Source organism: Amblyraja radiata, chromosome 24 (genome assembly GCF_010909765.2).
Source record: "Amblyraja radiata isolate CabotCenter1 chromosome 24, sAmbRad1.1.pri, whole genome shotgun sequence".
NCBI lineage: Eukaryota > Metazoa > Chordata > Chondrichthyes > Rajiformes > Rajidae > Amblyraja > Amblyraja radiata.
This window is the reverse complement of record NC_045979.1, coordinates 3,760,409-3,904,587: the sequence shown is the minus strand read 5'-3', so window position 1 is coordinate 3,904,587 and position 144,179 is coordinate 3,760,409. Positions and strand designations below refer to the sequence as shown.

The 144,179-nt window shown below is 44.8% G+C and overlaps 3 protein-coding genes across 5 annotated transcripts; all 3 read right to left on the bottom strand.

Moving 5' to 3' along the window:
* Window positions 1–28,917: 28,917 nt before the first annotated feature.
* LOC116986704 (cytochrome b561 domain-containing protein 1) lies at window positions 28,918–38,487 on the bottom strand. 3 transcript variants are annotated; one of them, XM_033042280.1, is made up of 3 exons: window positions 38,305–38,487; window positions 36,420–36,457; window positions 28,918–30,586 (listed from the first exon to the last, which is right to left on the bottom strand). In XM_033042280.1, the coding sequence occupies exons 1-3, from the start codon at window positions 38,450–38,452 to the stop codon at window positions 30,083–30,085; spliced, it is 690 nt and encodes a 229-aa protein (XP_032898171.1). In that variant the 5' UTR covers window positions 38,453–38,487; the 3' UTR covers window positions 28,918–30,082. The 3 variants fall into 3 exon arrangements, with proteins under 3 accessions (XP_032898171.1, XP_032898172.1, XP_032898173.1); XM_033042281.1 differs by having other exon boundaries at window positions 38,288–38,338; XM_033042282.1 differs by having other exon boundaries at window positions 38,301–38,320.
* A 5,133-nt stretch (window positions 38,488–43,620) lies between these two features.
* On the bottom strand, window positions 43,621–109,995 carry LOC116986556 (ataxin-7-like protein 1). Its single transcript, XM_033042154.1, has 12 exons — window positions 109,931–109,995; window positions 107,690–107,805; window positions 92,752–92,820; window positions 92,514–92,618; window positions 77,644–77,857; window positions 75,699–76,006; window positions 68,272–68,354; window positions 65,016–65,251; window positions 58,869–59,064; window positions 57,372–57,493; window positions 55,319–56,141; window positions 43,621–47,706 (listed from the first exon to the last, which is right to left on the bottom strand). Exons 1-12 carry the CDS (start codon window positions 109,993–109,995, stop codon window positions 47,689–47,691), a joined length of 2,355 nt encoding a protein of 784 aa, XP_032898045.1. The 3' UTR covers window positions 43,621–47,688.
* A 3,858-nt stretch (window positions 109,996–113,853) lies between these two features.
* On the bottom strand, window positions 113,854–135,945 carry LOC116986703 (synaptophysin-like protein 2). Its single transcript, XM_033042279.1, has 6 exons — window positions 135,729–135,945; window positions 135,553–135,624; window positions 128,158–128,276; window positions 121,700–121,901; window positions 118,523–118,714; window positions 113,854–116,405 (listed from the first exon to the last, which is right to left on the bottom strand). The coding sequence occupies exons 1-6, from the start codon at window positions 135,753–135,755 to the stop codon at window positions 116,280–116,282; spliced, it is 738 nt and encodes a 245-aa protein (XP_032898170.1). The 5' UTR covers window positions 135,756–135,945; the 3' UTR covers window positions 113,854–116,279.
* Between the last annotated feature and the right edge of the window lie 8,234 nt (window positions 135,946–144,179).

The following is a 144,179-nucleotide window of genomic DNA, read 5'->3' as shown; positions in this document are numbered from 1 at the left end:
GCGAGCCACTCTAACATCACTTCCCACTCCCATTCTGACCTTTCTGTTCTGGCACTCCTCCATTGCGATTGTGAGGTCACGTGTAAACACCTCGTATTCCATTTGTGTAGATTACATCTCCACGGTATCAACATTGAATTCTCCAATTTTAGGTAACTACTGAACCTTCCCCCTCTACCATTTTTCCACAAACCCTCCCTTCTCCCCCCCCCCCCCCCCCCCCACTTCCTCCTCTCTGCCCCACCTGGACTCACTCCTGTTTCTCCGCTCCCATCTACATTCCTTCCTCTAGCTTCACAATTTGTAACTCTTCTACTATTTTGTCATACATTTTCTGTCTTTTCTACCCCAGCCCTTGTCCGACCATGTGATTATCAAATAACTCACATCATCTATTGCCTGCCAGGGTTTGTCCCACCCCTCCGCTCTTCCATCTTTCTTCATCCCCCCATAATCAGTCTGAAGAAGGGCCCTGACCTGAAATATCATCTATCTATCTTCTCCAGAGATGCTGCCTGATCTGTTGAGTGACACCAACACTGTGTATTTTTGGTTTTTATTAACTGAATGTAAAAAGTGGGACATTGTGTTATAATTGTACAAGACGTTGGTGGGGCTGCACTTGAAATATTGTTGGTAGACAAAAATGCTGGAGAAACTCAGCGGGTGAGGCAGCATCAATGGAGCGAAGGAAGTAGGCAACGTTTCGGGTCGAAACCCTTCTTCAAACTATGAAATATTGTGTTCAGTTTTGCTCACCCTACTGTAGGAAAGGTGCCATTAGGCTAAAAATGTTTTTTTTTAGAAACATTGCGCAGCGGTAGAGTTTCATTTGAGTGGATTTTAGGACGGCCCAGTGGCGCAGCGGTAGAGTTGCTGCCTTACAGCTCCACAGACCCGGGTTCGATCCTGACTACAAATGCTGTCTGAAATTACAATTAAAACACAAAGTACTTGTGCTATAATTCCAGGATAAGCGGTCAACTAAGAAAGCCATGCACCAAGCCAAATTATTATCTACCTATATACTGTATACCAACTTACAATAAATAACTCCGTGTGCAAAAAACAGCTGCCTACATATTAATTAGCTCTTAAAAAAGACGAATCCTGTAGATGCAAGTTTATTGTTGGCGATATCAAGTGGACACCTCCCTTCTATGGTGTTTCGTTGAGTTACGCCCACAACACGTCGGGAAGGCTCAATAGTTGGTTCTGGCATCCCAGAACACCTGCATCCTGTCTTCCACTAATTCTAGCCCATCATTAAGCTTGTAACACTACAAATATCACCCTTGCATAAGACCAGGATACACTTACACAGACGACAATTACAAAGAAGTACACATACTACCACATGTCATGCATTTCCTTTCTGCCCCCAACTGACTCTATTTCTTCTCCACCAAATCCATCTACTGCCTTGCTCTGCTGCCTCTGACATTCTGCTTTACAGCCTGACGCAAACTGTCCACAGATTCCCAGCTCTCTAAATAGTGACGTGGTGGATCTCGCTATGAAACCTCTACAACCCACCTCTACCGGACGTACTCTTGCTCTCCATCCTCTCTGCTCAACTCCTGCTGCCACCTCTACATAGCTAAATCTTTTCCTTTCATAAGCTTCATCCACTAAGTTCTCCCAAGACACCGTCAGCTCCATAAAACACACTATCTGCTGACTAACTGACCATAACACTATATCAGGCCTCAAACTAGTTGTGATTATTTCCTGTGGAACAGCAAGCTTTCGCCTAAATCTACCCGCATCTCCTAATCATTGGCTCCCTATAACTGGCCTGACTCATACCTGTCTGAAAACTTCCCTCCTCTACCTTTCTCTCCCTCCCGGACAAAATGAATCACAACACTCCCAGTCCTGATGCCGACTGAATTCACCTGTACTCTCCTCTCTATTGCTGCAGCTATACACTTCAATACCTGGTTATGTCGCCAAGTGTACAGACCCTGACAAAGGCTAGTCCTACATGCTGACAAAATATGCCTCAACACTGCCACCTCTGAACACAAGGGACATGCCGGGTCCCCTTCTACCCATTGTTTGAGGTTCTGCGGTGATGGCAGCACATCATAAATAGCCCTTATAAGGAGACCTACATGACCCGCCTCCATGCACCACACGTCCCTCCAGCTAAACCTCCTTTTTTCTACACTTTCCCAGTTCATCCACTGTCCCTGCTTAACCTGATACTGCCCTTACACACCTCACTGCTTCCTCCTGCCAACATTCCTGCTCTACAAACAATTTCATCCTCTCTGTTGGATCTGCCTTACTCCACACTGGTTTCCCTGTGCTGAGCCCTAAGCCTCCTTTCCCTTGCTGCACCCTACCAACAATGTCTGTATGCATCCTTGCTGCCTGTGCTTCTTCTACTGCTTGCTTTGAGTTCCACTTCCTCCCTCTAGTTACACTTAGCAGCAGATTACTAACTAAGGTATTGTTACTCCCTGATAATTGCAACTCTAACCTCACTTTAGCACACTTAAACTCTTCTGTTAGACTAGACAATGGTAAATGGAGAATACCTTTCCCATATAAAGCCACATTACTAAGGCACCATGGAACTCCTAACCATTTCCTAATATATCAACTAACCAATCTCTCTAACCTTTCCACCTTAGAAATTGGCACCTCATATACTGTCGATGGCCTCATTAACCTAGGGAATAGCCCAAACTGCAAACACCACAACTTCAACTTGCCTGGAAGTCCTGACTTCTCTATCCTTTCTATCCCATAGGAACATCCTTTCTAAGTTGATGAACATGTTCAGTGTCATCCAACTTCCTGTTATACCACCTACCCAAACTTTTATTTGTTTTCTCCATTATAGATGGGATTTCTTCTTCATCGACACAGAACCTTCTCTCTACTACCTTTCCTCTTATCAAAGAAATACTCTGTAACTTACCAGGTATAATCTTCAAACTAGCCCATTTAAGATGATCATTTATCCTCTCTAATAACCTTCTAATACAAGCTACCATTGTGGTTACCAAGGTCATATCGTTCATATAGGCCCTGATTGGAGGGAGGCGCAGCCCATTCTGCCGTCTCTCCCCGCCAATGAACTGTATGGAGTTTGTACGTTCTCCCTGTGACTGCGAGGGTTTTCTCCGGGTGCTCCAGCTTCCTCCCACACTACAAAGATGTACAGGTTTGTTAGTTAATTGGCTTCTGTAAAGTGTAAATTGTCCTTTGCATGTAGGATAGAAACAGTGTGCGGGGTGATCTCTGGTCGGCATGGACTTGGTGGGCCGAAGGGCCTGTTTCCGTGCAGGATCTCTGAAGTAAAGACTGAAGAAGATTTTCAAGGATTTGCCAGGACTTAAGTTATAGGGCGAGATTGGGCAGGTTAGGTCTTTATTCTGGCTGAGGGGTAATCTTATAGAGGTGTATAAAAACAGGAGTGGAATAGTTTGGATGAATGTACAGAGGCTCTTTCCCATGATTGGATAATCAAGAACCAGAGGACATAGTTCTATCTTCTACTGCCTGCTTTGAGTTCCACTTCCTCCCTCTATTTACACTTGGAACCAGTTTACTATGGAGGTATCCTTACTCCCTGATAACTTGCAACTCTGACCTCACCTTAGTGCACTTAAACTTCTCTGTTAGGCTAGACAATGGTAAATGGAGAATATCTTTCCCATATAAAGCCGCATTACTAAGACACCATGGAACTCCTAACTCCTAAGAAGAAAGAAATGATAGGAAAATGAAGCTTGACTTTTTCACGCTGAAGGTGATGGGTATGAGAAACGAGCTGCCAGAGAAAGTCGTCCAGACAGCTACAATGAGGCATTTAAAAGACATTTGGACAGGTACATGGATAGGAAAGATTTAGAGAGATATGGGCCAAACATGGGCAAATGGAGCTAGTCTAGATGGGGCATCTTGATTGGCATGATGTGTGAAATGTCCCAGCGTACTCAACCTCTGCCTGTAGCTCAGACCTTCTCGTCCTGGCAACTTCCTCATAAATCTTCTCTTTACACTTTCCAGCTTGCAACATCTTTCCTATAACACAGTGCCCAGAACTGAACACAATACTCTGAATGTGGCCTCACCAATGTCTTATCATCATCATCATCGGCGGTCACTCAAAACGAGTATGACTGTCCTCTCATGGAGGACGCCTGTGCGTGACTGTTTAACATGGGGAGACTGGTGCACAGACAGCCAGCCACCATACAGTCCTTGACAGATCTGGGGCAAAATCCAGTGGCATGGAGTCCAAGACGACCGGAGACCCTTTTCTGCTGCAGCCTTCATCTGCCTTCCCTGCCATTGTGACGCTCCACTAAGGTCAGCCATCGTCCTCCTCCACCTGTTCCACCGTTGAAGTCTTGGTTGAATTGCTCTTTGTCAGAGACCTCCCCCTCGACCTTACCGCCATGGGTGGCCCTACCAGGAGCATAGCTCCAGACGGCATTGCTCTCAGGATCTCAGGACCACACAAGCTTCTCCACCACGACAAGGTGATAATCCACAGATTGTGTCTATATATATATGTATACAGTGGACAGGCAGCATCTCTGGAGAGAAGGAATTGGTGACGTTACGGGTCAAGACCCTTCCTTGTTTGTCCTCCCCTAATTCCCCCATTTACAGGTGCCCTCCCCTAATTCCCCCATTTACAGGTGCCCTCCCCTAATTCCCCCATTTACAGGTGCCCTCCCCTAATTCCCCCATTTGCAGGTGCCCTCCCCTAATTCCCCCATTTACAGGTGCCCTCCCCTAATTCCCCCATTTACAGGTGCCCTCCCCTAAATCCCCCATTTACAGGTGCCCTCCCCTAAATCCCCCATTTAAAGATGCCCTCTCCTGAGATGAGAGAGAGAGAGAGAGAGAGGGGGGGAGGTCAGAGAGAGGGTCAGAGATAGAGGGTCAGAGATAGAGGGTCAGAGAGTGTCAGTGATAGAGAGAGTGTCAGAGGAAGAAGAGGGTTGTATAAAAATGTATACAACTGCAATATGACCTCCCAACTTCTATACTTACTTTGGCTGATGAAGGCCAACGTGCCAAAAGCCTTTTTGACCACCTTATCTACCTGCGACTCGACCATGGAATTATGCTCTTGTACTAGATCCCTCTGCTCTACAACACTACCCAGAGGCCTACCATTTACCATGCCCTTGTTCGACATCCCAGGTTGGGAGTGATGATTGCTTCATAAGGGCTACATTGAAACACTGCTCAAGTATGGACTTGGGGTATGAGTGGAATTGTGTTCATCCTGGTGGAACCGCATCCCACCTCTCCATAATGGTCAAATAAATGCCTGCACTCGCCATACAGGCGAGGTCAGAGAATCTCACAGAGCTGGATCCCATGGAAAACGATAGCTGCCTCCTTTGAGATGATGATAAAGACTGGTGTTGTTGATGATTTGGTGGGAGCACGGCATCCCTGCTGCAATACTGCAATACAGTGTCCGATACGAAACCTTACCAGAAAGCAATGCTCCTTCAACATGAAGACACAAGAAACTACGGTTGCTGGAATCTTAACCCAAACACACGTGCTGGAGGGCGTCGGACAGCATCTATGGAGAGACTGGACAGGTGACATTTTGGGTTGGGACCCATCATGGAAGAGGAATTACTTCCGAAGATGAGTCTGAAGAAGAGTCTCGCCCCAAAACTGGATTACTGGGTTATTAACCCAAGTTACTGGATGGATTTAAGAGAGAGTCAGATAGAGCTCTAGGGGCTAGTGGAGTCAAGGGATATGTGGAGAAGGCAGCCACGGGTTATTGATAGGGGATGATCAGCCATGATCACAATGAATGGCAGTACTGGCTCGAAGGGCCAAATGGCCTCCTCCTGCACCTATTTTCTATGTTTCTATGATGTTGGGCCGAAGGGCCTGTTTTCGTGTTGTATTACCCTACGATTCTGTGATCTTCCTTTCACGGTCATCAGTGACATTTATGACCTTACTTCAGTGAGAATATCAAAACAATATCATGATTTTAATTAACCTGAAATTGAAGGCACATTGACGACTTGATTTTCCAAAGTGTTTCCTCTACAGCCGAATGTGTCATGACATTTCTACATCTTTAATTAAAGATATTCGTGTTGTATTAATACTGAGATATGACTGAGTTCATTGGTTTGAGATAAATGATTTACAGACAGAGAAAAGGAATATATCCATGGAGAAGCTAAAGATTCTCATGAGTATAAACTAGTAACCTCACAGGATCAGGGCGATCAAAATCTGCCATGGCCAGATGGGGCTATGAAACTGGCCAAACCACCTGTGAATGTGGAGAAGAGGACCATACAATGCAGCACTGCCTTGTCTGCCCCCTACTACCCAACCAGTGCAGCCCAAAGGATCTTGCAGTGTTCAATAAAAATGCAAAGGACTGTGTAAAAGAATGGGAAACTGTCATATAACCAACCAGCTTCAAAGACACGAAAAGAAGAAGAGCTCACATAAATATGAGCATAAATATGAGCATATTAATACACTACTGATGTATCATGAACCTCGCTAGTAACCGTCACGTTAGCCAAACATTCTTCTGCACTGAAGATAGACACAAAAAGCTGGAGTAACTCAGTGGGACAGGCAGCATCTCTGGAGAGATGGAATGGGTGACGTTTCGGGTCGAGACCCTTCTTCAGGATGGTTAGGGATAAGGGAAACGAGAGATATAGGCGATGATGAGGAGAGATAAAGAACAATAAAAGGTATGTAAAAAAGTAATGATGATAAAGGAAACAGGACATTGTTAGCTGTTTGTAGGGTGAGAACGAGACTTGGATGGGGGGGGGGGGATAGAGAGAGAGGGAATGCTGAGGCTACCTGAAGTTAGAGAAACCAAATTTCATACAACACTGGGCTGTAAGCTGCCCAAGCGAAATATGAGATGCCTCTGTACCATTGGCTTTACTTGTATCATCCATCGGTTGAGATGTTAAACTGAGGGGCTCCCTGTCTTTTACGGGAAGACATAATAATTTTAAGGCATATTTCAAAGAGCAGGGAATTATCTGTGTTGTTCTGGTCAATGAGTTAAACAGAAAACAAAAGAAAGGGGTTTGCAGAAGTTGTCACATCTTTGGTGGTACACAAAAATGCTGGAGAAACTCAGCGGGTGCAGCAGCATCTATGGAGCAAAGGAAATAGACAACGATGGATCTTCGGTATCACTGTATCTTCTGACAGCCTTCCTCACTGTCTCCGATTCCTCTCACATTGGTGTTGCCAGCAAGCCTACTCACCATCTATCTACATTTACATACAAGTCATCTATATACATATTGTATCAAAAACAGCAGAGCCCTGCCGAACACTGCTCACTGACGTCCAGCCAGAATCTCTCCTTTCACCATCCATTCTATGAATAAGCCAGTTCTGAATCCAGAATTCAGAACTAGTATAAATGGTTGGTAGACAAAATGCTGGAGAAACTCAGCGGGTGAGGCTGCATCTATGGAGCGAAGGAATAGGTGACGTTTCGGGTCGAGACCCGAAACGTCACCTATTCCTTCGCTCCATAGATGCTGCCTCACCCGCTGAGTTTCTCCAGCAATTTTGTCTGCCTTCGATTTTTCCAGCATCTGCAGTTCTTTCTTAAACACAGTATAAATGGTTGGTCGATTGTTACCGTGGAAGGGCCTATATCCACGCTGTATCGCCAACCATCGACCACGTGTACACTAATTCCATGTTATCTCACTTTTGCATCCGAAAGACTAGGAGCAATCTACAGAAGCCAATGAAGCTACAAACTTGCATGTCTTTGGAGTACCCGGAGAAAACCCATGTGAGAGAGAACATACAAACTGCACACCGACAGCACCCGTCATCAGGATTGAACCCAGATCTCTGGTGGTGTGGGGCAGCAGCTTTACCGCTGTGCCACCACCGTCAGCTCCTTATTGTCATATGCACAAGTATGGTGAGGCACAGGTACAATTATATTCTTGCGTGCAGCAGCATCACAGACACATAGACTCTCTAAAACAAATTATACATAAATCATACGCAAACTGCTCATAAATTCCACAGGAAAGTTTAAAGAAAAAGACTGCAAAAGTAGGACATTAATATTTTACTATTCCTGTTCCAATAGGTATCCAGGGGACCCAATGCAGAGGAAGGGTCTCAAGCTGAAACATTTGCTGTCCATTTCCCTCCGTAGATGCTGCTGGGTTCTGCTATGTTCGTCCAGCAGTTCTTTTGCTCTATATTCCTGCATCTGTAGTCTTTTTTTGTCTCCATGGTGAATGTAAGTACTGACCTGAGGTTAAAGTTCTGAATCATTCTTGTGAGAACAGAAGAAGACTTAATTGATATTTTTAACCCATGTTTAACTTGCCATTGAAATGCCTGATGGGATATGTTAGAAGAAGCTTTTCCCCAGTTGAATCTATGCTGTAACATCCAGGGAAGCAAAGTAGACAATGCTTTACTGAAACTGTGCTACTGTGAGAGTTCCCCCTCCATCTCACCCTCTCCTCCATCAAAGAGAATGCTTTATAGGGAAGATAGGCACAAAAAGCTGAAGTAACTCAGCGAGCCAGACAGCATCTCTGGAGAAAAGGAATAGATGACGTTTCGGGTCGAGACCCTTCTTCAGACCCAAAATGTTACCTATTCCTTTTTTCCTGAGATGCTGTCTGACTCGCTGAGTTACTGCAGCTTTTTGTGTCTATCTTTGGTTTAAACCAGCATCTGCAGTTTCTTCCCACATATACTTTACAGGGAACTCCAGTAGTGTGTTGATATTTGAAGGGTCACCCAGGAGTGGGTCGGGATTTGCAAGGGTTCCTTGAACATTATGTTAATATTATATAGGCCTCTTGTAAATGCACAGAAATTCATTGAAGATGTGAAAAATGTGAAAAATATACATCTTCTAGATGCGCTAGGACATATCCTCAGTGATGTGACCTGGGGTCATCATAGAAACATAGAAATTAGGTGCAGGAGGAGGCCATTCGGCCCTTCGAGGCAGCACCGCCATTCACTGTGATCATGGCTGATCATCCCCAATCAATAACCCGTGCCTGCCTTCTCCCAATATCCCTTGATTCCACCAGCCCCTAAAGCTCTATCTAAATCTCTCTTAAATCCATTGGGTGTTTCGGGTCTCACAACATCAGACACCCTCACCCAGGCGACCCAGCCGGGGTTGATCAGGTCCCGACTTGTGTCCCAGCAGCAACTTCCCACGGATCAGCCATCTTAATAACTACTCTGCAGGGGTTGGGAGATTCCAGTGCGTGGAGGGACTGGGCTCTATGAGGTGAATCTTATTCACACAAACATATTATTTCGCAACATGAATCCTTGCGGGGTTTCCAAAGTACTTCAATATTTACTGGAGATCCTCTGAAAATATGTCATCATTTATGCGGAGAGCTAGTTTGGGTAATGGGGAAGTGGGGGATGTGAGCAGGAGTGTTTAATAATTTACAGTGCTTCCTGGAGGCAGAATATTATGAAATCCTTTAAATATTTAAACAAAACTAATGTAATGGGACTGTTTGTTACCAATTTAGGTTAAGTAGAAAGCAAAAAAAAAATTGTTCCATGGAAGCCATATCACACTGTATTTTATAACATTTTCCCATATAAATTAAAAATGTAAACAATGACCTTTTGTGGGATTTCTGAACACCAACGTGTCTGCTGTTCACTTCACATATATCGAGCTGTCTACCATTTGTGAAATATACTTGTTGAATTTTAAGGACCTGATGAAAAATTTATAGGTTGAGCATTTACTGAGCTAAAAATACGAAAAGGAGTTTCGAGTTTCAAATGAGGCCCAAGGGGGGGGGGGACCCAGTTGCAAAACCTAGTGTGCTTGGTTACTTCACGTTGCTACTTTTAATATGAAACATTATTTCATAAGAGCTACTTTTAGTATTGTGTGCCTAACCAGCACTAAGACAGCAAGGCCACAAGCAAGGAGGATATATTAGGGATGGAAGCAGATCAAAAGAGATTCGCCAATCTCCTGGCGAGGGGCCTGTCCCACTGTACGAGGTAATTCAAGAGTTCTCCAGAGTTCTCCCCGGATTCGAGCTCGTGTAATGTACGTAGCAGGTACGCAGGGGCTCGTACGAGTAAAAAGTAACACTTTTTTTCATCACGAGTATTTTTTTACTCGTGGATATTTTTCACAGTGTTGAAAAAACGTCACGAGTTTACCGGATTTCCCGAATACCTACCGTTACCCGTACAAGCCGCTACATGACATCCACGAACTCCTACGTACCCACTACGTACATTACACGAGCTCGAATCAGGGGAGAACTCAGGAGAACTCTTGAATTACCTCGTACAGTGGGACAGGTCCTTCATCCTTTTTCAACAGCAACTGAAGAAGTTGGATCTGCATTCTTTGGAGTTTAGAATCGTGAGGGGTGATCCGAATGAAACAGGTAAGAGGTAAGGGATATAACAGGTAGATATTGAGATATTTACACCAGTAAGAAAGTCTTGAACATGGGAACATAGTTACAAGATGGTGGGTAATTAAAACTGAGGTACGTAGGAATTTCTACACTTTCTTGGAGGCCAGATCGTTGATAGATATTTAAGAAGGAAGTTTGTAAATCTTTGAAAGATTAGGGAATTTATGGCTATTGGGAACTCCAACAGAGGAATGTCACTTATCCATTCTCCCTGCAGATGCTACTTGAACCCTGGGTTATTCCAGCACTTAGTGTTGTGTTGCACATTGGAGGAGTGGCTGTTTGGGGCCGATCAGCCATGATCAAATTGAATGGCAGGGCAAGGGATCTCCTTTTATCACAGAGTATTGTGGGGGGCAGAAACAATAGACAATAGACAATAGGTGCAGGAGTAGGCCATTCGAGCCAGCACCACCATTCAATGTGATCATGGCTGATCATTGCATACGCATTGCAAGGGTGGTGTTAGAGGCAGGCATGATAGTGGTGTTTAAAGGGGTTTTTAGATAGGCACATGGAAATGCAGCAAATAAAGGAATATGGATCATGCACAGACAGATGAGACAAGTTCAGCTAGGCATCATGCTTGGCACAAACATTGTGGGCTGAAGGATCCATTCAAGTGCAGTTCTGCGTGGGTTCTCCCCGTGACCTGCGTGGGTTTTCAGCGAGATCTTCATTTTTCTCCCAAACTCCAAAGACGTACAGGTTTGAAGGCTAATTTGCTTGGTGTTAATATAAATTGTCACTAGTGTGTGTCTGATAGTGTTAATGTGTGGGGATCGCTGGTCGGTGCAGACAGGACAGGCAGCATCTCTGGAAAGAAGGAATGGGTGACGTTTCGGGTCGAGACCCTTCTTCAGAGCAAGTCTGGGATAAAACATGATCGTAGAGATGGAGGAATCACAGAGGCGGGTGGGGGGGGGCAGCGACAGAGGATGTTGCAGAACTCTCGTCGGAGAGAGGAGGAGAACCAAAGTTGGCATACCTTGTAGAGATTAATGATGAGGTCAATAATGGAAGCTGAACAGGACGGCACTTTTCAAAGTTCTGGGAAGGTTAGTGACCAAAGAGTTAACAAACCTTCAACTAAATCTTTGATGAATGGAAGGATTTTAAAATGGGTTTAATCATTTAAAGCAATTTGTCTGCAACTCTGCACGTCCACAGAACAGTTTCATGCTCTTTACATCTGAGCGAATATTCCATGGGCTGCTAACTTACCTTTGTGGTCATTCAAAATGCTGAGTCATAGTCTGAACTGTAACCATGGCAACAGCAACAGGTAAGTGAAAGCGAAGATGGTGGAGAGAATGGCAGCTCATAAACCTCAATACAAATAATTTACCGTATATATCAGGACCATTAAGGGCCTGTCCCACTTTCACGACCTAATTCACGACCTCTGCCGAGTTTGCCCTTGACTCATACTCGCAGCATGGTCGTCACGAGGTCGTAGTCATTGAAAAGGCTGCATGTCTCAGGATTATGTATTATAGGACAGGTTTCTATTTATGTTGAACCTTTAAGAACTATCTCCAAATTCTTCCACAAATAATGATCTACTTTGAGACAGGTTGCTGCCGTGGACATTGCAATATTCCACAAATAGGTTGTACAAAGCATGTGAGATAATGGCAGATGGGATTAATATGGGAATACACGTCTTCAGAGAACATAGTACAGTACAGCTTGGGTCAGTTGGCTCACAATGTTTATGCCGAACATGATGCCAAATTAAACAAATCCCTTCTGCCTGCACGTCATCCATGTTCCTCCATTCCCTGTGTAGTCATGTGCCTGTCTAAAAGCATCTAAATGCCACGACAGTGTCTGCTTCCCACTGTCCTGGCAGTGCATTCCAAGCATGTACTAGTAAAATACTTGCCCCACATATCTTTAAACTTACCCCGTCTCAACCTAAAGTTATGCCCTTGAGTATTTGATATTTCCACCCTTGGAAAAAGATTCTTATTGTCTACTCTAACTATGCCTCATAGGTTTCTATCAGGTCTCCTCTCAGCCTCTGATGGTCTCAAGAAATCAACCCAAGATTATGTAATCTCTCCTAATAGTTAATACCTGCTTATCGAGGCAGCATCCTGGCAAACCTCTTCTGCGACCTCTCTGAAGCCACCACCCATCCCTCCAGTTATGCAGAAACCAGAAATGCACACATTACTCCAAATGCAGCCTGATCAAATTTTTCTAAAGCTGCAACATACATTCCTGACGTTTCTACAGAATGTCCTGACTGAACAAGGCAAGCATACCAAATGCCTTCTCCACCACTTAATCTACTTTGATGGAGCTATGGGTATGGGCCCCAGTATTCTTCTGTACATCAATGTACAGAAGTGTGCCTCTATTCAAGAAGGGCTGCAGAGAAAAGCCTGGGAACTACAGGCCAGCGAGCCTAACATCTGTGGTTGGAAAGTTACTGGAGAGGATTCTGAAGGATAGGATATACATACATTTAGATGGACAAGGGCCTATTTGCCATAGTCAGCATGGATTTGTACGTGGGAGGTCGTGTTTCATAAATCTGATTGTTTTTTGAAGATGTGATCAAAAAGGTTGAAGAGGGCAGAGCTGCAGACGTATGGATTTCAGCAAGACATTTGACAAGGTTCCACATGGTAGGCTGCTCTGGAACGTTAGATTGCATGGGATCCAAGGAAAGAGTGCTGAATCAATAGGAAATTGGCTTCACGGAAGGAAGCAGAGGATGATGGTGGAAGGTTGCTTTTCATACTGGAGGCCTGTGACTAGTGGTGTGCCTCAGGGTTCAGTGCTGGGCCCATTGCTATTTGTCATCTATATCAATGATTTGGATGAGAACGCACATGGCATGATTAGCAGGTTTGTAGATGACAAGAAGTGAGTGGTATTGCAGACTGTAAAGATGGTTGTGACAATTTGCAGCAGGATCTAGATCGGTTGGGCAGGTGGGCTGAGGGAAGATTGATGGAATTTAATACAAAGAAATGTGAGGTGTTGCATTTTGGAGAGTATAACATGGACAGGACCTACACGGTGAGTGGTCGGGCTCTGGGGAGTGTTGTAGAGCAGAGGGATCTAGGAGTACAGGTACATGGTTCCTTGAAGGTGGAGTCGCAGGTGGATAGGGTAGTCAAAAAGGCTTTCGACATATTAACCTTCATCAGTCAGAATATTGAGTATAGAAGTTGGGAGGTCATGTTGCAGATGTCGGTGAGGTCAGATTTAGAGTAGTGTGTTCAATATTGGGCACCACATTATAGGAAAGATGTAGACAAGCTGGAAAGGGTGCAGAGAAGATTTACGGAGATGTTGCCAGAACTCGAGGGTCTGAGCTATAGGGAGAGGTTGAGCAGGCTTATTACATTGGAGCGCAGGAGGATGAAGGGTGATCATATAGAGGTGTACTAAAACATGAGAGGAATAGATTGGGTAAATGCAGAGTACGGGAATCGAGAACAAGAGGACAGGTTTAAGGTTAGGGGGGAAAGATTTAATAGGATCCTGAGGGGTAACTTGTTATACAAAGAGTGGTGGGTGTATAGAACGAGGTAGTTGAGGCAGGTACTATCGCATTTAGACAGGTACATGGTTAGGATAGGTTTAGAGGGATATGGGCCCCAAACTCAGACAGGTGGGACGTGTACATGGGACATGTTGGTCGGTGTGGGCAGGTTGGTCCGAAGGGCCTGTTTCCACATTGTATGACAAAGCTATTAAGGGTCTGAATTTGGTGCTGAAAAGGCTACAAATGCTGGAGTAACTCAGTGGGCCAGGCAGCATTTTCGGAAAATATAAATAGGCGATGTTTTCTGTCGGGACACTTCTTCACACTGAGAGTCAGGGGAGAGGGAATCTGGAGGTATCAGAAGGTACAGAGGACAAAAGAATGAAAAGTATGAAAAGAACAAATCAAGGCCAGCAAGGATGATCAAGGAAAGGCAGAGTCCACCGGGTGGCGCTGTCAGCAATGACAGCCTCACCAGCAGTCTGTCTGTCTTTTCATCTTTTTGTTATTTTTAGTGTGTTTAAAATGTGTGTTAATGTTCTCTGGTTTATTTCATGTGAGGGGTGGGGGGGTGGGGGGAGGCGTTTGGGGGTAATATTTTTCAATCTCTTACCTTGCCGGAGATGCGATTGTTTTCCGGATCGTACCTTCGGTCGCTCAGCGGCCTAATATCGTGGAGTTGGCGGCCTTGCTCAGGACTGACTTTGAGCCCCACCGCGGGGCCGTGGACTTGCCATCGGAGCCTACGATCCCTTGCTTGGGATCGACGTTCCAACTGCGGCCTGCGGATTCCAATATCGGGGAGCTCGCAGTCTCGGGTAGACTGATGTCGGGAAGCTCTAAAGTCGAAGGAGGTTCGGCCAGTCCTGTCCCGGGGCTGATCGCCCGGCGTGGGGGAACTGGAGATCCCCCTCGATGCTGGAGCCTGATCGCCCCAACGACAGATGGTTCGAGTGCCCCGACTGCGGGAGAACAAAGAAGGGAAGAAGATTTAACTTTTTTTGCCTTCCATCAGTGAGGAATGTGGAGGGGTCACTGTGGTGGATGTTCATGTTAAACATTTATTTGGGTGTCTTGTTGCTTTTTATTGGTATGACTGTATGGCAAAACAAACTCCTCGTATGTTGCAAAACATACTTGGCTAATAAATTACTATTGTAGCGGGGACTCCAGGAGTCCAGCCATGAATGAGGCGTAAACGAGTTGTGTGAACGAAAAAGATGTTTATTACTGCACTGTGCTGCCTCCAACTCCAACCCCGTGACTGGGCGTGACCCGATCTTAAATACCCCGGGTCGGACCATATGACCCAACGCCTCTCACTCTGAGACGCTCAACTCCTCCCTACTGAGCCGAGTGTTCGCTATGCCCATGGCTAGCCACCAGGTATCGCCACATGACCCCCCCCTAGAACCGGAGGCACTGAAATGGACAGGATGCCGAACAAGGCGGCCTGACCGCGTAAACACGTCCGCCCAAACAGAGTCCTTGACCTGTCCGGAAGAACGTACAGGAACCCTTGACGGCGGGCGTCCGCGACGAGGAGGCTGGGCCACCCGAAATGGTTTGCTCGTCCAAATGGGCTGGCTTAAGGCACATCACACCACAGACACAGTCTCTTGCCGGCCCCCTAAGCCCAGTACAAATATTGCTGTCCCGTGCTGCAACACCCGAAAAGGACCTTCATAGGGCGGTTGCAAGGGCGACCAGTGGGGGTCGCGGCACAAAATGATGAATGGGCGGTCTGCCAGCGCCGGTGGCACATGGAAAGGGGCCATGCCATGTCGAGAAGACCGCCTGCCGCTTGGCAGACAACAGATGGAACAGCAGCATGATCTTAGCTGCCGCTGGAATGAACTGGTGATAGAATGTCACCATGCCCACGAACTCCTGAAGTCCTCGCACCGTGGAAGGCTGCGGGTACCAGCGAATGGCCTCATCCCTGTCGGGCAGAGGCACTGCTCCGTGCCGGGTCACCCGGTGCCCTGGAAAGTCAATGGCCCGGAGGCCGAACTGGCTCTTACTGAGGTTGACCACCAGGCCATGCTCGCTCAGGCGCTGGCACAACAAACGAAGGTGGGCGCAGTGTTCCTGCCGCGTACGACTCGCCACAAGTAGATAAAGGTGAAATCCAACCCCCAGCTGTGAGGTCCAAAAGGTAGGCAGCTTCAGGCTTACCGCGTTGAGCTCAGCCTCATAGGTGGCCACGGCGGGTTGGGTTGAGCGCTAAACAGTTTTACGTGAACTTTGTCCAGGATTCCGCTCCTGGTTGTCGGGGTCACCAGTGTAGCGGGGACTCCAGGAATCCAGCCAAGAATGAGGCGTAAACGAGTTGTGTGAACGAAAAGGGTGTTTATTACTTTACTGTCCTACTTCCAACTCCAACCCCGTAACCGGGCATGGCCCGATCTTAAATACCCCGGGTCGGACCCCATGACCCAACGCCTTCCACTCTGAGACGCTCAACTTCTCCCTCCTGAGCCGAGGGTTCGCTATGCAAATAGCTAGCCACCAGGTAGCGCCACACTATTATGGTTATGACAATGGTCCATTGTTGGCTGTGGAAGAGGTGATAACGATGGGGGTATGACCCAGAAAAACTAAGCAGGACAGCAGTGAAACTAGTACCACGACGGGTGGGAGAAGGAGCGAGTACCTCAGTCTACTGAGGCATCATGAGTTGAGCTCAAAAATAAGAAAGGAGCAATTATTCCAATGGGATTATATTATAGGGGCGGCCAATAGCCAGCGGGGGATGGAGGATCAGATATGCAGACAGATTACGGAAGGATGCAAGGACCACAGAGTTGTTGTAGTGGGTGACTTTAATATTGACTGGGACTTACTCAGGGTAAAAGGATTAGACGGGCAGAATTTGCTCAGTGTATCCGAGAACGTTTCCTTAAACAGTTTGTGGATAGTCCCATTCAAGGAAAGACCATACTTGGACAGGAACCCAGCCAGGTGACTAGTGTTGTGGTAGAAAAAGAATTGGGAGATAGTGATCACATCTCTATGTTTTAACACTGTTATAACGGGAAGATAGACACAAAATGCTGGAATAACTCAGCAGGACAGGCAGCATCTCTGGAGAGAAGGAATGGGTGATGTTTCGGCTCAAGACCTTTCTTTAGACAGATTCGCGTCTTGACCCGAAACGTCACCCATTCCTTCTCTCCAGAGATGCTGCCTGTCCCGTTGAGTTACTCCAGCATTTTGTGCCTATCTTCCTTCGGTTTAAACCAGCATCTGCAATTCCTTCATACATATTGTTATAATGGGGCCAGGTCTGGACCTTGGTGAAGGTACTTACAGTAATTGAGGCAAAGCAGTTTATCGTGAAGGTGGGTAGTTGTTATTGGGTCTACTGTTCATAGATGACATATGGGAGTCGTTTAAAGGCCAGCTGATCAAAATGCAGGATCAGCACGCTCTAGTAAGGAGGAGGGATAAGGGCGGCAAGGTAAGGGAACAGTAGATCACCAAGGAGGTTGTAAACTTGGTTAGGAGGGAAAAGAAAATGTATCTGCAAGAAGGTGGCATTAGATGAGGTTTATGAGGAATATAAAGTGAGTGGGAAAAAACTCAAGCGGGCGATAAGATGGGCCAAAAGGGACAATGAAATGTATTGGCAAGATGGATTAAGGAACATTCCAAGGCTTTCCATATGTTAAAAATAAAAGTTGACCAAGGAGAAGGTAGGATTACTGAAGGGTAAAGGAGGAAACCTGTCCTTAGAGTTGGAGGCTGGAGCTTTTCACTGTACCTCGGTACACGTAACAATAACCTATACTGAACTGAAACTAGGTGAGGTACTAAATGAGTACTTTGCATCTGTATTCACCAAGGAGCAGGATGTGGAGGACCATGAGATCAGTGTGGAGAATACTAATATGCTGGGGTAGATTGAGATCGTGGTGCTGAGGCTCTTGAAGAACATTAAGGTGGATAAGTCTCCAGATGGGATCTATCCCGGGTACTTGATGGAGGCAAGAGAGAAGATGATGGTGGCCTTGACGAGGATCTTTGTTTCTTCTTTAGCCACAAGAGGACTGGTGAGTGGCCAATGTTGTTCTTCTGTTTAAGAAAGGAAGTCGAGAGAATCCAGGGAGCTATAGGCTGGCAAGCCTCACTTCATTGGCGGGCATGTATTGGTGAGAAGTCTTCAAGATTGGAATTGTTCCCATTTGGAAGAGAACGTGCTAATTAGGGATAGCCAGCATTACTTTGTACGTGGAAGGTCATGTCTCACTAACTTGATTACGTTTTTTTAATGAGGAGACAAAAGAGTTTGATGAAGGGTGGATGTTGTGTACATGGATTTTAGTAAGGCTTTTGATAAGGTCCCTCATGGTGGGCTGATCCAGAAGATTAAGATGTAGAGGATTCACAATGACTTGGTCGTATGGATTCATTATTATATTGTGTTATTATTATATTATATTATATTATTATTATATTATCCTGTGTTATTCATAAAGGACAAAGGGTTGTGGTAGAAGGTAGATATTCTTGCTGGAGGTGTGTGACCAGTGGAGGTTTGCAGGGATCTGTGCTGGGACCTCTGCTGTTTGTGATTTATATATATAAATAACCTAGATGACAACGTAGATGGGTTGATGAGTAAGTTCACTGATGACACCAACGTCGGAGGAGTTGCAGACAGTGAGGAATGCTGTCAGAAGATACAGCGGGATATATATCAGCTGGAAAATGGTAGATGGAGTTTAACCCAAGTAAGAGTGAGGTGTTGCACTTCGGGAGGTTGAATGTAAGGGGAGAGAGCACAGTTAATGGCAAGACCCTTAACAGCATTGATGTGCAGAGGAATCTTGGAGTCCAAGTTCATAGCTCACTGAACGCAGCAGTACGAGTAGATAGGGTGGTAAAGAAAGCATATGATGTGCATACAGGGGCAATATCAGTCAGGTTATCATGATGCAGATCTATAGGACATTTAGTTATGCAACGTTTAAGGAGCATTACATGCAGTTCTGGTCACCCCATTGCAGGAATGATGTGGATGCTTTGGAGAGGATTACTAGAATGCTACCTGGATTAGAGGGTTTCAGCTTCAGGCAGAGGTGGGATGGACTTAGATTGTTTTCTCTGGAACGTCAGAGGTTGAGGGGAGTCTTGATATAAGTATATAAAATTATTAGAGGCAGAGAAAGAGTAGACAGTCAGAGTATTTTTTCCGCAGGGTGGAAATACCCACCACTAGAGGGCACAACTATAAGGCGAGAGGGGGAAATGTGTGGAGCAAGATTTTACAATGTTTTTTAATGACGCAATGTGGTGGGGGCCTGGAGCACATTGCCAGAGGAGGTGGTGGAGACAGATACGAAAGTGGGTCGGAAAAACTGCAGATGCTGGTTTGCACCGAAGATAGACATAAAATGCTGGAGTAACTCAGTGGGACAGGCAGCATCTCTGGATGGAGGGAATTGGTGACGTTTTGGGTCAAGACCCTTCTTCAGACTTCAGACAGCGATATTTAAGAGCGGTATTTAGAAGTGCAGGAAATAGAGGGATATGGATCATGTGCAAAGATCACTTTAACTCGGCATCAGGTTCAGCACAAACATTGTGGGCTGAAGGGCCTGTTCCTGTGCTTCTATGTTCCTATGTAAGCTTGCAAACAGTCACTGGAAAGTATAGAATGGCAGAAGAATGAAGAAGCAGCTCAATATTCACTTCAGATAGTGTTGGAGAAAAGATGCAAATATCAGTTTGTAACAATAGTCGTTTAAATATATTCCTACATTGAAGATATGAAGTTAGCTTCCATTTTCGCAGTATCATTTAAAACCTCAACGCGTGTTCTAACTTGCATTTACTGTGATCATGCAGCAGTCATCTTTATCATAACAGACACCAACAGAAAGCAATGAGAAAATAACTCAATAACCAATTATGCAATGTTTGGAGCATTACCTGTTTTGATATTGGTACAGGAAAAATATTGACCAGGGTATCAGAATTCCATCTACTTCTTCAAACTGCATCATAGGATCTTTTTGTGTAGGAAGGAACTGCAGATGCTGGTTTAAATCGAAGATAGATACAAAAAGTTGGAGTAACATCTCTGGAGGGAAGGAATGGGTGACGTTTCGGGTCGAGACCCTTCTTCAGACTGTAGAAGGGTCTCAACCCGAAACGTCCCATTCCTTTTCATAGGATCTTTTAATCTTTCAAGACTGTCTGTTTAGTATCTCACTCAGTACTTGAAGGATGTAAGCTGGATATTTGTCCATTTAATTTATACTAACTTAGCATTTGTCCTGACCCAACAAATTTTAGGATTAAGTTTTAAATCAGAGCAGTTTAAAAAGTACACTGGTGTCATGTCAATAAACACATTTTTATTGGAAAAATATAGTTTACATAATCATTCGATTCCCTTTATTACAATATTTAGTGCAATCTAGTGTGACAAAACACATTTTGAATATAATTTAATTGATAATCAATATCTCGCAACAATCAATAACTTACATTAAAGACCTGAGTGTTTAAGAAGGAACTGCAGATGCTGGTAAATCGAAGGTACACAAAAATGCTGGAGAAACTCAGCGGGTGCAGCAGCATCTATGGAGCAAAGGAAATAGGCAACGTTTCGGCCCGAAACGTTGCCTATTTCCTTTGCTCCATAGATGCTGCTGCACCCGCTGAGTTTCTCCAGCATTTTTGTGTACCTTAAAGACCTGAGAGCTGAGAGTACCATCTTAACAGAAGCAGAGAGTCCTGATCAACGCTCAATTTAATACTTCAACAACTTATTTACAACATCATTAGTGTTTGGACTGCTTGTTGTGCCTTAAACAGCAAACAGATTTGCTCATTTGAGAACATTTCAGTCTAGTTCACTGGGAAATACTCTCGAGGATTTGAAACTATGTTTTGCCTTTTGTATATAAATCTCAAGTAGAGCATGGTTGAGATGATAATCACATTACACAAAGTACTTTGTGGTTATCAGCTTGGACTAGGAAAATAAATCCAATCTGTGCATATGCAATTCTTGTCAATGGTAACTATATGTGACCATGTGACGACAGATGGCACAATGGGCTAAGTGTTCGGCTGGCAACTGGAAGGTAGCCGGTTCGAATCCCGCTTGGAGTGCATACTGTCGTTGTGTCCTTGGGCAAGACACTTCACCCACCTTTGCCTGTGTGTGAATGTGTGTGAATGTGTGTGAGTGATCGGTGGTGGCCGTAGGCGCAGATTGGCAGCCACGCTTCCGTCAGTCTGCCCCAGGGCAGCTGTGGCTACAGAAGTAGCTTACCACCACCGAGTGTGACTGAGGAGTGAATGAATAATGCGATGTAAAGCGCCTTGAGTATTAGAAAGGCGCTATATAAATCCCATCCATTATTATTATTATTATTATTATATCGTTCATTACATCCAATCTGATGCAAAATTCTGTTTGTTATTTTTGTTCTCAATTAAGTAAGACGCTGGTTATGTAGTTTGTACATTCTCCCTGTGACCGTGTGGGTTTTCTTTGGGTGCTCCGGTTTCCTCCCACACGCCAAAAACGGACAGGTTTGGAGGTTAATTGGCTTCGGTAAGATTGCAAATTGTCCCTAGTGTGGGTAGGATAGTGTTGGTGTGCAGGGGTCGCTGGTCACCGTGGGCTCGGTGGGCTGAATGGCCTGTTACCAGGCTGTATCTCTAAACTAAAGTAAAGATTGTGAATTTCTGGAATTGAGAACTATACAATTGCCAAACAATGATAATTTCAGACCAAGGAGAGCTAAATCACTTCATATTGACACAGTTTTATAAGGTACAGCACTAGCAAGACAAGGAAGCGGGGGGGGGGGGGGGGGGGGAGGATTCTGTTCTTCTGAAATAAATGTTGGAACAAAACACAGCTAGTTGTGATTCTCTGTAGTATCTCAGTCGATGGTCTTATCCTTGACACTAGTGCACATAAACTAACCTGATGTCTGATATGCATCTTCAAATCCGGACCCAGCTACCTTCGTCTCAGAGCCTCGCGGGTCAGACGTGGAGCTTCGCGAGTTAGTGAAGCCCGTGGCCAACGGCCCCTGGGTCTGCGGAGCCCGCGGCTCAGGCCTGGGTCGGTGCCACGGAGGCTTCGGGAGAGGACCCGGCGGCAATAGTGGAGAGGTCGGTGCGGCGGTCGATGATGGCGCTGACCGACGGACGAGGACGGACACGTGGAAGTGAGGACGCCGCTGCCGGGGGAAGGAACAAAGGAGGACCCGGCATAGGGGTACCACCGTGAGGGAGGGGGAGGGGGGAGAACAAAATGGGACCTGCTGCGGGGATACCTTGTAACTTTGTCAGCGTCCTTTATGTGGCGACTATTTACATACCTTGGGTGTACAAGCAAAGAATTTCACTGTGACTTGTCACGTGTGACAATAAAGTATCCATTCATCATTCATTCTCAACTATAGGCATACGGTTGTAGGTCGCTCGCTGTGAAACTAGCAGGGAGACAAACATTCCCCACTTTGACAACACTGAACAAGAACGACATTTCATGTTCGATCAAGCACGAAAAACCTGCATGTGCAGGTGATGTCACTAATTCACAATGGCCATAACATATTTGGGAGGCCATGGTCAAGAAAGGTACTAAAAAAAATGTTATATTAATTTAAACAATAAATATTGTTACTTGTTGCAGCAAGCCTGTTGTTCCCCTGTCCATCCTGAACACCTCAATCATGTCATTGTCTGCACATCCTACAAGCTCACTGACAACCACAGACTATCAAATAAAAGGTTGGCATCATTTAAAATAAAGCAGCTCCTTGAGTTTGGGCACTGGAGTCAACACTTTATACATTCACACCCTCCGCCATTGTCATATCATCAGTGCAACATGGACCTTCTTCAAAAGGTTTCTCACCAACACCTCCCAAATCCACAAGTTGTGTGTGTGTATGTGTGTGTGTGTGTGTGTGTGTGTGTGTGTGTGTGTGTGTGTGTGTGTGTGTGTGTGTGTGTGTGTGTGTGTGTGTGTGTGTGTGTGTATATGTATATATATATGTATATATATGGGTGGTGGAGTGTAGCCAACTGCAAGACACCCAGATACAAACCATTGCAATCACGCAGTGTTTATCTTAACACAACATTAACCTATTTATTAGCGAATACAGTTTTTACGCACAATATTCTGTCAAAAATGGTTCCAAAACATTAGTATTTCCATTCTTTCTACTTCCAAGACTGAGCGCTGAACGGCAATGACTACTTTGCAGGGACCGCACCATTTAATCCTTGATCAATGGAAACACAATGCATTAGCCAGATTGATCAACACTGAAAAAGTTAAAACACTAAAATGAATGTTCAACAAGAATTAAAGGAATCCCAAGTCTAAAAAAAAAGAAGAAATCTCACAGTTGCTGATTAATTTAGCTCAGAAGTCACGCTGTAATACGGTTTACATTTTTGAAGGGCACTGGGAAACGTGTCCTGCCCCATTTATAGCACACACTTTGAAATGTGCTGTCAAGTAGCAGGAGTTGCTCAGTGGGGAATGGCACATTCATTTTGCAATTTTAAGTAAAAGGTTGAATTCAAATGAATCTTGCTATCAATTTCATGAAATGTGTGACACCCAAAAGCAATTTCAAGCCCTTTACCTTTAAAGAAAATGTATACCTTAAGTATAGCAAGTGTCTGGGAGACTATATGTCTGAGCGGCACGGTGGCGCAGTGGTAGAGCTGCTGCCTTACAGCGCTTGCAGCGTTGGGACCCGGGTTCGATCCCGACTACGGGTGCTGTCTGTACAGAGTTTGTACGTACAGGTTTGTAGTAAATTGGTTTGGTAAATAAAAATTATTCCTAAGTATGTGTAGGATAGTGAAAATAAGAGGGGAATCGTTGGTCGGCACGGCCTCAGTAGGCCGAAGGACCTGTTTGCACGCTGTTCCTCTAAACTAAACTAAAGTAAATCTGCGGGACAGGCAGCATCTCTGGAGAGAAGGAATGAGTGATGTTTCAGGTCAAGACCCTTCCTCAGTCCCTGATATCAGTCTGAGGAAGGGTCTCGACCCGAGACGTCACCCATTTCTTCTCTCCAGAGATGCTGCCTGTCTCGCAGAATTACTCCAGCATTTTGTGTCGACCTTCAATTTAAACCAGCATCTGCAGTTCTTCCCTAAACTAAATTTGCTACTTGCAGTGAAATACTATAGTTCCACCACAACACACAGTAGCAAATTTACCCAATTTACACAAGTAAGCTATTGTTATAAATTGAGAAATTCCTCACTTTTAAGGTCATAAGTGATAGGAGTAGAATTAAGCCATTCGGCCCATCAAGTCTACTCCGCCATTCAATCATGCCGGATCTACCTCTCCCTCCTAACCTCATTCTCCTGCCTTCTCCCCATAACCTCTGACACATGTACCAATTTTAAATATAAAATAATCTCGTAACAACTTGCTTAAACTATTGTTCTATTTGTACCCTCTTGCAATCAAGTTAAATCAATAAAATTGTTATACTTGTCATTTTTAATAGACTGCACTTTGTGATGTGTCAGGTATAATTACTTTGAGTACCTGACGCCAATAAAATCTGTTACTCATGTTTTAATTACTTGTGGTAACCCTCTTGCAGCTACTCCCTTTCTGGGGAAGAAACTTGTAGGTTTCCACAACTTTGCAGGTGAAGTGTTTCCTGTTGTGGCCAAACTTCACCTATTAAAAAAGGTCATGTGATGGCTCTCTCGTGCCTCAAGTGCATTCAGACAAAACAGCTTTGCGAGTCTTTATTTCGCTCATGTTTTCACAATTGACAATGGCAGTTCCAGACTATTCGACCACAATTGGCATTATGGCAGGCCTTTCAGTCCTAGGTCTCCTCCGTTGTCAGAGTGAGGCTAAACGCAAATTGGAGGAACAGCATCTCATATTTTGTTTGGGCAGCTTACAGCCCAAATCAAATCAAATCAAATCAACCTTTATTGTCATCTTGCAAAGCAACAGTTGCACAGTGCAAAATGAGAAGACGTTTCCCAGGGAATACCGGAGCATCGCAAATGAAACTTAAAACATTTCACACATAATAACAATAAAAAACAATCCAGTCCCTGATGAAACAGTATAAATAGTTAAAAGGGTGGTATAAATATTGATTTCTCCCACTTCGTAGCCCCGGCATTCCCCCTCTCTCTATCCCGCCCCCACCCAGCTTCTCATTTCCACCCTACAAACACCTTACAATGGCCTGTTTCCTTTATCATCATTACTTTTTTGCTTATCTTTCATTCATTGTTCTTTATCTCTCCACATCACCATCTATATCTCTCGTTTCCCTTATTCCCCAACCAGTCTGAGGAAGGGTCTCCACCAGAAACGTCACCCATTCCTTCTCTCCAGAGATGCTGTCTGTCCCGCTGAATTACTCCAGCTTTTTGTGTCTATCTTAGGCATTATGTTTAGTTTAGTTTAGAGATATAGCACGGAAACAGGCGCTTCAGCCCACAGAGTCCGCACCGACCAGCGATCCCCGCTCATAAGCACTGCCCTACACACACTAGGGACAATATACATTTATACCAAGCCAATTAACCTACAAACCTGTACGTCTTTGGAGTGTGGGAGGAAACCGAAGATCTCGGAGAAAGCCCATGCAGGTCACGGGGGGAACGTACAAACTGCGTACAGACAGCACCCGTAGTCAGGATCGAACCCGACACTCTGGCGATATAAGGCAGTAGTTCTACTGCTGCGCCACCTACTGGGCCTATATGAAAAACATGCACATTCTCAAACACAATAAATACAAGTTCTGATCTGATATTTGTGGATTCATATTGCCATTCTGGTCGAGAATAAGCTTGACTAGTTCATCACAGACCATGGATTAAACTGTTAGCTCACTAGCTTGTGCAGTATAACAGTTTCTCGGACAGGTACTAACAGCTGGATGGGATAATGAAACTGAAAATTTTCATTTGAAAAAAAATTGGAATCTCAAAGGAAGTTTAAATTGGAATGAATCATGCCGTGATTGACTCATTATTGGAAGAAATATTTTTTTAATTTAGCAGGAATCCCAGCAGGGAAGGATTTTGAGATTCGGATTAGTATTTCAAATCATTCTCCTTTTCATATGTGTGTGAGTCCCTTGCCAAATCGAGCGATATAGCTCAAAGCCTAATGACCCTTGACAAAGCAATGAGATCCACTATTTGGAAACGTGGTGACAGTATTGCGGGGGGTGCGGCTGGGGGAGAGTAGAGGGGGTATCATTTAGACAAGGGAAGCATTTCCCAATTCTTAATTTTTAATTAAATTGAACAAAGCACCAAGAACAAAATCCAACCTGACACATTCTTAGAGTAATTGATGGCGGATATTCTTAGAGTGTTAGATAGCGGAGTCAGGGGATATGGGGAGAAGGCAGGAAAGGGGTACTGATTATGGATGATCAGCCATGATCACATTGAATGGCGGTGCTGGCTTGAAGCGCCGGATGACCTACTCCTGCACCTATTGTCTATTGTCTAATCCTGAGGCATTATTTGAGGAGCAATGGGCGATTTCCTCTATTCCTATCCAACAAGAACCAAACAGACAAAACAAAGTCCAAATCTCATAGCTATCTTGCTGCAACCCAACTGATAAGAGTGTATATTTTCAAGAGTTTTCAATTAGCTCTTAGGGCTAAAGGAATCAAGGGATATGGGGGAAAAGCAGGAACGGGATACTGATTTTAGATGATCAGCCATGATCGTGTTGAATGGTAGTGCTGGCTCTAAGGGCCGAATGGCCTACCTCTGCACCTATTTTTCTATGTTTCTATGACTGCTGCATTTCATGAATAATGTACACAGGCTTTTCTTTTATGACTTTTTGCATGTTTTCAAGTAACAGGAGCTTTCTTAAATGATGGATGACCATGCAGTAAAACATTGAATATTGTAACAGCCCACAATTTGATATTGGTTCACAAATGATATCACTGCAATTCATCACTGTGTTCACATTTGCACCAGTCTGCTGATATTGGAAACAGAAATAAAGTGGCGAATGGCAGAAAAAATAAGTCCTGGTGCATCCAATACCAACGTTTCATTTTTCAGGACCTTTTGTCTTAAAGTGCATTAATCGATGTAGGAATAAGATGGAAAGTGACTTTACTATGGGCTCGGAGTAACAAACATACTCAAGTTGCTCAGTTTACCTCGTAGAAACACAAATAGTTCTACGGAGGAGACTCACATCCGGATTTTCAACCCTGCAGCCCTTCTACTTGGGGCCGAACTGTGTGAAGATAATGGCAGAAGATTCAGATTCAGATTCAAACTTTATTGTCATTGTGCAGTGTACAGTACAGAGACAACAAAATGCAGATAGCATCTCCCTAGAAGAGCGACATAGAATATGAGCAATAAATAAATATGTTTACGTGCATACAGTCGTAGTGGTGCAATTTTTTTTTTTCCTGGTGGAAGGAGCGTCCGGGGGGGGGGGTGATTGGCAATCACCGAGGTACAGTGTTGAGTAATGTGGCAGCCGCAGGGAAGAAGTTGTTCCTGGACCTGCTGGTCCGGCAACGGAGAGACCTGTAGGGACTCCCGGATGGTAGGAGGGTAAACAGTCTGTGGTTGGGGTGAGAGCAGTCCTTGACGATGCTGAGCGCCCTTCGCAGACATCGCTTGCTTTGGACAGACTCAATGGAGGGGAGTGAGGAACCGGTGATGCGTTGGGCAATTTTCACCACCCTCTCCCTCGGAGACAGAGCAGTTGCTATACCATACTATGATACAGTTGGTAAGGATGCTCTCGACGGTGCAGCGGTAGAAGTTCACCAGAATCTGAGGAGACAGATGGACCTTCTTTAGAAAGTGATCTGAGTCCATCACTGTTTTCACCCAGAGTTCACGAAACAACATTATTTTGAACTACAGTATTGCTGTTGTATAAGATGTTGAGGCCGCATTTAGAATATTGTGTTCAGTTCAGGGCACCATGTTATAGGAAAGATGTTGGCAAGCCGGAAAAGGTACAGAGAAGATTTACAAGGATGTTGACAGGACCAGAGGGTGTGAGCTATAGGGAGAGGTTTAGTAGGCTGGGACTCTTTCCTTGGAGTGTAGGAGGGATGTTATTATGGACGTGTATAAAATCATGAGAGGAATAGATCGGGCAGATACACAGTCTCTTGTGAATCGAGGTGAATCGAGGACTACAGGACATAGCTTTAAGGTGAAGGGGAAAAGATTTAATAAGAATCTGAGGGGGAACTTTCTCACCCAAAGGGTGGTGGGTGTATGGAACAAGCTGCCAGAGGAGGTAGTTCAGGCTGGCTCTATCCCAACGTTTAAGAAACAGTTAAGACAGGTACATGGATAGTGTGGGAAGGAATTGCAGATGTTGGTTTAAACTGTAGATAGACACAAATGCTGGAATAACTCAGCAGGACAGGCGGCATCTCTGGAGAGAAGGAGTGGGTGATGCTTTGGGTCGAGCCATCTTCAGACTGATGAGTACATGGAAAGGCCATGTTTGGAGAGATATGGACCAAACGCGGGGAGGTGGACCTAGTGTAGCTGTCAATCAGCTCTCAAAAATATGATGGGCAGTTAGATGTTCTTAGATTTGATTCTACTGAAATAAAAGGCACGTGGGCGTCGTGGTAGAGCTACTGCCGTACAGCGCCAGAGAACGGGTTCAATCTCGACCACGGGTTCTCTCCATATAGAGTTTGTGCATTCTCTCCAAGACTGCGTGGGTTTTCTCCGAGATCTTCAGTTTCCTCCAACATTCCAAAGACATACAGATTTGTAGGTTAATTGTCTTGGTAGAAATGTAAAATTGTCCCTAGTGTGTATAGAAGAGTGTTACTGTGTGGGGATCACTGGTCGGTGCAGACTCGATGGGCTGAAGGGCCTGTTTCTGCGCTGTGTCTCTAAACTAAACTAATTGAATAAGTTTGATGGCCGTGCTCGGTTTTATTTAAAAAAGATTTAAAGATTCCAATAACTTTGAAAATTAAATACAATTCAAACTGACCAACAAATTTTTTGGCACGATTATGTACAGAAATCCCAGAATGTCACGCAGAAAGATAATATATGCCTTATTAGCCAAGGATTCAAAAACCAGAACAAACATTATGGCCGCTGCATTTAAATACATCACAAGAGGGAAAAGATGAACAATTTGTGTCACATAATACTCATAAAATACAACATCGGACAATTAGACCTTGATAACAATTAAAAACGTGAATTATTTTAGATACATTGTTTACATAATGCAACATTGTGCCCGATATTGAATGGAATTATACAGAAGTATTTCCATCGTCGCTGTTAAATTGATGCACAAATATAAAAAATAAATACCATTTGGAAGGAACGCATTTTCAATTATTTTAAAATGATTCCACAGGCAGTCAACTGATTCCATGACCAGCTGGGATGTTATTTGGCAAATGATTTTCTCTCTGCCCTGTGCTCAACACTATAGGGCTGGAGGCCAAGTCTGCGGAGTTGGGTAAGAAGGAACGGCAGATGCTGGTTTAAGCCGAAGATAGACACAAAATGCTAGAGTAACAGACAGCATCTCTGGAGAGAAGGAATGGGTGACGTTTCGGGTCGAGACCCTTCTTCAGACTAGTTAGGGAAAAACCTTGTAAATCTTCAAATCTTATAAGGCTTCATCTGTAAAAATAACTGGCATCTCATTGCCCTGATTTACATGATGTCTCCATTGACATGATGTCTCATGTCTCTTGCTGTGTTCATTTACACATTCCAGAAGTACACATTAACATCTTGTTATTTGATAACAATATGCATCCATTAAGAACTTTAATTCCTATTACAGCATATACTTCACATCCCAAGGAGAGCCCACAGGCAACAAACAACACGCAATGTGTCAAAGGAAAACATTACTTTGTCAGCACAAAATAAAGTGGATAGAGTGGGGGAGAAGGAAATAGGAACACTAAAAGGTTTCTTACAGCTGGTTTAGTTCAAAGATATTCCATTTGCCCAGCTCAATCAATCACTGCAATTTAATTTGACTTTCAAGCTTATACTTCCTGGGTAGTTGAGAAATGTGCACATTGAAGTTGATCCAATATTAAACTTCTATTTTCTTCTTGGACAGGTAACCACTATTGACTTGGTTCATGATAACAAGAGCTGGAATCAGCAGAGTGATTATACACAAGTACCACACAACTGTGTTAACCTGGGATGTGAACCAGTCAGAGCATAATCCCAGCATGACTGTGGCCATTGCCATCAGGTAAGCCAGTAGACCGCATGTGGCATGGTAAAGCCGCAGCCTAGCCACGGAGTAGGTATTGATCAACTTTGGAAACAGAAGGCAGAGGCCGCAAAGCAACTGACCGCCCACAGCAATGGCAGTGCCGATACCCAGGACACTGTGCCAGGAGGTGAGGTGCGGAGACTCCGAGATGTTCTTGCTGGAAACAATGGAAACGAGGCCAATCGAGCCAAAGATCGTGGCAAGGACTTGCATGACCCAGTGTAGTCGCACCTTAGCTGGCACCGTGCAACAGAAAAATGGGGAGCTGTCCTTCGAGAAAGTCAGAATGGCTTCAGTCATACAAAAGCAGACCTGAAAAGTAAATCAAATACAGATCTCATTAATGCAACTCATTGTGGTCAGTCAATACCAAATATTCTTTGACTGAAGTAGGGTCCCGACCCAAAATGTCATCTATCCGTGTTGTTCAGAGATGCTGCTGGACCTGCTGAGTTACTCCAGCACGTTGCGTCGTTTGCAATTGCAAACTTTGTGTCATCTGCAAATCAGTATCTGCAGTTCCTTGTTTCCCCTAGTCAGGTCTCCTAATTCTCACCTCTCCCATATTTCCAATCTCCATCCATTCTGCATTGGTGTCTTCAGCCAAATCCTCAGCTATTGCAATATTCACCCTAAACACCCCTCTCTGCCAGTCCTGCCCGTAGTTACAGATTTTCAAAGAGGTTATTGCATTGTATGTTTCCTGAATAAATTTCCACCTTTAAAGGGTTAAATAGAGATTCAGCTCAGTAAGACCCACACTGAAGAGTTGATTCTAACATCAGCTCACGTGGAATAAAATATATAGACACACAATGCTGGAGTAACTCAGCAGGTCAGGCAGCATCTCTGGCAAAAATGGATAGATGACATTTGGAGTTGGGACACATCTTCAGACTGACTGTTGGGTGGGTGGAAACTGGAGGCAAAAAAAAGCCTACGACAAATCTGGGGCTGGGAACAGGTGACCTCTAGCAGGGTGATTCCCTAATAGGCCAATTTAAATTAAATATTTTCTTAAATTAAATTTAAAACATTATTTAAATTAAATTGCCGACATCCCCCGGCCTGTCCTTCATGGATGGTTCACAGCTACTGGATCACTGTTCAGATGTATGGTACTTCAGTGAAGAGGATTTCACATTATCCTGCATAATTAGATTCAGTGAATAGATCAAATAAAGGTTGTCACTGGTGATACTGATGATTACAGCTTGATTTCAAACAACAGAGTTGGCCAGCTGGATATGCGACAAAGAATTATCCATCTATCAGTAGCACAAGGCAAATGATCATGTTGGCATTAGGAGCTTGTACATCAAGCTTGCTGCTTCTTTTCCTACATTACCATATCCTGCAGTGGCAGTATTTTATTCGAGGTCACCCGGTCTACCGCCTGAGCATGTGAATGATTTTAGTTTTTAGTTTAGAGATCCCTGCACATTAACACTATCCTACACTCACTAGGGACAATTTACTTACACCAAGCCAATTGACCGACAAACCTGTGCGTCTTTGGAGTGTGGGAGGAAACCGAAGATCTTGGAGAAAACCCACGCTGTCATGGGGAGAACGTACTAACTCCGTACAGACAGCACCCGTGGTCGGGATCGAACCCGGGTCCCCGGCGCTGCATTCGCTGTAAAGCAGCAACTCTACCGCTGCGCCACCGTGCCGTCCCTGTGGTCCCATGGCATTAATACAGACTAGAGGAGTTTGCACCAGTGTCCTGGGCAGTATGCATTTCTTATCAACTCATTATTTGAACATGATTATATCTGTCCATGAGACTGTGCTGTAAGCAAAGTGGCCGCTGTACTTCTCACAAGGCAGAACTCAGCACATACAGACATTAATAAGAACACGCATTTGAACTTTAAAGTGGTCTGGACCATCCATGGAGGACAGGGCACTGGATGTCGGCCACAGATGACCTCACGCAGGGTGCTTCCTCAATAGGCCAATATTAAATTAAATTTAAATTGATTTAAATTAAATTAAATTGATTAAATTAAATGTAATAAAGTATTATATTTAAATTGGTCTATTTGGGAACAGTCATGCCTGAGATCATCCGTTCCTAGCCCCGATTTGTCCCAGTCTTTTATTGCCTCCAGTTTCTATCACCCCCCCACCCTGCACCCTACAATCAGTCTGATGAAGGGTCCCAACCCGAAATGCCTTCTATCCATTTTCGCCAGAGATGCCGCCTGACCTGCTGAGTTACTCCTGGGGATTGCTGAAGAAGGGTCTCGACCCAAAACATCACCTATTCCTTCGCTCCATAGATGCTGCCTCACCCGCTGAGTTTCTCCAGCGTATTTGTCTACCTTCGATTTCTCCAGCATCTGCAGTTACTTCTTAAACAACACTTTCTCATCTACTCCATATAAACTAGGGGCAATTTATTGAGACCAATTAACCTACAAAAATGCATGTCTTTGGGATGTGGGAGGAAACGCACCTGTCAGAGGGAAACCGTGCAAACTCCACACCATCGGCACCTGTGGTCAGTTTGAGACAGGATCTCTGGTGCTGTGAAGCAGCAGCTCCACCAGCTGTGACATTTCACCCGTTTTACAGTTAAAAACCACACCTTTTCACCAATTCACTTTTCCATTTCAAAAAGACATTTGATAAACCATACAACTGAATGCTACAATTCATTTGTACGTGTATTTGTACATTACAATCATGGCACTTCTGTAATTCTCGTTGATTGCATTTATCTATGGTACGATTTTATTGTATTGTATAAAAAAACAAAGATTTTCACTGTGTCAGAGTAAGGGACAATAAAGTATCATCATCAAATGGCACTTTATTCCATTTCAACTTCGTTCTATTGTGCTTCGGTGGGAGCCAGGTTCATTTTATTTTCCACTCTATCCCAATGCTAGCACGCTGTATTCTGATTTTGTTTTTAACAGGCAGATCAACACTGTCCAAGAACAACAAAACCAGCAAATCTCCATTAATATTGCCTGTGACAATCTTGCCAAAAAATAATTCACACAATCAGTGTGCACACACAAAAAATTAACTGTAGGTAGGACACAAAAAGCTGGAGTAACTCAGCGGGTCAGGCAGCATCTTTGTAGACTAAAGATGCTGTCTGACACGCTGAGTACCTCCAGCTTTTTGTGTCTATCTTTAGTTTAAACCAGCATCTGCAGTTCCTTCCTACAGAAAATTATCTGTAGTTCTATTCCCATCCAAACTTGAGTTAATTGACTCAATCGTGATTTTCTTTGGCAATTAATAGGCGACATACACAATACCTAGTGTAGCAACTACTGATATCACTTTGTGCTTAACACCACTTGTTTTTTGTTTTATTATCGTGTTGCACATACAATCAATAACATATATGAGTAAAAAAGTTAACAAAGTAAATCCTCTCAAAGTGCGCTGATCTTCCCAAGCAAATGCAGTCCACTTCAAGTATAAGCATAAAACATCATTGTATAGATGCAATCATGTGTTATGTTTACATTTGAAGTGGAAACTGCTGAGATGCGTGTTGTAAATGTGCACAAATAAATCCAAGTTTCCCTCAAACTGTGGCAGCTGAGGATCACAAAGCACAAAAATGCAAAAAAAAAGTATTAATGCTCAGGACAGCCTCTGGAGACTTTGCGTCCCACCGAGGTTCCCGGAGGTTGCAGGTGGTTGCTGGAAGTTGCAGGTAGTGGAAGCAGGTAGGGAGACTGACAAAACCCTCCGGGAACCTCACGGACAGCTTGGGTGGGGCGCAAAGTCTACAGAGGTTTCCGTTCAGGTTTCCTAAGTAGGACGGGGCATTATGCCAGAGCCTTGGGTTCAATCCTGACTGTGGGTGCTGCCTGTACGGAGATTGTATGTTCCCCTGTGACCATATGGGATTTTAGGTTAATTGGCTTGGATAAAATTGTGAATTGTGCCTAGTGTGTAGGATGCTGCTCGTGGGTACAGGTGATTGCTGGTCGGTGCAGACTCACCGGACTGGGCTAAAGGGCTTGTTTCCACACTGGATCTCTAAAGTCTAAAGACCCAATGCTATGAACATTGAATTCTCCAACTTTAGGTAACCCTACCCTACCCCCTTGCCTCTCCCTTTCTCCTTCCCGCCATCCCCTTCCTCTGGCTTCACATTCCGTGCATCTTCTAACCTTAATATGCTTATTTCACACTTTTTGTCCTTTCATTTCTGGTCTTTGTCCCTCACCTGTATCCAGCTATCACTTGTCAGACTTTGTCCTGCCCCCACCTCTCCTCCCCAGTATAATCAGTCGGAAGAAGGTCCCCACCAGAAATACTACCTTTTCATATTCTCCAGAAATACTGCTTGACCTGCTAAGTTACTCCAGCATTTTGTGTCTTTTATTTGTAAACCAGTATCTGCAGTTCCGTGTGCCCGCCTATCACTTCCCTAACTACACATCACTATAATCAGCCTGAAGGATTCAGGCCCAAAACGTCACCTACCCTTATCCTCCAGAGATGCTGCCTGACTCACGGAGTTACTAGGACGGCAGCACTTTATGTCTATATTTGCATGTTTGCTGCAAGGTATGTATTCATTCTTTAAATGATGGCCATTGCACATTTTCTGTCGAAAATGTTAATGTATCCTTTCAATCTAACATAGCCAACACATGCTTCATAGCTTTGCAGTTGGCATTATTTCATTAAAAAACTTGATTTTGAATTCAATAATTCATTTTTAATTTTTATATAAAATCCTGCTATATTATAGCAAATTGCAGAGACATAGGCGGTGAATTGGGAATAGTCTCAGAAATGGCATGGATTCAATAAGTTCAGCACTGCTCTCTAGTTGTGGTAGAATGGTTCAGTTGCCTGATAACAGCTGGTAAGAAACTGTCCCTGAATCTGGTGTGCGTTTTCACACTTCTATACCTTTTGTCGAAGGGAGAGGGGAGAAGAGGGAGTGGCCAGGGTGCGACTCGTCCTTGATTATGTTGCTGGCCTTGCCAAGGCAGCGTGAGGTATAAATGGAGTCAATGAAAGGGAGGTTGGTTTGTGTGATGTTCTGGGCTGCGTCCACAATTTTCTGCTATATCTTGTAGTCTTGGATGGAGCCGTTCCCAAACCATGATGTGATGCATCCCGATAAAATGCTTACTATGCCGCATCTGTCAATGTGCTGGAGTCCTAAGATGTGCGTGCATCAACTTCAGATGCATACATTTGAGAAGAACAAACATTCAAATAGCAAGTGTGTAGGAAGGAAGTGCAGATGCTGGTTTAAACCGAAGGTAGGCACAAAATGCTGGAGTAATTCAGCGGGTCAGGCAGCATCTCTGGAGAGAAGGAATGGGTGACGTTTCGGGTCGACACCCTTCTTCAGCAATCCCCAGGATTCTGTCACAGATAAATAGATCTGTGGCAGGTTTGCAGACTGAGGCTAGTTGGGTGTCAGAGGGATTGGTGCTTGGACCCCAACAATTCATATCTATATCACCCTCCATACCAACATCCAGCCTCTCACTTGCGTTGGTCCTGCTTGGGATCCCACCCCCCTGCTAATCTAGTTTAAACCCACCCGTGTAGCCCCAGCAACCCTGTCTGCCAGGATATCGGTTCCCCTTCAGTTAAGAAGCAACCCATCCCTCATTGCTGAGAGGTAAGGTGAGCTGGAAGCAAGATCGCAAGTGTGCCATTGCATATATTTGGAATCTATACATAGAAAATAATATCGTTGCTATAAAGTGCGGTGAGGTTCATTAGACACCTACCAGGGGCAGCAGATTTGCTTTGTGAGCAGGAGTTATGCAGATTATGCCTATAAATCCAAGCTTCGAAGAATTAAGTTTACACAAATGCATACAAATCTTAGGACCAAAACTCAACATTTTTATAGAGCATCAGATAAATGTTGGTATAGACAACTTGAAAAGGGAAAGGGAAAGGCATACAAAGTTAAAATAAAAAGTTCTATCGACTTACAAGATTTAATGTTGTACTATTAGGAACAACTTTACAAAACATCAATAGATGTTCAAAAGTTTAAAATTACAAACTAACAAAGTCAGAGTTCTGTCAATAGAAGTGGGAATTTCAGAAAATACATATGATCATCTTGAATCAGAAGGAACTACTTAAGTCAAATCATTTGTTTATGTCAAGAATGTGCACTTACTGCCACAGACATGCAGGCTGGGTGCCAGGAGAAACGACCTGGAAAAGAACAGATTTTCAGCGGATCAACATTTTGAGGAAATATCTTTGATGATGCACCTTAAAAGGCATTGCTTCGAGCACCCTGTATTATAGAGGCAATTGGTATTGCCATAGCCAGTGAGAAAAGATGCAGACCTTTCACTTCTGAACCCTAGCACCAAATACAGCCCAGGCTGACAGGTAATCTTTTTATATTACAGATCACAGATGTAGCCATGACCACTCACATGTAACTAGCTTATAGAATCATAGTGTCATACAGCATGGAAACGGGCCCTTTGGCCCAACTTGCCCACACTGATCAACATGCCCCATCTACACTTGTCCCGCGTTTCCCTTTAAACCTATCCTTTCGAGACCCGAAACGTCACCTATTCCTTCACTCCATAGATGCTGCCTCACCCGCTGAGTTTCTCCAGCATTTTTGTCTACCTCCTGTTTCCTTTATCATAATTTCTTTTTTGCATATCTTTCATTCATTTGTTCTACAGTATATCTCTCTACATCAACGTCTACATTCTCAGTCTGAAGAAGGGTCTCGACCCAAAACGTTGCCTATTCCTTTTCTCCAGTGATGCTGTCTGACCCGCTGAGTTACTCCAGCTTTATGTGTCCATCTTGAGGCAAAGCACCTGTTCCTGTGCTGCATGACTCAATGTTTAATGCAAACTAGCCACCGATATCTATTACAAACCCACAGACTCCAACAGCAGACGTGGCAATATCTCCTCTCACCAAGTTAGTTTGGTGGAAGACTGATCTAAATCAGCCTGCTAAATGCTACCTTCACCACCCTGTCTACCTGTGTTGCCAGTTTTGGAGAGTTACAACAGGGCAGGACATGCACTGTAAATGGTTGGCTCCTGGAGAGTGCCGTACAATAGACACCGAAGGGTACAGGTACACAGTTCTCCAAAACTGGCAACACAGGTAGACAGGGTGGTGAAGGTAGCATTTAGCAGGCTGATTTAGATCAGTCTTCCATCAAACTCACTTGGCGAGAGGAGGTAATTGCCACGTCTGCTGTTGGAGTCTGTGGGTTTGTAATAGATATAGGTGGCTAGTTTGCTTTAAACATTGAGTCATGACTGACCATGCCTGTCCCGCTGAGTTACTCCAGCATTGAAACTTACAAAATTCTTAAGGGGTTGGACAGGCTAGATGCAGGAAGATTGTTCCCGATGTTGGGGAAGTCCAGAACAAGGGATCACAGTTTAAGGGTAAGGGGGAAATCTTTTAGGACCGAGATGAGAAAAACATTTTTCACACAGAGAGTGGTGGTGAATCTCTGGAATTATCTGCCACAGAAGGTAGTTGAGGCCAGTTCACTGGCTATATTTAAGAGGGAGTTAGATGTGGCCTTTGGGGCTAAAGGTATCAGGGGGTATGGAGAGAAGGCAGGGATGGGATACTGAGATGGATGATCAGCCATGATCATATTGAATGACACCTATTTTCTATGTTTCTATGTTACCACGAGGGAGAGCACTTGAATGAACTCGCACCAATACTACATATGCTATTTTCTGCACCCCGTATATTTTTTTCCATTTACCTACTATTCTTGTGTTGGGCTTGACTGGATTATCTGATTTGACTGCGTAGCATGCAAAACATAGCTTTTCACTGTACAATAATAATCCCTTTTGACACCACCCATTCCCACCTGAAACTGCAGATGCTGGTTTAAACTGAAGATAGACACCAAATGTAGGAGTAACTCAGAGGGACCGGCAGCATCTCTGGAGTGACGTTTTGAGTCGAGACCCTTCTTCAGACTTATGGCTGGCTGTACTGTCCCTGCCCGCCTGACTTGGCCCCACTTACTGCAGCCACTCACTCACTGGTTCCCAGGCGGCTGAGCACTCCCACGTAGACGCTGATGGCCAGGGCGCTCAGGTGCGCCGCTGCTCCGGCCGCCTTCCGCAGGTACAGGTCGAGCCTACCGCAGCACCGCCTGGCCGCCCCCTTGCCCGCTCCCGCCTGGTTCATGGGCTCTCACAGTCCCGCTCGCTGCAGGCTGCAACACACACTGGCCCCGGCTCCGGACACGCTATTTCCGCAATCCCCACCAACCCGGAACAAGGCGGGCTATTCACTGATTGATGGCCAACACCACAAATGGCGAGGAGCAGAGACGTTAAAAGCTGGGGTAGACAAAAATGCTGGAGAAACTCAGCGGGTGCTGCAGCATCTATGGAGCGAAGGAAATAGGCAACGTTTCCGTTCCAGACGTACACTAGCCCTATCCCCCAACTCTTTCTCCGCTACATTGACGACTGCATCGGGACTACATTCTGCACCAGTGCAGATCTGATGGACTTTATTCACCACCAACTTCCACCCTTCCTCTTCAAATTTACATGGACTATCTCTGACACCTCTCCCCCCTTTCTCGATCTCTCTGTCTCCATCACAGGAGAGACTATTGACTGATATCTCCTACAAACTAGACTCCCAGAATTATCTGGACTACACATTTTCTCATCCTGCCTCTTGCAAAGATGCTATCCCCTACTCTCAATTCCTCCAAGATGACGTTTTCCATACATCTGAGATATCCTGTCTATGAGATACTCCCCTACTGTCATAGATGAGTTCCTCACGAGCAACTCCTCTGGGTCCTGCAGATCTACTCTCACCCCCCCCCCCCCCCCCCCCCCCCCCCCCACCTTCCATAAGCAACCAAAACACACTGTAAAAAAAGTTCCCCTGGCCCTCACCTTTCCCCCAACAAACAATATACCATCCTCCGACATTTCCTTCACCTCCGTGATCCAACCCCCAATTACATCTTCCCATCCTAATGATATACTATTAAGCGGGTCAAGCAGCATCAATGGAAGACATGGATAGGCAAAATTCTGAGTCAGGATTGAAGGATTCCCACCCAAAATGCCACCTCGCCAGGTCTTCCAGATGAGATGCGTGACCCACTGAGTTATACATTTTGTATGTATCTCAATGTAAACAAGCATCTGCAATTCCTTCTGATCCACTGAGTTGCTCCAGCTTTTGTGCCTGTCCTGCTCAGAGCTCTGACATGTGTGCAAATATTCTATCCATCGCCATTCTCAATTTTATCTTTTTATCAGTGTTAATATTAAAGTACACATCAAAAATTTGAATAAAACTTTTATTAAAAAAAAATATCCAAATAGCTCACCAAACAGATAAACAAAAAAAAAACTTTATTCAAAACATCTGTTTGGGTAATATAAATTATACATTTGTTTATAAACCAAAACACACTATAAAAAAATCCATAAATATTGGTCATACTGCAATCACTCAAAACGAACTCCCCAACACAAGTATAGGAGGCAACGTCAACTGGCCTCAAGCCAATGATGTATGGAATGTGAACTCAGCAGGTTGGTTGACTCCCAACAACTGAGGGATGGGTTAGGAGTGGATTGGAGCCTGGACAATGTGCTGCGTTACTATAGGAACCCCGTGCACACCTATGATACGATCAGCCTATATTTAGGCACCTGATTATTGTCACCCTTACTGCTACACCGAGCAGAAAATTGAGCTTAGTGATGATGCCATCTGTGTTTGAACAACCTACTAAATATTCATTATCTCGGCTCACTCGTTGCGATTGGTCATCCATACTGTCCCCAACAAGAAGTCAAAACTCTCCCGAGGGCTGGGCGTGTCTCCAAGCAAAAACAAAAGTGCAGGTGGAACTGTGGAGGAAGTGGACAGACGAGTTTTCGGGTCGGGACCCATCTTCAGACTGAGTGGAATGGGGAGAAAAATGGAAGAGAGAGGTGGGGCGTTGGCAAAGTGGATAGAGGTTGTTTGGTAGATGGGTGGAGTCGTTTATAGGTGAAAAGGAGACAAATGGGTGGCAGATAAGGAAAGAAGTCAAAGTGGGAAAGGAATAAAATGAAAGCCAAAGAGGGGGATAAGGGTGGAAGGGGTCAACGGTGAGGTAAGGGGATGGAAAGGTAAATATTAGACTCTGGAAAGGGAGATGAGCATACAGAGGACAGGAAAGGAGCAGGGTGACGAGAGTGGTGGGAGATTGTGGGAGAAATGTGTGTATACCGTGTTGGAAGGGGAAGGGAAAGAGAGGGGAGGATACTATTTGATACTGCCTCGAAGAAGGGTTTCGGCCCGAAACGTCGCCTATTTCCTTCGCTCCATAGATGCTACTGCACCCGCTGAGTTTCCCCAGCAATTTTGTGTACCTACTATTTGATACTATTGGGTTCATACCATTGGGTCGCAAGTGAAATACCCTGTTCTTCCAATTTGCATGTTGCCTCACACTGGCAACTGAGGAGCCCACGGCCAGAAAGGTCGGTATGGGAGTAGGAGTTAAAATGGGTAGCCACTGGGAGCTCCAGAAGGTCTTGGTGGGCAGGGCCCAAGTGTTCGGCGAAATGGTTGCCTAATCTTTCCGATTTAAAGGAGGCCACATTTGGAGCATCAAATGCATTGGACGAGGTTGGAAGAGGTACACACAAAACTCAGCCTCACTTGGAAAGGCTGTTGAGGTCCCTGGATGGAAGTGAGAGATGTAGGGACACAGGTTACTTCTTCTACTGTTGCAGGAGCAAGTACCAGGTTGGGGGCGGGGGGGGGGGGGGGTTTAGTTGGGAAGGAATGAGTGAGCCAAGGAGTTATGGAGAAAGCTGTTTCTACAGAAAGGGGAACTGAGGCAGGAGGCTGTGACTGGTGGTGGGAGCTAATTGAAGGTGGCGGAAGTGTCGGAAAGTGATGTGGAGGTTGGTGGTGTGAAAGTCAAGCACCAGTGGAATTCTCTTCTCATTCTGTCGGTGGGGCGGAGGAAAAGAGTGCAGAACTGTTGGATACAGCGGAGACCTGGTTGAGGGCGCAATCCATAACGGCAGGGGAGAAACAACAATTACTAAAGAAATAGGACGTCTTAGATGTCCTAGAGTGGAAAGGCTCATCTGGGGAACAGAAGCAGCAGAGACAGAGACAATTAGAGTCAGGGATGGCAAAAGGCAGGGTGGGAATAGGGTGGGTAATCTCTAAGCAAATCTTGATCAGCAAAAACATTGTTGAACCTATTTCTATTCACTGTGGCTGCAACACCAAATCGCTCAATAATTCTAACCACAAGAGTGCTCTTTAAAAACAATTCAGCCTACTTGAAAAAGTGAGCTTTGAGTCCACCCGTTCTGAAGAGTGTATCACGTGAATTAAAAAGTGCATCATATGAAAAAAGCAGACAGTGGAAAATCGTATGAAAAGGTTTTGTTTTTAAATTGCCACAGTCATGGCAACATACTAAACCTTTAGTTCCCATTTTAATCATTTAAATATTTTATTTCTTTTGTTTCAGTCCTTTGCTCCTTTGTTTCAGGTGGTTTCCTGATGCATTACCTGACAGAAAGTAGCGAATTAAACATCAAGGTTTCCCATGTCTTGCTAGTAATCACTATCCTAAACCAGCAACACAGACATTTTAAAAGGCTTCCCTAGTCAAGTTCAACAAATTTTAGTATTGATCTGTAACAGTTTCAGGGATATGACCATTGTTGAGCTCAATTGATAATTTCTTGACATCATCAAAGCACCCTTTCTCAACATACAATATAGGTATGAGTCATTGAAATGTAGGCCTTCAAAAAGCAAAACTGCAGGTGCTAGAAATCTGAAATAAAACAGAGTGCAGGAAACATTCAGCAGATCAGAAAGCATCTGTAGAGAGATAGAGTTAACATTTCAGGTCGATGACCTTTCATTGGAAATGTTATGAAGCCCAAATCTGCAACTATTCAAATGCTGCCTAACCTGCTGTGCATATTTCTCTGTTTCTGTTAACGGGATACTATTTTGTGAATTATAAAACTAGCAATCTCCAATAATAAACTTCAAGGACATGTATTAAATATTTTCTAGCAAAACAATACCAACACCAAAAATAATTATTTAAACAAAAAAAGGCAAATCTCATATTCAATGTAAGTATTGTCTATTGTCAATTCAGTTCCTTAAGTTACTGTTCTCTCATATGAGCAAAATATGCAGTCCAAACACTCAGAGAGTAGGATAAATTAAAAAAAGAGGTTGACATTTTAGCAGGCCTTTTGGGAATTAAAAGTAATTTTGAGGTACTGCAAGCTTGGGGAGTGATATAAACTATATAAGATCTATAAAATTATCTATATAATATCTGAAGAGGGGTCTCGACCCGAAACGTCACCTATTCCTTTTCTCCAGAGATGCTGTCTGGCCTGCTGAGTTGCTCCAGCTTTGTTTCTGTCTTCTGTAAAATTATCATTGTGTTCAACACAGTGGACATGAGGATGTCTCTACTTCTGAGCAAGACCAAAGTGAGTAGCAATAAGTATGACAATCATAGATAAATCCAATAATTAATTAACACCACTACCAGAGTGGTGAAACTGTAGAAACAGGTACAAAACAATCCTTTTATATGAAGTAGCTGATGCAAAAACAATTAAGAGGAAGCAAGCCAACATCAGAGAAGGGGTTATGGGGTTAGATGAAGATTGTTGGGAGGACACCCTGTTTAAATACTAGCTTGGAATTGCCTGCCTAACTAGTCTTTTCTGTGTAATAAACTATTGAAGGAATACAATGGTTAAAAAGCCAAGATAAACAAACATTTGGAAGATTAAATAGTGATGGGATTTCTCCACTCGTTGGCAATTCATCAATGACAAGGCCTCAACGTTAAGACAAGGACAAACATTGCTGTAAACCCTCTGATCCTTGCAAGCTCTTCATATCTTCCAAATGGTGCATTGGTCTATTTCAATTTATATTTTGTTCCTATGGTTAATGCATTTTAATTGTTTTTATAATTTATTTCAAATGGCATCTCTGCCTTGATACTGGTAACATTTTATATGAGAGCATGAAAGTAGGGATGCTCCATGGATTAACACCATACCCACTCTGTCCGTAATACATGGACCCGTTATAGTCTTAATGACGTTATGACTGAGTTTCGGATATGTTAAGTGGGATCAAATTGGTCTATACAGAGCTTCAACCAAGTCTTTCCATTCCAGGCACCAATATAACTCCATACCCAAGGTAGACAAAAATGCTGGAGAAACTCAGCAGGTGCAGCAGCATCTATGGAGCGAAGGAATTATTTCCTACGCTCCAGAGATGCTGCTGCACCCGCTGAGTTTCTCCAGCATTTTTGTCTGCCTTCGATTTTCCAGCATCTGCAGGTCCTTCTTAAATAACTCCATACCCAACCTCCTTATTAAAACATGGCATATAAAGGAAAAAAATCAGATTCAGATTATAATGGTTTGATCTGTACAATAAATTACATGACTACTGACTTTGCAATGATTTGCATCTGACAGCACACTGGCCTTCACCTGCTGCCAAGGTATCTAATTACCTCAATGGGTATGCATCTGGCATTTGTAACATTAGGTCACTATATATATGTATTTATCTGTATATAGATATATATCTGACCATTTCAATCTGTAAAATATTATAGACAATATGTCGTTACTAGATCAAATACAAAAAATATTTGCATAATTCGGTACATAATCATTAAAAACTTTCCAGACATTTACACACCTTGGCATTTTGAGTTCCGTGCCTGATACGGGTGTTCAGTATTTCACATTATTGTGCGTTGTCTCAGTCATTCACTTGAACCAGCATAATGGAGGTCATTTTTGATACTCCACTGAACTGAATGCTCAATATAGACAGGACAAAGGTGATGAGGACCAGAGACGGGGCTATTTCCGCAAGTCCATTACAAATTCTTGATCATTACATTTTATTCCTTGTTCCTAGAGTCATTCCAGCCCAGAATGATGAACGGAACTCTTGTTGATCTGCTAACTTTAAGGGCTATGCGGATAATAAGTCTGATATTGTATGACCAGCGCTACACACTATTAAACTGGTAATCCCAATAACAGTGTTAGAGGTAAAATGAAAACTATTGCACTGATACTGGAGGCAGAGCGGAAGAGACTCATCTGAGGGGCAAGCAGACAGGAGCTCATTAGGAAACATGACAACACAATGCTATACCTCCAAGAAATAACGTCGCGTAGATCACATAAGATTATATCTAACTGAATTAAAAGTACAAAATAAAGTTATGGAGAAGAAGATAACTTGTATCAATGATGCTGATCAAATGTGATAGGGCTGAAATATGTACATAAAATAGCAATGAATTTTTTTTTTTAAACCCGCTTGTAACAGAAAATACGATGCAACCATGTTGTATGAATATTCAGTTCATCTTATCGTGGGCAAAGGAATGGTTTGGTTTGAGAATTAGACAGAATTTGACAGAACAGAAACAAAACAAGTAAAGTTAAAATGGTTTGTAGTTAACCTCTGAGGTCACTATTATGAACTTAGCCTGGTTTCCATCTCATAGATGTGGTAAGAAACCAGGAGGGGGTCGGGTACTTTTCGGAGCTGCCGTTCCGGTGCCTCTGTTTATAATATCTGTACTCATCAGAACCCTAACCCTAACCCTAACCTCTGTAAATACCTCCAGATAAATAAAAGTGTTCCATGCGTCACAATACTTCGGGATAGTGAATTCCAGAGATTCATCACCCTCTGCAAGAAGTTCCTATGCCAAGGATATTGCAAGTGAGATCAGCTTTATGTTAACAAGTTTGGAAATTTGTTTCCACTGGCCCGCCGCTGTGGCACGCTATCCTAACCCATACCCTAACCCTAACTCTAACACCCCAAAACGGAGGCGCCGAAACGGCTAGGTCACAATGTTCACCCAGTAATTCAATGATCAACATATAGTCTGACCTGTAGTGGTGGGTGGATGGTTGGAAGTGTTATTTGGAGGGTTCAGTGTAAGTGATCTAAGGCTGCTGAATGAGACAGAACAGGCCTCTTAGAAGCCCCCACTACTCCTACCCATGAACCAGTAATCCATCCCCATCCAGAGGGCAGAGGTTGCCTCTTGGACAGAATGAATGGTGTAGAAGGGGAGGTGAGGTCAGAGACATGTAAACAAAAGAGAAAGTTAAAACTTGTGCAGACTTTACATCTTCTGTCCGTCATCGCTTGGGTTTTTCCTGGGTGCTCTAATTTCCTCCAACATCCCAAAGACATACTAGTGGATTAGTAACTGTGAATTACCTCTCACTACAAGTTACAAATGAAAGAACGTTGATGTGCATGTGTGAAGGTGAGTAAATTGGTGAAGAAATGGGACTGAAGAGATGACACCCCTGAGAGCTAGTATGCACCTGGCATATCAAATGATCTCCTTCTGTGTTGGTATCAATCTAAGATAAGGTATCGAATGGTAGAGAAATGGAATTTGGAGAAGGGAGAAAAGCAGAGGGGAGGGATTGAAAACAAATAAAGTACCAGACTGTAATGGAAGATGTGGGATTAACTGTAAAGGTTAAACCATCAGTGGGCAAAAGATGCTCAAATTCACTTAAACAGAAGGAATTAATGATCACCCTATTACCAATAAATCAAATTATTCTTCCTTTTCAGCATGCGCCCTTCCCAATCCCATGAAGGTTTCACACAGAGGAGCCAAGTTCACAAATATGACTGAATGAACAAATTTCAAAGGCACTGTGATGCAGTCGGTTTAGAGTCAAAGGGCAAGGATACATTCATCATTTGCCTCCAGGTCCGATGGAACTATTTTTCTTCCTATTCATATTTACGAATGGAACTGTTCAAACTTTTCTGCTCAAATTTCAGTAGGTATGAAGTTTAATTTGTGGCAGTCAATATCCTCCTCTCTTAACCTTTCCCACTCAAACTACTCCTGGTGGCTGTTAGTGCTAGTGCTAGTGCTAGTGTAGTATCTCCTAGAGTGAGAAGAGTAGTGTGGTGGTGGATCTAACTATTCGAGGGGGAGGGAAAGGGAAGGTGAGGTATTCTTGCAGGTTCGTCCTAATTGTGCAAAACCGTTATGAGGGGAATGTTTCCTTGGGGAATGTACCTGAAGGGCATCCAGCACCCACAGGCCATCATGAATAGCTCTGTGAGAAGATGAAGGCAGGGAATAACATACTTACAAATGCATGAATCAAACAGGGATACTTGCACCCCACTGACTGCAGATCCTGGACTGAAGAAATGGCACAATGTCCTGTTATCATTCTCCTATATGTCTAAAGCACAGGTTGAATGTTCCATGGCCAAGTTTGTGTGCATTTGCAATCAGGTCCCTATTAGAACAATGCAGAGCAGGGCCTCCATGGCAAGTGGCCAGTAAAAAAAATACAGTAAACCCTCATTATAACGGAGCATGGGGGGAATGGGGGGGGATAGTGTCATTATTGCCGATTGTCTGCTATAAGTGAGGAAGGGATTACCGAGTTATAGTACCATTGTACAAGTAGTGGAAACAAAGTATGCAGATGCTGGTTAATACACAATAGGACACATAGTGCTGCAGTAAATCAGGAAGTCAGGCAACATATGTGAAGAACATGGATATGCAACGTTTTGGGTTGAGACCCTTCTTCAGATTCTGTCTGGAATGGGGCCCGAACTCCAGGTGTGTTGATGGCCCGGGCCTGCTGGCGGCCAGAGGGGAGGTGAGGATCGGCAGAGTCATGGTCGCGGCCTGTGGGTGGCTGAAATGCAGGTAAAGGGTCGGTGGTGGCAGGCGTGGCCTGGAAGCGGCCAAGGGTGAGCCGGTGTCGGTAGCCCAGCCTGGCGTTGAAGGTCGGTAGGTCCGGATGCGGCCATGGTGGTGGTGGCGGCCGGGAGTGAGGTCGCCAGTTGGCCTAGAAACTGCCGGGGAGGCACTGTGAGCCGGGAGTACCGTCGGCAGTCTGGCCCGGTGCTGAAGGTGGGTAGGTCTGGCCTGGAAGCAGCGCGTGCCGGGGGTGTCATCACCTGCCTGGCCTGGTGGTGAAGATCGCTAAGTTCATCCGCTATAACCAAAATCCATTATAAAGAGGTCTGTAATAACGAGGGTTCACTGTAGTCAGAAAAAGGTTCAAAGGGATAAACAAAACAGATGGATGACAAGAGTAGTAACTGAACTCCATACTGATGTGGTATGCAAAGGGCAGGCTGCACGCCCAAAAGTAGCTTGTACTAAATGCGGCAGCTGCCGGGATATGCCCTCTTTCATTTGTGCCCAATAAGCCTGTGATCCGACAGAGCTCTCAACACCCGCGATAGGAGCCAATTTGTGTGGCCAAAGGCTGGAACAGGTTGCTGATCAGAGAAAGGTTTCCAGGTCCTTGTCCCCACCAAGGTAATTTTCAAGGGCGCACCTTTGCCTGCAGGGAGACACACAAAGAGAGAGGCAGAGAGAGTTTAACTTTCATCATATAAATCGAAACCCAAATAAAAGACAGAGTATACAGGTTCCTCTATCTCCTGCTGGTTATTGGAGATTAAGTATAATCTCTGTTATATTACAAAACATATGCACAGCTACAAACATATGCACAGCATGATCCCATGAATATATGAAATTGTAACCATGTAATAATTTTAAGTGTAGTCACATAAACTAAAGACTCTGGAATCTTGAGCAAATGGAGGGAATGGACTGATGAAGTTTTGGGTCAGGCCTCTACTTCAGATTCATTGGAATGGGGGGGGGGATAAAGCTGGAAGAGAGATCTGGGGGAAGTGGGGGACAAAGTCTGGCAAGTCATTGGTGGACATAGATGAGGGGGTGGTTGGCAGATGGGTGGAGTGTGACAAAGGCTAGAGGTGAAAAGGAGACAAGAGGCGGTCAAATAAGAACTGAAGATGTGAAATGCAACGCTGGAGGAGGGGTATGGGCACGAAGAGACGGGGAGGAGGGGGTTATAAAAGGAAATGGGGAACTCGAGGATGGGAGGAGAATGTGGGAAGAAGGAGAAAGGAGCAGGGAGACTGGGGATTGGGAGATGGTGGGAGGAATGTTAGCGTATCAGGGAGAGAGAATCACCTGTAAGAGGTGGGGAGAGTGGATGGGTGGGTTAGGAAGGCATTACTTGAAATGAGAGAATTCAATATTCATACCGTAGTTGCAAACTACGGAGAGCGGAATAGGAGGTGTTGTTCCTCCAGTTTGTGTGTGACCTCACTCTGGCAATGGAGGAGGCCAAAGCCTGATATGTTGTTATGGGAATGGGAAGGATAGTCTAAATGGTTAGCGAGCGGGATATCCAACAGGGCTTGTCGAACAGTGAAACGTTCACCTAGTCCACGCTTGGTAAAGGAGGCCACATCGGGAGCACTGTATATAGTAGACGAGGTTTGAAGAGGTAGGTGCATGTGAACCTCTGCCTCACCTGGAGCGGCTGCTGGGGTTCCTGGGTGGAAATGAGAGAGGAGGTGTAGGGATAGATGTTACATCTTTTGGGTGCAGTGGAAAGTACCAGGAGGGTCGGGTTAGATATGATGTGATGCGTGCACCAAGGCGATGCCGAGAGTGGTCCCTACAGAAAGTGGAAAGGGTGGGGACGAGAAGATGCGACGAGTGAAAGTTGGCAGAAATGTTGGAGAATTACGGAATTACGGTGAAAGGTGAGCATCAGGGGAACTCTATCCGTATTCTGTCTGGGGAGAGGGGTGAGTGAGAGCAAACTGAGGGACACAGAAGATTCATTCACAGCAGCAGGGTAGAAACCATGTTTACTGAAGAAAGAGGACACCTCGGATGTCCTAGAGTGGAAAGCCTCATTCTTGGGAGCAGATGCGGCAGAGATGGAGAAATTAAGTGTAAGGGAAGGCACTCTTGCAAGAGGCTGGATGAGAGAAGGTGTAATCATGGTAGGATCTTGGTAGGGAGGAGGGGGAATGAGGGGGGGTGGGGGTGGGGAGAAGGATAAAAACTGTAAGAGGGGAGATACATGGGAAGTAATAGATTGAGTGTTTAAGAAGGAACTGCAGATGCTGGAATATCGAAGGTAGACAAAAATGCTGTAGAAACTCAGCGGGTGCAGCAGTATCTATGGAGCAAAGGTTGGAGGAGGTGCAGGTGAACCTATGCCTCACCTGGAAAGACAGTTTGGGTCCTTGGATGGAGTCGGGGGGGGGGGGGGGGGGGGGTAAAGGGACAGGTGTTGCATCTCCTGTGTTTGCAGAGGAAAGTACCTGGGGAGGGGGTGGTTTGGGTGGGAAGGGACGAGTTGACCAGGGAGTTTCGGAGGGAACGGTCTCTGCGGAAAGCAGAAAGGGGTGGAGATGGGAAGATGTGGCCGGTAGTGGGATCCCGTTGGTCTAAATCGATAATATATATTGTAAATAACTGGGATCCCAGCACTGAGCCTTGCGGCACCCTGCGAACGTACAAACTACGTACAGACAGCACCCATGGTCAGGATTGAACCCGGAGCACTGGCGTGGCGGCAACTCTACCACTGGTTGAGTTAGTATGGGAAAAGGAGTTAAAATTATTAGGAATCGGGAGACTTGACTGTATACTTGTGATCAAAAAGAAAAAGGAAGCATATGTAAGGTTTAAGAAGATAAATCAGACAGTGCCTTTGAGAAATATAAAGCAAGTAGAAAATAACTCGGGTGGGCGATTGGAAAGGCCCAAAGGGGCCGTGAAATACATTGGTGAGTCGGATTAAAGAAAATCCCAAGCTTTTTAAAATGAACATTAAAAACAACATGCAAAGATAGAGCCATTCAAGGGTAAAGGAGGGAATTTGTGCTTGGAGTCAGAGGATAAAGGCAAGATATGGAGTACATTGCATCTGTATTCACAAAGGACATTTGTGGAAAATACTAACATGCAGGGGCTGTTTGATATCAAGGAGCAGGTGGAGCTGGGGTTTTTGAAGAGTATTAACATGAATACATTTCTGGAGCCTGGTGGGATCTATCCTAGGTTATTAAGAGAAGCAAGAGGTCTGGGGTCATAACAAAAATCTTTATAATTTCTTAATTCTTCATCAACCCACACAATATGGTTTTTCGGGTAAGGAAATTCACAAATGACTACACAAAGATGTGCGATTTGGAGTAAAATCCACACAGGGAATTCAGGTGGAAAAAAAATATCAAGGATTTTTTTCCCCACTCATGACGTGCCAGGAGTGCACAAGGATGAAGTTTATAAGGATGTTGCTGACTCGAGGGCTTGGGCTATAGGGAGAGTTGGGGCAGGCTAGGACTTTATTTCTTCGGGTAGAGGAGGTAGATGGGTGATCTTATCGAGGGGAATAAAATCATCATGGGAATAAATATGTTGAGCACACAGTCTTTTTCCCAAAGCAAGGGAAACAAGGACCATTGGGCCATAGGTTTAAGATGAGAGGGAAAAGAATGAACAGGAACCCGAGAGGCAACGTTTTCCATGCAGAGGGTGGTGGGTATCTGAAACAAGCTGCCAGAGGTGGTTCAGAGGGGCGGAGGTCACGAGGAGTAGTGTATGGGTGGTGGGTGGTCAGGTAGCCTAATTAAAAGAGGAGGAAGGCCAAGACCAGTGAAATCATTTCTTACGGTTCCCTGTAGGGGGAAGAGGAGCAGATGAACCCAGAGAGTCAGGCCACGTGGTGTAGGAGCCTGCAGCATGGAGGCTGAGGGCCTGGAGCTAGGCCTGCATCTCCGGTAAGGCAATGCCTCCGGCCTGCTGGTGGGCGGTGGAGAGGCAAGGTCCGGTGGAGTAAAGTTAAAGCTAGAATATAAAATCAGGAATATAATGCTGAGGCTTTATTAGTCACTGGTCAGACCGCATTTGGAGTATTTTGAGCAGTTTTGGGCCCCATAATTGTGGATGGATGTGCTGACATTGGAGAGGGTCCAGAGGAGTTTATGAGAACGACCTCAGGGATGATTGGGTTAACATATGATGAGCCTTTGTCAGTATTGGGCCTGTACTCAGTGGAGATAAGAAGGATGAAGAAGGAATCTCATTGAAACTTATCAAATAATGAATGGCCTGGATAGAGTGGATGTGGAGAGGATGTTTCCACAAGTGTAAGCAACTAGAACCAGACGGCACAGCCTCAGAATCAAAGGATGTACTTTTAGAAAGGAGACGAGGAGGAATTTCTTTAGACAGTGGGTGGTGAATGTGTGGAATTCATTGCCACAGATGGCTGTGGAGGCCACGTCATTGAGTATTTTTGAGGAGGAGATGGACACATGTTTAATTGGTATGGGTGTCAGGGTTTATGGGGAGAAGACAGGAAAATAGGGTAAATATTTACATACACCTTATGAACAGGGAGGGAGCAAACCCAACACGGAGTTTAGTGCAGTATTTACAACCAATAGCTGTCATCCAGGGCTTAAAATTAACAGATTCCTGGAAGAAAATATGACCTCTGAGCTCAGGGCATTTCGTACATTGATCAATTCAGCTAAGCAATGCTTGAATTATATCTCATTTCAATCCATCAAATGTCTCTAATAATCTTAGCCTTTAAGTGTGAATCACAATTTGCAGGAAAACTGTTCCCAGATTTCCACATCCTTTGTGAAATTGCTCCTTGTCATCACTCTGCCCTCATTATAAGGTTGTGTGGGAAGGAACTGCAAATGCTGGTTTAAACCGAAGATAAACACAAAAGGCTGGAGTAACTCGGCGGGACAGGCAGCATCTCTGGAGAGAGGGAATGGGTGGCGTTTCGGTTCGAGACCTTTCTTCTCATGATAAGGTTGCTGTTCCACATTTATCCACCAGAGGAAGTAGTTTCTCTTTGTCTTCACCCTATCGGATTCTTTAATCATTTTAAGACTCGCATTCATTATTTAGGTCATTTAGCCTCCAGAATCATTTAGGCCCCTAGATCCTCTTCTGAGTACTGCCCAGGACCAAATGTAGTCACTACCCAATGAGATCTAAATGGAGCTTGATACAAATGTAGCATTGCTTACAACACATGGATTACAGTTCCCTGATGTTGTCAAATCAGGATTTGAACCTTTTTCACCTGTTCACTGGTTTTTAGTGACTACTGTACTCAAAACCTTAGAATTTCACTGCTCTGGCACAGCTCTACCTTCTCACCATTTAGAAAAACTGACCAACCTTCCTTTGGGTAAACCAAGGTCTAAACCAACCATTGCCAACACAATAGTCAAAGTTCCTACTCTAGTTTTCACTGAAAGTGGCTCCAAGCTGCGTGGTCAAATTCCTCTATAGCTCCATCTCAGGGCATCTACTACACACAGTGCTTCAGGAAGGCCGTCAGCATTCACAAAGACTCCTCACACCCTTGTAATAGTCTGTTCGAACTTCTACCTTCCGGCAGACGTTACAAGGCCTTCTACGCCCGCACCTCCAGACTCAGGAACAGCTTCATCCCCAGAGCTATAGCTGCTCTGAACCGGCCCTGCTGAGTGCCCCCCACCCCCATGAACTGTCTTCCTCGGATGGTCACGTCGCACATCGACCCGGCACAGACCTATTTGCACTTTATACTGTTTTACTGTTCTTTTTTTTTATAAATTATGTTTCTCTGAGTATCCAAATTTTAGTTGTTTAAGTTATAACATCAGAACATATAGCTGCATACCAAATCTCATTGCACCTATGTGCAATGACAATAAAAGATATTATCATTATTATTATCTACTTTTCCAGATATGATAGGCCAAATCACAAACAAATATGAGACGAAGCACAGGAAGGAGATAGAGAACTTAGTAACATGTTGTTAGGACAATAACATCCCCTCGATATCTAGCTGTGGACTTCAGGAAGTATGATGCCCCAATCAGTATCAATGGTGCCTGTGGAAATAGTTAAGAAATTCATGTTCCTTGCAGTTAACATTACCAACAATCTGGTGTGGAGCAACCACTTTGAAGCAACAGCCTAGAAGGCACACCAATGCCTCAAAAAAAGTAGTGAAAAGGATATGCAATAACGTTAGTTGTTTGATGGGTGAAAACAAACCCAGGTACCTTCCCCTGCAACCACAGGAGATGCAACACCTGTCCCTATACCTCCTCCCTCGACTCTGTCCCGGAACCCTGACAGTCATTTCAGGCAAGGCAGAGGTTCACTTGTATCTTCTCTAATCTCATCTACTGTATCCATTGTTTAAGATGTGGATTCTTATACATCGGCGAGACCAGCGATCGTTTCGCTGAACACCTTCGCTCAGTCTGCCTGAACCTACCTGATCTCCCGTTTGCTAAACACTTTCATTCTCCTTCCCATTCCCACACAGACCTTTCTGTCCTCAGTCTCCTCCATTGTCAGAGTGAGGCTAAACGCAAACTGGAGGAACAGCATCTTATATTTCGCTGAGCAGCTTATAGCCCAATGGTATGAGTATTGAGTTCTCTAACTTCAAGTAATCCCAGCCTTCCCTCTCTCTATCCCTCCCCCACCCAAGTCGCACCAGCTTCTCGTTTTTACCCAACAACAGCTAACAATGGCCTGTTTCCTTTATCATCGTTACTTATTTGCATATCTTTCATTAATTGTTCGTTATCTCTACATCATCATCATCTATTTCTCTCATTTACCCGTTTCCCTAATTAGTCTGAAGGGTCTCGACCCGAAACGTCCCCCATTCCTTCTCTCCAGAGATGCTGCCTATCCCGCTGAGTTACTCCAGCTTTCTGTTACCAATCTTTGGTTTAAACCAGCATTTGCAGTTACATCCTATCAATGCCTCTATTTCCTCAGGACTCTTATAAACTACGACAGATGCAGCATAGAAAGCATTACTGTTGGATCGTATCACAGCTTGGTTTGATGATAAGAACATCAGTGATAGGAGCAGAATTAGGCCATTCAAACAATCAAGTCTACTCTGCCATTGAATCATGGCTGATCTATCTCTCCCTACTAACCACAGTCTCCTGCCTTCTCCCCATAACCTCTGACACCTGTACTAATCAAGAATCTATCTATCTCTGCCTTAGATATATCCACTGACGGCCTCCGCAGTCTTCTTGGGAACAATTTGGAACCAGTTCTGCACAATACCGTAAGAGATTGCAATGAGTTATGGATGCAGCCCAGTTTATCACACCGACCAGACTCCCCACCATTGTCTCCATCTGCACTTCATGTTGCTTCAGAAAAGCAGTCAATATAATCAAAGTCTTGTCCCACCCCCATCATTCTTCCGTCACCTGCTCCCGTCAAGTAGAAGGTACCGAAGCCCGAAAGTGTGCACCACCAGATCAGGAACAGCTTTTCCCCCACTGTTATCAGGCTTCTGAATGAACCTAGACAAAATGCTGGAGAAACACAGCGGGTGCGGCAACAACTATGGAGCGAAGGATATAGGCAACGTTTTCTATTTCCTTCTCTCCATAGATGCTGCCGCACCCGCTGAGTTTCTCCAGCATTTTTGTCTACCTTCGATTTTCCAGCATCTGCAGTTCCTTCCTGAACATTCTGAATGAACCTTCCATAAGCAAGGGACTGTCCAATTCACCTCTACCCTTTGCACACGTTGAAGTTTGTCTCTGCAACTGGTACTGTATAATGATGAGAACTATATTCTGCACTCTGTATCTTTCCCCTTGCTCTACCTATTGTACTTGAGTTTGGCTTGATTGTATTATTGTATAGTATATATAATCTCTTTTGATAAGATGCAAAACAAAGCTTTTCACTGTACCACAGTACATGTGACAATAATAATCGAAGTATCACACCTTCTGACAAAGGACATGAGAATACCACTGAGCCAAAAAATTAACTTTTAAATGTATGCTTGTGGGGAATTGAACCTTGGAAATACCACCGTTGAACCTGAATGTGGATTGAGGAGGGATGGTTGATCTGTACAACATTAAAGAAGAGGAATTCTGAATACTTCTGCTCCTGAGCCTATGGAATGGAGACAGTTGTATCACTCGAAACAGCAGCTTGCCTGAAGAGCTGGCCTTTAAGTTCAAATTCTCTCCAATTCGATCCTAATTCTTTTGTCCAACTTCTCCATTGATTGCAGCGGGCCTGTTGTTCCTTACCTTTTGTGTGTGGGAGTTGAGGGGCGGTCGAGATGTCGCCAAGCTCTCCTCCCTTTTCCTGTGCGCGCAGTTGACTTCGGGGGACTTGGTTATTTTGGTGGGTTTTAAGCACGAGGCCGCGTTCTTCCGTTTCCTGCCCTCAGCTCGTAGGGGTGAGTTGCCGATCAGTGGTGGGGTCGAGGGGCAGTGAATTCCAAGCTTACGTCCCTCACAGAGGCGAGCATCCCTTTTGGGGTCAAAGAGTTCCACTGTCCAGCTGGGCCCTTTGATGGACTTCCCTGAATGCCCCACGATTCCCGCCTGTCCCAGTGCTTTGGGGCTGTGAGCAGCCACTCCATTGTTAGCGTTGTGTGAAGAGGTATTCATGTTAGTGGGCCGGGGGACTATTCCACCAGGCGGAGGGTTGCTGATCCTGCCCAGACTTAGCACACAGTTCCTTTTGAGTGGGGGGTCCAGAGTAGGTTGCAACTGGGAGGCAGAGAATGCTGGCTTCTTCCTCTTGCTTTGTGATGTGTCAGTGAGTGGGTGAGAGCCTTGGTGGAATCCGGACACGCTCCCAGCCTTGGCCCAGGACGTTCTGCCCGAAGCACGCAAAGGGTTTGAGGCGGGGGGTAACAAAGGGGGCGAGCGGCAGCGGATGGCAGGCAGTTCCGTGGAGGTTGGCGCTGCGGTGGAGGCAGCAGTCGAGGGTGTTGGCTTTAGATCCGTGCCCGCGAGCGAGGGCGAGGAGGAGTTGGCTGCCACAGGCAGGGAGGACAACGATTGCAGCGAGGAGGCGGGTGGTGGCAGTGCCGTCTGGGCATCCATGGCTGGAGGGATTTTCCTGCATTAAGAAGACAACCCAAAATGAATCAATTATCCCTCACCTTATAAGCGATCAGTTGCAATGTGTTGTGTTGGGTGTGGGGTGTGGGGGGGTGTGGGGTGTGGTGGGGTGGGGTGTGGGGGCAGGCAGGGAAGAGAAAGTAGATGGTGCACAACTGCAAGGGGAACTACATTATAGAGTAATACAGCGTGGAAACAGGCTCTTCGGCCCAACCCGGCCAACATGTCCCAGCTACACTAGTCCCACCTACCTGCCTTTGGCCTATTACTGGAAGAGGGTTGTCCCGCTGCAAGGCATGGGAGAGGAGGGAGTGCTCTGAGGGGCTGCACTACAGCATGGGAAGGCGAGGAGGGGAAGCTGCATAGGGTTTTTACAATTAACATTAACATTGATAGATTATTTTCAGATAGCCTATTGAAAACTATGATATCTCAGCAGACAGGTTGGATCAAGATCAGCCATAATCAAGCAAAACCCGAGCGGCCAAGTGGCCTCTTCAGATTTGGTCTTGATTTCACAGCTTTCTCTATCAATGGTCAAAAAGCAGAAGACTGCAGATGCTGGAAATCTGAAAGAAAAAACAAAAAGTGCTGGGGATACTCAGGAGCTCAACAATTAAAAAGGGTGGCACAGTAGCGCAGCGATAGAGTTACTGCCTTACAGCGCTGGAGACCCAGGTTCGATCCCGACTACGGGTGCTGTCTGTACGGAGTTTTCACGTTCTCCCCATGACCGCGTGGGTTTTCTCTGAGATCTTCGGTTTCCTCCCACACTCCAAAGATGGACGGGTTTGCAAGTTAATTGACTTGGTATACTGTAAATGTAAAATTCCTGGTGTGTGTGGGATAGTGTTAATGTGCAGGGATCGCTGGTCGGTGCGGACCCGGTGGGCCAAAAGGCCTGTTTTCCGTGCTGTATCTCTAAACTAAACTAAAACAAAGCTATTGTGGATACCCGAGGGAGAAAATTCACAGATCTTCATTTCGCTAAATGCCAATTACTCCATTCTCCAATTGCTCCACTCATTCCTTGTGAACAGATGTCTATAAATTATTCTCCTCTGACATTTTATGAGCTTTTAAAAAGAGATGGGATTAAGCTACAGATTATTCCCACAGTAGTTCATCTCTCAGATATTTTTGACTCCGTTACATTGTACTCTACCTTTCTTAACACAAATGCTTCAATGAAAACATTAATGGGGCATGAAAAAGGCAACATACTGACCTCCACATCTGAGAGTTTAGGTGCCTTTCCACCATGGAATTAAGGGCCATTCGGAAACGATCCAATCTCCTGTTGAAGACGTAATAACCTCGGCTAATCATTCGGGATCCGAAAGTGCAAAACTGGAAAGAAGAAAGGTTAGATTGGGTGAAGGAGTTGATCAGTTCAACAATGACCAGTAGTTCATTATGTGGACCATATACGTTGAGAAAAGACCAACTCATGCTCAACAGCTAAATCTTGGCTACAATTTATAGAATTTATAAAGAACAATTGGATTCAGGCTTTGGGGGGGATGCTGTGAAATGCCACAAAAAAAGTAATAGTCATTTAGAATTCTTCTCTAAGGTTTGTTAAAAGAATTACACAAGAGACGAACATTTTATTTTATCTGAAAGGGGAATAGAAATTATGGGATCTCTACAAGGAGATCAGATCAATGTTAGCCATGATCTGGCTGAAAAATGGAATAGGTTCTTGAGGGGCTCTGTGGCCGACTGCTATTCTGGTTTTTGTTTCAGAGTTTTTTCCCCCCACTTGTAATCAAAAACTGCTGCTGATGCTGGAAACCTGACATAAAAATAGAAAATGCTGATGATACACACTCGGGCCAAATGTCAGTGGACTATTTAACCTAGCAACCTGCATGTCTTTGGGATATGGTAGGAAACTAACTCACGCAGTCTGGGAATGTGTAAACTCCACACAGACTGTGCCTAAGGCTGGGATCGAACCCAGGTCATTGGAGCTGGGAGGCAGCACCTCCACTTACTACATGACTTCGCCACCATAATTTGTCGTTGATGGTGCAAATGCAACATTGTCAGGAACGCTCTTGATCAGATGAAACTTTAAACCAAGGCCCCGTCTCCCTCCCAAGTCTGTCTGAAATATTCCAGGTAACAATTTTGAAGAGTGGGGGGAATTTTCCTGATATCTTGGACAAATTTATACTAAAATCAACATCACTAAGCACATTATATGATTAATAATACATCCCCAGAAGAGACAAATTGGCTTGAGGTCATGAAAACACGGATAAATGTTCTATTTTACACCTTAAACAGGGAGAAATTTTCTTCTTTGTGGGAGGATTGGTAATCAGAAAACCTATATATATATATATAAGGTAACTATTAAAAGAAAAAGGGGGAAGATGAAAATAATTTATTTCACAGCGAGGTGTTATGCTCTGGAATGCATTGCTTTATGGAATGGCAGAAATAGATTCATCCACAATGCTTAAACTGGAAATATATGCAAGATTAAGGGGAAAGGGCAAAGAAACAACAATGTCACACACATCACCCGCAGTACTAGTAGCAAGGTTGCACGAAAGCAAATAAAAATGTTTTCCTAAATCACTACATAATGCAGTGAGATTAAAACATTTCTCAGCCCCATCTGCTCTGTAGAAGATTCAGTTTAAAACATCAATGCGTCTGGTAAGACAAGTATGAAATGAAGAGAGAGGAGCGGAGCTGCAATAGAACGTACTGCCAGTGGCTTTGGATGCAATTGTGAATAGTGACAGTCTGGCTTCTCCAATTCCTCAGGCATCTCTCCATCACTCTCTTCGCTCGACAGCCGGCTGTTTATCTCGAATCTGAAGAGAGGGTAGGGGAGCTCAGAGTGTGGAGCAGGATCAGCTGTGGACCTCTCACAATCAGACAATTCACTTTCCAAGGAAACCCTGTGAAAAGGAAGAAAGTGAATTCAGATGGCACCGAGATACCTCAGCCCCTTGAACAAAGTTCAAATTCCCAGTCCCTTCAGCACATACTGATGTATTCCAGCTCAACAACAAACCTATCTGGAGCAGTTTCAGCTCGTGTCAGGCTCAGAGTGAAGCCTCCTCAATATTACCTCATGAAACATTCCCGGAGAAGATGCACTGCCCTCCTTAAACCCCCTCGCCAATGTCCTATGTTTATAACTGATGCATCTGAAGTTTATTTTTACAGATTGTCATTCAGTAATCTTCAAACATCCCACCCACCTCCCTTGTTTCTTTATTGATTTTAATTTAGTTTGTTCATTTTCAGTAATCTCTCCCCACCACCCATCTAATGCCTCATGTTCTTGGCTGTATCCATACTGCTATTAATCCAGCTTCCGCCACCACTTTAGTCATGCAATAAATCTTCTTAGCCCAGTTGTCATCAGTCGCCATTAACACAAGACAAATATATAGTGAGGCTCATCAAACAAAGCATAATCACTTTTACACTAAAGGAAGCTTTCAATGCTGCAGATTAAAAACACGCTTTATGTGAAAATGTATTTTTCCGGGCAAAACACGTTTCACACAATTTACTGTAGAAACACCATAAATCATGACAGCAGTAGAATTATAATCTGTGCAAAGTGCTACCAGCAGACAGGGTGCATGTGTACCATCTGCTGTTAGAACTCTGCACTACAAGGACACTGCAGCTCATTATCAGGGTTCTGTTGTCCAGACCAGTTTATTTGTAATAGCATGTTTTTCAGAAAACCGCTACTAACCAGCTGCTAACCTTGACATGTGTTACAGATACAGCAGTTTTTTTTAATAGCAATAAGTCGATTCATAAATAGCAAGACTGAGCCTCATATTCAGTCCTGTAATCTGTGATTTCTAATCTGGGTCAGATGACTGGAGGAAAAACTGATGAGAGATAAACACCGACATGGACCAGATAGGGTCACGGCGTCCTACAGCACGGAAACATGCCTTAATGCCCCATCAACACTAGTCCCACTTGCCTGCATTTGGCCAGTATCCCTTGAAACCTTTCCTATCCCTGTACCTGACCAAATGTCTTCAAAATGTTATTATGGCACCTGCCTCACTACCTCCTTGTTCCATATGCCCCTCACCCTCTGCATGAACAAGGTGCCCTCTCAGGTTTCTATTACATCTTTCCCCTCCATTCTTACACCTATGTCCTCTGGTTCTTGAATCCCCTACACTAGATGAAAGACACTGTGCATTCACCCATCCTATTCCCCTCATGAGTCCCAGCCTGCTCAGGTCAGACCGTCGAGTCCTGCAACATCCTTGTTCCTTCTCTGCACCCTTTCCAACTTGGCAACATCTTTCCTATAACATGGTGCCCAGAACTGAACACAAAACTTTAAATACGTACTCACCAATGTGTTATATAACAGCAGCATGACCTCCCAACTTCTATACTCAATGCTTTGACTGTTGAAGGCCAATGTGCCAAAAGGTGCGCCATTTTTGACCACCCTACCTACCTGTGACACCACCTTCAAGGAACTATGTACCTGCACTCCAGGATCACTCTGCTATACAACACTCCCCAGAGCCCAACCATTTACTATGTAGTAGACAAAAATGCTGGAGAAACTCAGCGGGTGCGGCAGCATCTATGGAGCGAAGGAAATAGGCAATGTTTCGGGCCGAAACCCTTCTTCAGGTTTCGGCCCGAAACGTCGCCTATTTCCTTTGCTCCATAGATGCTGCCGCACCCGCTGAGTTTCTCCAGCATTTCTGTCTACCTTCGATTTTCCAGCAATCTGCAGTTCTCTCTTGACCATTCACTATGTAGGTCCTGCTCATGTTGCTTCCAAAATGCAACACCTCACATTTCTCAGTATCAACCGTTCTATCAACCATTTCTCAGCCCACCTGGCCAACCTGGAACCTGCAGCAATGTTTCACAACCATCTTCACGATCGGCACCACCCACTTTCATATCATCTGCAAACTTGCTAACCTTGCCATGTATATTCTTATCCAAATAATTGGTATAGATGACAAACAGTATTGAGCCCAGCACCAAACCCTGAGGCACACCACTAATCACAGGCCTCCAGTCCGAGAAGCAACTTCCACTATCACCCTCTGCTTTCTTCCATGAAGCTAATTTTCTATTCATTCAAACCATTTCTGCTTGGATCCCATGTGATCTAACCTTCCGGAGCAGCTTATCATGTCGAACCTTGTCAATTACTTGGCTGGAATTCATATAAATATCATCTACAGCTCTGCCTTCATCAACCTTTTTGGTCACATCCATCAGATTCCATCAGATTCGTGAGACACGACTGCCCACGTACCAAAACAAGCTGACTAACCGGTGAGACTACATTGGTGAGACCAAGCGTAGGTTGGGCGACCGTTTCGCCGAACACCTCCGCTCAGTCCACCTTAACCTACCTGACCTCCCGGTGGCTCAGCACTTCAACTCCCCCTCCCATTCCCAATCCGACCTCTCTGTCCTGGGTCTCCTCCATTGCCAGAGTGAGCAACAGCGGAAATTGGAGGAACAGCACCTCATATTCCGTCTGGGGTCCTTGCGCCCTTATGGCATCAACATTGAATTCCCCCAATTTGGCTAGCCTGTGCTGCCCCCTCCCCTTCCTTCACCCTCTAGCTGTCTCCTCCCCCCCTCCCATCCGCCCGCCCTCGGGCTCCTCCTCCTCCCTTTTTCCTTCTTTCTTTCCCCACCCCCCATCAGTCTGAAGAAGGGTTTCGGCCCGAAACGTCGCCTATTTCCTTCGCTCCATAGATGCTGCTGCACCCGCTGAGTTCCTCCAGCAATTTTGTGTACCTTTGACTAACCCTAACGTCCATCTAAATACCGGCACACTGCCCTCCATAATGTTTGGGACAAAGACCCGTCATTTATTTATTTGCCTCTGTACTCTACAATTTGAGATTTGTAATAGAAAAAAATCACATGTGGTTAAAGTGCACATTGTCAGATTTTAATAAAGGCCATTTTTATACATTTTGGTTTCACCATGTAGAAATTACAGCAGTGAATACTACCCTGGAAGCCTTTTCTTACCTATATCGTTTGTGCCAACATACACAACGACATCCGGCTGCTCCCCTTCCCCTCTGAAGATGTCATGCAGTCGCTCAGAGACGTCCTGAACCCTGGTACCAGGGAGGTAGCACACCATCCTGGCGTCCCGACTCCTGTCTACATCCCTAACTATAGAGTCACCTACTACTACTACTACTACTACCTGCCGCCGTCCTTGCCTGCTGAGCCTCAGTGCAAAGGTTGGTGTCACAGCCCTGCCAGCCACTGCTGCTCAATGATGATGTGTCGTCTGCCCCAACAGCACCCAAGAGGGTGAACCTGTTTTGAAGAGGTACAGTCACTGGGGTCACCTGCACTCCATGTTTAATTCCCTTCCTTGTGGTCACCCACCTTCCTGGACCTTCGGTGTGACAACTTCACCATAGGTCCCGTCCAAGAAGCTCTAATTTTCCCAAATGGTCCTGTGGCCACCCAGCTGCTGCTCCAGTTCCTTAATGTGGTCTTTTAAGGAGCTGCACGTCGACACGTGTCCCACAGATGTGGGCGGTCATCAGGGACACCAGCAGTTTAATGACTTCCCACTTCCTGCAGGAGGAGCACTGTAACATCTTACCTGCCGTTACTAAATATACATGCTACTAAATATACAATGCCATGAGCAAACTGAATCTTATCCGCCTCGGTGATAGTCTCCTTGCCGAAGACTCTTGAATGAAAGACTTGCACTTGACCTCCACACAGCACATAAAACACTTGAACGAAAGATTCGCACTTCACCAACACACAAGGAGCACTGTAACATCTTACCTGCCGTTACTAAATATACATGCTGCTAAATATACAATGCCGTGAGCAAACTGAATCTTATCCGCCTTTGTGATAGTCTCCTTGCCGAAGATAACCTCTCTCTCCGCTAGACTTTGCCATGTGGTGGTTAAGTCCAGCTTCTTTCACCTAAGGAAGCTGGCAAAGGTGAAGCCCATTCTCGAGCGGGAGCATTTTGAAACAGTAATCCATGCCTTTATTACATCTAGGCTGGATTACTGTAACGCACTCTACTCTGGAGTCGCACGAGCTTCATTGGCTCGTCTCCAGCTTGTTCAAAATGCTGCCGCTCGCCTTTTGACTGGAACTCGAAAGAGGGAGCACATTACGCCAATTTTGGCCTCCCTACACTGGCTCCCAGTGCACTTTCGAGTTCATTTCAAAATTCTTTTATTTGTTTTTAAATCATTGAATGGGCTCGCCCCGTCTTACCTCTCTGAGCTGCTCCACCTATATGCTCCTGCCCGGTGCCTCAGGTCAGCTGATCAGCTGCTCCTTGAGGTACCAAGGTCTAAGCGGAAGCTCAGAGGGGATAGAGCCTTTTCTGTTGCTGCTCCGGCACTCTGGAACACCTTGCCGTTGCACATCAGACAGGCCCCCTCACTGTCCATCTTCAAATCCTCCCTAAAAACATATTTTTATTCTTTGGCTTTCGACACTGGCTGAGGCATTGCTCCTGTTTTTAGTGCTTTTAATGTCTTTTAATTTTTAGTGTGTTTTTTATAGTCCTTCGTTGTACGGTTTTTAATGGTTTTTAATTGTTTGTAATAGCTTTTTGTTCATGATTTCTCATGTACAGCACTTTGTGGCAACTGTAGTTGTTTAAAGTGCTTTATAAATAAAGTTATTATTATTATTATTATGTATTTATTTGTTACTTAATTTACCAATTTGGATGCTGCACCCAGTCCAGTGGTTAACTTTAAATTGTTCTGCCTCTCACCTTAACTTTCTTCAGCTGACTCCGCTAATTGGTCTATTTTCCAAGGCTCCCGCTCTTTTCAAACTGAAAAGACTTCAGCAAGTGGTACGATTTCTTGCTTTGTGGCATTTGGGGAGGGGGCAGAGGCTGTTAGCTCAGAAAATGACTTTCTATTTGAAGCATCTGAGATTGTACGGCTGAGGTGACAGTAGTCTCTAGAATATCTGCGATCTGCTTCAATATATCGGAGTGTTAACATATGTCTGCACACACATTGCAGTACTTGTATTACTGGATTGTGATCCTGAGCAATCCTGAGAGAGACCTTCTAAAGACAGGTCTCGACCCAAAACGCCATCCATTCCTTCTCTCCAGAGATGCTGCCTGTCTGGATGAGTTACTCCAGCTTTTTGTGTCTATCTTCAGTGTTCAGAACCAGCATCTGCAGTTTCTTCCTACAAGCTATAACTTTTTCCCGATTCCAAGATTGCTGTGGTTAGTGTGAGAATGTCATTGTCATCCAACACCAGAAATGATACATGGGATCCAAATATTCAGTCATGTTCAATCACCACAAATGAACACATCAATATATTGAGCAGAAATGGATCTTTCAGCCCATAAGTTGAAAGCAACTGAAAGGCTTTACCACCTGTCGCTGACCAAGAACATGCTGACTTACCATTTAACTCAGATATCCATATTTTATCCAGAAACCTCACTCAACAGAAAATAAATATCCAAGCACAATACTGAAAACACTAATTAAGCCCTTACATCCTATTATTTGGGAAAGCGAGTTCAAAACTTACACTAAACTTTGTTGCGAAAAGCATTTTTTAATTTGACATTTGATCAGGTTGGCTTTTGTTTTAGACAATAGACAATAGGTGCAGGAGTAGGCCATTCGGCCCTTCGAGCCAGCACCGCCATTCAATGCGATCATCCACAATCAGTACCCCGTTTTAGGATGTGCCTCCTTGGTTTAGGCTCCCCCATTAGAGGAAGGAATGTCAACATCATTATCATTAACCCCATGCCCCTTAAATAGCTATATCCCAAGAAAGCCAATGATGTGTGAGAATGGTTGGGTGCTGGAAATTTGGAGCATACCTGGAGCCAGAAGAGCAGACAGGCTTTGTGTTTCTCATGGGGACTCCTGGCATCACTGAACCCCAGCCTCCGGTGGTCATCTCCTGCACAGGAGAAAGTGGCACTGCCTCTTTTGCCTGCTGCTTTCTCTCTCGACCACCTTCCTTGTTCTTCAAGCTTGCCCGATGTTCTGCCAGGAGCTCGTCGAATGCCAGTCGCCGCCCGATCACGTTCCTTCTCTGAGTCAGGGAGTGCGTCTAACACAGGGTGAAAGGTGACAGGTCAGCTGACAAGAGGAGTGGGGAGGGGAAGAACAACATGCATGTATATCGCAGAGGAAAACACGGCAATGCTCTTCACTATCTGTGAATATTTGACAGCAAGCTCCAAAGAAAGGTAGAGAAATTCAGAGGTTCTGGTCGGACATGGCAGAGCTCAGGGACTTTCCAGATACGGAAAGTGCTGCCACTGGTGAAATCAGTGTACAAATATGGAGTGCGGAATTGAAATAATTAACTGACAGAGGAAATACTGAGTCCAGGTGTTAATTTTAAAACAAGTTGCTGCCTCACAGCGCCAGTGTTCAATCCTTTAGGTGCTGTCTGCACCTATTTTGAACGTTCTCCCTGCGTGAGTTTTTCCCGGGTGCTCCGGTTTCTTCCCACATCCCAAAGATATGCAGGTTTGTGGGTTAATTGGCTTGGTATAATTGCAAATTGTCCCTAGTGTGTGTAGGATGGCATTAGTGCGCAGGGATCACTGGTGGGCCTAAGGGGCTATTTCCGCACTGTATCTCTAAACTAAACTAATTTAAAAAAAGGATAAGGGTCTTACAAATCACTGAGATGTCAATATTGAGACCACCATAAATGAGCTGGAATGGTGGTCAGCACTGGCCCATCGAAGTGGCAGTGCGGGGAGGACAACTTCACTGGACAGGAATTCCAGTGTGAGCATTGCATCAAAAGCTCGCACCGAAGGAACACTGCAGACAGGTAGGCAATCCCAACGGAGTGCTGCACTGACAGACAGGTCTCACCAACAGAGAGAGAACACTGCTCTGTCACATTGGGAATTTTGGGAAGGTACTGCCACATCAGACAGGCAGCTCTAAGGAAACATTGCATCAAACAAAATACAGCTAATTCTCTAGTTTATAACAATGAAGCATATAAGCTTAATATGCTTGGCTGGTTTGCAGATTCAGAGCAGTTCTAATGCAGTAAACCCTCATTTTATTGGGCCTCTTTATAATGGATTTCGGTCATAGCGGACTACCTGCCTGCAACACCCCTGGCTAACACCACCTCCCCGGCTGCTTACAGCCCCAGCTTCCAACGCCATCCCCGACTCGCTAGGTGCACCAGTGAACTATTCTTCACCCACCGCACGGTCTGGTTCATGTGGCTGTTGTTGTGGCTCACGTTGTCACCCCTGGGGACAACGATTTCTTCAGGCTGCTGCCGCTGTCAGGATGCGCTCGGTCACCATGGGGCTCTCTCCCCTCTCACCAGCTCCCTGCTTTGTCCGCTCCGTCGTTAGCCCCTCCACCGTCACCCCCTTCTCCCGTCTCTCTGTCCACTCGGCCTCTCCCCCACCTCTGCACACATCGCCGCCACTGCACCACCTCCTCCTCCTCCCCTGGAGTAGCTGACAAACTCCACCCCGGAAGAGGCGACAGCAGGTGAGAGAGGAGGGAGCCCCGTGGTGACAGGGCGCGTCCTGTCGTTGATAGCGGCCTGAAGAAAGTGCTGTCGGCCAGGGGCTACGTGAGCCGCACCAACAGCCGGGTGGTAGTTGGTGAAAAAGGGCTTGCGGGCGCAGACCAACGGCAGACCAGCGGCTGAAGAAGGGTCCAGACGTCACCTATCCATGTTCTCCAGAGATGCTGCCTGACTTGCTGAGTTAAGGGCCTGTCCCACTTACGTGTCCTTGGCACGCAAATTACTCGACCTCGTGGTCGTGTTGAGCCGCGACAGTACCGCGAAGGTCGCGCGCGATTTCATGTGTACGCACAGCCGTCTGGAGCGCGTGACGTCATTTGAAGATGGATACAAAGCAGGAGTAACTCAGCAGGACCGGCAGCATCTCTGGAGAGAAGCAATGGATGATGTTCCGTGTCGAGACTCTTCTTCAGTCTGAAAAGAAGGGTCTTGACCCGAAACGTCACCCATTGCTTCTCTCCAGAGATGCTGCCGGTCCCGCTGAGCTACTCCTGCATTTTGTGTCCATCTTCAATTTTCTAGGCCCCGCTATGGACCTAGAAGTGGGGGCGGATCCAGACCGCAACGGCCGTGAGCCCCAGGCCGAGTTCAGCGATCGTTTGACTGCTTCTGCTGCTGTTGGAGGTGAGACGTTGCGTCGCACCAGGGTCTTGGGCCTGTCCCACTTTGGCTGTCAGTTATGCGACAGGCCGTTGGTGCGCGAAGATTTCGTTCGCAACAAAAATTTCGGAGCCCCGCGCGATGTCGCGCACAACTCCATACTCCTCCGCGCTTCTCAGTGGGACCGGCCCCGCGCGGCCCTACGATGCCCGTGAGCCTCAACGCGACCAGGAGGCCGTGTAATTTGCGTGCCAAGGACACGTAAGTGGGACAGGCCCTTTACTACAGCACTTTGTGTCCTTTTGTGTATTAACCATTATCTGCCTTTCTTTGTGTCAACTACATACAATGATAATACCCTACACAGTTGTACCGGACAATCAGCAATAATATCAACCCCCGCCCTCACCACCACCCACCCCCCATGGTCTGTTATGATGAGGGTTTACTGTAATCAGTCAGGTTTTAATTGCTCCTAGATTGAAGGATGAAGGTCCTCCATTACTCCTGCCTGATGTGAGAGCAAAATAAGGGACACCCAGAGGCAGGAAAGGACCATCACATTTGTCCCACACGATAAGGGCTGGAACTTCGACAAACACTGCCTCCTTCCTTTGGCATCTCCTGAGGTAATAAAGCCCAAGGCCAATAAAGGGGGAAAAATACTTTAAAAAATTCCTCTTCAACCCCCCAGGGAACTGAAACCAGATCACACGGACAAAGAGTTAGCTACAAAGTCGAGAAAGCTTTCCTTTTGCTTCATTATTTACTTCACCAACTCCCCCCCAAAAATGACTAGAACACTTACAACTCTAATTTGTTTGTTTTATTTCTCATTACAAATCTATATGTCCAGGCGTTTTAAATGCTGCAAATGAGCTGCCCTGAGATTTGCTTGAGAAGAAAAAACAGGCGGCAAGGAAAGTTGGGGGCCGCAGGGGTGTAAGAGTTACCTTACAAGTTAATGAACGTGTGCAGTGCTTCTTGCTCTCTGGATCCATCACTCCGCAGTGCTTATTGAGATCACTTTCTTTCTCTGTTGAGAGATTAGGTAAAGGTTATGCAGTATGACAGATGTTTCTTGTTAAAGGCCCAAAGCCTCCTCACAACTTCATTTTGCCCTACAGGAACATTTAAATGCAGCTCTTTTGGAATAAAAAAGGATCAATCAAGTAAGTTTGAAACATTTTCCCACAGTATTTTATTTTTAAATGCAAAATTGATACTGCGGGGATCAAAAGCGTTTAATCAGTGGAGCAGGATGATTAAAAATCATGGATTGGTCAAGAGCTTCAAAATATGCTGCGGAACTGAATGCCATAATGACAACTTGCATTTACATTGTTATAGAGTCATACAGCATGGAATGACTCAAGCCCTTCAGCCCAACTTGCCTATGCTTACCAAGGTGCCCCATTTACACTAGTTCCACCTGCCCATGTTTGACTATGTCCCTCTAAACCTTTCCTATCCATGTACCCATCCAAATATATATTAAATGTTATCATAGTACCTACCTCAACTACATCCTCTGGCAGCTCACTCTATATACCCACCACCCTGGACGTCACAGTAATGCAGCGCCAGAGTTGAGGTAGTCACTGCCTTATAGAGACCCAGGTTCAATCCTGACTATGGGTGCTGTCTGTATGGAGGGTGCATTCTCTCTGTGACTGCGGTTTTCTCCATGAGCTCAGGTTTTCTCCCACACCCCAAAGACATGCAGGTTTGTAGATTAATTGACTTCTGTAAATTGCTCCTAAGGTGCAGGATGCAAAACTGGGATAAATAGACTAGTGTGAACGGGTGATTACTGGTCGGTGTGGACTCAGTGGGTCTGTTTCCACGGTGTATTTCTAAACTAAACCTTTGTGTGAAATAGTTGCCCCTCAGGTTTCTAGTAAATATTTCCCCTCTCACCTCAAACCTATGTCCTTTAGTATTTGATTTCCCCTACTCTGGTTAAAAGACTGTACATGTACACTGCTCTTCCCTTCATGAACATAGAAACATAGGAAATAGGTGCAGGAATAGGCCATTCGGCCCTTCGAGCCTGCACCGCCATTCAATATGATCATGGCTGATCATCCAACTCAGTATCCCGTACCTGCCTTCTCTCCATACCCCCTGATCCCTTTAGCCAAAAGGGCCACATCTAACTCCCTCTTAAATATAGACAATGAACTGGCCTCAACTACCTTCTGTGGCAGAGAATTCCAGAGATTCACCACTCTCTGTGTGAAAAATGTTTTCCTCATCTCGGTCCTAAAAGCTTTCCCCCTTATCCTTAAACTGTAACCCCTTGTTCTGGACTTCCCCAACATCGGGAACAATCTTCCTGCATCTAGCCTGTCCAATCCCTTAAGAATTTTGTACGTTTCTATAAGATCCCCCCTCAATCTTCTAAATTCTAGCGAGTACAAACCGAGTCTATCCAGTCTTTCTTCATATGAAAGTCCTGACATCCCAGGAATCAGTCTGGTGAACCTTCTCTGTACTCCCTCTATGGCAAGAATGTCCTTCCTCAGATTAGGAGACCAAAACTGTACGCAATCCTCCAGGTGTGGTCTCACCAAGACCCTGTACAACTGCAGTAGAACCTCCCTGCTCCTATACTCAAATCCTTTTGCTATGAATGCTAACATACCATTCGCCTTCTTCACTGCCTGCTGCACCTGCATGCCTACTTTTAATGACTGGTGTACCATGACACCCAGGTCTCCTTGCATGTCCCCATTTCCTAATCGGCCACCATTCAGAGAATAGTCTACTTTCCTGTTTTTGCCATCAAAGTGGATAACCTCACATTTATCCACATTTTACTGCACCTGCCATGCATTTGCCCACTCACCCAGCCTATCCAAGTCACCTTGCAGCCTCCTAGCATCCTCCACACAGCTAACACTGCCCCCCAGCTTCGTGTCATCCGCAAATTTGGAGATGTTGCATTCAATTCCCTCGTCCAAATCATTAATATATATCGTAAATAGCTGGGGTCCCAGCACTGAGCCTTGCGGTATCCCACTAGTCACTGCCTGCCATTGTGAAAAGGACCCGTTTACTCCTAGTCTTTGCTTCCTGTCTGCCAGCCAGTTCTCTATCCACATCAATACTGAACCCCCAATACCGTGTGCTTTAAGTTTGTATACTAATCTCTTATGCGGGACCTTGTCGAAAGCCTTCTGAAAGTCCAGATATAACACATCCACTGGTTATCGGCCTTTAATCCATTCAATTTACCTAACACCACTTCCCGGCTAACCTGGATTTCACTCAGTTCCTCCATCTCATTTGACCCCCGGTCCCCTGCTATTTCCGGCAGATTATTTATGTCTTCCTTAGTGAAGACAGAACCAAAGTAGTTATTCAATTGGTCTGCCATGTCCTTGTTCCCCATGATCAATTCACCTGTTTCTGACTGCAAGGGACCTACATTTGTTTTAACTAATCTTTTTCTCTTCACATATCTATAAAAGCTTTTGCAGTCAGTTTTTATGTTCCCTGCCAGTTTTCTTTCATAATCTATTTTCCCTTTCCTAATTAAGCCTTTTGTCCTCCTCTGCTAGACTCTGAATTTCTCCCAGTCCTCTGGTAGGCTGCTTTTTCTGGCTAATTTGTACGCTTCATCTTTCGTTTTGATACTATCCCTGATTTCCCTTGTTATCCACGGATGCACTACCTTCCCTGATTTATTTTTTTGCCAAACTGGGATGAACAATTGTTGTAGTTCATCCATGCAGTCTTTAAATGCCTTCCATTGCATATCCACCGTCAACCCATTAAGAATCAATTGCCAGTCTATCTTGGCCAATTCACATCTCATACCCTCAAAATTACCTTTCTTTAAGTTCAGGACCCTTCTGAATTAACAATGCCACTCTCCATCCTAATGAAGAACTCAACCATATTATGGTCACTCTTGCCCAAGGGGCCACGCACAACAAGACTGCTAACTAACCCTTCCTCATTACTCAATACCCAATCTAGAATAGCCTGCTCTCTCGTTGGTTCCTCTACATGTTGGTTTAGAAAACTATCCCGCATACATTCCAAGAAATCCTCTTCCTCAGCACCCTTGCCAATTTGATTCACCCAATCTATATGTAGATTGAAGTCACCCATTATAACTGTTTTACCTTTGTTGCACACATTTCTAATTTCCTGTTTGATGCCATCCCCAACTCCGCTACTACTGTTAGGTGGCCTGTACACAACTCCCACTAGCGTTTTCTGCCCCTTAGTGTTTCGCAGCTCTACCCATATCGATTCCACATCCTCCAAGCTAATGTCCTTCCTTTCTATTGCGTTAATCTGCTCTCTAACCAGCAACGCTACCCCACCTCCTTTCCCTTTCTGTCTATCCCTCCTGAATATTGAATATTGCCAACATACAACCTTATAAGATAAGATCACCTCCCATCCTCCTGTACACCAAGGAATAGTCCTAGGCCTCTCCCTATAATTCAAGCCCTCAAGTCCTGGCATCTTCAATGCACTCTTTCCAACTTCATAACATGTTTCCTATTACAGGGTGACCAAAACTGAAGACATACTCCAAATGTGGCCTCACCAACGGTTTATACAACAGTAATATAACATCCCAACTTTGATATTTAATACTCTGACTGATGATGGCCTTTGACCACCCTGTCTGCCTGTGACACCACTTTCAAAGAACTATGTACCTGCAATCACAGATCCCTGTGCACGACAACACTTCCCACAGCCCTGCTTTTCAATGTTCTTTTAATCCAAAGACCCCTCATCAAAGTAATCAAATAAAACCTGGAGCATCAATAAATAAATACCTGGATTAAAGTGATAAATTTTAGAGCAATTTGTAAAGGAGGATTGAGAGCGATAGGAACTGCAGATCAATTCTTAGTCTGCTTCAACGCCTGCAAGGATGTATGTGCGACAAAGTGGAGTTCAGCTCTGTAGTCAAAAGACTTCAACGCTTCACAGTGGGATAGGTCTGCAGGTACAGCCCTCTTGCCGGTACCAGGGCTATAAGGCCATTCGTCAAGTGTCAGTCAAGCAAGGTGGTTTTTCAATACTGTGTTTAGAGGAGGATACTTCTATAGATGCACCATAGAGAGCATGTTGCTGCTTTGCATCACAGCTTGGTTTGGGAACTGCTCTGTCCAAGACTGCAAGAAATTGCAGAGAAGAGTAGATGCAGCCCAGTCCATCACACAGACCAAACTTCACATCATTGACTCACCACAGCATTGAAAAGCAGCCGACGTAATCAAGGACTAGTGATTCCTTCTTCTCCCCTGCACCCTCCTACCCTGCCTCTTGCAAAGACGCTATCCCTTACTCTTAACTTCCCCATCCCCACCGCATCCGTTCAAGATGAGGCTATCCATTCTAGGACATCCGAGATTCCCTCTTTCTTTAGTAAAAGCATTTCCTCCAACTGTCATAGATAGTTCCCTCACCCTCGTCTCCTGTATCTTGTAGTTCTGCTCTCTCTCCTCCTCCCCCCAGGTCAAACAAGGTTAGATTCCCCTCATTCTTACCACCAACCACTCCAGCCTCTGCATCCAGCACATCATTCTCTGTCATTTCCTACAACTTCAACCTGATCCTACCACCAGTCATGTCTTCCCAGCGACCCTTTCCACCTTCCTCAGAGACCGCTGCATCCAGAACTCCTTGTTTCACTCACCCCTTCCCACCCAAATCATCCCCTCCCCAGGTACAGATCAACTACAGGAGATGGGACACTTGTCCATGTAGCTACGTAGGACACAAAATGCTGGAGTAACTCAGCGGGTCACATCACATCACATCCATCCAGGGACCCCAGGTGAGACAGTGGTCCAAGAGCACCTCCTCGAATCTCATCAACTGCATTCATTTCAACTCCCCTCCCCTTCACATAATGACCTTTCTGACCTAGACCGCCTCCATTGCCAGAGTGAGGTGACACCCAAACTGGAGGAACAGCACTGCATATTCCGCTTGGGTGGGTTACGGTGCCCAAGATGTGAGCGGTATGAACATTGGAATCTCCAACTTTAGGTAACTAGCCTACAAACAACCCCTCTTTCCCCCGCCCCATCTTCCTACCCCCCTCTTCCCTGTACCCCACATGGATTCACATCCATTTCTCCCCTTCCCCCTCCCCCAATCCCTTTTCCACATATGCCCACAGACGGCCGTGGAGGCCAAGTCAATGGCTATTTTTAAGGCGGAGATTGACAGACTTTTTATTAGTAAGAATGTTATGGTTTATGGGGCAAAGGCTGGAGGATGGGGTTGAGAGGAAAGATAGATCAGCCATGATAGAATGGCAGAGTAAATTTGATGTGCTGAATGGCCTTATTCTGCTCCTGGAACTTATATACCTTCCACCGGATGCACAATTTGTACCTCCTATCCTTATCTCACGCTTTTTGCTTTTCATCTCTGGCCTCATCCCCTCACTTGTATCCACCTATCACTTGCCAGGCTTTGTCCTGGCCCCACTTCTCTTTCAGCTTCCCTCTTGCCCACCACTATCTGAAACGTCACCAATTTACGTTCTCCAGGGTGGCAGCCTGACCGCTGAGTCACTCCAGCATCTTTTGGATGAAGGGCACAGGTGAAAGCATGTCAAGCACAGCTATTGCAGCTTTCTCAGTTTCTTAGTTATCCGTTCCTGCGACCTTTCTCCTACTATTTTTCTCCTGCTAGTTTTCATTGAGAAATTGCATTTTTCTTTGAGCACAGATAAAGTTGGAGATGGTGTAATAATTCCTCCGTACCGATGGAGCAAACTCTCACAAGACAATTACAGCACATTGTACAATCAAAAACCAGCCAGCATCATTGGTTAGATACAGAAAAATCCATCTAATCAAACACTAGAACATGTGTAGACAGGCTCAACAAGCTTTATGAAACAATCCCATTGATTAAATCGAGCAGTCCTCACCCTATATTGTCACTTGAAATAGATAAAAATTAGATAATAAATAAATAAAGCTCCTTCTACACTGCCTCATCAATTTGTTCCGCATATAATCAGAATTTAATACATCTTGCAAGCATTTGCCACCCATATTATGTTGATTCCAGTAAAGCAGTCATATAGTACACTTGCCTTCATTGGTCGAGGCATTTCGTATAAGCATCAGGAAGTCACAGTGCAGCTCTATAGAACGTTCGTTGTGCTGCATTTTGAGTATTGCATGCAGTTTTGATCACTTTATTATAGGAAGTATGTGCAAACTTTGTATGTGCAAAGTATGTCCAAAATGGTGCAGAGGTGGTTTATCAGAATGATAACTAGGTTAGGAGGTATTAGCTACAAGAAGAGGTTGGATAGACTTGGAATATGTTCTCTAGAACGCCGGAGGTTGCGGAGAGACCTGATTGAAGTATAAATTTATGAGAGGCATAAATAGGAAGACAATCAGAACTTTTTTCGCAAGATGGAAAAATCAATGACTAGAGGTGATAACTTTCATGTGAGAGGGACAGCGTTTAAAGGAGATGTGCGGGGCAAGTTTTTTTTACACACAGAGGGTGGTGAGTGCCTGGAAACACTGTGAGTGGTGGTTGATGGTGGAGTGCTGGCGATTGAGGCAGATGCAAAAGTGGAATTTGAGACACTTGTGGATCGGCATACAGATATGCAGGGAACGGAGGGATTATGGTTTATACAGATTACAAATGACATGGGTAGGAAAAGAAATGAGGACATGCAAAATTAATCTAGGAAGTTACGCAAAAGATTAAAAAGCAGGAGCTCCAGAGTAGTTATCTCCAGATTACTCCCAGTGCCATGTGTTAGTGATGTTGTGAACAAGACAATAAGGACAGATGAATGGCTGAAGAGTTGGTGGGGGGGTGGGGGGGGGGGGGGGGGGTCAGGGATGCTGATTTTTGGACCATTGGACCAGTTGAGGCCAGTACTATAACAACATTTAAAAAGACATTCAGGCAGGTACATAGATAGGAATGATTTAGTGGGATATGTGCCAGGTGCTGGCAAGTTGGGCCGAAGAGCCTGATTCCATGTTGTATGACTCTAACATTGGAAAGTGGGCCTAGCATAGATGGGGCACCTTGGTTGGCATAGGCAAGTTGTGCCAAGGGGCCAGTTTCTGTGCACTATGACTATGTGCAGGCAGGTAAGACATTGAGAGCTGTATTGTACTGTGGTATGTTCTATATATTAGGTGGGAGACCATTACACTGCCCAGCAAACTCGTCACTGAAATTTAATCTTAAAACCAGTGAACAAAATGCATTGTTGAAGTCAACTACAAATACCACCAATAGACCAATAGCCAACTTTCCATCTGCCTCCAGTTTCCTCCATGTCTACTCACCAACAGTTGCCACTCATTAGATTGCTAGTTTTGGGACGGGCACTAATACTCACCAATTATCCTCCTGTGGACTTTATGGTTGTTTCTCCTGTTATTGTTTACTGGTTCTTCCAGCGCGGGCGACCTCTCACCTTTACCATTCTGAATCACCAGAGCTGGGAATGAGAGATCAGCTGCTTCTGCTGCCCCCGTCTTTGGCATAGAATCAAGGACAGGGGCCATGCTGGGTTTCTCAGAGGGAGAGATGGGTTCAGGAGAGGAGGGCGAAACAGCAGGAGGCTTGGCAGTCAGTTTGATGCAGGAACTCTCTGTCTTTCCAAGAGATGGGATCTTTTCAAGGTTTACCATGGGAACAAACAAGCTGGAAGGAAGAGAAGAGAAAGTTGGTGAATAAATTCCAGCAATCCAGTTCAGTCCACTCTCGCTTTTGCCTAAATCTCCATGGCAATTCATAAGCTATTCGCCCAGATAGAAAAACTGTAGCAAATCCCAATCTTTGTGGTTGAAGAGTTCATCCACATGAAAGTAAAGCAAAGATTGGATCAGTCTCATACACAATGGTACCAATGGTCAAATTAATGGATAGTTCTCACTGTTTCCATCATCTTTAAGAACATAAGAACTGGACGTTGAATGTCTAGCCTCTCATCCCTGCTCTAGCATCAAGTAAAATTACACTTCATCTTTTACATCAGCGTCACCTCCCAGTGCTAATCCCATATTCACCTATTCCTTTAACATCCAGAAAGCAACCAATCTGTGAGATTGCTTCTCATTCTTCAAAACTCTGTAGAATATACGCCCAGTTTGCTCTCACAAGGGCCCTATATAATTTCAGTAAGGTATATTTACTCATGCTCAAAACATCTTCCAACAAAAGTCAATATATTGTCTACCTTCCAGTCTGGTAACTTTCAGTCCCCACCAGGGAGAGTCATTACTGGGCACCGACTAAATACTTTCAGAGAAGAGAGTCACCAAACACTGCTACTTGCCATAATCACGAGGATCTCACAACACAAGGCTATCTGGTCTATTATGCACATACTGATCATACTGCTACCAATGTTCTGGCTTCACATACTTATCTTTTGAAAGTACATACTGAACCAGATTCCACTACGCTTGCAAGCAGTACATTCCAGATCAAAATCTGTGGATACATTTTCCTTCTGGCTCCATGTTCACATCCCCTACTTTGCAGAAAATCGCCAGTCAATCTGGCAATCTGATCCTGAGTTTGCTGTTACCTGTCACCTTAATTTCCCATTGCAATTTTATTCTGATTTCTTACTTTTTAGCCTCTTTATTATTGTTCCTAAAAAGACCAGTATAATCTTCAGAAACTGCATCTTGGAGTGCACCATCAACTACAATAATTTCAGACACCCCCATTTCAGTTTGAATCAGAACTGACTCGTGCTGGAATTAGGGCATCAACTTATGTTCACTCAATGTTTGCCTTCATTGAAGCTGCTTGACCTGGTAGGCTTTTCCAGTGTTCGTTTTGTACCAGCAATTTCTTTTTCTCTTATGTTCTAATTCAATTCCCTCTATTTAAAACCTCCTCCAGATAGATCAGTTAAAATTGCGACCATTTCTTCTACAGCATCTCTGTCCGCTGAAATTTCTTGGTCTCCAACTATGCACTTGTTTTGTTCCCTCCATCTTTCTCTGCGATTTAAAATATCGATGTATCTTGCTTTTACTAGATCAGGAGAAAAAGGTAATTAACCCGAAGAATTAACTTTAGTAATCTATCTACATCTGCAGCCTGAGCAGCTGAGAGTTCCTAGCATTTACTTTTCTTATATCTTGCTGTGCAATCTGGCTCGTCATTGGAATCAGTTCCCCATCTGCTCTTTCAGTGTTACTACTTGGCAGTAAATCTGATTTTAATCTTTATTGCTCAGGAGAATATCCCAGCTTTTTATTTACGGTTATCCTTCAACATTTTTCTCCCCATTGGGTAAAGGTCAAAAAGAAAATTAAAATTACCACAAATTTTCTTTTGGTCCCTTTGAAGGCACATCTAACTGTAGCACCTTGTTACCAGGGCTGTGCAGCTTCTCTTTGGAGGATCTGGCGCCATGGTTGGCGGTAACTGCAGTTTGAACACTGTTGCATCGTGATTTCTGCAGGATGGAGTTTGTGGACGTCAAGGCGGGAGGTTTCCGTGCTGACAATTTGTTCAGAGATCCGTGTCTTCTCTCTGCAAGAAATCCAATTTATTTAGATTCTCAAATCAGAGACTTCACATTAAACACTGAACGTGGAGTTAAAATCACACCAAGGACAAATTTAGAAATGATACTATCCCTAGTTTCAGTGGGCAGCTCTCGCCTGAATCAGAAGGCCAGGAGGTTCAGACTCATTTCAGGATACATAGCATGCTGATATTCCCTGACAGGAGTGCTAAACTGTCAGAGTTGCAATTTTCACAAAGTCTCTGTTAGGCTGGTAGAAATGGTCCCATAGAAATCTGAACAAAAGCCAGAAATTCAGAAATTTCTTAATTACCGCAGTAACTACACTTCAAAAAGGGCGGCACAGTGGTGCAGCAGTAGAGTTGCTGCCTTGCAGCCCCAGAGACCCGGGTTCGATCCTGACTCCCTGGGGTGCCGTCTGTACGGAGTTTGCACGTTCTCCCCGTGACCTGTGTGGGTTTTCTCTGGGTGCTCCGGTTCCCTCCCACACTCCAAAGACATTACAGGTTTGTTGGTTAATTGGCTTAGATAAAAAGCGTAAATTGTCCCCAGTAGTGTAAGATAGCGTGTAGGATCGGGGATCGCTGGTCGGCGCAGACTCGGTGGGTCGAAGGACATGTTTCCGTGCCGTATCTCTAATCTAAACTAAAATATATTCTTCTGTCAGTAAAATCTTTGGTATACCCCTAGTTGTGAAATACATGCCTACCAAAATATTTATGAAAATGATAAGTTAAAGCAGAGGTGAATATAAAAAGATGGGAATGGCATATAAATCCAACCTGTTCATTAATGTACTTTGAGAAGGATTCCCCCCTATTTACATTGCTTGAGTTTTCATGTGATTAAAGTCCCTCATCATCTCCATACTTCAAAAACTCTGATCTTGGATGTGTATTTATTTGTGTGATGTTCGTGTGCGTTTCACATCTCCTCAAAAACACAACGCGCTAACGGTGAAAGTTTTACATATTCCAATAGAGATTTACGCCATGATGTCAAAAATCGCCTTATCTGAAAATTTCATGTATTATTTCTCGAGTGAAAATGTTCAAAAATTTCAAATAAGTTAGAAAATAAACAAGATGGTCTCGCTGATGACGTCACAATGGATCTGACTGCCTGCCTCTGCTCGCGCTGCGAGTGACGTCACCCCTGTTCTGTCTGCTGTATTTCTTAGCTTCTTAACTTTCACTTCTTTAAATTTGTCACTTAGCGTTTTTAAACTGCTGCGCAGGTCGTGTTGCGCGTTCCGCTGGGCTCCTTGAAGTTCTAGAACATGGCGGCGGCAGTCGTTATCGCCGCGGGGAAGTTGGCCACGGCAGCCATTACTCCCTCTGGGAGAGGCCGTCTATGGAGACCTGCGATTCCTCCGTCGATCGCAGGGACTCGGGGAATCGTGAATCCTTTTCCTCGCTGGTGATCCCAATCCCACCTGGCGATCTTTGGCCGTCACGGGGACAACCTCCTCTCCGTCTCCCCGCCTGATCGTCTGTCACGCGGGTGGGTGGGCTTTCCCTCTCAGAGGCCACGATCGGCCGGCCCTCCCCTGCTTTTGACCGTCCTCAGATCGCTCCGGGCCCCGCTCGGGTCCACGCCAGCCGCAGCCTCACTCGGGACCAGCGACTGGTGGGGAGGCTGCTGCTCTACGACCTGGGTAGGTGCTGACTCTACCCCCTCCCTCTGTGTCCCCTCCTCCCCCCCTGCCCCCCCCCCCCCCTCTCTAGGGAGTGGTGAATATTGGGACCTATGGGTAAGTGGTGGAGTATTGCGTTCGGGAACCAACCCTCCCGTGACGTCGCGCCCCCACCCCTCAATCTCTACCCCCTCCCTCTCCCTCACTACCCCCCACCCTCTCCACGCTCCCCCCCCCCATCTCTAGCCGCGCCTGCGCAGATGGGGGTTATGCTTGAGTGGATAGGGCGGGCGATGGGGTAAAAGGAGCGAATGAATAATATTAATATAATATCAAGTGGGGGGTTATTGTGTATGTGTGGGGGGTGGTTAGTGTGTGTGTGTGTGTGTGTGTGTGTGCGTATGTGTGCGTGTGTGTGTGTGACGCCGAAGGTCGCCACCCCCCACCCCCCCCCCGGCAACCGTGCGTTGAGGGGGCGGGACCCAAACAGTCCCACTTGGTCTAGTAGCTCCTCAATGTCCCCTAACTTGCCATTTATTTTAATAGCAACTTCAGCTCAGTCTGGAAGGTCACCCTAATGACTAAAAGGTGGATGAGCAAAGTAGCAAGGTACTAATGACCACTGCAACTGAATGGGCATCGCTAAATTGCCCTATCCAGTATTTTAATTCTTGGCCTGTATTCAGTCCGGGAGAATGCCCAGTGTGGTTAGGATGGATAGCAATCGCAGACCCTATCTGGCCTATGCTGTGGCTGAAGAGGAACAGGAGCATTGAGCCTCTGTGATGGATGGTCAACGAAGGAGGCAGTGATGATGGTGCAGCACATAAGTGCGCCGAGAAGAGCAGGCTGTCCCAGGAGTGGCAACAATGTCTGATCCCACAACAGCATAGTCCACGTTCTCCTGCAGCTCTTCAAAAAGGCAATACAATCATTCCATACACAACTAATACAATATTCACCTTTAGCATACACAAATAGGCCCTTTGGCCCACCGAGTCCGCACCGACTAACAATCACCTGCACACTGCTTCTATGTTATCCCAGTTTCGCTTTCCACACACCAGGGGCAATTTACAGGAGCCAATTAACTTACAAACCTGCATGTCTTTGGAATGTGGGAGGAAACCGGAGTACCTGTAGAAAGGCCACACAGTCATAGGGAGATCATACAAACTCCATAGAGAAAGCACCCGTAGTCAGGATCGAACCCAGATCTTTGGCGCTGTAACGCAGCAACTCTACCGCTGCAGCAATATGGAAGGGCAACCTGGGTCCATGAAGGCTACGTCAAATTTCTAGAAAATGCTCAATGTCACATTTATACAAAATTAACTTTCAATTATATAATATTAGAAAAAATATTATTACAAAATTGCATTTCTCATTCATGAGTCCTAACCTCCAGGATAGCTCAAGGCCTTTCAAAGAAATGTAAATCATACAAGAATCAGGAAAACCATGGAGGGGAAAGTAATACCACATTTGCCAGCGACACTCACACATTTAAAATGTTATTGGACAAACCCAATTGCAAAAAATAGAGAAGCTGTTATTTGGCTTAAATTCCGACGTTCCATGCTATAGAACCAGGTGACCAGGTTATCTAACGATACCAGTTTTGACCTATTAAAGCACATAAAGCACATCATCTGGAACTAATACCATGGCAGGCAGGTTCGTTAGGGCTACACGGGTAGGTTTCAACTAGATTGGCAGAGGAGGGGGATTCTATGCAGGACTGAGGCAAGTGAGAGGCTGGAGTTCGGTATGGATGGTGATTAAAAAAAGTTCAGTGGACAGAATTTATCGCTCCCTGCCAATCTCCTGCAAATTCTGTCCATTGAATGGATGGTTCATCCAGTGAGGCTAGAAAGGGATGATCGCCTTGTTGAGTGTGTACTCCAGGCCTCCAAATAGTCAGCAGGAATTAGAGCAAATATGCCAAGAGATTGCAGGAAGCTGCAGGACTAAATAGGTTTTCATAGTAGGGGATTTTAACTATCCCAATATTGACTGGAACTGTCCTAGTGCAAAAGGTTTAGACAGGATAGATTTTGCCAAATATGCTCATGAAAGTTTCCTCAGGGAATATGTAGGTAGCCCACATGGGAGAGGGCAACACCTGATCTACTTAGAAAATTGGGAAGGGCAAGTGAATGGTTTTCGTGCTTGAGCCTTTGGACACAGTGACCACTGTTCTATTAGGTTTAAGGTAGTTACGGATAAAGACAAGGCGGTCCCACGAGTTAAAATTCTAAATTATGGTGGGCCAACTTTGAAGGTATTAGACAGGAATTCGCTCAAGTTGACTAGAGCAGGCAGTTTGAAGGAAAAGAAACGTCCAGCAAGTGGGATGTTTTTAAAACTGTGCTGACAGGAGTCCAGGACCTGCATGTTTCGGTTAGAATGAAGAGGAAAGTAGATGGGCGTAAGGAAGCTTGGATCAGGAAAGAAATTGAAACTCTGGCCGAGAATAGCAGGAGGCAAGGGGCAGGTGCAGACAACTGGGATCAAGTGTAGACAAAAGTGCTGGAGAAACTCAGCGGGTACAGCAGCATCTATGGAGCGAAGGAAATAGGCAACGTTTCGGCCTGAGTTTCTCCAGCAATTTTGTCTACCTGTGATTTTCCAGCATCTGCAGTTCCTTCTTAAACACTGGGATGAAGTGTACCCCTGGAGGAGTTTCAGGGACTGCGGAACAAGCTAAAAAATTAAATCAGGAGGGCAAAAATGGGCGGAAGATAATAAGGATAATCCCAAGAGATTTCTTAACAACATTAAGGGGAAAAGGGGAACCGGAGAGAGAAGAAGGCCCCTCGGGAATCAAAGCGGTCAACTCTGTGTGGAGCTACAGGAGAAGGCCAAGATCCACAATGAGTATTTCTTCTCTGTTTTTACAGTGAAGACAGGAGCACTGGAGAACTTAGGCTGTCTTGGAAGTGCCTTGAGCGCAGTCAGTATTAAAGTAGAGGAGGTGACGAATGTCCTAATGCATATGATGGTAGACAAAATGTGTAGGAAAGAACTGCAGATGCTGGTTTAAATCGAAGGTAGATACAAAATGCTGGAGTAACTCAGCGGGACAGGCAGCAACTCTGGAGAGAAGGAAAGGGTGACATTTTGGGTTGAGACCCAGCTGTCTGCCTTCCAAAGCCTCCAACCTTATCGTTCCCCAGCCCCGCACGAACCGATTTTATCTTCCCCACAAAATACATAAACAGAACTGCCCTGACAGACCCATTGTTTCTGCTTGTTCATGTCCCACTGAATTAATTTCCACATACCTCGACTCCATCCCATCCCCTCTGGTCCAATCCCTCCCTACTGTATGCCCATGACACCTCACACATCCTTCGTCTCTTCAATTACTTCTGTTTTCCAGGCCCCCACTCCCTCATCTTTACTATGGACGTTCAGTCACGCGACATCTCCTTCCCCCACAAGGAAGGTCTTAAAGCACTCCGTTTCTTCCTCGACCGCAGAACCAGCTAATTTCCGTCTGCTAACACTCTCCTCCGCATAGCAGAGCTGGTCCTTACCCTCAACAACTTCTCCTTCGACTCCTCCCACTTCCTCCAAATCCAAGACGTAGCTATGGGCACCCGCATGGGCCCCAGCTATGCCTGTCTCTTTGTAGGGTACGTCGAACAATCCCTGTTCCATGCATACACTGGCTCTATCCCCGAACTCCATCGGTGCTTCCTACTGCACCCATGCAGAACTCACTGACTTCAACTTCACCACTAATTTCCATTCTGCACTCAAATTCAAGGATCATCTCCAACATCTCCCTACAGTTTCTGGATCTCTCCGTCTCCATCACAGGAGACAGACTATTTACTGACATCTATTACAAACCTACTGACACCCATAGCTATCTAGACTACACTTCTTCCCACCCTGCATCCTGTAAAGACTCTATCCCCTACTCCCAATTCCTCCGTCTACGCCGCATCTGTGCCCAGGATGAGGTGTGCGATACCAGGCCATCAGAGATGTCCTCATTCTTTAGGGAACGTGGGTCCCCTCCTTACATTACAGATGAGGCTCTCACTGGGGTCTCTTCGATATCCCGCAGCTCTACTCTTGCTCCCCCTCCCCCCATTTGTAACAAAGACAGAGTCCCCCTTGTCCTCACGTTCCACCCCATCAGCCATCGCATACAGCACATAATCCTCCAAAATTTTTGCCACCTCCAATGGGATCCCACTACTATAAACATCTTCCCATCTCCACCTCTTTCTGCTTTCCGCAGTGACCATTCCGTCCACAGCTCCCTGGTCAACTCGTCTCTACCCAACCAGGCCACCACCTCCCCAGGTACTTTCCCCTGCAACCGCAGGAGATGCAACACCTGTCCCTATACCTTCTCACTCAACTCCGTCCAAAGATCCCAACAGTCTTTTCAGGTGAAGCAGAGGTTCACTTGCACCTCCTCCAACCTCATCTACTGTATCCGCTGTTCCAGGTGTGGATTCCAGTACATCAGCGAGACAAAGCACAGGCTCAGCGATCGTTTCGCTGAACACCTCCGCTAGGTCCGCCTAAACATATCTGATCTACCGGTTGCTCAATATTTTAACTACTCCTCCCATTCCCACACTGACCTTTCTGTCCTGGGCCTCCTCCATTGTCAGAGTGAGGCCCAGCGCAAATTGGAGGAACAGCACCTCATATTTCGCTGGGTAGCTTACACCCCAGCGGTATGATCATTGACTTCTCTAACTTCCAGGCACGGAAATCGCTACCAAAACATGCGGGGGACACAATTTCTTGGCGATCGCGCGCATGCGCACACGCGAGGCTTCGGCCGTGGCTCCTGTGGACGGTAACATCGGAAGCTGACCTGGTTGGTGTCCGACTCCAGCAACAGCACCTTCGTCCGCCCCGAATCGTGGGGCTTGAATCGGCCCATTCACGGGGTCTTTCATCGGCCGGCAGGGGCTTCAACATCAGGAGCCTCGAATTTAAGCCGCGCCGGGCGCTGAAAGCCCCCGCCAACAGTCCGATTCAGCCCTCGGAAAGCGTCTGATAAAGTCCAGATTACAAAACATGGGGGGGGGGGATTGTCCCCCCACCTCTCAAAGCAGGGGGGGGGGGAAGCTTCAAGTAGCCCTTGCTTTCCCTCTCTCTCCATCGCCTCCCCCTTCCCAGTTCTCCCACCAGTCTGACTGTCTCCGACTACATTTTATCTCAGTACCGCCCAGTCCCATGAAATCAGTCTGAAGAAGGGTCTCGACCCGAAAAGTCACCCATTCCTTCTCCCCAGAGATGCTGCCAGTTCCGCTGAGTTACTCCTGCATTTTGTGTCTACTTGATGGTCTCGAGCACTATCAAATATATCCGTGGACACAATGGAAAGCCAGAAAGGAAATTGCAGGTGTCCTGACAGAGATCTACAGTGCATTCAGAAAGTATTCAGACCCCTTCACTTTTTCCGTATATTGTTACCTTATTCTAAAATGCACTAAATTCTTTTTTAACATCAATCTACACACAATACCCCATAATAAAAAAGTGAAAACAGGTGTTTAAAAATGTTTGCAAAGTAATTAAAAAGAAATAACTGAAATATCATTTACATAAATATTTAGACCCTTTACTCAGTACTTTGCTGAGGCACCTTTGGAAGCGATTACAGCCTCAAGTCTTCTTGAGTATGACGCTACAAGCTTGGCACACCTGTATTTGGGTAATTTCTCCCATTCTTCTCTGCAGATCCTCTCAAGCTCTGTCGGGTTGGATGGGGAGAGTCGATGCACAGCTATTTTTAGGTCCCTCCAGTCTGTTCAATCGGTTTCAAGTCCAGGCTCTGGCTGGGCCACTCAAGGACATTCATGATTTGTCACGAAGCCACTCCTGCGTTGTCTTGGCTGTGTGCTTAGGGTCGTTGTCCTGTTGGAAGGTGAACATCCGCCCCAGTCTGATGTCCAGAACGCTCTGGAGCAGGTTTTCATCAAGGATCTCGCTGTACTTTGCTCCGTTCATCTTTCCCTCGATGCTGACTAGTCTCCCAGTTCCTGCCGCTGAAAAACATCCCCACAGCCTGATGCTGCCACCACCATGCTTCACTGTAGGTATGGTATTGGCCAGGTGATGAGCAGTGCCTGGTTTCCTCCAGACGTGACGCTTGGCTTTCAGGCCAAAGAGTTCAATCTTGGTTTCATCAGACCAGAGTATCTTGTTTCTCATGCCTTTTGGCAAACTCCAAGCGGGCTGTCATGTGCCTTTTACTGAGGAGTGGCTTCCGTCTGGCCACTCTACCATAAAGGCCTGATTGGTGGAGTGCTGCAGATATAGTTGTCCTTCCGGAAGGTTCTCCCATCTCCACAGAGGAACTCTGGAGCTCTGTCAGAGTGACCATCAGGTTCTTGGTCATCTCCCTGACCAAGGCCCTTCTTCCTGGGATGTCAGGACTTTCATATGAAGAAAGACTGGATAGACTCGATTTGTACTCGCTAGAATTTAGAAGATTGAGGGGGGATCTTATAGAAACTTACAAAATTCTTAAGGGGTTGGACAGGCTAGATGCAGGAAGATTGTTCCCGATGTTGGGGAAGTCCAGAACAAGGGGTCACAGTTTAAGGATAAAGGGGAAATCTTTTAGGACCGAGATGAGGAAAACTTCGAATGGCCTACTCCTGCACCTATTTTCTATGTTTCTATGTTTCCCTGATTGCTCAGTTTGACACAATCCTGTCTCGGAGGTCTACAGACAATTCCTTCGTCTTCATGGCTTGGTTTTTGCTCTGAAATGCACTGTCAACTGTGGGACCTTATATAGATAGGTTTGTTCCTTTCCAAATCATGTCCAATCAATTTAATTGGTGGACTCCACTCAAGTTGTAGAAACATCTCAAGGATAATCAATGGAAACAGGATGAACCTAAGCTCAATTTTGAGTGTCTTAGCAAAGGGTCTGAATACTTATGTAAATGTGATATTTCAGTTATTTATTTTTAATTACTTTGCAAAAATTTCTAAACACCTGTTTGCGCTTCTTCATTCTGGGGTATTGTGTGTAGATTGATGATTAAATAAATTAATTTAATCCATTTTAAATTAAGGTTGTAACGTAAATGTGGAAAAAGTGAAGGAATCTGAATATTTTCTGAATGCACTGTATGAATCATAATTGAATACAGATGAGGTGCCGGAAGACTGTAGGGTGGTAAATAATATCCCTCTATTTAAGATGGGCTTCAGAGAAAAGCCTGGGAACTATAGGCCAGTGAGACTAACATCTGTGGTTGGAAATGTATTAGAGAGCATTCTGATGGATAATATATACATGCATTTAGACAGACTCAGGCCGATTTGGGAAAGTCAGCAAGGTTTTGCATGTGGGAGATTGTCTCACGAATCTATTTACGCTTTTGAAAATGAGTTGAAACTGTAGATGTACATATGGATTTCAGCAAAACATTTGACAAGGTTCCACATGGTAGGCTGCTCAGGAAGGTTAGATTGCATGGGATCCAAAGAGCTAACCATTGGTTAGAAAATAGGCAAATGAGACACAAAATGCTGGAATAACTCAGCAGGACAGGCAGCATCTCTGGAGAGAAGGAATGGGTGACGTTTCGGGTCGAGACCCTTCTTCAGACTGGCTACATGACTACAAATTAGCTACATGGAAGGAAGCAGAGGGTGTGATGGTGGTATTGTTTCTCAGACTGCAGGCCTGCCACTAGTGGTATTCATTAGTTCATGAGCCATAGGAACAGAAATAGGTCATTCGGCCCATCTAGTCTACCCCGTCATTCAATCATGGCTGATCTATCTTTCCCTCTCAACCTCATTCTCCTACCTTCTCCCCATAACCATTAACATCCTTACTATTTACGAACCTGTCAATCTCCGCCTTAAAAATACCCAATGAGTTGGCTTCTCAGTCGTCTGTGGCAATGAATTCCACAGACTCACCACCCTCTGACTAAAGAAATTCCTCCTCAACTTCTCTCTCTAGGTGCGTCCTCTTATTATGAGGCTATGGCTCTCCCCTAGTGGTAGACTCTACCAATAATGGAAACATCCTCTCTATCCAGGCCCCCCCCTCATCCTTCTAAACTCCAGCGAGCAGAGGCCCAGAGTCGTCAAACGCTTTTCATGCGTTAACTCAATCATCCCCTGGGATCATTCTCGTAAACCTCCTCTGGACTCTGTCCAGAGCCAGCACATCTTTCCTCAGATATGGGGCCCAAAACTTCTTACAATACTGCAAATGTAGTCTGACCAGTGCCTTATACAGCCTCACCATTACATCCCTGATTTTATATGCTAGTCCTCTTGAAATAAATGCAAACATTGTGTTTGCCTTCCTTACTACTGATTCGACTTGCAAATTGACTTTTTGGGAATCCTGTACCAGCACTCCAAAGTCACTTTGCACCTCCTCTTTCAACATTCTCTGACCATTTAGAAATGTATTCCTACTATCAAAGTGCATGACTGCACACATTGCTACCCTGTGCTACTTCTTTGCTCACTCCCCCAACCTATCCACGTCCTTCTGCAGAGGTGCTGCTTTCTCTACAACACCTGCCCCTCCACCTATTTTTGTATCATCTGCAAACTTGGCAACAAAGCCTTCAATTCCCTCATCCAAATCATTAATATACAATGTGAAGAGTAGCGGCCCCTGCACTGATCTCTATGGAACACCACTCGTCACTGACAGCCAACCTGAAAAAGCCCCCTTTATTCCTACTCAGTGCATTCTGTCATTCAGCCAGTCTTCATCCCTGCTAGAATCTCCAGCATCCATGGGCTCTCATCTTCTTAAGCAACCTCATGTGCAGCACCTCATCAAAAGCCTTCTAATAATCCTGGTAAACAACATCCACTGACTCTACTTTTTCTACCTTATCATTTACTTTCTCAAAGAATTCCAACCATTTTGTCAAGCAAGATCTCCCCTTCACAAAACCATGCTGACTTCAGCCTAATTTGTCATTTGATTCTATGGAACCTCATCCTTTATAATGGAATCTTACCAACCACTAAAGTCAGGCTAACCAGCCTATAGTTTCTCTTCTTTTGCTTCGCTCCCTACTTGAAGGGCAGAGTAATATTTGCAATTTTCCAATCCTCTCGGACCACTCCTGACTCTAGTGATTATTGAAAGATCACCACTAATGCTTCCACAATCTTCAAAGCCACCTCTTTCAGAACCATGTGGTGGAGTCCATCTGGTCCAGGTAAGATATCCACCTTTAGACCTTTCAGCTAACCAAGCACCTTCTCCTTAGTAATAACAACTCCTGACCCCTGACTTTCTTGAATTTCAGGCAAGATCCACTGTGAAGACTGATGCAAAAAACTTATTCATCTGCCATTTCTTTACTCCCCATTATCACTTCTCCGGCATCATTTTCCAGTGGTCCAATGTTCACTCATGCCTCTCTTATTCTCTTTATATATCTGAAGAAACTTTTGCTATCCTCTTTTATATTACTGACTAGCTTACCTTCATATTTCATCTTTTCTCCCCTTATTGCATTTTTAGTTACCTTCGGTTGCTTTTTAAAAGCTTCCCAATCCTCTAGCTTCCCACTAATCTTTGCAATATTATATGCCTTCTCTTTCAGTTTTATGCTGTCTTTGACTTCTCTTGTCAGCCACAGTCGCTTCATTCTCCCCCTAGAATCTTTCTTCCTCTATTTGGGTGAAAAGATACTACGTCTTCCAAATTATTGCCAGAAACGCCTACCATTGCTGCTCCACTGTCATTCCTGCCATGATCCCTTTCCAGTCAACTTTAGCCAGCTCCTCGCTGTATTCGCCTCTGTAGTTCCCTTTACTCAATAGTAATACTGACACATCTGGTGTACCTCATTTCTGGGCCCAATGCTGTTCATCATCTACATCAATAATTTGCAAGGCATGAGTAGTAAGTTTGCAGTTTACACTAAAGTGTATGACAGATAGCAAAGATGGTTGTCAAAAATTACAGTGACCATGATCATTTGATGAATGGTTGATGGAGCTTAATGCAGATAAGTGCAAAGTGTCACATTTTGGAAGGACTAACCAGGGCAATCTACACAGTGTCTGGCAGGGCTCTGGGCAATGTTGCAGAGTGTAGGGAGCTAGGAGTGCAGATATATAGTTCTTTCAAAATTGCGTTATAGTTAAGTAGGGTGGTAAAGAAGGCTTCCCCAGATTGTCTTTTGTCAGTGAGAGTATTGAGTATCGAAGTTGAGGACAGAGGTTTCGGTCACCCTATTATAGGAAACATGTTATTAATCTGGAAAGAGTGCAGATAAGGTTTACGAGGATGTTACCAAGACTCGACGGCCTGAGCTATAGTGAGAGGTTGAGCTAGCTAAGACTTTACTCCTTGGAGCGTAGGAGGTTGAGGGATGATCTTATGGAGGCGTAGAAGATCATGAGAGGAAAAAAATGGGTAAATGAACAGTCTTTTAATCATTGTAGGGGAATCAAGAACCAGATAGGTTTAAGGTGAAAGGGGAAAAGATTTGATAGGAACCTGAGGGGCAGCTTTCTTTTTTACACAAAAGGTGGTAGGTATATGGAACAAGCTGCCAGAGGAGGTCGTTGAGGCAGGCACTATCATGGTACATGGTACATGGTACATGGATAGGATAGATTTGGAAGGATATGTGCAAAACACAAGAGGGTGGGACTACTGTAGATGGAGAACATTGGTTAGCGTGGGCAAGTTGGGTTAAAGGGTCTGTTTCCACGCTGTATGACTTTAAATGGTATCAAACAAAATGTAACTCTGCAACATATTTGATCACAAGCCTGGCCAAATATAGATTTCAAGGAACATAATAAGCAGGAGAGGCAGGAAAACAAGAGTATTGGGGAAACAACTGCAGTGGTAAGGGCTATGGTGAAATGATTAAAATCTGGGATCAATCAAGAGGCAGAATTGGAGAATGCAGAGAATTCAAAAGGTTGAATGGATGTTCTAGGTTATAGATGTAGGGAAGGACTTGAACATCAGGAAGGGTTGTTGCCAAACCTAGATCCATTGGGCGGTACAGAGCTACAGCCGCATAGTGCCAGAGACCCGGGCTCGATCCTGACCTCGGGTGCTGTTTGTGTGAAGTTTGCACGTTCTCACTGCGATCGTGTGCTCCAGATTTCTCTACATCCCAAAGACATGTGGGTTTGTAGGTTAATTGGCCGCTGTAGATTGCCCCTAGTGTGTAGGAAGTGGATGAGAAAGTGGGATGATTGATGATTGGCGTGGACCCGGTGGGGCAAAGGGCCCATTTCCATGCTGTAATTCTAAAGACTAAACAATGTAGCACAGAATTGTGAATGAAATGCATATACTCCAATTTACTGTCCAGAAGAACAAATTGTTGAGGGCGGCATTAACAAAATGGGAATGAGCGTTTCAGCAAAATTGATTGAGGTAGAGTGATTTTACACAGGGATAAGCAACTTGTATTGGTGATGAGTAGTCCACAACTGCAGTAAGCTGCATGCCTAAAGTTGGCTAAATCGGGTCATTAGCCTAATATACACAAGGGACAAGACCTACATCCAGCACCCAAGATGTTTCAACACAAATCAGAAGACTGCTTTAACTTTATACTGCCTATATATTATTTCTTGGGACAAATAAAATGTCGGACTGGTTTTGATTAACTGGAATACAGAAAAGATGACTAAAAACTACTTTGAATAACTAAAGATGCCAAAGCTAAGTATTGTCACGCTCATGCTAAAAGCTGACCCAATACAGGGCATCACCGGGTTCCAAACATAGAAAATAGCTGCAAGAGTAGGTTATTTGTCCCTTCGAGCCAGCACCGTCATTCAATATGATCATGGCTGATCATTCAAAATCCTGCTTTTTCCCCATATCCCTTGATTCAATTAGCCCTAAGTGCAAAATCTAACTCTCTCTTGAAAACATCCAGTGAATTCGCCTCCACTGCCTTCTGTGGCAGAGAATTCCACAGATTCACAGCTCTCTGGGTGGAAACGTTTTTCCTCACCTCAGTCCCCTATTCTTAAACTGACCCCTGGTTCTGGACTCCCCCAATATGGGGAACATTTTTCCTGCATCTAGCCTGTCCAATCCCTTAAGAATTTTATATGTTTCTAGAAGATCCCCTATCATCTTTCTAAGTTACAGTGAATAGACAATAGATGCAGGAGTATGCCATTCGGCCCTTCGAGCCAGCACCGCCATTCAATGTGATCATGGCTGATCATCCAAAATCAGTACCCTGTTCCTGCCTTCTCCCCATATCCCCTGACTACGCTATCCTTAAGAGCCCTAGCAAGCTCTCTCTTGAATACAAGCCAAGTCAACCCATTCTTTCCTCATATGCAAGTCCCACCATCCTGGGAATTAACCTGGTGAACCTACGCTGCACTCCCTCAATGGCAAGAATGTCCTTCCTCAAATTAGGAGACCATGTGACTTATGTATACCCATACATATGAACAAGCTCCCATAATATTATTAAATTCAAAAGTCCATCACACATACAAACATTTGTTGTTATGAAGAGCAGAACTCGTTCCCACTCTTTCTCCATACTTAATCATTGTTCTTTCTTATTAGCCTTCCAAGCTATTACTATATGACAATATAGTGGAGAAACTGAGTGACCTTTGTACATTTCTCAACTTTTATTTTCCAGTCTAAATCGACTTTCAGATATCTGTAAAAACAGAAACCGTCAGTTATCCAGGGACAGCATGTTGGGATTACTTACAGAATTAGGATCAATGAACTTGGGGCAGCAATAGTCCTTGTTAAAGTTCTTAACTGAGCTGCTGCACAACATTAATAGGAAGGAAACAAAAACATTAACATTGGAAGAGTCTCTTCATTGCTCCTGTGATCATTCACCCTAGGTCCAAGATTTGGCCAATTTAAATATTCCCAGCCCTAAATTTAGTGAAGGTGAAACCGAGCTGAGGTACTTTAATAAAGTGTGCCTCTGGGCAATAAGATTCAAGAATCGTCATGCTTTCTTGTACCTTCTGAAAAAGATCTAACAATGCTCAGTTGCAAAATCACTTACCACAGTGCATCTGAAATGCCTGAGGTTTAACTACTTGTCCACACTGGTTACACACCACAAGGAAGAACTCATCATGGGCTGGACAGTGACCAAAGATTGGCATGTCTGAAACAGAGGTCAAAATAGCTAGTACACATAAATAAAGCTGGGAGTGGGTAAATATTTTTACGATCATTCCTGTAACTTTGCTACCTATCAGTCCCCACCCCTACTTTTAAATCTCCTCCACCAATATTACCTTCTCTGATGAGTCGCATTGTTTCAATCTTCTTCCGCACATCCTTGCCACAATCCTCCGATTCTGTGCCTGAAAATAAACATTGAAACAGTCACAGTGCTTACAGCAAGCAAATAAATAAATAAAATAAGCTTCAACTGTACAGAAATGAAAGGAAATAATTAGGCCAAAATACCAACTCATTTTGGTTGTTTTCTCTCCATCCCCATTTCAAGAATAAAGGGCCTGTCCCACTTAGGCTATGTTTAGACGACTGCCGGCGACTTTCATAGTCTTGGTTCTTGGTTCTTGGTTTCTTGGTCCTCCAAAATATCCCAAATGGAATTTAAACTGGAGGTGGTGAAGGGCGTAGCAGGTCGCCGTAAAACCGGTGACTGGACCCCCCCCCCTCCCCTTGACATAAAATTTGAAATAGAATCATTACTTTAACAACAAAATAAAACTGTAGTCATCACCGGCGACAACCTATGTCAACTGACAACAACCTACATTAACCTGGCGACAACCCTATGTAAGGGGAAGTCAAGCTACGTTCATTGGCATCAAACCCACTGTTGCCGACTGTCTCTGAAAAGTTTTCAACATGTTGAAAATCCAGCGGCGACCAGAAAGACGCTACGACTCTTTGGGCAACTGAGGAGACTACTCACGACCATAGACACCCCAGCGACCATGTGGTGACAGCCAAGTCGCCTAAAAAATAGCCTAAGTGGGACTGACCCTTTAAGCTCCCAGAGTTGGAGAACCCGAGAGGGTGAAACTGCTTAACCTGCCCATGTAGTTCTCAGGTAAATGATCTCTTTCAGCTCTTACCTCCTGCCCTTTCCCCAAAGCCCAGCAATAGTTTTTCATATTTAAATAAATGCTTAATTTCCTCCCTTTTCAATATAACTGTTTGATCTACATCCATTGCTCTTTAATACAGTGTGTTCCAGGACACAGCAGGGTGCTATACCCAAGGTCTAACCAGTGATTTATAAATTCATTGGTTTTATACTCGATAAAACACAGGTCTTGTTACTGCAATAATAGCCTTCTCAATTAGTCATGGACCCACTAATCTCACTGTTCCTGCAACTTTAAAAAATGTATAATAGTTTCAGTCTAATATGGTACATACAGTATATATAGAATATACAATATCATATCTACAGTATAATACAGCATCTCCTTCATCTTCGTCTCAAGTAACATCGTTTCTCTGCATATAATCTCCATTCAAAGCCCATTTTAATCTGTCTTCTGATGTCTAATGATTTCCATGTCCGTTTAATATATGCCTAAGTTTCATCATTACCAGTTTGGATCATTGATAAATCGCAAAAGGAAAACCAGTCCCAATAAGTCCTGGGGAACACCGTTGCAGGCTCCAGTCCATATGTTCCTGTCTAAGAACTAAATGTTTGGTATTACTCTTCTTTTTCCATCTCTCAGTCAATTTCATGTCCATCCTTCCATCACTTTCTACATCCCCTGGGTTTTGATTTTGCTAACAAGTTAATTATGTGGCCTGTGTAATCTAAGTTGACAGAAAAGCAGTGGACTAGTGGGGAAATGCTGGAATTGAACTTTTCACCACAGTGAGGAACATATTTGTGTCTTGAACCCATGACCTAGTGACATATCAGAAAGGCTAATATTACGACTGAACCACACGCACTGAACAGAAAGTGTCAACATTACTGCATTTAATGGCAATGGAATCTTATGAAATTCTTTGAATTGGTGGCAAATTCTTTGATTTATTCATTGCTGCCTCAGGAGTTTCCTCGATTTTTTAAATACCTATTCATTTGTCAATAAATATTGGCAAGACTATCATTGGGCACCAGATGGCGAGATTTATGAGCATGTTGCCAGGACTTGGGCCATAAAGAGAGATTGGGCAAGTTAGGCCTTTATTCCTTGGAGTGCAGGAGGCAATGGAACAATTTTCTTAAGGTGTATAAAATCATAAAGAGAATAGATAGGGTGAATGCCCAGGGTAGGGGAAGGAAGAGCTCCTCACAATGGCACAGCAGTCGCTTTGCTGCCTCCCAGCACCATAGACCCGGGTTCAATCCTGACTACGGGTGCTGTCTGTATAGTTTGTACGTTCTCCCCCTGACCACGTGTGTTTTTTCTGAGATCTTTGGTTTCCTCCCACACTCCACAGACATACAGGTATGTAGGTTAATTGGCTTGGTGTATGAGTAAATTATCCCTAGTATGTGTAGGATAGTATTAATGTGTGGGGATCGCAGGTCGGCGTGGACTCAGTGGGCCAAAAGGCCTATTTCGGCACTGTATCTCTAAAACTAAATGCAAATAGCTTGGATGGTGCAACATGGTCGGCATGGCGAATGAGGCCAAAAGGCCTGTTTCTGTGCTCTTTGACTATGACTTTGAGTTCAGCATTTAACTCTCGTCCGTAATTAGTTCTGAATGCATGGTTTGCTTGGCCACTTCATGGAACATTTAAAATGCAACCGTATTGTCATAGATCCAGAGGCACAAGTAGGCAAAATCAGGCAAGGATTGCACATTTCCACCCCTGAAGAATATAAGTTATCTAGATGGATTTTCACAACAAACTAATGGTTTTGCAATCATAGTTGTTGGAATCTGGAGCAAAAATAAATAAAATGTTGGAGCAACTCGGCAGGTCAGGCAGCATTTGACCACAAGGAGATTTTCGACATTTTGGGGTGAGCATCTTAATTAGGACTGAGAATGTAGAGGAGAGATATCGAGAATAAAGAGGTAAGGGCTAGGAGTTGGTGATAGGTAGAACCAGGTGAGAAGCGGAAGGGGATTTGATGGGAAAGGGGGAGAAGAGACAGAGATTAGAAGGTAATAAATGGAGACAAGAAAAAACGTGCAGATTCTGGAACCTGCAGTGAGAAGAGTGAGAAGTGCAACCAGATATGGGAGGGATGGTGTGTAGACGGAACAAGATAGGAATGGATAAAGAAACTGGGCAACTGCAGCGTTCCAATTTCCCAATTTTGGAAATAAGGAGTGGTGACAGAACTTGTATGGATCGGATGAGAGAGAAAGGAACACAGGGAAAGGAACACACCTCACACTCATCCCTTTTTTACTGGCTATTTCTCCTCTACACCCAGTCAGGAGATGCAGTATCTCAAAATAAAACATCGACCACCATGTTCACAGATGCAGCCTAACTTGCTGTGTTCCTCCAACACTTCTTTTTTTGTTCCAGTAGTTTTGTAGTCATTATCAGCAAGACCATTTAAAATTTTTTCCAAATTACCAACTAAAATTAAATTCCGCAGCTAGTCGTGCAGTTTGAATTCAGGTCTCTGGCTTTTAGTCCATATCCCTAGTCCAGTAATTTAGTGTAGTGATACAGCGTGGAAACAGGCCCTTCAGCCCACCGTCCATGCTGACCAGCAATCACCTTGTATACTAGCCTATCCTTCACACTAGGGCCAATTTACAATCTTCACCAGACAATTGACCTACCCACATGTACATCTTTATAATGTGGAACGAAACCAGAGCACCCGGAGAAAACCCACGTGGTCACGGGGAAAATGTACAAACTTCCTGCAGACAGCACCTGTAGTCAGGATCGAACCCGGGTCTCTGGCGCTGTAAAGCAGCAATTCTACCGCTGTGCCACCGTGCCGCCCATATACCCATTATTCCTGTAATAAGATTAAAATTCCCAAATTCTGCATAAAAACAAAAATCGGTCCTTGAGGGTATGCTTACAAAGAAAATATACTTCTCAAATTGCAATAATTTAAAAGGAAATAGTATTTGTTCAAAACCCTCCAAAATAGTTGACGATCAGCATTACATTGAACTGAATTCCAAATACTTCACTGAAGTGGCTATCTTTATTCGTTGCACTTTCCTGTCTTATTTTTAATAGGAAGGTTACGCAAATAATCTGACAGTTCATTAAGTGCTCATCTGAGATGAGTCACTATCTAAAGGATAATTTGTTCTTTTCCTTGGAATACAGCTGCAGAAATTCTTTCCCCTCCTCCACGCTTTGTCATCCAGGGTGTAAATCATCACCAGTGTTCAGCTCCACAGACAAATTTTGCTCTCTCCCAGTCTTCTCCAAACCCATCTCCTAAAACATCAACGTACAATGACTGGATAGGACTAAGCTGGACACGCATGCAGAGTTTGTTTATTATGAACAAGTTTTTCATATGTCTCAGCATTACGTGCATTTACCAGTTCTTCATTTCTCAATACCCTGACTTAAAAACAAACTAACGAGTGCAATCTTGGAAACTCCAAATGACTGGAGCATCCACATATGTTTGAGGGAAAAAAGTTCAAGATTCCTGCTCATATTTCTGGAAAAAGTGCTTTAAAGTGCTTTATTTTAATATAATGTCCAAACTGCCTATTGGGAAAGTCACATCTCTGCATTCATCCATCTAACCCATGGGCGACACAGGGTGCAGCGGTAGAGTTGCTGCCTTACAGTGCTTGCAGCACCGGACACCCGGGTACGATCCCGACTACGGGTGCTGTCTGTACGGAGTTTGTACGTTCTCCCCGTGACCGCGTGGGTTTTCTCCGAGATCTTCAGTTTCCTCCCACACTCCAAAGACGTACAGGTTTGCAGGTTAATTGGCTTGGAACGAGTGTAAATATGAGTGTGTGTAGGATATGCCTAATGTAAAGGGATCGCTGGTCAGTGGGGACCCGGTGGGCCCAAAGGTCTGTTTCCGCGCTGTGTCTCTAAACTAAACTAAATTGTAACATTCTAAATACATTCATATGTAAGTCTTTAACCTAAACAGAGGGGGATATAAACCTATTTTATGCAACCTTTTGTCAAAGGTGAACCCTTTTAGTCGATGCAACAATCTCATACGGTATTCAAGAACTGTATTCAAGAATCTGTGTCACTGAAATACTACAATCCTCCCTTTTTACTGCAGCCTCTCCAGCTCCTAAAAATGAAATCACTATTTCTAGTGTATTAATCTACAACACAGCAGGTTGACAGTTTTTGACAACTCTGCCCAAGACCGTAGGAAATTGTAAAGAGTTGTAGATGTACAGCCACAGACCAGGCTTCCAACCATAGGATAGACACACAATTTCTTATGGATAGGCAGGAAATGGTCTCTTCCAATACGGATTAGGTGCAGGCAGGTAAGAGTTGGGCTTGGCATCAAGTTCAGCTCAGACATTGAGAGCAGAAGGGTCTGCTCCTGTGGTGTAATGTTCTATGTTCACTGACTCAATCTACACTTCACGTTGCCTCAGTAAAGCAGCCAACATATCACAGACTTGTCCAACCCTGGTCATTCCTTCTTCTGCATGCTCCCATCTAGCAGAAGGAACAGAAGCTTGAAAGCACCACCAAACTTGGGAGCAACGTTGTCCTCTCTTTTATCAAGCTTCTGAACGGTCTTTCCATAAGTCTCATTCACCTCTACCCCATTGTGGACATTGGACTTTCTGCACTATGTATTCTCCCCATTGCTCTATCTATTGTACTTGTTTGATTTAGAGTCATGGAGACATACAACATGGAAACAAGCCCTTCAGCCTAACTTGTCTATGCCGACAAAGATGCCTTGCGTTGTTTAGTTTAGTTTAATTTAAAGATATAGCGTGAAAATAGGCTCTTCTGCCCACCAAGTCCACGCTGACCAGCCATCAATGGTGCACTAGTTCTATCCTACACACCAGGGTCAATTTACAGAAGCCAATAAATCTACAAACCTGCACATCTTTGGAATGTGTGAGGAAACCAGAGCACCTGGAGAAAACCCATACGGTCACAGGGAGAACGTAAAAGTTCTGTTCACATGGCACCCGCAGTCAGGATCGAACACATGGCAGCAGCTGTATTGCTGCTCCACTATGCCACCGTTGGTCGATATTTATGATTGCATTTATGTATAGTATATCTGATCTGTTTGGATAGCAAGTAAAACAAAGCTTTTCACAGGTATTCTGCTCTGGAAGGTTGGATTGCATGGGATCCAAGGAGAAATAGCTGAATGGGTAGTATATTGTCATCTATATCAATGCTTTGGATGGGAATATACACGGCATGATTAGCAAGATTGCAGATGTGAATGGTCGGGCTCTGGGTAGTGTTGTAGAGCAGAGGGATCTTAGAGTACAAATGCATGGTACATTGAAGGTGGAGACGCAGGTAGATCGGGTGGTCAAAACGCTTGTGGCACATTGGCCTTCAGTTAAGTTAAGTTCAGTTAAGAGTATTCAGTATAGAGGTTGGGAGGTCAGTTTAGAGATACAGTGCGGAAACAGGCCCTTTGGCCCACCAAATCCACGCCGACCAGCAGTCCCCGCACACTAACACTGTCCTACACAAACTAGGGACAATTTACATTCATACCAAGCCAATTAACCTTCAATCCTGTAATGAAGACCAGTGGGCCAAAAGCCTTTTTGACCAGCCTATCTATCTGTGGTGCCACTTTTAACAAACGCCATACCTGCACTCCTAGACCCCTCTGCAACACTCCCCAGAGCCCTACCATTCTTAGTGTAGGTCCTACCCACGTTAGTCTTCTCAAAATGCAACACTCACATTTCTCTGTATTAAATTCCATCCATCATTCCTCAGCCCACCTGCCCAACCAATCAAGATCGTGCTGCAATTTTTGACAACCATCTTCACTATCTATATCACCCACTTTAGTGTCATCCACAAACTTGCTAATCATGCCATGTATGCTCTCATCCAAATCATTAATACAGATGACAAACAGCAATGGACCCCGCATTAAACCCCGAGGCATATCACTACTCAGAGGTCTCCAGTGTGAAAAGCTACTTTCCACCATCATATATAATGTTATATCTGCGCTGTGAGTAATGTATGCTATGTGTGGAAAAGTACATAATGAATGGGTGATGTTTCGGGTCGAGACCCTTCTTCACACCAAGAGTCGGGGAAAGAAAGACACAGAAATAAGGAAAGGTTAATGTGTGAAAATGAGACATTGTTATCTCGAAGGTGACAATGAGACATACAGAGGAGAAATTTAATCAGAGGGACAGTCAGATACGTCGGAGAACGAGGGAGGGAGAGGGAGAGAGAGGGCGAGAGAGAGAGAGAGAGAGAGAGAGAGAGAGAGAGAGAGAGAGAGAGAGAGAGGAAAAGCACGGGTTACTTGAAGTTGGAGGTCAATACTCATACCACTGGGATGTAAGCTTCCCAAGCGAAATATGAGGTCCTGTTTCTCCAATTTGCGCTGGACCTCACTCTGACAGTGGAGGAGGCCCAGGACAGAATGGGAGTGGGAGTTCAAATATTCACCAATCAGAAAATCAGGTAGGTGTAGGCGGTCTGAGCGGAGGTGTTCAGCGAAACAATCGTAAGCCTGCCCTTGGTTCACGCCGATATATAGGAGTCCATATTTGTAACAACAGATACAGTCAATGAGGTTGGAGGAGGTGCAAGTGAACCTCTGCCTCACCTGAAAAGACTGTTGTGATGCTTGGATGAAGTCAAGGACGGAGGTATAGGGACAGGTGTTGCATCTCCTGTGGACGCAGGGGAAAGTACCTGGGGAGGGAGTGGTTTGGGTGGGAAGGGACGTGAGAACCAGGACGTGGAGATGGGAAGATGTGGCTAGTGGTGGGATCCGGTTGGAGGTGGCGAAAATGTTGGAGGATTATATTCTGTATAAGACGGCTGATGCGTTGAAAGGTGAGGACTAGGGGAACTCTGTCCTTGTTGCGATTGAGTTGGAGGAGGAACAAGAGCGAAGCTGCGGGATTTCGAGGAGACCTTCTATGATGGAAGATGGGAAGCGTCGTTTCCCCAAAGAATGAGGAAATCTCAGATGTCCTGGTATGGAACACCTCATCTTGGGCGCAGATGCGGCGTAGACGGTGGAATTCAGAGTAGGGATAGTCTTTGCAGGAGGCAGGGTGGGAAGAAGCGTAGTCTAGATAGCTGTGGGAGTTGGTTTATAATAGATGTCAGTCGATAGTCTATCTCCTGTGATTGGAGACGGTGAGGGCTCAAGGAAGAGCGTTCACCTTGCGGCCCTGTTTCCACCAATCTTTCCACCACCACACCCAAGAAGCGACCAAACAGACACCAATGTATGCAGATGCTGGGAAGTGTGTTCAGCTCTGGCTGAACAACTTCTAATCGTGTGTGTGGACTCAATGAGAAGAAGGAGACGGTGAAATCAAGAAACAGTAGGAAGATGTCAGAGATGGTCCAAGTGAATTTCACACGAATGCACTCAAATTCACTTGGACCATCACTGGAGAGAAGGAATGTGTAACGTTAGAAAGATCTTGCCCCAAAACGTCATTGATTCCTTCTCACCAGAGAAGGTGCCTGTCCCGCTGAGTTACTCCAGCATTCAGTGTCTATCTTTGGTGTAAACCAGCATCTGCTGTTCCTTCCTACACGAAGAAGTACATACCTTTATTGTATCCTATGTTAAGAATGACAGGCTGATACAGTATTGCTCCATAACATTTTTAGTTTGTCTAGTTTAGATCCGTTTCCACAGTATCCACATCCCTGTGAAGCACAGTGGGACGGACAAGTCCTCAACAATATTACATCCAATGTAAGTTGGTGATAGACTTGTTCTACCATTACTGTACTCCAGTGAGGTACAAGGGCAGACCTGTGCTCAACATCACAGTACCCCAACACTGCACAGGATCATTAAACCTAGATTACCAGGAACAGGCAGATTAAAAGGCTGGAATTTATATCATGCACTTAAAAAGTGAAGTGTCTTAATCATGATCAAACAAACTTGGAAACAAAACCACCTATGACAAGCATTAGATATTAGGTCAATGTGGGACGAAAGTTTACAACATATACATCAATGTTCGTTAAATGCCAGACATGCTTTAATACAATTTAAAGTCTTACATAGATTACACTAAAATAAAACTAAATAGAATCTTCCCACAAATCTCTCCTATTTGTGATAAATGTCTACATCTAGATGCTAATTTAACACATACGTTTGCAAATTGTATAAAAATTAAACATTTCTGGACTGATATTTTTAAAATAATCTCAGAAGTTATTAATACAAAACTGGATCCAAACTCAAAATTAATAATACTTGGAATATCAGAGCAAAGTTTAACACTCACAACAAGTCAAAGAAATTTCCTCGACTACAGTATAATAACCGGGAAAAAATTAATATTAAAATTTTGGAATGGCCCTAAAATTAAAATGAGGATTGTGGAAATGTCGGAGACCCTATATCTAGAAAGAATTAGACTTGTCTTAATGGACAAACAAGAACTTTTTGATAAAATATGGGCTCCATTCATTAATTATCTGACGGGATAGATTGGCACGGCACGAAAACCCAACTGAAACTTGAACTCAGGATTAGATGAAAAGTCATATTTTATAATCTACGAACCTATCTCCAATGACGTATTATAAGCAATCCATTCCGCCTTTTTTGTTTTTTTTTGATATTTGTAACTTTTCTCTCTCTTTCTCTCTTTTTCTATATAAAAAAACGCACTAGAAGTAGAAGTAATCGACAATTGAAAATTTTAATAATGTATGACTGATGTATATGAAAAGTTTTTTTACTATAATATGCAACTATACTTTATAATATGTCTACTTCTAATAAAAAATATTATTAAAAAAAAAAAAAAAAAGATATTAGGTCAATGTTTAGTCAACGAGGTGGTGTTTGAGGAGCATCTTAAGGAAAAAGTGATAAAGAGACGGATGACGGTATGTTACCATTCGGGGTAGTTAGAAGAGCAATGGAACTTTCATTTTTTGAGGAAATAAATATCAAAGCTAATTTAGGTGAGACAAACCTCTTCACCAGTCTGTGCACTTGGCTCACCACTTTTTTGGAACCATGCACTTGTACTCTCAGATACCTTTGTTCTGTAACACTCCCAAGGCTCTGTCATTTACTGTGTAAGTCTTGCCCAGGTTTAACATATCTAAGTGCAACATCTGCCACAGGCAATGTACAATCTGCCACAGGCAATGATGGTCCAATTCTATACAGCCATCTGTCCTCACCTTCTCCATCATGGTCTGGTTTGGGACAAAGACCCATCATTTATTTATTTGCCTCTGTACTCCACAAGTTGAAATTTGTAATAGAAAAAAAAATCAACATGCGGTTAAACGCACATTGTCAGATTTTAATAAAGGCCATTTTTATACATTTTGGTTTCGCCATGTAGAAATTACAGCAGTGTTTATACAGTCCCCCCATTTCAGGGCACCGCAATAATAAAAACTGACAATGTGCACTTTAACCACATGTGTTTTTTTCCTATTACAAATCTCAACTTGTGGTGTACAGAGGCAAATAAATAAATGATGGGTCTTTGGCCCAAACATTATGGAGGGCACTGTAGATCTTCTTCCCCACTGTTAATACAACCAATTCTGCTGTCATCTGCAAATGTACTAACAATGTTAATTATATCATCATCCAAATCAAGAATATAAATAACGAACTGCAGCAGACCTCGCACTGACTGCCTGTGGCACAGCACTAGTCCCCATCCACCCATCAGAGAAACAACCTTCCACAACTACCCTTTGACTCCTTCCTCCAAGCCAATTTTGAATCTAATTGGCTTTCTCATAGTGGATTCTATGTGATCTAACCTTCCAGATTAGTCTACCATCTCAAAGACCTTGTTCAGTCCATGTGGACAGCATCCACTGCCTTGCCCTCATCAATCCCCCTTGGTGACTTTGTCAAAAAAACTTTCATCAGATTTGTGAGATATAATTATTCACAAACCCATGCTGATTATCCCTAATCAGTCCATGCCGATCCAAATGCTGATAGATCCTGTCCCTAAGAATCCCCTCCAACAACCTATCCACCATTGACATCAGGATCATCGGCCTGTAGTTCCCTGGCTTGCCCTTCTTAAATAACAGTACAACATTAGCCGCAACCCCCCAGTCATCTGGAACTTGTGGCAACTATCACTGACTAAAGATGACGCAATTATTTCTGCAAGGGCCTCTGCAAATTCCTCTCCAACTTCCCCCAAGATCCAAGGATGTACTTGATCAGGCCCTGGGGATTTATCACCCTTTACGCGCTTTAACCATCAATACCTCCTCTTTAGACACAAAATGCTAGAGTAGCTCAGCGGAACAGGCAGCGCCTCTAGATAGAAGGAAGTGGCCATTTTTATACATTTTGGTTTCTTCGGAAGTGGCGGCGCTGTGATACAGCTGCGGCTCGCCTGCAGTCTGTCTGTTTTTACTTTTTATGTCGTTTTTTTTTGTCTAGTTTAGTAATTTTTTTGGTTATTAGGTGGTGTTATGTGTGTGGGGGGAGGGTGAAACAGAGCTTTCTGTCTCTCCCTTCGGGGGAATGCGACTTTTCTGTCGTATCCCCCTTCTCTTCCCCCGTCTGCGCTGAGGCCTAATGGCGGAGCTGGCGGCCTCCAACCTGCGACCGACCTCGAGGGTCCGGAGGTAGAGCCAGCCAGGACTCACCAACGCGAGGCTGGCCGTCTTCGAGCTGTGGCGACGTCCGGGTAGCGGCACGACACGGTGCTCCGGTGAGGGCGGACGGTGCGGAGCTGAGACACTCCTGTGCGGCCAGCACGGCTACCGGCTGGAAGGCGCTCCCGTGTGAGCAGCCCGGTGCGGGGCTGAGACGCTGCTGTGCGGCCGGCACGGCTACCGGCTGGAAGGTGCTTCCGTGGGGGCAGCCCGGTGCGGGGCTGAGACGCTGCCTTGTGGGCGGCCCGGTGCGGAGCGGAGACGGTGCTACGGCGGCTGAGGCGGCGGCGACCTGGATCCTGGGCTCGGCCGCGGGCCGGTGGAGGACAATGTCGGGAGCTCGCAGGGCACAGGCTGGTGCCTGTTTTCCGGAGCACCCGTTGCAACAGCTGCGGGCAGCTTCGACCACCCCCCGGGCCGCCATCGCCCGGTGGGGTATCGCCTCGGCGCAGAGGGAGAAGAGGAGGGAAGAGACAGTAACTCTAAGACTTTTGCCTCCATCACAGTGAGGAGGTGTTTGGTGAACTCACTGTGGTGGATGTTAATTTGTGTTTATTGTGTTTTGTTATTATTACATGTATGGCTGCAGGCAACAGCATTTCGTTCAGACCGAAAGGTCTGAATGACAAATAAAGGATTCAATTCAATTCGATTCAATTCGAATGGGTGACTTTTTGGGTCAAGACCTTTCTTCAGACTGAGAGTCAGGGAAATATCACCTCATAACCGCACCTCAAAGAAACAGCACCTCATATTTCACTTCGGCAACTTACACCGCAGTGGTATGAATATTGACTTTTCCAACTTCAAGTAACCCTTTCTTTCCCCCTCTCTCTCTCCATCCCTCCCCTTGCCTAGTACTCTTACCAGTCTGACTGTCCCCTTGATTAAATTTTATGTATGTTCTGTTGTCACCTTCTCCTAGCTAACAATGATCTATTCTACATTTCCCTTGATCAACATCCCCTTTGATATCTCGTTTTCACACCTTACAGTCCTTGTCTCTGTCTGAAGAAGGGTGTCGACCCGAAATGTCACCTATTCCTTCTATCCAGAGATGTTGCCTGTCCCGCTGAGTTACTCCAGCATTTTGTGTCTATCTTCGGTGTAAACCAGCATCTGCTGTTCCTTCCTACAAAATTTAAAGGAGATGTTCAGAGCAAGTTTAAAAAAAAAACGAGACTAATGGATGTCTGGAATGCTCTGCCATGGTGGTGGTGGAGGCAGGCTATATAGCGACATTTAAGAGGCTTCAGATAGACACATGGATATGCAGGGAATGGAGGGATATGGATCACGTGCAGAGATAAGTTCAAAACAAACTCTGTGAATTTTAAAAAGCTAGCATGTTTAGCAGACATTCATTATATTCCTGTAGGTAGGAAAATAGCAATGAACAAGAATAATCTCATAAGAATTTTGTAATGTATTACTTTATGTGATGCCATTTGGTAACATGTGTGACATTTTGGTTCACTTTCCAAAGAATGGCCCTTTAGCATCATGTTCGGCACAGAAATTGTGGGCTGAAGAGCCTGGTCCTGTGTTGTACTGAAGATAGACACAAAGTGTTGGAGTAATTCAGCGGGTCAGGAGGGAAAGGATGGGTGACGTTTCAGGTGGCAACCCTTCTTCATTTTTTCAGACCCCGTGTATACTGTACCCTGTTCTATGTGCTGCCTAACTGTACATAGCACTCCAGTGGCTAACCAAAGCTCCAGATCAAACAACATCTATGTTTTTGTACTCCAGTCCTCCACATGTACTAGCCAGACTTCCATTCAGCTTTGTTGTGTCTTTCTGCACCTCTCCGTGACTTTTGTGTGCAAACGCCCAAGTCTCTTTGGACCTCCACTGATCCAAGCATTTCACTAATTCAAACATTTTCGGATTACATTCTTGCAATATGGATAGACACATATTAGCTGACTGAAACATAGTTTAGATCAGCGTTTCTCAACCGGGGTTCCCCGGAACGCTAGTGTTCCACGAGAGGTCGCTGGGGTTCCAAGAAAAATAATGATAAATAGGCTAATCAAATGTAAATGCATTTTTGAGTCATTTTTGTGTTAAAATTCACATTCTAGATGTATGGCATATTCTTGGAAAATTCTTGGGTACGTCTATACGGCATATATTTAGCAACGTCTATATAGCGCCAGTGTGAAACGGCCTTTAGTGGTCAGTGGACAGGAGCTGTACGTGACGGATTTGAGTATCAAATGACTCACTTGAGTACAGACGCATGTACGGTCTCCATCAGTCCTGTCTGTGCTTCCTGACGTGCAGGTATACCCATGTTATTTAGTCATTTTATACCCATAATTTAGGGGTGTTATATGAATTTTAAAAAATTAAGTGTGTTTATTTTTGTTAGTTTATGAAAAGTTTATGGATGTTTTTGTTAGTTCATGAAAAGTTTATGTGTTTTCTCTCTCTCTCCTCCAAGGTTAGTTCTTGTTTGCCTTTATTTGCTTCAGTTTTGTACAAGCAGTTTGATTTGTTATTGTTTTTTTCCATTGTCAATAAACTTGAGAAAAACGTAAGTTATTTTTTGCTTAAACCAGTTATCAGGAAAATATATAATGTTTGCCTTATGAACTTGAAGTTGATGAAAGACAAAGAAAGAGATTAATAAAGATATATAATATTTTTTATGTAGGGGTTCCCTGAGACATAAAAATTATTTCAAGAGTGACGCAAAGGTAAAAAGGTTGTGAAACGCTGATTTAAAGACACAAGAGACTGCAGATGCTAGAATCGTAATCATTCAGCAGGCCAGACAGCATCTGTGGAGGGTAATGGGGCAGACTCTTCTTCAGACAGAAACATAATTGGTAGTTTTGCCTATTAACTCAACTACAGTGAAAGATAAATTGTTCTCATGTTTGTCAAATCAACAAACCTGGACTTTTTTTATCTTCACCTGGAAATCCTGGTTTAATAACATCTTCAACCATACAACATTCCCTCATCAGTCTGAAGAAGGGTTTCGGCTCGAAACGTCGCCTATTTCCTTTGCTCCATAGATGCTGCTGCACCCGCTGAATTTCTCCAGCATTTTTGTGTACCTTCGATCTTCCAGCATCTGCAGTTCCTTCTTGAACAACATTCCCTCCAAGTTTGAGCTTGGATTTCATGGAGTGACACTTATTTCTTTAACTTTCAGACTGAGATGCAGGAGAGTGTTAACCACTGGAGCACAAGCGGTGTACGTTAGTCACTGAAGTGGTGAGATCACCACACTGTTGGGGCGGGAGGGAGGGCGCTAGGACCCGGCGGCAGCTCGGCGAGCAACACACAGCGGGAGGGAGGGCGCTAGGACCCGGCGGCCGCTGTGTGAGTGCGGGACGAGGCCGGTCGCGGGCTGTCCGTTTAAACCCTTTGCAGGCGCTGGCCATGGCGCCGTGAAGGGCCCCGCGGCCCGGCAAGGAGCTCCCCCCTGCTACCGAGCCCACTCACCATCCGCCAGCCGCAGCGCCTCGGCCCGCTCGATCCAGCTGCTCCACGACTGGCCCACGAACGCCTCGGGACTCGGCAGCCTGCGCTCCGAGGCCGCCATCACCGCACACTGCGCGCTCCCGAGCCGCCATCACCGCGCGCGCTCCCGCCACGCCGCGACGTCACCGCCCGCGCTCCCGCCACGTCGCCTCGTGCGCGACGTCGGCGCGTGGGGAGGGGGCGGGGCTAATCCCGGCCTGCAAAATCCGCTTGCCACCGCCAGGGGGCTTTGGGAACCACCATGTCCATGTAGCAGCTCCAAATACAACAGTGACGCTCAGTCCATGAAGATGCTTGGGCAATGACAACCCAGCAGTATGAGGATGGAGTTTAGTTTAGAGCTTTGATCTTTGTGAGACATTCTGCTTCTGCATGTCATAAGGTCATGACCAGAATGGGGCCAAGGAAAGAGCGTTCATGTCGCGGCCCTGTTTCAACCAATCTTTCCACCACCACGCACAAGAAGCACAAGAAGCGCAAGACAGACACCATTGTGTAGATGCCGAGAAGTGTGTTCAGCTCTGGCTGAACAACTTCTAATCTTGTGTGTGGACTCGATAAGAAGAAGAAGATGACCAGAATTAGGCCATTCAGCCCATCAAGTCTACTCCGCCATTCAATCATGGATGATCTATCTCCCTCGTAACCCCATTCTTCTGCCTTCTCCCCACAACCCCTGACACATGAATTTGTGTTTCCCACATAACATCTGAAGAAGGGTCTCGACCCGAAATGTCACCCATCCCTTACTTTTTCAGTCTAACATTTTAATTATGTACATTGGCTGGCAATGCTGTGGTCTGTCTGAAGCCATAACTTGAGCTGCATAATCAGGACTACTTTGTGATTTTCTTGTGAGTTGTTCTCCCGTTATGTATTAATGATTAATGTTTGATGTATCATTTTTAACTGTCACTGTATGTCATGTTGTTACACCAAGGCAAATTCCTTGTATGTAAATACTTGGCCAATAAACTTATTCATTCATTCATTCTATGTTTACATATTCTGATGTGCTGCAGCGAGCAAGAATTTTTTTGTTCTCTCTGGAACATATGACAATAAAACACTCTTGACTCTTGAAGGATGAGACGGGGTCAGGATTGCTGTGATAAATCTCTGTTGATGCGAGCTGTCAACATCCAACAGGGAGAATGGGCGAGGCCTGAATTGTGGCCATTAGATTACAGTTTAGTTTAGAGATACAGCGTGGAAACAGGCCCTTCGGCCCACCGAGTCAGCACTGACCAGCGATCCCCACACATTAACACCACCCAACACACACTGGGGACAATTTTACATTTATACCAAGCCAATTAATCTACAAACCTGTACGTCTTAGTAGTGTGGGAGGAAACCAAAGATCTCAGTTAGATTTCTCCAAGTAACCATTACTTTACCTCTCTCTCTGTCCCTCCCCATCTTAGTTCTCCAAATAGTTTCACTGTCTTCCTGATTAAAATTTACAGATTGTATCCCTCGTTGTCACCTTCCCTTCAGCTAACAATGCACATTTTCCTTGACCATATTCCCCTTTGATCTGTGTTTTCACACCTTTACCTTTCATATCTCCATGACTCCCTCTCCCCTGACTCAGCAAGAAGAAAGGTCTCGACCCAAAAAGTCACCCATTCCTCTCTCCAGAGATGCAGCCTGCCCTGCTGAGTTACTGCAGCTTTTTGTGTCAATCTTCAGTTTAAACCAGCATCTGCAGTTCCTTCCTACTACAATACAATACAATACCTTTTATTTGTCATTTGAACCTCACAGAAATTTGGTTTCTGCAGCCATACAAGAAAAGAACCAAGACACACACCAACACAATTCACACAAACATCCATCACAGTGAGTCCCCTCCTCACTGTGATGAAAGGCAAAGTCTTATCTCTTCCCTGCTCTCCATTCCTCTCCACGGCGCTAGGCCCCAACGGCAACGGAGACCCGACAGGTAAAAGGTCGGGTCTCCATGCAGGGAAGAGATTTAAAAGTTTCCCCCACCCACCACCCACACATACACATTTAAAAACCCGCTACAAACTAAACCCTCAACGGGACAAAAAAAAAAAAATACACAGACTGCAGAGGTCATAATACTGCATAATCACATGCCAGGCTCTGACCTGCATCCAGCTTTTCCCAGCTTTCTTTCCCTGCCATAATCAGCCTGAAGGGTCTTGACCCAAAACATCACCTACCCATTACCTCCACAGATGCTGGATCCTGTTCCTGATTCCCTTCGCAAAGCTCATTTTGGAGAGCATGTCCATCATGCATAGGAAGGAACTGCAGAAGCTGGTTATACATCGAAGATAGACACAAAATGCTGGAGTAACTCAGATGGACAGACGGTATCTCTGGAGATAAGGAATGGTTGACATTTCAGATCAAGACCCTTCTTCGGACTGAGTCAGAGGGGAGGGAGACGAGAGATACAGAAGACTAAGGTGTGAAAACTACAGATCACAGCAGACGATGTAAAGGAAATGTAGAACGGTTCATTGTTGGCCGAGGGGAAGGTGACAAGGAGGCATACAATTAGTAAAATTAATTAGGACAATAGTTGAACTAGGGTGGGGGAGGGATGGAGACAGGGAAAGCAAAGGTTACTTGAAGTTAGAAAAATTGGGTTGTAAGCTGCCCAAGCGAAATATGAGGTGCTGTTCCTCCAATTTGCGTTGAGCCTCACTCTGACAGTGGAGGAGGCTCGGGACAGGAAGGTCAGTGTGGGAATGGGAGGGGGAGTTAAAGTGTTTAGCAACCGGGAGATCACATAGGCCTAGCTGGACTGAGCCGAGGTGTTCCGCGAAATGATCGCCGAGCCTGTGCTTGGTCCCGCAGAGATACAGGAGTCTACTCCTGGAACAGTGGAATCAGTAGATGAGGTTGGAGGAGGTGCAGGTGAACCTCTGCCTCACCTGAAAGGATTGTCAGGGTCCTTGGATAGAGTCGAGGGAGGAGGTTTTGGGGCAGGTGTTGCATTTCCTGCGGTTGCAGAGGGAAGTACCTGGGGAGGTGGTGGCTTGGGTTATAAGGGATGATTTAACCAGGAGTGGCGGAGAGACTTGTACGTGTGCAATAACCTGTCTAAGACCTTTTCCTGGACCAAACTGACCAGGCAGGCGTCCATCCCTCTGTCCTGCATATATACTGTATCTGGCATAGATGCCAGGCTGCCCGAGATTTTCCTGCCAGGTACAGCACAGGTTTGCTGGATCAATTGTCCTAGAGCAGACTTGGCCCGGTTAGTGGTGGTCTTGGACAGGTTCTTATCATCCACATTTAGCAGTTAGATGGTTCTCTAATTCCCAATATCATCCTTCTCCCTATTTCTCAACAGTTTTACAACACATCTTCAAAACCTCATCCTTCTGCCCTCTCCCATCCAAAAGGAAGGTAGCCCTCCCTGTCGTTGCTGCAGTGTTTGCAAATGCAAATTTGAAGAAAGTGTTCGTGTCAACATATTCACAGAAGAGAATATACACAGCATCAATAAAAGTCCTGTCAATCTGGCAACTACAACAAAGCCTTCCCATATAGATCAGAACAAAAACTGGGAAACATAGAAAATAGGTGCAGGAGTAGGCCATTCGGCCCTTCGAGCCTGCACCACCATTCAATATGATCATGACTGATCATCCAACTCAGTATCCCGTACCTGCCTTCTCTCCATACCCCCTGATCCCTTTAGCCACAAGGGGCACATCTAACTCCCTCTTAAATATAGCCAATGAACTGGCCTCAACTACCTTCTGCGGGAGAGAATTCCACAGATTCACCACTCTCTGTGTGAAAAAAGTTTTCCTCATCTCGGTCCTAAAAGATTTCCCCTTTATCCTTAAACTGTGACCCCTTGTTCTGGACTTCCCCAACATCGGGAACAATCTTCCTGCATTTAGCCTGTCCAACCCCTTAAGAATTTTGTACGTTTCTATAAGATCCCCCCTCAATCTTCTAAATTCTAGCGAGTACAAACCGAGTCTATCCAGTCTTTCTTCATATGAAAGTCCTGACATCCCAGGAATCAGTCTGGTGAACCTTCTCTGTACTCCCTCTATGGCAAGAATGTCCTTCCTCAGATTAGGAGACCAAAACTGTACGCAATACTCCAGGTGTGGTCTCACTAAGACCCTGTACAACTGCAGTAGAACCTCCCTGCTCTTATACTCAAATCCTTTTGCTATGAATGCTAACATACCATTCGCCTTCTTCACTGCCTGCTGCACCTGCATGCCTACTTTTAATGACTGGTGTACCATGACACCCAGGTCTCGTTGCATCTCCCCCTTTCCTAATCGGCCACCATTCAGATAATAATCTACTTTCCTGTTTTTGCCACCAAAGTGGATAACCTCACATTTATCCACATTATACTGCATCTGCCATGCATTTGCCCACTCACCCAGCCTATCCAAGTCGCCTATCCAAGTCACCTTGCAGCCTCCTAGAATCCTCCTCACAGCTAACACTGCCCCCCAGCTTCGTGTCATCCGAAAACTTGGAGATGTTGCATTCAATTCCCTCGTCCAAATCATTAATATATATCGTAAATAGCTGGGATCCCAGAACTGAGCCTTGTGGTACCCCACTAGTCACTGCCTGCCATTGTGAAAAGGACCCGTTTACTCCTACTCTTTGCTTCCTGTCAGCCAGCCAGTTCTCTATCCACATCAATACTGAACCCCCAATACCGTATGCTTTAAGTTTGTATACTAATCTCTTATTGTGGGACCTTGTCGAAAGCCTTCTGAAAGTCCAGATATAACACATCCACTGGTTCTCCCTTATCCACTCTACTAGTTACATCCTCGAAAAATTCTATAAGATTCGTCAGACATGATTTACCCTTCATAAATCCATGCTGACTTTGTCCAATGATTTCACCACTTTCCAAATGTGCTGCTATCCCATCTTTAATAACTGATTCTAGCAGTTTCCCCACTACCGACGTTAGACTAACTGGTCTGTAATTCCCCGTTTTCTCTCTCCCTCCCTTTTTAAAAAGTGGGGTTACATTAGCTACCCTCCAATCCTCAGGAACTACTCCAGAATCTAAAGAGTTTTGAAAAATTATCACTAATGCATCCACTATTTCTGGGGCTACTTCCTTAAGTACTCTAGGATGCAGCCTATCTGGCCCTGGGGATTTATCGGCCTTTAATCCATTCAATTTACCTAACACCACTTCCCGGCTAACCTGGATTTCACTCAGTTCCTCCATCTCATTTGACCCCCGGTCCCCTGCTATTTCCGGCAGATTATTTATGTCTTCCTTAGTGAAGACAGAACCAAAGTAGTTATTCAATTGGTCTGCCATGTCCTTGTTCCCCATGATCAATTCACCCGTTTCTGACTGCAAGGGACCTACATTTGTTTTAACTAATCTTTTTCTCTTCACATATCTATTTGAATAACTACTTTGTAGATTTTGCAGTCAGTTTTTATGTTCCCTGCCAGTTTTCTTTCATAATCTATTTTCCCTTTCCTAATTAAGCCCTTTGTCCTCCTCTTTCAAAGAATCGTTTAGATCTTCAAAGCCACTCAAATATCAGAGGTGAATTTCAACATTGCTTTCATTACATTTGGCAGTTTGAATAAAGTGTTGAGATCAAGATGTCAAACTGGACAAATCTCATGGTCCATTGCCCTCTTGTGTTGAAACTTACAGCAGAAACAAAGTATTGGAGAGGCAGCATCAACACAGTTTCCACAAACTTCTCCAAATATTATGGACAGGCCAACTCGATTACATTTGCCCATTGGATTTTGTCATATGGTTACTATTTTCAGGCTTCCCATTCGTGGAAAAATCTCCATCCATATTGTACCAACCAACTCCATAGCTTTATTGACTGCCATCAGGTGACACAATTTTCTAATTTCCAGGGAAATTAGAGACCTGCCCAATACAGTCACTCCCAATAGCTATAGTCTCTTCAGTTCCTGCACAGGGTGTCTAACCTACTGGAATTGATCTGCTAAAACTGCAGAGCAATGGAGGAGGGAGATGCACACAAGCAACTGTTGGCATAGTCATCATGAACTAGACCCAAACTTGGCAGGTTTGAGATTGTACAAAACGCCCTCCATTTGCCCTCCTTCCACGCAAGAACAGAAGCACACCAGGAGCCCCAACACTTAAGTTTTATTTCAATTCCAAAATTTCAACCACTTTGAAAAGGTCACATTTTCCTCGAACCTTATTAGTTTACTGATGGGACAGGAAGCTGCATGCACATGACATCAGTGGGAATATGACAAGGCACTAACTAACATTAGTTGCAACAGCTAGTCACAGCCTGGATTAGTTTCCAAAATCTCAAAATGTTTTGTAAAGCATGTCCTTTTGTAGAACAGTTACTAATAGATCACAACATCAGCATTGCAGTGAATACAGAAGCAAGAAACCGAATAACCCAAGTGTGAACAGCTCCGAGCCTCATGCCCACACCCCCTTCGGCTTAACCCCGACTGCCCTTCGTACACCAGATCCCCTTTTGCTGATTCCCCTCATCTCACTCCCAATGGATTTATTCCCAAATTTGTGTCAACAGATATTCCCAAGCCCACAAGCAACCCCTTCATTCAGTAATAGTTATCCCAGCAGAAGCTTGTATTCTTCCAGATATTAAAAGTTGTCCACTGGTTTCTCAATCATAGAAAACAATTAGAAACAATTAGCAGAAGCACTGCTGGAAGGAGGGAAGATAGAACCAAAATAGAGGTGTCACCATCTATCAGCCAATGCTTTCCCCCAGTTGCTTCCCACATATCTGCCAATAACCAGTTTAGATCATACAATACATGTAATTAATTCTAGAACCCGGACTAAATTTTACCCCAGTCAAAAAATCTCGCTTTCTAAACATGGGAACATAGTGAAGGAACATTACAGCTGCCAAGCTAACACCAACATCACTTCACACTAGGAAGTTGGCTGATGTGAGAAATAGAATGGTTCAGCTAGGCAATCCACAATGCCAGGTTATATTGCATTGACCATCATGGTTTTAATCCATTCTTGATATTGATATTTAAAAATGACTGGTGGCTGGAGGGGGGAAAAGAACATTAATACTGACCAATCATATCAAGAACAATTCAAAAGGGATGAGTGGATAAAACAGAAAGCGTTGTTTAGGAATCTGTGCAACTTTATCTGGGAGGTATTGAGATTGGTCTCAGTCTTGACATGTTATGATGCAGGTTTTAACAAGGCTCAACAGCTCCAACAAAGGCTACAGATAAATAACATTAAAGGCTCTGCTGCCAACATGCACCTCTTACTGCTAAACTCAAAAACGTCCAAAGAACGTTTTGCATTGAGAAATGGACAATGTTATACATGTTAGAACATCATCGATGTATTCAAGATGAATTGATGTATTCAAGAGAGAGTTGGATATAGCTTTTAGGGCTAATGGAATCATGGGATATGGGGAGAAAGCAGGAACATGGTACTGATTTTGGATGATCAGCCATGATCATACTGAATGACGGTGCTGGCTCGAAGGGCCGAATGGCCGACTCCTGCACCTATTTCTATGTTTCTTTCAGCAGTGCATCAGGATGCTGACTCCTTATAAACCAGAACTGTGAAGGGAGCAAAGTTAGAACGAGTCACAAACGGACATGGCTCAAGCATTACTATAATTTGTGCTGTTGAGCCATTTCACTCACATTTCGTATGTCTGGATGACATCATTCTTAAACAAGAGGGCCCGAGGAGGAGAGGATGAAGGCTGTGTGCATTGGCAATTTGTAAAAGTGAAACCAACCATGAACTGGCCAGCCGCTGTTAAGCCCCAAGACCTTGAGCATGTCCCAAAACTTTCTTATACATTAACATTGAAACAAGTCTCCATTTTAGCACGAGTTAAAGCACAGCATGTGGAACTACTAAATGAAAACCACAAGCCAAATTACTTGGCACCGTACGAACATAAATGAGTGTACTCTATACGCAAGCTATCAGGAGAAGTGAAGAGATGGTTTAGAGTTCAAGGATTCATTTTTAGTTAAGGGGGGGAGGGAAGAGAAACGCTCCCCGTTGGATTGCAACTTTGTTGTGGTCGGGGAGCTTGTGTGTCTCAGCGACCCCTAGAGCTATGCCAGTGGGAGATTCGTCTCCTGTTAGGGTCCCCCATGCTGGACAGGTCGAAGGGTAGAGGCGAGACGAAGAGCGATCCACTGGTCCTCCAGGTTGGAGGTTGAGCACAGGGCTAACAACCCTGTCTCGTAAAACACTCATATGTTACGGAAACAGCAACTGAAGGAATCACTACTGAGTGGAGGACCTTCTTTGCTGCCCTACATGCAGGAGGCATAATAGGCACCGAAGAGAAAAGAGAAAAAGAAGAGAAAGGGTTGTGGTACAAACTAGGATAGTCATGGCACAAAGTGATGCCCTACTGGCCCACTCCATGCTCTAATAGTCATTTGACCCCAAATGGATTTGGTGTTGAAAGGTTTGTACGTTGCCTGAAACTAAGCCAATAATTTGCACAAGATGTTTCTTTGGAGGCAAGGTTAAGGTTGGAAGAGCAAGATTAGATCAGTATTGCACTTTGTGGTCTTGCTCAGCTTCACCCTGTGGCTTTACTGGCTTGTGCCATGATGTTTCCTTGTATGTGAACCAGCTGTTACCCGACCATAAAATGACGTTCATGAAGCCGAATATCTGTGGAGGGAGAAAGAGAGAACATTTCATTTGCAAATATGTGGATCTTTGCAATCTACAGTTTTAATCAACACTTTAAACCTTCTTATTTTTAGAAGGAGGAGTGGGGATCTCATTGAAACATATAAGAATGTTAAGGGCTTGGACACGCTAGAAGCAGGAAACATGTTCCCGATGTTGGGGGAGTCCAGAACCAGGGGCCACAGTTTAAGAATAAGGAGTAAGCCATTTAGAACAGAGACGAGGAAACACTTTTTCTCACAGAGAGTGGTGAGTGTGGAATTCTCTGCCTCAGAGGGTGGTGGAGGCAGGTTCTCTGGATACTTTCAAGAGAGAGCTAGATAGGGTTAAAAATAGCAGAGTCAAGGGATATGGGGAGAATGCAGGAACGGGGTACTGATTGGTGATGATCAGCCATGATCACATTGAATGGCGGTGCTGGCTCGAAGGGCCGAATGGCCTACTCCTGCACCTATTGTCTATTGTCAATCCCTTAAATGAACCTAGGTGATCATGTTTTAACATTTTGGTTCATTTTAATAACATTGTTTTGTTAGCTGTCTAGATTCACACCACTGCTATATAATCACTAAGAATCTAAAAAGGATGCCACAAGATAATCGGCCCCACCACCCAACCCTTCTCGAGAGAGCGGTCCTTGGAAGCCTCCGTTTGTTTTAACACAGATGTGGAACACTATCTGGAACGTGGGGCAGAGGCGAAGATTGTTTACCACGATTGTCCATGTCATACTCCAGGACAAAATGTTGCTTCTTATTTAGAGGTTATAATAATTGATACAATCCCTCTGCCTCTGTAGGGAGAAAAATATTGTAGGAGAATGCTGCCAACTGTGGTTCAATGGAGAGTACTCTTGTTTGAAAGGAGATGTGCGCTCCAATCCCAACTCTGCCAATGTAATATTGAATGATCACTGCAGTGGCAGTAGTATCACCAAGCAGCAGAAATATTAATATGCCCTCTTTGTAGACATCAAGAGCAAAAGACAACAAGGAATTGGCAAATGGCTGTTGCATTGTTTTTGTGGTACATTTACCAAGAAAATTAGACTGCAAGGCAACAGCAACTCAAGGAATCCACTGGCTGTAAATATTGTTAGGATTCTGTGAGGTAGTGAAAGGCAATATATACTGTATACATATAAATTATATATACACAAACTGTAAGCTCCCTAGTTTAGTTTATTTTTACGTGTACCGAGGTACAGTGAAAAGCCTTAGTTGCTTGCTAACCAGTCAGCAGAAAGACAAAACATGATTACAATCGAGCCTTTTGGAGTGTGTAGGTACATGATAAGGGAATAATATTTAGTGCAAGGTAAAGCCAGCAGTCTGATAGTCCGAGGCTCACCAATGAGGTAGATAGTAGTTCAGGGCTGCTCTCTGTAATAGAATATTTAATTGCCCAATAACGGCTGGGAAGAAACTGTTCAAATCTGGAGGTGTGCGTTTTCACACTTTTATACCTTTTGGCAGAGGGGAGAGGGGAGAAGAGGGAGTGGCCAGGGTGAGACTCATCCTTGATTATGCTACTGGCCTTGCTGAAGCAGTGAGGTATAAATGGAGTCAATTAGAAGGGAGGTTGGTTTGTGTGATGTTCTGGGCCATGTCCACAATTTGCTGCAGTTTCTCGCAGTTTATGATGCAGCTGTTCCCAAACCAAGCTGTGATGCATCCTGATAAAATGCTGTCTATGATGCATCTGTAGAAGTTGGTGAGAGTTGTAGGGGACATGCCCAACCTCCTAAGCCTTCTAAGGAAGTAGAGGCGTCGGTGTGCTTTCTTGGCCGTTGCTTCAATATGGGTGATCCAGGAGAAGTTGTTGGTGAAGGTAGACACAAAATGCTGTAGTAACTCAGTGGGACAGGCAGCATCTCTGGAGAGATGGAATGGGTGACGTTTCGGGTCGAGACCCTTCTTCCTTCTCTCCAGAGATGCTGGCTGTCCGGCTGAGTTAGTCCAGCATTTTGTGTCTACCTTCGATTTGAACCAGCATCTGCAGTTCTTTCCTACACTAGAAGTTGTTGGTGATATTAACTCCCAGCAGGACCACGGCTCAAACAATCACAGTACTCTCTGGGCATAGACAGCACTTACCACAGATGCATTCAGACGACCCATAGGGGGCAAAGCACCAGGAGTGCAGATGACATCCTGCTTCTGGCAGGCCGCTACACTGCTGATGACAGCAGTGGGATTTGTAGCATGCTTAACATCAGTCAGACCTTGTGCCCAAGCACAGGACGAGACCAGCCAGAAGAATGCAAAGAATGCAGTCACAAAAAAATCCTGAAAGATACAGATTCTTAGAACAGTATATTCCCAGAACAGTATAAGTCTATTGATCCACAACTTCACATGTACTAATTAATTAAACGCTTGCGTACTAATCTAGTTTCCCTTCTACAGGGATCTTACCTTAAATTGAACCCAATCCACATTTTATTCAAGTGTCATAATCAGTTAATTCGCAGGAGTTTGTCAATATCACTAGCGGTTATCACCGTGATGGTCTTGAGACCAAATTGAGTAATAAAAAAAAATAATAATAAATACTTTATTGATCCCCTCAGGGAAATTCAGATGTCCAGAAGCCCCCAACCAACAAACCCACAGATTCGAAACGAATGCAGACAGAAAATACATAGAATACAATGTGGACACTACCTGAGAGCAATAAATACTTAAAAAGACCAATAATTAACAGTTAAAAATTAATAATTGCAAAATGCATCCCCCTACAGCCTAGCGGTCCGAATTATAAAATCTAATGGCTGCAGGGGTGAAGGATCTCCTGAACCGCTCCGTTCTACAAGGCAGGGAGAGGAGCCGGTTGTTGTTCCGAGTGCTCTTTTGACTCTCCAGAATTACATGGAGGGGATGCCCGGGTTTTTTCAGGAGTTTAAGCAACAAACAGAATTAATTCAACGTGAAACAAGAGATCTGGAAATAGTTACTCTTTTCCAGTCTGAAGAAGGGTCTCAACCCAGAAATGCTACCCGTTCCTTCTCTCCAGAGATGCTGCCTGTCCCGCTGTTACTCCTGCATTTTGTCTATCTTCACTTTTCATAATGCCGGGTTTTGCACCTTATTCCAAGCTCAGATTTGCTTCAGCACAATCTTGCCTATTCTAAATTAGTTAATTTCTTGTGTCTCCTTTTAATGTCTAACCACTGTCCTGTATATTGAGTTGGCTACCCAAATACTGGAGCTAAACAGGAAGTTAGAGGCTGGTTCAACATCAACTCCTTACTTTCCTTTCTTTGCTTCAAAATAGAAAACCAAGAAACACAGAAATATAGAAAATAGGTGCAGGAGTAGGCTACTCAGCCCTTCGAGCTAGCACCGCCGTTCAAAATGACCATCCAAAATCAGTACCCCGTTCTTGCTTTCTCTCCATATACCTTGATTCCATTAGCTCCAAAAGCTTTTTCTAATTCTCTGTTGAAAACAATTGGCATCCACTGCCGTCTGCGGCAGAGAATTCCACAGGTTCACAACTCTCTGGGTATATTCAAGGTAAATTATTTGATATCTTATTTAAAATTGAAATGCAAAATCGCACCAATTAATATATCCTGCATTTCCCCATCACAATGAATTTTAATGTTTCCTACACTAAACTTCACCGACTGATCAACAAACTCCCAAATTCCATTTAACAATCTGCTGATCACAGAGTCATCTGCAAATTCGTGAAGAGGGGATAGTCTCCGAGGACAAGCTATGCAAAGGCTCGAAGCCCAGCTCATTCAAGGCAAGTAGAACGGATTGTGTTATGTCCAAGTATAAACCTTAAATTGTCTATATCTCTCATTTCCCTTATCCCTAACCAGTCTGAAGAAGGGTCTCGACCCAAAACGTCACCCATTCCTTCTCTCCAGAGATGCTGCCTGTCCCGCTGAGTCACTCCAGCTTTTTGTATCTATCTTCGGTTTAAACCAGCATCTGCAGTTCCTTCCTACACTCTCCTGGGTGAACAATTTAAATGAAATGGTAGAGGAAGGAGGTGAATCAGCAAGACCAGAAGCTAGGGAGATTCCCATCTATTTTGCAAAGCAAAGCCATATGAGAAAGAGGTTGACATGATAGATCTTTGTTTACACGGCCATCAATAGTGGAATCAAGGCTCCAGAGATGAAATTTCAATCCTGTTCTGATCAATGGGGAGATATTACTGGTTGGCAATACCAAAAGATTGAGGATTTCAACTGTACAAAGCCCCACAAAATCCCAACAGGACAGAGATGCGTGCACATCTCTGAAGATCTCTCCTGGTCCGAGAACACTGATGCAATTATAAAGAAAGCACATCAGTGCCTCTACTTCCTGAGAAGATTACGGAGAGTTGGTATGTCAAGGAGGACTCTCTCTAACTTCTACAGGTGCACAGTAGAGAGCATGCTGACCGGTTGCATCGTGGCTTGGTTCGGCAACTTGAGCGCTCAGGAGCGGAAAAGACTACAAAAAGTGCTAAACACTGCCCAGTCCATCATCGGCTCTGACCTCCCTACCATTGAGGGGATCTATCGCAGTCGCTGCCTCAAAAAGGCTGGCAGTGTCATCAAGAACCCACACCATCCTGGCCACACACTCATCTCCCCGCTACCTTCAGGTAGAAGGTAGAGGAGCCTGAAGACTGCAACGTCCAGGTTCAGTAATAGCTACTTCCCCACAGCCATCAGGCCATTAAACTCAACCCAAACAAAACTCTGAACATTAATAGACCATTATCTGTTTATTTGTACTTTATCTGTTTATTTATTCATGTGTATATATATTTATATAATGGTATATGGACTCACTGATCTGTTCTGTATTCATGCCGACTATATTCTGTTGTGCTGAAGCAAAGCAAGAATTTCATTGTCCTATCTGGGACACATGACAATAAACTCTCTTCAATTTTGAATCTAAAACGGGCAAGAAGGAACCGCAGATGCTGCTTTAAACCAAAGATAGATACAAAAAGCTGGAGTAACTCAGCGACTCAGACAGCATCTCTGGAGAAAAAGAGTAGGTGACGTTTCGGGTCGACACCCTTCTTCAGACAGTCTGAAATGGAGTTGTTAGTTCTAGCATTTTTGAACCAGTTATAGTCAATAGGCCCTTGCACAAAGAAGGTGGTAACTTAAAGCCGTTTTGAACAAGTGGCCATTAATTCCAGGTCAATTAGCACCTTATTGAAGAACTGCATGTTTAAAAGTTGCTGAGGTTCCAAAGGATGCTTGTGGAGTTACTACAGAAAGGGCAACATTAAATTCTGGTACTTACAGCGAGTGGCAGGCACTTGTTCTGCTGGTAGAAGGTTTGGTATCCTGTGTACAGCAATAACGCAGCCATGCAGTAGAGGAATGTAAACACTCCAACAGCAACAAAAAATTCAGAAGTCGAGGAGAAGTCTCCATTCAGATACAGGGTATCATAGACAGTCGCATTATTGCAGGTGAAAGCTCGGAAAGATATCTTGTTCAACCTATGACACAAGATCAGCAGTTAGTAAAACTAACAGATTAATTTCAGTAGAAGGGAGGCTACTTACAAAAATATTTGTTTTACTTCGAAGCCGAAGGTGGCCAAGACTCTGATAATCCAGTGTCTAATGTTCAGGAATCTTAGTGGTTCAACCTATAAAGGGCCTGTCCCACTTGGCCGTCATTCGCGTGCCATTTACGCGACCTGCTAGCATGTGGGTAGTGCGTGGGTAGCTCGGATGGGCACATGTAGTGGCGTGGAGGTGTGTGGACTTCATCCTGCACAAAATCTTCGCGCACCACCGGTCTGTTGCGTAACTCTCTCTTAAATCCATCCAGTGACTTGGCCTCCACTGCCCTCTGTGGAAGGGAATTCCATAAATTCACAACTCTCTGGGTGAAAAAGTTTTTTCTTACCTCAGTCTTAAATGACCTCCCCTTTATTCTAAGACTGTGGCCCCTGGTTCTGGACTCGCCCAACATTGGGAACATTTTTCCTGCATCTAGCTTGTGCAGTCATTTTATAATTTTATGTTTCTATAAGATCACCCCCTCATCCTTCTAAACTCCAGTGAATACAAGCCTAGTCTTTTCAATCTTTCCTCATATGACAGTCCCGCCTTCCCAGGGATCAATCTTGTGAACCTACGCTGCACTGCCTCAATCACAAGGATTTTCTTCCTCAAATTAGGAGACCAAAACCTCCAGATGTGGTCTCACCAGGGCACTATACAACTGCAGAAGAACCTCTTTACTCCTATACTGAAATCCTCTTGTTATGAAGGCCAGATATGTGAAAAGAAAGAGATTAGTTATAACAAATGTAGGTCCCTTGCAGTCAGAAACGGGTGAGTTGATCATGGGGAACAAGGATATGGCGGACCAATTGAATAACTACTTTGGTTCCGTCTTCACTAAGGAAGACATAAATAATCTGCCGGAAATAGCAGGGGACCGCGGGTCAAAGGAGTTGGAGGAATTGAGTGAAATCCAGGTTAGCCGGGAAGTGGTGTTGGGTAAATTAAATGGATTAAAGGCCGATAAATCCCCAGGGCCAGATAGGCTGCATCCCAGAGTACTTAAGGAAGTAGCTCCAGAAATAGTGGATGCATTAGTAATAATCTTTCAAAACTCTTTAGATTCTGGAGTAGTTCCTGAGGATTGGCGGGTAGCAAACGTAACCCCACTTTTTAAGAAGGGAGGGAGAGAGAAAACGGGGAATTACAGACCAGTTAGTCTAACATCGGTAGTGGGGAAACTGCTAGAGTCAGTTATTAAAGATGGGATAGCAGCACATTTGGAAAGTGGTGAAATCATTGGACAAAGTCAGCATGGATTTACAAAAGGTAAATCATGTCTGACGAATCTTATAGAATTTTTCGAGGATGTAACTAGTAGCGTGGATAGGGGAGAACCAGTGGATGTGGTGTATCTGGACTTCCAGAAGGCTTTCGACAAGGTCCCACATAAGAGATTAGTTTACAAACTTAAAGCACACGGCATTGGGGGTTCAGTATTGATGTGGATAGAGAACTGGCTGGCAAACAGGAAGCAAAGAGTAGGAGTAAACGGGTCCTTTTCACAATGGCAGGCAGTGACTAGTGGGGTACCGCAAGGCTCAGTGCTGGGACCCCAGCTATTTACAATATATATTAATGATCTGGATGAGGGAATTGAAGGCAATATCTCCAAGTTTGCGGATGACACTAAGCTGGGGGGCAGTGTTAGCTGTGAGGAGGATGCTAGGAGACTGCAAGGTGACTTGGATAGGCTGGGTGAGTGGGCAAATGTTTGGCAGATGCAGTATAATGTGGATAAATGTGAGGTTATCCATTTTGGTGGCAAAAACAGGAAAGCAGACTATTATCTAAATGGTGGCCGACTAGGAAAAGGGGAGATGCAGCGAGACCTGGGTGTCATGGTACACCAGTCATTGAAAGTGGGCATGCAGGTGCAGCAGGCAGTGAAGAAAGCGAATGGTATGTTAGCTTTCATAGCAAAAGGATTTGAGTATAGGAGCAGGGAGGTTCTACTGCAGTTGTACAGGGTCTTGGTGAGACCACACCTGGAGTATTGCGTACAGTTTTGGTCTCCAAATCTGAGGAAGGACATTATTGCCATAGAGGGAGTGCAGAGAAGGTTCACCAGACTGATTCCTGGGATGTCAGGACTGTCTTATGAAGAAAGACTGGATAGACTTGGTTTATACTCTCTAGAATTTAGGAGATTGAGAGGGGATCTTATAGAAACTTACAAAATTCTTAAGGGGTTGGACAGGCTAGATGCAGGAAGATTGCTCCCGATGTTGGGGAAGTCCAGGACAAGGGGTCACAGCTTAAGGATAAGGGGGAAATCCTTTAAAACCGAGATGAGAAGAACTTTTTTCACACAGAGAGTGGTGAATCTCTGGAACTCCCTGCCACAGAGGGTAGTCGAGGCCAGTTCATTGGCTATATTTAAGAGGGAGTTAGATGTGGCCCTTGTGGCTAAGGGGATCAGAGGGTATGGAGAGAAGGCAGGTACGGGATACTGAGTTGGATGATCAGCCATGATCATATTGAATGGCGGTGCAGGCTCGAAGGGCCGAATGGCCTACTCCTGCACCTAATTTCTATGTTTCTATGTTTCTATTAGCTTTCTTCACTTAGCTTGATGTCACGCCGGCAGGTTAGAAATAAAGAGGTCTAGAGAGGGTAGAAGGCCGTTCTGGGGAGTCCAAGAGGAGGGGGTTGGTGGAGATGGGAGAAGGGGTCATCACTGGGTGGTGAGGACTCCCTCCCATAGAAAAAGGCACAGAGGCGGAGGCAACGGAAGAAAAGCTCTACATCGTGGCAGAACCGGAACTCGTTGAGGTGGGAGTCGAAGGGAACGAAGGTTAGGCCTCTGCGGAGGACAGTCCGTTCTGTATGGGAAAGTGGGGGATGTGGTGAAGACACGACAAGGGTGGGGGTTGGGGTCAGAGGTGGGCCGGGGAGAGGACAGAGGCCGAGACGAGGTCTGGTGGGGGGGGAGGTGGGTGTTCAGAGAGGAGGCATGAGTACTATTGTATGGGTGGGATGTGGTCAGGGTAACCTGGTTAATGGGGGGGGGGGGGGGGGGGGGGAAACCAATCACTATTGAGGTTCCCTGTAATAGGGGAGGAGCAGTGGAACCCAGCAGAGTCAGACCATGTGGTGTGGGAGTCTTCATCATAGGGGCTGTGGGCCTGGTGAGGCCACGGATCCAGCCCGCTAGTGGACGGTGGAGAGGCGAGGGTTGGCAGAGTCGGGGTGAAGGTCCACGGGGGGCGGGGGGCGGGGGGCGGGGGGGGGGGGGGGGGGGGGGGGGGGGGGGGGGGAGGGGGGCTGGAACTGGAATTAGAGAAGTTTTACTGTAGAAGTCTTGACATTTCCAAAAGTAGCTTGAAGAAAAGTTAATGGCAACCAAACGTAGACTGGGCGGTCGTTTCGCTGAACACCTTCGCTCAGTCTGCTTGAACCTACCTGATCTCCCTGTTGCCAAACACTTTAATTCTCCTTCCCATTCCCACACTGACCTTTCTGTCCTAGGTCTCCTCCATTGTCAGAGTGAAGCTAAATGCAAATTGGTGGAACAGCACCTCATATTATATTTGGGCAGCTTACAGCCCAGCGGTATGAGTCTGAAGAAGGGTTTCGGCCCGAAACATTGCCTGTTTCCTTCGCTCCATAGATGCTGCCACACCCACTGAGTTTCTCCAGCACTTTTGTCTACGTATGACTATTGATTGCTCTAACTTCAGTAACCCTGGCATTCCCCCTCTCTTTCTTTCCCTCTCCCACCCACGTTGCACTAGTTTCTTGTTTTCACCCAACAATGGCCTGTTTCCTTTATCATTTTTTTTTTTGCTAACCTTTCCTTCATTGTTCTTTATTTCTCTACATCATCATCTATATCTCTCTTTTCCCTTATCCCTAACTAGTCTGAAGAAGGGACTTGACACGAAACGTCACCCATTCCTTCTCTCCAGCTTTTTGTTCTCATCAGTTTAAACCAGCATTTGCAGTTCCTTCCTTCAAAAAAGGTTATGGCAGTTGTATAAAGCTGGGACATGAAATGAAATAGAAAGTACTGAAAGTGTTCACATCGGGCTGCATCTGCATTGTGAGAATGAGAATTAACATAGAAGAGCAAAAAAATGCTGGAACAGCTGGATACAGAATATCACTCAAGTAATAGCAAGTCATCTATCATATCAGCATGTTGCAGCCTTACAGTGAATTCAACAACTTTGGAAAACCACAAGATAAACATTGTCTGCAGTGTGTACCATTTACCAAAAGCATTGCAGTTACTCACAGACGTTACTTTGGCAATACCCCCTAAACCACCCCACAACTGCAAGGACAATGGTGACAGGTGCATGGGAATAGCATCGCATGCCGTTTCTCCTTCAAGTCACACTATCCAGAATAGGAAATATATTTCGTTTTTTAGTTTAGAGATACAGCGCAGAAACAGGTCCTTCGGCCCACCATGTCCGCACCAATCAACGATCCCTGCACATTAACACTATCCTGCACACACTGGGGACAATTTACACTTATACCAAGCCAATTAATCTACAAACCTGTGTGTCTATGGAGCGCGGGAGGAAACCAAAGATCTCGGAGAAAACCCACGTGGTCACGGGGAGAACGTACAAACTCCGTACAGACAGCACCAGTCGTCGGGATGGAACCCGGGTCTCTGGCAGTGCAAATACTCTTACCACTGCACCACCGTGCCAGCCTGAATATTAGAATATTGTCTGTCCTTAATTGTTACCCGATCCAAATTCTTGAACTATCCTCTCTGGAGAACTCTAGGAGTTTCTCAAGGACAGTTAGGGGTGGGAAAATAAGTGTTCACCTTGTAACTAACACCCAGATCCTAAAAAAAAAAGAAAAACATTGTCTGACAATGTGATGGTAGCGGGCTAACTTATTAAAGTGTTTCCAGGGAAAGCTGCTCCAAGGGCCAGTGGATATGGAGTTCCAGGATTTATATTCAACAATGGCAACATCCAATATCATCCTTCAGTGAAACCAACTCATGAATCTGCACGTCCACTTGCTAATCGCAATCTTTCAGCCTGACCACTGTGGCAAAGAATTGAATCTTCCAAGCCTAATGCCAGGGAATTCCTCCAAGAAAGTTGGTAGAGGATTAAACAAGTTTTAGGAGATTTCTTTCATAAGCAGATGAGTGTTATATGGGGAGATGCCTGGAACACAAGATCATTACAGTTCAGTTTATTGTCACGTGTACAGTGAAAAGCTTTTGTTGTATGCTAACCAGTCAGCAGAATACATGATCACAATCGAGCCATTGAAGGCCCTGTCCCATTTACGTGTCCTTGGCACGCAGATTACGCGACCTCGTGGTCGCGTTGAGGCGCACGGGCATCATATGCCCTCACGGGGCCGGTCCCACGGTGAAGCGCGGAGGGGAATGTAGTTGTGCGCGACATCGCGCGGGGCTCCGAAATTTTTGTAGCGAACGAAATCTTCGCGCTCCAATGGCCTGTCGCGTAACTGACGGCCAAAGTGGGACAGGCCCAAGACCCTGGCGCGACGCAACGTCTCACCTCCAACAGCAGCAGAAGCAGGCAAACGATCGCCGAACTCGGCCTGGGGCTCACGGCCGTTGCGGTCCGGATCCGCCCCCACTTCTACTCTCAGAGCGGGGCCAAGAAAACTGAAGATAGACACAAAATGCTGGAGTAACTCAGCATCTCTGGAGAGAAGGAATGGGTGATGTTTCGGGTCAAGACCCTTCTTTTCAGACTGAAGAAGTCTCGACACGAAACATCACCCATTGCTTCTCTCCAGAGATGTTGCCGGACCTGCTGAGTTACTCCAGCTTTGTGTCCATCTCCAGACGGCTGTGCGTACGCATGTAATCGCGCCCGACCTTCGTGGGACCGTACCGGCTCAACGCGACCCCGAGGTCACGTAATTTGTGTGCCAAGGACACGTAAGGGGGACAGGCCCTTTACAGTTACAGATACACGATGAGGGATTAACGTTTCGTGCGAGGTAAAGCCAGCTAAGTCAGATCAAGGATAGTCCCAAGGTCACCAAAGGTATACATTACAAGTGGAAGCTTGATTTATGACATAGCTAAGGCAAAGCATACACAAAATGTAAAATTATTTTTCCCGACACAAGTCTAAGTAAAGCTTGGTGACCAGTGTGGGAGGAAAAAGGCACAAATACAGCAGATCATATTCCACCAGACACAAAAACACACACCTACCTGAAAGGATAACTGAACTGGATAGAGATGAGCTGTGCCTTGCTGTGCTTACACGTAACAGAAGCCACGCTCCCTTCTGAATAACCACCACATGTGGCAAATGCAAATACTGCAAAAATCTGCAGAGATAAGAGAAATGAAAACATGCAGACCAGAAAAAATAAACCACACAGAAAGAGGCAGTTTGATCCAATGAGCACACAAGCCTCCCCCTACCTCTCCTCTGTTAGTCTGAGTCACGCAGCAAGGAAACAAGCCCTTCAGCCCAACTCATTCATGCTGACCAAGATGTCCCATATCCCTCTAAACCTTTCCCATGTCTCTCTAAACCTTTCCATTCCAAGTTCCAAAAACTTTCCTATCCAAATATCTTAAATGTCATTGTATCTGCCTGAACTATTGATTTCACTTGATTGTACAGGGCAGCATTGTGACCTAGCAGTAGAGCTACTACCTTACAGCGCCGGAGACCTGGGTTCGATCCCGACTACGGGTGCTGTCGGTACCGCATTTGCATGTTCTCCCCGTGACCTGCGTGCGTTTTCTCTGAAATCTTTGGATTCCTCCCACACTCCAAAGACGTACAGATTTGAAGGTTAATTGACTGGGTATAAATGTAAAATTGTCCCTAGTGAGTGTAGGATAGTGCTAGTGTACGCGGGTCATTGGTCGGTGCAACTCGATGGGCTGAAGGGCCCGTTTCCGCATTGTATCTCTAAACTTAAACTACTTTCTCTGGCAGCTCCTTCCATGTACCCACCAGCCTGTGTGAAGACATCGCCCCTCAGGTTCCTCTCATCTTAAAACCATGCCCTCTAGTTCGCGAGTCCCCTGCCCTTGGAAAACGTCTATGCATTCACCCCGTTTATTCATTCATGATTCTATACACTTCTATATCACCATGCAGCCTCTTGCGTTCCAAGGAATAACGTCTGTCCGCTCAACCTGTATATCAGGTCCTCAAGTCCTGGCAACATCCTTGCAAGGTACACAAAATTGTTGGAGAAACTCAGCGGGTGCAGCAGCATCTATGGAGCGAAGGAAATAGGCGACGTTTCGGGCCGAAACCCTTCTTCAGACCCTCACACAACATCCTTGCAAATCTGTTTAAGAAGGAACTGCAGATGCTGGAGAATCAAAGGTACACAAAAATGTTGGAGAAACTCAGCGGGTGCAGCAGCATCTATGGAGCGAAGGAAATAGGCAACGTTTTGGGCCGAAACCCTTCTTCAGACCCTTGCAAATCTTCTCTGCATCTTTTCCAGCTCAGTGCCATCTTTCCTATACCAGGGTGAACAAAACTGAACAAAATACTCTGTATTCTCAACATACTCCAAATGCAGCATTACCAAACTAATATAATGCTCTAACTTCTATACTCAGTTCCCTGATTGATGAAGGCCAATGTGACAAAAGCCTTCTTCACTACACCATCTACCACTTTAAGAGAAGTTTGTGTTTCAAGTTCAAGTTCAAGTGAGTTTATTGTCATGTGTCCCAGTATAGGACAATGAAATTCTTGCTTTGCTTAAGCACACAGAAAATAGTAGGCATTTACTACAAAACAGATAAATGTGTCCATATACCATGATATAAATATATACACGCATGAATAAATAAACTGGCAGTGCAAATAACAGAAAGTGGTTGCTAATAATCAGAGTTTTGTCCGAGCCAGGTTTAATAGCCTGATGGCTGATGGGAAGTAGCTATTCCTGAACCTGGTTGTTGCAGTCTTCAGGCTCCTGTACCTTCTACCTGAAGGTAGCAGGGAGATGAGTGTGTGGCCAGGATGGTGTGGGTCTTTGATGATACTGCCAGCCTTTTTGAGGCAGCGACTGCGATAAATCCCCTCGATGGAAGGAAGGTCAGAGCCGATGATGGACTGGGCAGTGTTTGCTACTTTTTGTAGTCTTTTCCTCTCCAGGGCGCTCAAATTGCCGAACCAAGCCACGATGCAACCGGTCAGCATGCTCTCGACTGTGCACCTGTAGAAGTTAGAGAGAGTCTTCCTTGACAATCCGACTCTCCGTAATCTTCTCAGGAAGTAGAGGCGCTGATGAGCTTTTTTGATAATTGCGTTAGTGTTCTCGGACCAGGAAAGATCTTCAGAGATGTGCACTCCCAGGAATTTGAAGTTCTTGACCCTTTCAACCATCGACCCGTTGATATAAATGGGGCTGTGGGTCCACCTCCTACTCCTTCCAAAGTCCACAATCACAATTTGTACTCCAAGATTCCTCTGTTCCACCACACCCCTAGTGTTTTATCATTCACCGTGCAGGTCCTGCCTGGCTTATTTCCCAAAAGCAATACATCACAACAACAATTTTTTATTTCCCTGCAAGTAATATAATTTACGCCATTTTTAGATTTTCGTCATTTTATCAGATCTATCAGATCGCACCTCAACCATTGAATCTTTTGTAGTATTCATGACTTTAGTTCTGAGATCAACCTTGTAAATCTTTTCTTACATCCTTGTCCATGTCTTTATATCCACTAAAGGATACAGATTAAGTTGGTCAGCACGGACTCGGTGGGGCGAAGGGCCTGTTTCCGCACTGAATCTCCAAAGTCTAAAGTCTAAAGAATATTTGAGACGTGAAGTTGCCAAGGTCAATATAAGCCGAACAATGTACAATGCTCTAATGGAATCTAAACTAAAGATTAAACCTGTTGCAACAAAGAACAAAATGCTGGGAAAAAGCTCAGTTCATCCCGACAGCATCTATGGAAAGAGAAGCAGTTTTAAGATTGCAACTTTCCACCTGAGCTGATAAGTTAACAGCTTTATTCTACGGCTGCTGCTTGTCCTTTTCTAATTTTGTTTTCTGCTTTTATTCCAGATTTCCGGCATACACAATTATTTTTTTGCTCTTCATTTATGGCACTGCAATGGTTCTCTAGCAAATTGAGAAACAATACAACCTAAACCATTCAAACATCCTTGGTTTCAACAAGTGGACAGGGCAAGGGACAACTAGTTCGAACCAGATGCAGTGCAGGTTTTATGATTACAATAATACTCCGTATGTAACACGACTCACCTGCAAAAGCAAGGCTTGTTTTCAAACAGTTCAGTATGTTCTCATTCAAAGTGTTTACTGTACACCAGTGGTGTCAGAACAATTCCAACAAATTAAATATAGAGAGGTGAGTAATGAAGCTGTTCAGAGGGGGAGATTCATGAGGGGAAGACGTGCTGGCAGTGGCGGACTGGCCAGGGTGTCAGCTTGCCCGATGGCAAGTGGGCCCCTGATGAAGTGATAGCAAGTGGGCCCCTGTTAAATGATAGCATTGTAGTTGTGGGTGGGCGCCCTTTGTCTCCTGGCAACCAATATTTTTAGACCCAGTCCGCCACTGGGTGCTGGTACCACAAATCCCGTTCAAACACAGTAAAGAAAGACACAAAATGCTGGAGTAACTCGGCGGGACAGGCAGCATCTCTGGAGAGAAGGAATGGGTGACGTTTGGGGTCGAGACCCTTCTTCAGTTTGATGAAGTTGGAGTCTGAAGAAGGGTCTCGACCAAAAAAACTGCCCATTCCTGCTCTCCAGAGATGCTGCCTGTCCCGCTGAGTTACTCCAGCACTTTGTGTCTGTCTTCGGTTTAAGCCAGCATCTGCAGTTCCATCCGACACAAAGACAGTAATGGTTGTTCTGTGGGCAAGAGAATTGGGAAATCAAATATCTTGAGCTAGCGTATACTACTGGCTATGGAGGGTTGGTTGCATACTATTGTGTCAGTGGGGGGAGGAAGTGGGGGGCTGTTTGGGGGGGGAAGAAGGGGGAGGTGTGGCGGCAGTGGGTAAGAGGGGGTCGTGGGGGGGGTGACAGTGAGGGGGGGGGGGGGGGACAGGGAGAAACACTGTACAATGCACTATGTTTACATATCTGTTGTACTGATGCAAGTAAGAAAGTTATTGTTCCATTTGCACAGTTGTGTGCAGGTGCACGAGACAGCCCTAATGCAGTCAGCGAAGTAGCAGAGAAATAGTTGGGGGATGGTGCTAGTGTACGTTTGAAACAAGGAATGTTCAACGTAACCAACAAGACAGGCAGTCAGTCACAGGTGGGGCTATGTGAGTGCCTGTCACTACACCTTTAGCTGGAAAAAGGTGAGAGGAGTTAAGAGAAGTTGTTGAGGGCGAGGACAAGTTCTTCAACAGACAATGGAGAGAGTTAAGAGGGGAATTGATTGAGTTTGAAATCAGTTCTTTTATCACTAAAGTCTCTGCAGCAAATTATCCGATTCAATTACCAATATCTGGTAATTCCAACTCAACATTGAGATTGCAAAACCCTTGGTTTTCAATGTCTGTTTAGTTTAGAGACACAGTGTGGAAACAGCTCCTGTCCACACCGAGTCCACACTGGCCAACGATCACTAGCGCACTAGTTCTAACCTATGGTCACTGGGAGAAGGTACAAACTCCGTACAGACAGCACCCAGATTGAACCCGGGTCTCTGGCACTGTAAGGCAGCAACTCTACCACTGCACCAATAAGCCGCTCTTTTATACACATTATCCATTAGGTCAGTTTGGAAATACTTCATGGAAACAGGCCCTTTGGCCCACCAACTCCACGCCGACCATCGATCACCTGTACAGAAGTTATTTTACTCACTGAAGTATCTTCTCCCAAGCAAATGTCAATATCTGTGCAGAAGTTGTCAAATTTCACAATTCAAACATTTAACCACAGATTTGCCTGCAACAAACTGCATCAAATAAATCATCAAACTCCATAGTTCGCTGAAAGTGACCACACAAGCAGACTGGATGGTAAATGCAGTGTAAGGCATGTTCCCCTTCATTGATCACGCATTGACTGTAATGGCATGTTGTAGCTGCATAAACAAATGGTTAGGGCACATTTGGAGTACCACATGCAATTCTGGTAGCTTCATAGCAGGAAAGATGTGGAGGCTACAGACAGTACAGAAGTGGTTCAGCAGAATGCTGCCTGGATTAGAGGACATTAGCTTTAAGGATAGGCACCGATGAAGATTGTTTTCACTGGAACAGAGGATGAGGGAAGACTTGATAGAAGTACATAAAATTATGAGGCATAAACAGGCTAGATACTTGTCCCTCCATCCACGATGAAAATGTCAGTTACTGGGTGGCATAGCTTTAAGGTGAAGGAGAAATGTTTTAAAGGAAGTGTGCTTGACAAGTTCCTCACTCTCCCCGACAGAAAGTGGTAGGTGCTGGAAAGGGGAGGGGGGGGGGGGGGGGAGTAATGGTAGAAGCATAGACAACAGTGATAGTTTAGAGGCATTAAGACAGAGACATAAATATGTCAGGAGTGGAGGAATATAGATAAAGCAGGCGAATGATACTGGTTGTTTTTGGCATCAGTTCCTGTGCTGTATTGTTCCATGGCAAGTCAAGAGAGTTTATTGTCATGTGTCCCAGATAGGACAATGACATTCTTGCTTGTTGCATCACAACAGAATATTGTAGGCGTAAATACAGATCAGTTCAGTGTGACCATAGAATAAGAATATGAATATATATTTACACACATAAATAAACAGATAAAGTGCAATAGGCTGTTATAGTTCAATTTGTTTGAAGTTGTGTTTAATAGTCTGATGGCTGTGGGGAAGCGGCTGTTCCTGAACCTGGATGTTGCAAATTTCAGGCTCCTGTACCTTCTACCTGATGGCAGCAGAGATTTATTGCCAAACCCCTCATTCATGGCTTTACCACCTCTTGGCTAAAGTGTTCCATAAACGTCTCAATCGGCTATTGCAATTTGCACAGATTCCCTTCACACAAACAGTGCTCGTTGATCCACACCTCAATTTTAAAATTCTTGATTGCAAGCGTCCAAGATAATCGTCCCACTCCCGACTCTCACTCCCTTTTTGAGCTAGGAAAAGGGGAGATGCAGCGAGACCTGGGTGTCATGGTACACCAGTCATTGAAAGTGGGCATGCAGGTGCAGCAGGCAGTGAAGAAAGCGAATGGTATGTTAGCTTTCATAGCAAAAGGATTTGAGTATAGGAGCAGGGAGGTTCTACTGCAGTTGTACAGGGTCTTGGTGAGACCACACCTGGAGTATTGTGTACAGTTTTGGTCTCCAAATCTGAGGAAGGACATTATTGCCATAGAGGGAGTGCAGAGAAGGTTCACCAGACTGATTCCTGGGATGTCAGGACTGTCTTATGAAGAAAGACTGGATAGACTTGGTTTATACTCTCTAGAATTTAGGAGATTGAGAGGGGATCTTATAGCAACTTACAAAATTCTTAAGGGGTTGGACAGGCTAGATGCAGGAAGATTGCTCCCGATGTTGGGGAAGTCCAGGACAAGGGGTCACAGCTTAAGGATTAGGGGGAAATCCTTTAAAACCGAGATGAGAAGAACTTTTTTCACACAGAGAGTGGTGAATCTCTGGAATTCCCTGCCACAGAGGGTAGTCGAGGCCAGTTCATTGGCTATATTTAAGAGGGAGTTAGATGTGGCCCTTGTGGCTAAGGGGATCAGAGGGTATGGAGAGAAGGCAGGTACGGGATACTGAGTTGGATGATCAGCCATGATCATATTGAATGGCGGTGCAGGCTCGAAGGGCCGAATGGCCTACTCCTGCACCTAATTTCTATGTTTCTATGTATTCGTTCTTGCATATCCAGTTGAAACAGAGTAGGAATCTCAACGTTTTTAAGGCACTCCTTGCGAACCAAATTCTTGGGACAAATCAGCAGAATGTTTCCCACAAATATTGGTGGCTAAATGACAATACGCCCCTTTTTATCTACATTGGTGATTTACTGTATTGAGACCCAACGCGTGTAAATCATTGGTGTTGAACACAATACAACACTGCCAAACTAACACACAAGCATTAAAAAACAAAAAAATACCTGCAAAGGAAATAACTTGTGAATTTGAAGGTCAGCTCAACATTATAAGCAGGTTCAAGGTCCCTCCGAACAACAGCAGAATCGAGATTCCAAGCCTGATATTCACACAGGTACACAAAAATGCTGGAGAAACTTAGCGGGTGCAGCATCTATGGAGCGAAAGAAATAGATGCCTTCTACCTGAAAGTTGCATTTCCTTCAAGGTTTTGGCTGAAACGTTGCCTATTTCCTTCGCTCCATAGATGCTGCTGCACCCGCTGAGTTTCTCCAGCACTTTTGTCTACCTTCGATTTTCCAGCATCTGCTGTTCCTTCTTAAACACTGATATTCACACAAATCTTTGATAGTTAAAACTTCGTTAAAACCACCCCCTATGTAAGCCACAAACGTCTCACACAATTATTAAAGTATCCTGAAGAACTGTGCACAAGCCCGCTGAAGTCAGACCCAGTATAAACAATTCTGTAGTGAAACACATTTCCCGCGGACAGAGAATAAAGGGCCTGTCATACACACCCATTCCAAGACTTTGATAAATCCGAGCGGCTCCTTGAGAGGACCGAGGTCGAGCCGAAATTGAGGGCGTTTCTGAAATTACAAACGAGACGGGCAACAAGTTTTAATTGGAAAACACGCGCAGACGAAAGTAACAATTCGAGACGTTTTTGTAGACTTGCTGCAGCATCTCAGACCTGAACCGGGACCGGGAGCTCTTCCATTCCGTCACTTGAGGAGAGTGGGCAGCTCCCGAACAGACGGCGAGAGAAAAGTTCAGAGAGACATCAAGAAGCCGAGTTGTAGCGGCCGGGCCGGAGATAAACACTTCCCAACTGCGCCAGCCAATCCAACATGTCTCATTGCATTCACATCCGAGCAGCATGTGACCCGCCCGCCCGTGGCTGAAACTCACTCCAGGCGCAGTGTAACTGACCTGATCTCCAGTTCATCATTCAAATCGCAAAGTCAATTCCAACTAATAAACTGGGTATTAAAACCTCTGGTACACAAAAATGCTGGAGAAACTCAGCGGGTGCAGCAGCATCTATGGAGCGAAGGAGATAGGTAACGTTTCGGGCCGAAACCCTTCTTCAGACCTCTATTAAAACCTCTGTGTAGGAAGGAACTGCAGATGCTGGTTTAAACCGAAGATAGACACAAAAAAGCTGGAGTAACTAAGCGGGACAGGCAGCATCTCTGGAGTGACATTTCGGGTCGTGACCTTTCTTCAGACTGAGAGTCTTCATCGTCTTCATCAGAGGGGATATTTTGTTATTCCGCAACTATCTCCCCTACATTGACAACTGCAAGGGGGCTGCCTCCTGCACCGACGCAGAACTCATGGACTTCATTAACTTCACTACTAATTTCCATCCTGCACTCATATTTATTGGACCATCTCTGACATCTCCCTACCATATCTTGATCTCACACTGTCTCCATCAGGGGAGATAACAGTTTTTTGTATTACCCCATAGACTGAAGAAGGGTCTCAACCTGAAACGTCACCCATTCCTTCTATCCAGAGATGCTGCCTGTCCCGCTGAGTTAATCCATCATTTTGTGTCTACCTTCGGTGTAAACCAGCATCTGCAGTTCCTTTCTACGCATATTATTAAATCCCTATTTAGGGAACGTGCAGGAAGGAACTGCAGATGCTGGTTTACACCGAAGATAGACATAAAATGCTGGAGTAACTCAGCGGAGAGTCACAAAATGCTGGAGTAACTCAGCGGGACAGGCAGCATCTCTGGAGAGAAGGAATGGGTGACGTTTCAAGTTGTGACCCTTCTTCAGAAACATCATCCATTCCTTCTCTCCAGAGTTGCTGCCTGTCCCGCTGGGTTACTCCAGCATTGTGTAGCTATCTTCTCTATATAGGGAAGACTTTAATAATCCTTTAATAGTTCTTTAAATATTGACATTATCCCAGACACCATCTGTATATATTAGCATATCACATTCTGTCACACAATCTCTAAAAAGTGGGGCAATTGTAACATGTGGGTGCAGATTTCATTCTGTGACGAATATACAAAGAGTCACCTGGTTCCTCCAGCACTTGGGGTTTTTTATGCCAAAGATTCCGGCGTCTGCAGTTTCCTGTGTCTCCAATCTTTGGATTGGTTATTTCCTGAAAACAGCTAGACGACATGATTGTCGGGCTACTGGGAGTTGCTGCAGGGCTGCTGACAGCGATGGGTGAGGCAGTGAAGTCCAGTCGGGCAGCATGAAGAGTTAGGTCATCTCTTGAGATGGAGGGAAATAGGGCCACAGAAATCAGATTCATTATACAGCGACAGAGATTGGCTTTATGATTGGGGCTTGTGTCTTGGAGGCCAGCGTCAGGCCAATGATTGAGTGAGAATGGGGGTTGTAACAAGGATGGGTGCGCAGTTTTGGGGGTCTTGAGGGAGAACCCACACAAAGGTTGGCTGACGTGCCTTTCCAGGAACCTATTCAGCAACTTGGGACCTGCTTAGACATTTACCTTTTAACAATGGCAAAGCAGTCCCATGCTTTTCTGTCAGCGACCGTCATCATCCATCATCCATGGGACGACAGATGGCACAATGGGCTAAGTGTTCGGCTGGCGACCGGAAGGTTGCCGGTTCGAATCCCGCTTGGAGTGCATACTGTTGTTGTGTCCTTGGGCAAGGCACTTCACCCACCTTTGCCTGTGTGTGAATGTGTGTGAATGTGTGTGAGTGATTGGTGGTGGTCGGAGGGGCCGTAGGCGCAGATTGGCAGCCACGCTTCCGTCAGTCTGCCCCAAGGCAGCTGTGGCTACAGAAGTAGCTTACCACCACCGAGTGTGACTGAGGAGTGAATGAATAATGCGATGTAAAGCGCCTTGAGTATTAGAAAGGCGCTATATAAATCCCATCCATTATTATTATTATCACACATACCTGGTGGAAAATTATATACGTGGCGTTGTGGTGCTGCTGCACGAATCCAGGTGTCTTCTTTTATCACTGCATGGAATGCATGAAGAGCCAGGAAAGGTAATGATGGGAGGTACACAAAAATGCTGGAGAAACTCAGCGGGTGCAGCAGCATCTATGGAGCGAAGGAAATAGGTGACATTTCGGGCCGAAACCCTTCTTCAGGTTTCGGCCCGAAACGTCACCCATTTCCTTCGCTCCATAGATGCTGCTGCACCCGCTGAGTTTCTCCAGCATTTTTGTGTACCTTCGATCTTCCAGCATCTACAGTTCCTTCTTGAACACAAGGTGATGATGGGGTTTGCCATCCACAGATTGAGTAGAATCAGCCCATAGAAACATAGAAAATATAGGTGCAGGAGTAGGCCATTCGGCCCTTTGAGCCAGCACCGCCTCAGAATGAGAGGCAATGTCACTGAAACTTACAAAATTCTTAATGCTCAGCATTGTAGACACAGGGAGGATATTTTCCCTGACCTATGAATCATTCGTTAGAGTTTGCCGTCTCAAAATAAATGGTAAACCAATTCGGACTGAGGTGAGGTCTTCTTCTACTTTTCGTGTCCATCTTGTCACAAATGTTGACCTCGCTGTCATCGTCCGTCCTGAAAAGGACGCAAGCTTCCGGCGACAAGCAGTGGGAGCCATCGCTTGTCGCAGTAGATGGTGGTGGTAGCACAATTAGCTCAGGATGCTTCCAGCTTCCAGTCCCACGACGTGGACGCTTCTGCTATGGGGCCTAAGGTGAGGTGAAATGTTTTCATGCAGAGGGCAGCAAATGCTTGGAATTCTCTGCTCTGAAAAATGTGGCAGCTCAATTATTGAGTTTATTCAAGAGAAAGGGTGAGAGATCTTTGTATATATTGAGGATCGCACACAAACAGATTAGGAACAGGTTTAGTTCACCAGGCCCCTTGAGTGTATCATAGACTCATACAGCACGGAAACAGGTCCTTCAGCCCAGCTTACCCATGCTAACCAAGATGCACTAGTCTCACCTGCTCTCACCTCACTAGTTTGACCCATCTCCCTGTAAACCTTCCCTATCCATGCACCATTCGGTCCCAACCCGAAACGTCGCCCATTCCTTCTCTCCAGAAGCTTCCTCACCCGCTAAGTTACTCCAGCATTTTGTGTCTACGTTCGATTTTACCAGCATTTGCAGTTCTTTCTTAGACAAAGTTCATCTGTAACCTTTGATAACCATCTTTGCCACCCACTTTAGTGTCATCTGCAAATTTACTAATCCTGCCTTGTGCATTCTCATCCAAAGCGTTGATATAAACCACAAACAGCAACGGGCCCAGCACCAATCCTTGAGGCACACCACTCATCACAGGCCTCCAGCCTGATAAACAACCTTCCACCATCACCCTCTGCTTCCTTCCATGAAGCCAATTTTCTATCCAATCAGCTGGCTTTCCTTGGTTCCCAGGTGACTTAACCTTCCAGAGCAGCCTAGCATGCGGGAACCTTGTCAAATGCCTTACTGAAATCCATATACCTGCATCAATATGATCACGGCTCACCTCAGCTGGCCTTAACTGTGCAGTATTTGGAGGGAGACAGAATAAAACAGCTGATAATAGACAATTGATCCATGATCCACCCCTATCCTCCCATCTCTACAACCATAAATGGACTCGAAAGCACACCGGCATTTCAAAAGCAATTGGCAGCTTAAAGGAAAAATTGTGTTGAGAATAAAGGGAACATGGAGAGATTGGAAAGGGTGGCGAGGACAGATGCAAGGTCGAGGACAGATGGAGGGATTAGGAAGTTAGTGTTGTGAGGTACAACACAAGAAGTAAGATTTACATACACGAGGGTGAGAAGGGTTAAAAGAAGTAGATTATTGTGGGTTAAGATAAAGGCCTGAGGGCCCCCTAGCTCCATGAGGGCTGGGTGTGTATGTGACGTGTGTGTTTGAGTGTGGCTGTGTCTATGTCTGTGTTTGTGTCTGTGTGCATGTGTATGCTTATGTGCAGAAAGTCACCTGTGCATACGTGAACTCATGCCTATGCATGCAACCGTGCAGCCAAACCAACATTCCAGCCTTGTTACTGGAGCAAGATGTCACGCCACTAAGGCAATGCGATGGCTGGTGTCCAATGTCTGTTCAATAGTGAAATAAGTCATGCACAGATCATTTCCACCCCTCAGTCTGAAACGTGGGACTTGGAACATCATGGACATCCCAACAAAGTTGTTAGGCACAAAAAGCTGGAGTAACTCAGAGGGTCAGGCAACATCTCTGGAGAAAAGGAATAGGTGACGTTTCGGGTCAAACACTTCCTCACCTATTCCTTTTCTCCAGATGTGCTGTCTGACTCGCTGAATTTCTCCAGCGTTTTGTGTCTATCTTCGGTTTAAATCAGCATCTGCAATGACATCCTACATTCACTAAGTTATTCTTGACTGAAGACTGCCTGAGAAATCAAGTTTGAAGAAGGGTCCCAATCAGAAACATCGCCTGTCCATTCCTTCCCCAGATGCTGCCTGACCCGCTGAGTTCCTCCAGCACTTTGTATTTTACTCAAGACTCCAGCACCTGCAGTTTCATATGCCTTCAAGTAATATTTAAATAACTTTATACATAAAAAATAACTTTGTGTTGTTCTTTGCAATCTAACCATTGGCTATGTAAATTAAATCAACACAAGGTACGTATATTACTCCTTTAAACTGCAAGATACTGAAGGTTTTGAAGGTAGACAAAAATGCTGGGGAAACTCAGCGGGTGAGGCAGCATCTATGGAGCGAAGGAAATAGGCAATGTTTCCGGTCGAGACCCTTCTTCAGACAGTTTTGAAGGGCTATTCCAATTGCTATTTGCTCCTTATGACTTGTTAGCAACAGTGCTGGCTGGGTAGGTCCACTGATCATATTCAGTTGCTTGTTTTGGAGCTGAGCAACTAGATTCACCAGGAATGCTACTGCTTGACTTAGACAACATTCAAATAGTAAATAAATAAATACTAAAGAGAATCAAGTGCCAGGATCTCTGCTAGAGCAATTGAAATAACTGATTCATGAATTGGCACGTAGAAATGATTGATTTAGCAATATGAAAATGACACAAAGTGCTGGAGTAACTCAATGGGTCAGGCAACATCTCGGGAGATCATGGATGGATGATGTTACGGGTCGGGACCCTTCTTCAGACTGAAGGAGGGTCTGAAGAAGGGCCACAAATTGAAATGTTTAAGAAGGAACTGCAGATGCTGGAAAATCTATGGAGCGAAGGAAATAGATAACGTTTCGGGCCGAAACCCAGAAGGGTTTCGGCCCGAAACGTTATCTATTTCCTTCGCTCCATAGATGCTGCTGCACCCGCTGAGTTTCTCCAGCATTATTGTGTACCCACAAATTGAAATGTCATCTATCCATGTTCTCCAGAGATGCTGCCGGACACACTGAGTTATTCCAGCACTTTGTGTCTTTTTTCTATTCAGCATCTGCAGTTCCTTGTTTCTACATTGATCTAGCAGCAAGCAGGCAGACCCATATAGATTGCCTTTAACCAGCTGCTTTAAGGGAACACTATCAAAAAACACTAAACTCTGTGCACTTCAAGATTAATGAATATACATTTTTTGTTGTTTTTAAGGTATTTAGGGTGGGAATTCCAGAGTTGAACATGTCTGGAAATTCAAGGAGAACTGCCAAAGGTGCAGCAAAGAAAGTACGAAAGGTGCAAGAGGCCAAATGTGGAGATATATCACAATGGAGGGAGGCAGAGCAAAGCAAAGAACAGAGAAGTCAACAAGGATGAGAATCAATGTTTTAATTGATGTGTTGAAAGACCAGTTATCATTTAGCAGAAAGGCTTGAAGTACTCTTGTGCTTAGTAAGAATGAGAATTGTGAGAGTGATTAGAATGTGGAATTTGCCCCCGCGTGGAGCAGCTGAGGTGAACAACAGAAACGCATGTCCGCAGGGGCTGGATGGACAGAGAGGGTCAGGAGAGGAATGATCCGCATGGTGCCGCAGCTGGTAGAGCTGCTGCCTCACAGTGCCAAGTTCAAGTTCAAGTGAGTTTATTGTCATGTGTCCCTGTATAGGACAATGAAATTCTTGCTTTGCTTAAGCACACAGAAAATAGTAGGCATTTACTACAAAACAGATAAATGTGTCCATATACCATGATATAAATATATACACACATGAATAAATAAACCGGTAAAGTGCAAATAACAGAAAGTGGTTATTAATAATCAGAGTTTTGTCCGAGCCAGGTTTAATAGCCTGATGGCTGTGGGGAAGTAGCTATTCCTGAACCTGGTTGTTGCAGTCTTCAGGCTCATGTACCTTCTACCTGAAGGTAGCAGGGAGATGAGTGTGTGGCCAAGATGGTGTGGGTCTTTGATGATACTCCAGGATGGTGTGGGTCTTTGATGATACAGATGATACAGAGCAGAGTCCTCAGAGACCACTGCCTCAGTTGTGGATCAAAGACCAAAGGCATTTTACTGAGCTGAATAATGCAGGAATATTAAGTGCTTTCTTCCTGAAGAGAAAACAAATCTCAGTATTTTTGGCTTAAAGCAACTGAGACCAATGACCTGGGTTTGTCCGTAACCTCAGTTTCTGTCTGTGTGGAGTTTGCATGTTCTCCACATGACCACATGGGATTCCTCTGGGTGCTCCAGTTTCCTCCCACATCCTAAAGACGTGCGGGTTTGTAAGTTAATTGGCCTCTGCAAATTTCCCCCAGGGAGTATGGAATGGGGGAGAAAATAGCATAAAACCAGTCTGTTTCCGTGCTATATCTGTAAACTAAACGAAATAATGGGATGAAGAGGGGAGGGAAGTGGACATGGGGCATCAATTTAACAGTGAGCAGTGGAACCAGTCCTCTTGATTCAACTTTAACTGATCAGAAGAGTTGTTTTCAAATCCCCAGAAAATACTACTAGTTCGATTTTTGATGGGAGCACCAAGCAAGGATTTAGCAGAAAGAAGTTCACATTTTCAAAGGCTGCTGTTCATTGTGGTGACACAGCCCTGGGTATGCTGCTCAGAACCTGCTTGTTCCATGGGGAATGGCGTTCCCTGTTGGACAAAGGGAACAAGTCATTCAATGACACCAGGAGGCTGTGGCTAGAGGTTGCCAAGGAGCAGAGTCCTCAGAGACCACTGCCTCAGTTGTGGATCAAAGACCAAAGGCATTTTACTGAGCTGAATAATGCAGGAATATTAAGTGCTTTCTTCCTGAAGAGAAAACAAATCTCAGTATTTTTGGCTTAAAGCAACTGAGATCATTGATTTTTAAATTGACAAATAAAAACTGAAGAAGGGTCTCGACCCGAAAGGTCACCCATTTCTTCTCTCCAGAGATGCTGCCTGTCCTGCTGAGTTACTCCAGCTTTTTATGTCTATCTTCTGCAAAAGGTACTGATCTAGCAGCATGTTGGAAGCTCTGTACAGAATGCCTTTAATCTTGTTAAATTTGAAAAGTCGCTTTATATCAGACAAAACCAAATACTTCACAACTTAATGTAGGCAAATTGAATCTTGATGTGTGCATCTGCCTGCTCTAGCTTTTCATTCCTTACATGAACTTACCTTTCAGGTACAACCTTCCCCACCATGTCTATTCATTTCCTCACATCCCATGAACTATTGAGTCTTCCCCTGTCTTTATACAATGCCATGCCTATATAGTGTCCTCCATCTGTGATGATCACTTATGGGCCTGTCCCACTTAGACGATTTTTTCGGCGACTGTCATATTCGTAGCAGGTCGCCGAAAAAACGGTGACTGGACCCCCCCCTACGACAATGTCTACAACAACCTACCACATAGTCGACATCAAGCTACCGACAACTGGCCACCCATTAGGACGTCCACCTACGACCACACCTACGACAACCTACGTCCACCCACGACAAGCTACGACAAGGTAAGACAATTCAGTCGCTGGTTGACGTGGGTTGACGTAGGTAGTCGCCGATGGAATTCACCGAAGTCAACACCGGCGACAACCTACGTCATCCTGGCGACAACCTACGACAGCATCTACGCCAGGAGAAGTCAAGCTGTGTCAGGAGAAGTCATTGGCGTCAAGCCAACTGATTTCGAATGTCACCAGAAAAACGCTACAATTCTTTGGGCAACTGAGGAGACTACTCATGAACATACAGGCGACACCCTAGTGACGACAGCCTAGTCGCCTGTAGTTGCCTAAAAAATCA

Bases quoted from the DNA above. Each gene is read 5' to 3' on its own strand.
- LOC116986704 (XM_033042280.1), bottom strand. From the start codon at position 38,452: ATGAACCAGGCGGGAGCGGGCAAGGGGGCGGCCAGGCGGTGCTGCGGT. The intron at 36,458-38,304 runs GTGAGTGAGTGG...GTTCTTTTCCAG, and splicing joins GCTCAGCCGCCTGGGAACCA to GTCGTTTCTCCTGGCACCCA. The intron at 30,587-36,419 runs GTAAGTGCACAT...TTTACTTTTCAG, and splicing joins CAGCCTGCATGTCTGTGGCA to GTCTGCTTTTGTATGACTGA.
- LOC116986556 (XM_033042154.1), bottom strand. From the start codon at position 109,995: ATGGACATGCTCTCCAAAATGAGCTTTGCGAAGGGAATCAGGAACAGG. The intron at 92,821-107,689 runs GTGAGTGGGCTC...GTTTATTTTCAG, and splicing joins GGCGCTGCGGCTGGCGGATG to GCACAGAATCGGAGGATTGT. The intron at 65,252-68,271 runs GTAACTCTTACA...ACCCTGTGTTAG, and splicing joins CACGTTCATTAACTTGTAAG to ACGCACTCCCTGACTCAGAG.
- LOC116986703 (XM_033042279.1), bottom strand. From the start codon at position 135,755: ATGGAAGAGCTCCCGGTCCCGGTTCAG. The intron at 121,902-128,157 runs GTAGGTGTGTGT...CTTGTGTCATAG, and splicing joins CAGTTCAGTTATCCTTTCAG to GTTGAACAAGATATCTTTCC. The intron at 118,715-121,699 runs GTAAGTACCAGA...TGTATCTTTCAG, and splicing joins ACAAGTGCCTGCCACTCGCT to GATTTTTTTGTGACTGCATT.